The sequence below is a fragment of the Esox lucius genome, chromosome 22 (assembly GCF_011004845.1).
Source record: "Esox lucius isolate fEsoLuc1 chromosome 22, fEsoLuc1.pri, whole genome shotgun sequence".
NCBI lineage: Eukaryota > Metazoa > Chordata > Actinopteri > Esociformes > Esocidae > Esox > Esox lucius.
In genome coordinates, this window is record NC_047590.1 from 15,204,727 (window position 1) to 15,340,759 (window position 136,033).

The 136,033-nt window shown below is 40.5% G+C and overlaps 9 protein-coding genes across 21 annotated transcripts in view; 5 read left to right on the forward strand and 4 right to left on the reverse strand.

Annotated features, from left to right (window-relative positions):
- Positions 1–378, forward strand: part of LOC105019759 (OX-2 membrane glycoprotein-like) — a gene marked incomplete at its 5' end in the record, with an annotated part of 987 nt that extends 609 nt beyond the window's left edge. The window contains one exon of the mRNA XM_020042169.1: positions 1–378. This exon is cut by the window's left edge and continues 132 nt beyond it. Within this exon, the coding sequence (XP_019897728.1) occupies positions 1–233 (233 nt within the window).
- A 6,101-nt stretch (positions 379–6,479) lies between these two features.
- On the reverse strand, positions 6,480–11,801 carry LOC109614902. The gene is made up of 2 exons (XM_020042155.3): positions 11,725–11,801; positions 6,480–7,738 (listed from the first exon to the last, which is right to left on the reverse strand). The coding sequence occupies exon 2, from the start codon at positions 7,736–7,738 to the stop codon at positions 6,584–6,586; it is 1,155 nt and encodes a 384-aa protein (XP_019897714.1). The 5' UTR covers positions 11,725–11,801; the 3' UTR covers positions 6,480–6,583.
- Positions 11,651–13,652, forward strand: LOC114830082. Its single transcript, XM_034289650.1, has 2 exons — positions 11,651–11,830; positions 11,943–13,652. The coding sequence occupies exon 2, from the start codon at positions 12,060–12,062 to the stop codon at positions 13,629–13,631; it is 1,572 nt and encodes a 523-aa protein (XP_034145541.1). The 5' UTR covers positions 11,651–11,830; positions 11,943–12,059; the 3' UTR covers positions 13,632–13,652.
- A 17,180-nt stretch (positions 13,653–30,832) lies between these two features.
- LOC105019746 (PTB domain-containing engulfment adapter protein 1) lies at positions 30,833–65,408 on the reverse strand. Of its 5 annotated transcripts, XM_020042079.1 has the most exons (13): positions 65,303–65,408; positions 48,980–49,059; positions 39,783–39,847; positions 39,607–39,678; positions 39,412–39,510; positions 38,939–39,076; positions 38,442–38,558; positions 38,201–38,287; positions 37,796–38,032; positions 33,545–33,710; positions 32,778–32,872; positions 32,303–32,313; positions 30,833–31,316 (listed from the first exon to the last, which is right to left on the reverse strand). In XM_020042079.1, the coding sequence occupies exons 2-13, from the start codon at positions 49,005–49,007 to the stop codon at positions 31,295–31,297; spliced, it is 1,137 nt and encodes a 378-aa protein (XP_019897638.1). In that variant the 5' UTR covers positions 49,008–49,059; positions 65,303–65,408; the 3' UTR covers positions 30,833–31,294. The 5 variants fall into 5 exon arrangements, with proteins under 5 accessions (XP_019897638.1, XP_010884443.1, XP_010884445.1 ...); XM_010886141.3 differs by lacking the exon at positions 32,303–32,313; XM_010886143.3 differs by lacking the exons at positions 32,303–32,313; positions 37,796–38,032.
- A 7,098-nt stretch (positions 65,409–72,506) lies between these two features.
- On the reverse strand, positions 72,507–76,073 carry LOC117593758. The gene is made up of 4 exons (XM_034289934.1): positions 75,971–76,073; positions 75,522–75,581; positions 75,384–75,441; positions 72,507–75,063 (listed from the first exon to the last, which is right to left on the reverse strand). The coding sequence occupies exons 1-4, from the start codon at positions 76,051–76,053 to the stop codon at positions 72,799–72,801; spliced, it is 2,466 nt and encodes an 821-aa protein (XP_034145825.1). The 5' UTR covers positions 76,054–76,073; the 3' UTR covers positions 72,507–72,798.
- Positions 76,074–76,184: 111 nt separating this feature from the next.
- LOC117593759 (inner centromere protein-like) lies at positions 76,185–81,279 on the forward strand. Of its 4 annotated transcripts, none has more exons than XM_034289936.1 (13): positions 76,185–76,418; positions 76,676–76,812; positions 77,017–77,118; positions 77,276–77,341; positions 77,618–77,765; positions 78,302–78,345; positions 78,500–78,562; positions 78,784–78,870; positions 79,027–79,062; positions 79,450–79,594; positions 79,819–79,890; positions 80,108–80,135; positions 81,018–81,279. In XM_034289936.1, the coding sequence occupies exons 1-13, from the start codon at positions 76,205–76,207 to the stop codon at positions 81,166–81,168; spliced, it is 1,293 nt and encodes a 430-aa protein (XP_034145827.1). In that variant the 5' UTR covers positions 76,185–76,204; the 3' UTR covers positions 81,169–81,279. The 4 variants fall into 4 exon arrangements, with proteins under 4 accessions (XP_034145827.1, XP_034145826.1, XP_034145828.1 ...); XM_034289935.1 differs by having other exon boundaries at positions 78,497–78,562; positions 81,018–81,275; XM_034289938.1 differs by having other exon boundaries at positions 76,333–76,414; positions 78,497–78,562; positions 81,018–81,272.
- Positions 81,280–97,214: 15,935 nt separating this feature from the next.
- On the forward strand, positions 97,215–113,954 carry LOC105019745 (calcitonin gene-related peptide type 1 receptor). 3 transcript variants are annotated; one of them, XM_020042568.3, is made up of 15 exons: positions 97,215–97,347; positions 98,564–98,698; positions 100,145–100,246; positions 100,760–100,910; positions 102,241–102,351; positions 102,677–102,789; positions 102,920–103,011; positions 105,163–105,289; positions 105,936–106,089; positions 107,335–107,395; positions 107,514–107,580; positions 108,770–108,823; positions 108,928–109,077; positions 109,226–109,267; positions 109,572–113,954. In XM_020042568.3, exons 3-15 carry the CDS (start codon positions 100,178–100,180, stop codon positions 109,800–109,802), a joined length of 1,422 nt encoding a protein of 473 aa, XP_019898127.1. In that variant the 5' UTR covers positions 97,215–97,347; positions 98,564–98,698; positions 100,145–100,177; the 3' UTR covers positions 109,803–113,954. The 3 variants fall into 3 exon arrangements, with proteins under 3 accessions (XP_019898127.1, XP_010884440.1, XP_010884439.1); XM_010886138.5 differs by having other exon boundaries at positions 97,216–97,347; positions 108,916–109,077; XM_010886137.5 differs by lacking the exon at positions 98,564–98,698 and having other exon boundaries at positions 97,216–97,347; positions 108,916–109,077.
- An 8,396-nt stretch (positions 113,955–122,350) lies between these two features.
- On the forward strand, positions 122,351–126,837 carry zswim2 (zinc finger, SWIM-type containing 2). Its single transcript, XM_010886133.3, has 8 exons — positions 122,351–123,588; positions 123,749–123,825; positions 124,493–124,533; positions 124,695–124,926; positions 125,142–125,393; positions 125,503–125,587; positions 125,691–125,903; positions 126,101–126,837. Exons 1-8 carry the CDS (start codon positions 123,439–123,441, stop codon positions 126,821–126,823), a joined length of 1,773 nt encoding a protein of 590 aa, XP_010884435.2. The 5' UTR covers positions 122,351–123,438; the 3' UTR covers positions 126,824–126,837.
- A 643-nt stretch (positions 126,838–127,480) lies between these two features.
- On the reverse strand, positions 127,481–132,489 carry LOC105019744. Of its 4 annotated transcripts, XM_020042092.2 has the most exons (6): positions 131,634–131,776; positions 131,396–131,498; positions 128,927–129,645; positions 128,599–128,788; positions 128,303–128,498; positions 127,481–128,213 (listed from the first exon to the last, which is right to left on the reverse strand). In XM_020042092.2, exons 3-6 carry the CDS (start codon positions 129,243–129,245, stop codon positions 127,506–127,508), a joined length of 1,413 nt encoding a protein of 470 aa, XP_019897651.2. In that variant the 5' UTR covers positions 129,246–129,645; positions 131,396–131,498; positions 131,634–131,776; the 3' UTR covers positions 127,481–127,505. The 4 variants fall into 4 exon arrangements, with proteins under 4 accessions (XP_019897651.2, XP_019897653.1, XP_010884436.3 ...); XM_020042094.2 differs by lacking the exons at positions 131,396–131,498; positions 131,634–131,776 and adding an exon at positions 132,429–132,489 and having other exon boundaries at positions 129,468–129,645; XM_010886134.3 differs by lacking the exons at positions 131,396–131,498; positions 131,634–131,776 and adding an exon at positions 132,429–132,489.
- Between the last annotated feature and the right edge of the window lie 3,544 nt (positions 132,490–136,033).

Genomic DNA, 136,033 nt, shown 5'->3' on the forward strand with positions numbered 1-136,033 from the left:
TGGACTCTTCTACAGTCAATGTCAACCATCCCAATGGAACTGTTACTGTCACCATAACTTCAGCAATGGCAGTTCCCTATGAAGATACTATGGTTGGTTGTGTTGTCTCATATGGCAAGGTCACCAAGGTGGTTACCAAGGAGACTCCCGCTAATTCATCCTCCTTTACTGGTGATTTTTTTAAATTGTTTAAATTAACTACATCAGGAATCATCATCCTTTTATTTTTTTAAAAGGCTTTTTGTGGTCTGTGTCCATTGGAGATATAACCTACTAAGTAATGAGATTATTTAAAACACTCAGGAATGAACATTGGGTAACAGGAAGTGAGGAAAAGAAGGGTTCAATTCTGGCAGAGGGATACAGTGAGTGTCAGGTTGCTTCCATCCAGAACATTTCAAAGACGGCTGTTCATAAGAACAAGGTCAAGCAACAGACATTGGGGACAACAAAGCTACAGACTGGCAGAGGGCGAAAATGACTGTCCACTGACTGAGGTGACCGTCAACCCATTCGAATGTTACTTCGAATGATGCTTCAGCAAAGCGGGAATCGGGCAGATTTGTCTTTGTGAAGGACGCATGAATCAAGCCAAGTACAAGGTTATCCTGGAAGAACACCTGCTTCCTTCTGCTCTGACAATGTTCCCCAACTCTGAGAATTGGTTTTTCCAGCAGAACAATGCACCATGCCACACAGCCAGGTCAATCAAGGTGTGGATGGAGGACCACCAGATCAAGACCCTGTCATGGCCAGCCCAATCTCCAGACCTGAACCACATTGAAAACCTCTGGAATTTGATCAAGATGAACGGTCACAAGTCATCAAACAAAGCCGAGCTACTTGACTTTTTGTGCCAGGAGTGGCATAAAGTCAGCCAACCGCAATGTGACAGACTGGTGGAGAGAATGCCAAGACACATGAAAGATGTGATTAAACATCAGGGTTATTCCACCAAATATTAATTTCTGAACTCTTCCTAAGTTAAAACATTAGTATTTTGTTGTTGAAAAATGAATATGCATTATTTGAGGTCTGACCAGTTGTTGTTTTCTACAAATAAAAACTCTAAATGACAATATTTTTATTTGGAATTTGGGTGTAATGTTGTCAGTAGTTTATAGAATAAACAAACATTTTAATTTTACTCAAGCACATACCTATGAATAGTAAAACCAGAGAAACTGATAATTTTGCAGTGGTCTAAACTTTTACCAGAGCTGTATACAACTGTTTTATCACTAACAGAGTACAAGAACTACATTCTAAGGTATACCATAGACGACATTTTGCCCCAGTGAGGTGCAATAAAATGTACCCAGATCGTTCAGTGTTGTAATAAAAGGCGTGGTCGGTGTCCAGTGCTTTATTTGCTTGGGTTGCCCTGGGATTCTCTGCACTCCAGGTAGCTTTCTTCCCCACAAACCCCCTCCCCTGGGTGTCCTCCAGGCCAGGTTGAAACACCTCCCATTAAGTGGCTTCAGCTGTGTAATTAGGCCTTACCCTACTGGGACACCACCTCTCCTGGCCAGCAGATGTAGCCAATGAGCTGGAACGTACCGGCCAGCACAAACCCACCCTCTCACTCAACTACAATATATAAATCCTATAGCTTAACATATGAACATAATAATTAATGTTATAGTGACACATATGGTTTAGTAAAAAGCAGTAGTTTATAAATGCATGTACTATACAGTATTTAGTCATTTAATCAGTAAACATGGTAGGAGAATTCAGCTGTACACTTAACAGTTGTTTCTTTAATAATTAACCCATACTGAAAAAAGTATTCCGCCTTTCACGATTTCCCGCCTTCTGTAAGCATTCTGGGTACTCAACGTCATGTGTGCGTCCCCTATAAAAGCACCATATTTCTTTTTACACAGCGAACGCAATGTGAGAGAAGTAGTATACATATTATTATCTTCTGTGTAAACATTGTCTGATTTATGGCTTTAGGGCTTGACCTTTGAGTGGTGTGACTGGGGATCAAGGTGATTATAGGGTTAATATTTTAAGGATTATGTCAAAAGTTAAAGATTATGTCCTGCAGAGTGTCGTATCTTCTGCTTACAGAAATGTCTATATATATTTACGAATATTGAGACACATCTAACTCCATAGAAACACCCATCTAACTCCATAGAAACACACCTCATAATCTAGATCTTTATGGCAGACTCCCTCAAAATTTGTGCATTTAATAGGCCTAGGGAAAATGTGCATGAAAACTGCAGCTGTAACAACTCTGCTTACAGCATTCGACCTACTGCTTCTGCTGGGGTACAGCAACAGCACCTGGACAAACTGCATGCAGAACTGCAGTAAACCGTAAAACAAGAACCGTTAGTAATAAAAACGTCAATTTAAGTTTGGTTATGATTATTTTTACATTTGCTATTGATTATTTTCAACTATCATGAAAACATGCAAACAATCATTGTGTCTATTTTCCATGTCTGTAGCCAGTTGCTGAACAGGGACGACAGGCTTATGGCATATTGTAGAGTCATTTAAATTCAGGTTAAGAAATGTGTTGGTAAAAAGGACACTGGACGCCCTCTCAATCAGATCTCAAGTTTCATTTCACTGTTCCACTCTCGTTTTTAATGTAGAACTTGACTTCTGCTGTCGTGTTCACTTGTCGTTGTCTCGGACAGTCATATGACAGCCAGGCTCAGTGTGGTTGCTGTGAGTCTCTGGCTTATTGTGGTCAGGGTGAATGGAGCGTTATCTACCTCAGTGGTTTCCTTAGCTGCAGCACATTTTGAGTCTGATTTGTATGAGGTGGTATAACGGCTTGTATGTGTGTGTGAAAGACAAAGATCATGTGAGAGGAGTGCCCCGGTTTCTGTTTCTTGAGTCATAAATCACCAAACCAGGCCACGTGTAAACTGTCCAGAAGTAGACCACATAATTTAAATGCATGGTACCATGAGCACCTTCTCCAGCTTTTAGCTTTAATCGCATATCCAATTTCGCACGCACGCACACACGCACACACACACGCACACACAGTATTAGGGGTAAGGGGCCTTTATCCGCTGCGAACAGGAGGACATCTGCGGTTAGTTATCTCACATCTCTGAGTCAGAGGGCTGTCATTATATGTCATTTTCTGAGATGTATCTAGGCAGAGCCTGATAATGTGGATGGAACACTGGTGGCTGAGACACTGAATCACACTGTTTGGTAAACTGTTTCATGTTCCCTGTGTTCCTGTCTTCATACAATACTACGCAAAAGTCTTAAGCAGTCTGGGAAAATTGTTTGAAACTGTTTATTTACAGTACCGATCAAATGTTTAGGGTCGCTTAGAGATTTCCTTGTTTTCTAAAGAAAAGCAAAAATTTTGGTCCATTAAAATAACATCAAATTGATCAGAAATAAAGTGTAGACATTATTTATGTTGTAAATGACTTGTGCCTGGAAACAGGCCAGTCGCTTTTCAATGGAATATCTACATAGGCATACAGAAGCCCATTATCAGCAAACATCACTCCTAAGTTCCAATGGAATGTTGTTTGCTAATCCAAGTTTATCATTTGAAAAGGCTTATTGATCATTAGAAAACCCTCTTGCGATTATGTTAGCACTGCTGAGCGTTTGTGGGTTTAATTACAGGCTCAAAATGTCCAGAAGCAAAGAACATTCTTCTAAAACTCGTTAGTCTATATGCAAGAAATTGCCAAGAAACTGACGATTTCGTACAATGATCTGTATTACTCCGAGATGCTGCCCTTCCAGGCAGAGTTCTTCCTCTATCTAGTGTCTGTGTTCTTTTGACTATCTTAATCTTTTCTTTTTATTGGCAAGTCTGAGATGTGGCTTTTTCTTTGTAACTCTGCCTAGAAGTTCTGTTACATTTCTCAAAAGAAAATATTGGTTTACTCTCTCAAATAACATACAGTGGGGAGAACAAGTATTTGATACATTGTTGATTTTCCCACTTATAAAGCATGTAGAAGTCTGTAATTTTTATCATAGGTACACTCCAACTGTGAGTGACGGAATCTCAAACAAAAATCCAGAAAATATCATTGTATGATTTTTAAGTAATTAATTTGCATATTCTTGCATGACATAAGTATTTGATACATCAGAAAAGCAGAACTTCATATTTGGTACAGAAACCTTTGTTTGCAATTACAGAGATCATATGTTTCCTGTAATTCTTGACCAGGTTTGCACACACTGCAGCAGGGATTTTGGCCCACTCCTCCATACAGACCACCAGATCCTTCTGGTTTCTGGGCTGTCGCTGGGCAATACGGACTTTCAGCTCCCTCCAAAGATGTTCTATTGGGTTCAGGTCTGTAGACTGGCTAGGCCACTCCAGGACCTTGAGACAGAGTCCTGCAACGGGTCGGGTACCCGCAGGTACCCGCATAAAAAAGTGGTCAAAACGGGTGGATTGTAACATTCCTAAAATTCACGGGCGGGGATGCGGGCGGATAATTAACTCTTTGCGGGAGGGTAGTAGCGCGGATGAAACCATTTGCAATATTGGACCCGTGCAGGACTCTGCCTTAAGATGCTTCTTACGGAGCCACTCCTTAGTTGCCCTGGCTGTGTGTTTCGGGTCATTGTCATGCTGGAAGACCCAGCCACGACCCATCTTCAATGCTCTTACTGAGGGAAGGAGGTTGTTGGCCAAGATCTCGCGATACATGACCCCATCCATCCTCCCCTCAATACGGTGCGGTCATCCTGTCCCCTTTGCAGAAAAGCTACCCCAAAGAATGATGTTTCCACCTCCATGCTTCACGGTTGGGAGGCTGTTCTTGGTATTGTACTCATCCTTCTTCCTCCAAACATGGCGAGTGGAGTTTAGACCAAAAAGCTCTATTTTTGTCTCATCACACATGACCACATTCAAAAAATCCCTATGCTCAGGGAATCCCGGTGGTCAGGGAAGCTGTCCGACTGAAGGAGGCCTTCCGGGATATGTTATCCCAGAGGACTCCGGAGGCGGTTGCAGTGTACCGACGGACCTCTGCTGTGAAAGAGGCAAAACAGCGGGTGGAGGAGGAGTTTGGGGATGCCATGGAGAAGGACTTTCAGTCGGCACCAAGGTTGCTTCTGGAAAACTGTCCGCCAGCTCAGGAGGGGAAAAAGGGGAACTATCCAAGCTGTGTACAGTAAGGATGGGACACTGTTGACCTCAACTGAGGAGGTAATTGGGCGATGGAAGGAACACTTTGAGGAACTCCTAAATCCCACTAACGCGCCCTCTATAGTGGAGGCAGAGCTGGAGGCTGATGGGGAAGCCTCGTCAATCTCCATGGCAGAAGTCTACCTACTGAGGTAGTCAAACAACTCCACAGTGGCAAAACTCCGGGGATTGACGAAATCCGTCCAGAAATGTTGAAAGCTTTGGGTGTGGAGGGGATGTCTTGGATGACACGCCTCTTCAACATTGCGTGGGAGTCGGGGACAGTGACAAAGGAGTGGCGGACCGGGGTGGTGGTTTCCCTGTTCAAAAAAGGGGACCAGAGGGTGTGTGCCAATTACAGGGGTATCACACTTCTCAGCCTCCCTGGGAAAGTCTACTCAAAGGTACTGGAAAGGAGGGTTCGGCAGATAGTCGAACCTCAGATTGAAGAGGAACAATGCGGATTTCCTTCCTGGTCGCGGAACAACCGACCATTCAATCGCCTCCTCTGGGTAGGGAATGAGGCATTACCCCAAGTAAAGGAGTTCAAGTACCGTTGTGACGAAAAGAGAGCTGAGCCGTAAGGCAAAGCTCTCGATATACCGGTCAATTTTCCTTCCTACCCTCACCTATGGTCATGAAGGCTGGGTCATGACCGAAAGAACTAGATAGCGAGTGCAAGCGGCTGAAATGGGTTTTCCCCAGAAGGGTGGCTGGCTTCTCCCTTAGAGATAGGGTGAAAAGCTCAGTCATTCGTGAAGAACTCGAAGAAGAGCCGCTGCTCCTTTGCATCGAAAGGAGCCAGTTGAGGTGGTTCGGGCATCTGGTAAGGATGTCCCCAGGACGTCTCCCTAGGGAGGTGTTCAAGGCACGTCCAGCTGGGAGGTGACCTCGGGGTAGGCCCGGGACTAGGTGGAGAGATTATATTTCGACACTGGCCTGGGAATGCCTTGGGATCCCCCAGTCAGAGCTGGCCAATGTAGCTCAGGAAAGGGAAGTTTGGGGTCCCTTGCTGGAACTGCTGTCGGATGAAGATGAGATCAGAACACATGACCTTCTCCCATTCCTCTTCTGGATCATCCAGATGGTCATTGGCAAACTTCAGACGGGGCTTGAGCAGGGGGACCTTGTGTGCGCTGCAGGATTTTAATCCATGACTGCGTAGTGTGTTACTAATGGTTTTCTTTGCGACTGTGGTCCCAGCTCTCTTCAGGTCATTGACCAGGTCCTGCCGTGTAGTTGTAGGCTGATCCCTCACCTTCCTCATGATCATTGATGCCCCAGGAGCTGAGATCTTGCATGGAGCCCCAGACCGAGGGAGATTGACCCCAGACCGAGGGAGATTAAGTGATATTTCTCATTCTGACATTTGGGCAAGAATACCTTACCTGCTCTTTTGATGTCTCCTCATAAACAGACACCCAACTAGACCACAGATGAAAACAATGATTCTCCCCACTGTATAAGCACCTCATGAGGAGAAAGACCCATAGTGCGATGCTCTCTGCCTTGCATGTACATTAAGGCAAGTGGCATCACTGTTACCCATGACAACCCTGTCTCAGCCATCAATTCAGTAAATTTGGTTTTTAGAGTCTGATTAGCACTCTCAACCAAGCCACCACTGGCTGGATGATAGCTACAATGTGTGCGTAGATCTGTCTTCGGACTAGTGGAGATGCATTCAATCACACAAGCGATGGCTGAGGCATGTTTGCATGGAAATGCTTCTACCCACTTGTAGAATGCATCCACCCTTACCAGGCAATAGTTGTATCCCTGGCATGGAGTCAACTCATTGAAATCCATCATAAAGTGCTCAAATTGCCCCTCAGGCCTTGAGTGGGCTGACGTTGGCATCGGTGTGTCCCTACCCACATTGTGTGTCATACAAATCACACATTTTGCACAGACATTTTCAGCATATAGGGAAAATCCTGGTGCAAACCAAAAGTTATGTACAATATTCACAACCCCACCCTTGGAAACATGGTCTTGGCCATGTGTCAACTTTGCAACATGAGGCAAGCATTTCAACCGCTTCCAACGAGAGACCTCCACAGTGTCAGCACCTGATTGTAAGTCAGAAAAGTCATTACAAGAGAAAACATCAGTTGGAGGCAGAGAAACCATCTGCAAAATGGGGGAGACAGGAGACGTGGCAGCAGCTTTAGCAGCGTAACCTTTGGAGACGGAATCAGAGGCATTAGTATGAGCCTGACATTCGCACACAGATATAGAGTCTGTTAGTAGGACAGAGTCCAGTAGATTAGCAACTAACCTAGAGTAACAGGTTGTCTTACCAGATGCTGTAAAGAATCCCTGCTGGCGCCACAGAGTACCAAAAACATGCACGACCCCAAAGGCACATCTCCTGTCTGCGGAGATATTAACAGACCGATGTGGGGCTGGAATACAGGCTCCAGTGAGCGAAAACAGTTCAGCTGCCGGAGTAGATAGGTGTGAGGGTATCCACACAAAAAAGATAAGCATTATCAATGGGTGTGTCTGAGAGGTCGGGTCATGGCTTACGGACTTCATCCACTCTGGCAGCACAGTCGTGAGGGTCACCAACATCATCTGTAGGCAAAAGAGTAGCAGGGTTCAGAACAGCGCATCTCTTTAGAGTAACATGAGACATTGTCAGGAGAATGTTTTCCTAGTACAGTAACCTAGCAGGGCGCAAATGTGCTGTCTTAGCCTGCGAGATGAGAGAATGAACAGCATGTAGAAAATTAACAGTGAGAGGCTACATGGCAACAATGTTTGCACAAGCCGAAACTGTCCAAGTAGCTGAGGCAACTGCCCGTAGTCTGACAGCATCAATATCTGACAGTCCTCCTGTGGCTGCGTAATCACAAGACCATCCGGTCCACAGGCAACCTTCATGCCCAATTCGCACAGCGACTGTAGATTATTTTCACAAGTAAAGCTTTATTCAAGATTTGCAAAACTGGAGCAGTTAACAACAAAACTTTCTGCAGAGTCTAGTCAAGAGCTCTCTGTTGAAGGTTGAGCTGTGTCCCCCTCCCAATGCATGGTTAGTCTACATGTCTCACCAGCTTCTCTGCAAACTTTGGCTTAGAAAGATGATAAGATGTTAACAGCCCTTGAGAAGTTTAGCCAAAACTATGGCAATCTGTACAAGTGAGCAGAGCCGCAACACACAAATGCGATCCTAAATGACTGGATTATACTTAGAATAAGCAATATAATTTCATTGTACTATGGAATAAGAACATTTCTACCACAGTGTGTCTGGGCAGCTGTCAGGTTAGGGACCAAACCAACGTTGAAAATCGTGAAGCGAATAACAGCCTTGCAAATGCAAGGCTATACAGCTCCAGAAAAATTAAGAGACCACTGCACCTTTTTCTTTCCTTTCCAAAAAAATTAGAAAGCAAAGTTTTGAGTGTGGAACAGAAGCCTTCAATTTGCAGTGATCTCTTAATTTTAACACTTCTGTTCTTCACTCAAAACCTTCCATTTCGACTTTTTTGGAAAGGAAAGAGAAAGGAGCAGTGGTCTCAACATTTTTTCCAGAGCTGGCTTAAAAGATTAAATAACATGTTCACACCATCGTGTATTTCAACGTTTATGCAATGGAACAACATATTTATATCCATATTTTAATTGGCATTAGGACATATGGTTGAAAATGACAAAATTCGACTTAGAATATTAGCCAAAATATTTTACACAGGCTTCATTATTTTTCTTATTGTCCTTAGAGTTGATGCGGCAAATAAGCCACTGAACTGTGTTTGTCTAATAATAATGTTGCGAAATTAGGCTGCATTTAAAAAAAACAATTCTAAACTAGGTTTCAACTGAAATAAAGAATCAAACAAGTTTCAGTTAATGATCCTATAACCTTGCGCAGGACATGTTAAACGCCCTTCTGCAAGCTTGGGCTAAACATGGAAACAGATTTTTAATTTCGGAATCAGAATATTGTGCAAGAAGATCGTTGTCTATCAAAATAATTGCGATCTGGCTCTAATAATTGCACTGCTATGGCAGGTTAGGGAGCACCGCAAAGTGAAACCGAAAAGTGAAAGACGAATTATCGCCAGCAAATGAACATAGTACATGGCATAAAAGTAACGCGTTTACAACAGCATGTAATACGTGCATATGGAGATTGTTTTTCAGGCCTATGTGCAAGTGAGATAACTGTTACGGGTACCCTTAAATATTTTCGAATAAACTTTTGTTTCCACTGAAAAAGTCCTCACACTGATTTATTTTGTAACGGAAAACATGCTTTGAAATATGATATCTTAAATTCCAATCAAACCCCTATCAACATCTCAGATATAATGGAAAATTACATGTTTCAAGTTCCATATCAGCAAACTAACTGTCAATTGGCTGCCCCCTAGCCCCTTATCATGCCACAAAAATACCTGTCCACACTCAGAATTTTGGTGCGTTTCAAGTAAAACTGGGAAAAGGTATGGGAAAAAAGACGGGCGGCTACACAGTAAGAGCGGTGGCACGGATTGGTCGGTAGCGTATTTCTTTATACTGTCCCGAAGGGAACAATATACGTCTCAGCAAGCTGTAGACATTCTACAAAATACTGACGAATTGGAATCAGAGGGCAAACCATGATATTGAGGGGGGAATGAGGACGATGAACTTGAGTCTGCGTGTGACCTATTGGAACAGCAGCAATGGCACAATATGGGTTCAACAAACAGCTGGAAACCCGCGGGAGAAAATTCAACAATGCAATAACATTATAGAAACCCCCGTCCCACTCCATGTGCATTTTCCGGTGTTTGATTGACATAGACAATCTATATTATTACATCCAATATCACAAGCTGCATTCTCTTACCAAATGATTACAAATTGATTTAATCAACTGATCTTGTTACCGCCATATTTGAAAATATTTTAAGGTTACCCATAACATTTATTTCACTTAGGCTACACATTGTTTTTTAGGGCTGTTACTATATGCACTTATTACATGATTGTGTAAACACGTTACTTATAGGCCATCTATGTGCATTTGCAAGGCTATAATTCATTTTTTGACTTCACTTTTCGCGGTTGTCCCTAACCTGCCATTCTAGCTGTGTGCCCACCGGTAGCCAATCGTCCAAGCAGACGCAAAATGTGGAGTATAGATCCAACTCAATTGATGAAACTTACTGTAAGGAGTAAGCCTAGGCTCTAAAACATGAACAGTCTAATATGCAATTTGTCAGTTCCTGCGCTTATTTAATCCCAAGTCAACTGCTGCTATAAACACACAATGCAAATCTCTGTACACACATGAACACAATTTTCTCAGCAGCTTTCATAACATGCATTTAGTAGACTTTCAGTGGGTAAAATAACTGTCAATTCAATGAATTCAAATTATTGGTGGGCTACCATCTCCGCCCCATCGCCGTATCCTTACATAATGTAATGATTGGATACTAGAAAAAACTAATTTTGTTGACTTGTTGGGGGGGTGTAATAATTACAATTTAATTACAAATGTTTTTTTTTTAAATTTAATCAGCAGAACGGAGTGGTCACAATCTTTGCAAACTTATCCTACAAGGGCTGTCGCAATTACTAAACAACTGCCTCTGTGGAAAGTTATCAATTTACGTACACTCGTTCATTTCAGTATGTTTAACCCTGGTTGAGAATGGTTTTGCAATGCACGTAATGTAGCCTAATATCGCAACATTATTATTGGACAAACTCTTTTCAGTCACTTATTTGTGGCATCAACTCTGAGCTAAAAAAGAAAAACACTCAAAAGCGTGTGTAAAATAGTTTGGCTAATATAATCAGTTGATATTTGTCATTTCCAACCATATTTCCTAATTAGATAATGCCCATTAAAATGTATGGATACAAATGTACATTGTCCCATAAACGCTGAAACCACATACTCTTGTCTAACCACAAGAGGGAAAGGAGAAGGAGGCTCGCGCTTTTCTTGGGAAGGTATCATATAGGTCACACAATAGTAGGCCATTTAATATGCTTTTGATGTTTGTATTTATTCAGCATATTTCCCACCTGACAGATTATATTTTCATCTGCATGACATGTGATACCACCTTGACATGACGCGCGCGCAAACACTCTCACACACACACACACACACACACACACAAATCAATAATACCAAAACGTTGCCCCATCTGGTGGCAAATAAACAACTATTTTGGAGAATTACACCTATAAAAAATAATAAAAGTGGCAGATAGTGCTTCTGGCAGAAATTCGGTGGTCCATGACTACGAGACTTCAATTATGACGTCATAAAAGAGCCCTGTTCAAAAGTAGCGTGCGCTTAAGGGAAGAAGTATCATCTTGTAGTCATCAATTATGATGTCATAAAAGAGCCCTGGATATAAGTAGCGTACTCTCAAGGGAAGCAGTATTTTATAACTTCAATCATTTCAAAACACTTCAACAATGTTTCTGTCACAATACTTCCAATTACTTCTCTTCATTAGCTGTAGCACATTTCAGATAATAATCGACTCTCTCCATTATCTGAGCCAGTTTGGACCCCTCCACCTGATTCCTCTAGACCAGTTCACCTTTAATGTGTTGAGTAGTGTTCCCAAGGATGTTCTGTGTTCATGGCTGACCAGTCAGGTGAATGGAGGACCTCCCACATCTGGAGTGGATCCCTCCCAGAACAAGGTTTGTTTGGCCTAACTGTTAACGTGTAGTCTGAAATGGCAACGTAGATGCTATAGTGTAGACAACAGGATTTGATTTAGAAGGGTATTATAATTTATTTATTTATTTACAGGGACAATGGCAACATTTACTTTGGAGAACGCCACCCTCTGCATGTCCGAACCAGCCCAACACAGCTCCAGCCACCATCCAGACAAACTCCAGCTATGGACAAGATCCAGATGACTTAATGGACTGGACAGAGGGCCCCCAGAAGGATAAGAACAAAATTGGTCAATGGAAGAATAAATACCCCTGTCGTCAGGTTGAGGAACCTATGGAAGTTGATGTGGTGGACAACAAACATTTACTTTGGAATAGGCCTCCCTCTGTGCATCAGAACCAACCCAACACAGCTCCAGCCGCCATCCAGAAAAAGTCCTGCTATGGACAGGTTCAAGATGACTTCATGGACTGGACAGAGGGCCCCCAGACGGATAATCAGAAAATTGGTCAATGGAAGAATAAATACCCCTGTCGTCAGGTTGAGGAACCTATGGAAGTTGATGTTGTGGACAACAAACATTTACTTTGGAATAGGCCTCCCTCTGTGCATCAGAACCAACCCAACACAGCTCCAGCCGCCATCCAGAAAACGTCCTGCTATGGACAGGTTCAAGATGACTTCATGGACTGGACAGAGGGCCCCCAGACGGATAATCAGAAAATTGGTCAATGGAAGAATAAATACCCCTGTCGTCAGGTTGAGGAACCTATGGAAGTTGATGTTGTGGACAACAAACATTTACTTTGGAATAGGCCTCCCTCTGTGCATCAGAACCAACCCAACACAGCTCCAGCCGCCATCCAGAAAACGTCCTGCTATGGACAGGTTCAAGATGACTTCATGGACTGGACAGAGGGCCCCCAGACGGATAATCAGAAAATTGGTCAATGGAAGAATAAATACCCCTGTCGTCAGGTTGAGGAACCTATGGAAGTTGATGTTGTGGACAACAAACATTTACTTTGGAATAGGCCTCCCTCTGTGCATCAGAACCAACCCAACACAGCTCCAGCCGCCATCCAGAAAAAGTCCTGCTATGGACAGGTTCAAGATGACTTCATGGACTGGACAGAGGGCCCCCAGACGGATAATCAGAAAATTGGTCAATGGAAGAATAAATACCCCTGTCGTCAGGTTGAGCAACCTATGGATGTAGATGTCGTGGAGAACAAACATTTACTTCCAAATAGGCCTCTCTCTGCACTTCACAACCAGCTCAACACAGCTCCAGCCGCCATCCAGAAAAAGTCCTGTTATGGACAAGATCAAGATTACTTCATGGACTGGACAGAGGGCCCCCAGAAGGATAAGAAAAAAATCGGTCTATGGAAGAATAAATACCCCTGTAGTCAGGTTGAGCAACCTATGGACGTTGATGTTGTGGAAAACAAACATCTACCTCCAAATAGGCCTCTCTCTGCAAGTCAGAACCAGCCCAACACAGCTCCAGCTGCCATCCAGAAAAAGTCCTGCTATGGACAAGATCAAGATGACTTCATGGACTGGACAGAGGGCCCCCAGAAGGATAATATGAAAATCGGTCTATGGAAGAATAAATACCCCTGTCGTCAGGTTGAGCAACCTATGGATATTGATGTGGACAACAATCAATCAACATTAAGTAGCAAAAACACAGTGCATCCAAGCCAATCAGCTGGTACGACCAAAATAACCGTCCGGCGCCGCTCATCAAAAGCAGCTACTCGTTGGTCATTCTCACGTCAGAACAAAGTGAAATGTTGGCCATACAGCTAGACAACCCGTATCCAGGCAACCAGGAAGCAGACACCAAATGTCACACCCTGATTCCTTCCGAACCTCTGCCTGTCCCAGACCACGTACCTGCCTGCCGCCCGTCTGTCCCTCAAGCTCATCAATGGTGTACCGAACCTCTGCCTGGCCTCGACCACATACCTGCCTGCCGCCTGTCTGTCCCTCAAGCTCATCGATCTGTTACCGAACCTCTGCCTGGCCTCGACCACATACCTGCCTGCCGCCTGTCTGTCCCTCAAGCTCATCGATCTGTTACCGAACCTCTGCCTGACCTCGACCACGTACCTGCCTGCCGCCTGTCTGTCCCTCAAGCTCATCGATCTGTTACCGAACCTCTGCCTGACCTCGACCACGTACCTGCCTGCCACCTGTCTGTCTGTCCATCAAGCTCATCGATCGTGTACCGAACCTCTGCCTGTCCTCGACCACATACCTGCCTGCCTGCCGCCCGTCTGTCCCTCAAGCTCATCGATGGTGTACCGAACCTCTGCCTGTCCTCGACCACGTACCTGCCTGCCGCCCGTCTAAATAAACACTTGGCATGTATCTTTGATTGCAGTTCAGTATTCTTTTGCAATCTCCATATGGTTACTCTGCACCCTAAAAATCTGAGATTCTTTTGTAATGAGAAACTGTAACATTTGAATACATTATTATTATTTATAATAATGCACATGCGCACAAACACACACGTTAAATTACCAAATTTATTTTATAATAAAGATACACTAACAGTAGTGGTTAACTCAATACAGGTAGCAGCATATACAGGCTGGAGAACATTCACTGACAAAACTTGTTTCTGTCCTCTGGGGCATGTGTATCGCAAAACGTGTTACTGTTCCACATAAAGTTAACTATCCTGTGCTCCTAAAAATACTTCTAGCAGTTATGTCTAGATCTGCCTGGGAGTATAACAGAGTTAAACTGATATAATTTATACCGATTAAATATGGCAGGTGCTATTTGCACCCAGGTGTCTGTAGCCAACAATTCTATTTGCACCCAGGTGTCTATAGCCAACAATGACCACTACCTGTTGTGAGTCATTTTTTGCATGATGCACATGTGCGAGCATTATATTCACATATTTGTCCTTGGTCGGCTAGCACAAAACATGCATATCTGTGCTGAGCCTTGAAAATATTAATCATATATGTCACAAGAACCAATGTATAGTCAAATTCAGGTAATCAAATGCACCTTTGAAACTTTGATAACGTATGTAAATTCACCCATTCCCCAAGGTCCCCATCTAACGTTAGCTATTTAATTTAACAACATAACATTGGATAAATATGTACCTACAGTCTAAAATCGAACCATTAGCCCTATTTTTGGTGGTTAAATACTTAATATGGCAACACAACAGAGCATTTCGATCAACTGCAGGATTTGTAAAATTTCACATTTTGCCCAAGCATGTTGAGCTGTAGTCAGTTAGAGCTAGTTAGCTAGCACTAACACTACTAGTTAGCAAAATGACTGTATGCCCTCATCATTGCTGGCTAACGTTTGCTAAATTACTCGGCTGACGTCTAACATTAGCTAAATTAGCTGGGTATAGCTAACATTAGACGTTTGCACATTGGATAATTTTAGTTTAATTCTACAAACAGCGAGAAAAGACAGCGTTGTTGAGAAGGTTCTATTGTGTGTTTAATATAGCCTACCTTTTTAATTGAATCCTTCTTAGGCACTTGCAACCGTTGAGGCACGTAGCTCTGAACTTGTGTATTTTTTTTTACTACTGTTTTCAATTCAACCCCAAACCTGTAAGAAAATACACTTCATATTGTAGATTCCTCAATGTAGCCACCCTACTACTACAATAGATACATAATGATTCTGTCTTCTGTACACCCTACCTACCTTGTCACCCTCTGCATACCCACCTTAACACATTAAGAAGGAAATACATTCCACAAATGTACTTTTAAACAGGCACACCAGTTCACTGAAAAGCGTACCATGTGACTACCTCATGAAGCTGGTTGAGAGAATGCCAAGTGCGCAAAACTGTCATCAAGGCAAATGGTGGCTGCTTTGAAGAATCATAATGTGTACATGTATTTTGATTTGTTCAACACCTTTTCGGTTATTATATGACTCCATATGTAATGATAATGTCAATTCAGACAATTCCTTTGTAACAACTTTTGGCAAAGAAATAGTCTTGAAATTGTATGTAATAATCTAGAAAAATACTGCAAATGTGACTTTTAGTAGATTTAGAAGTGTGTATTATATTGGGCTGTGTTTATGTGGAGCCCCTTTAACAGCCTGTCTAACAGATCACACAGTAGAATATTTGTAGGGGAAGAGGGCTTCCAAGATGACAACCATCTTTTGCTTTTCATAAACCCTGACTAGTGTGTGTCACATCAGCATCAGCTTGCACAGGGTCTCCCTTGACCCTTTCCAACACTGTGTGTGTGTCTGTGTATGTCTTATATCTATATTTTACATCACCATCCCTTACTTTTAGAACAAACTTAGTGGGTTCAGAATTAACACTAAAAGCCCTCAGCCATTGACACCTACTTAGAAGCGCCATCAGGGGTCATTTTCACCCATGCGTATTTTGAACGGGAGGGTGTTGCTGACACACAATGACACATCTAGCGCATATATCCAATGCCAGTTACACATAGCGCTGGAGGAACGACATTTTGACCAAGAAGGAGTTAAAAAATTGTTTGGGTGTGTGTTGTGGAAATCACTAATGGGAAAGGCTCAGAGACTGCTTTATTCAAGATTTGCAAAAACTCTTTCCTAGCCATTGAAATTCAATACTACTGTTGTTTGCTCCTTGGGGTTTAAGGCTGGGTGTTTTGTAAAAGCACTTTGTGACAACTGCTGATGTAAAAAGGGCTTTATAAATAAATTTGATAAAAAATGTGATTGATTGCAAAACTGGAGCAGTTAACAACACTCTCTGCAGTCAGGTCAAGAGCTCTCTGTTGAAGGTTGAGCTCAGGCCTATATACATTCAGTACAGCCCACTGTGTTCCCCTCCTATGCATGTTTAGTCTACATGTCTCTCCAGCTTCTCTGTGAACTTCGGCTTAGAAAGATAACAAGATGTTTACGGCCCTTGAGAAGTTTAGCCAAAACCATAGCTATCTGTTGTAGGCACATCCTGTACAAGTGGGCAGAGCTGAAACACACAATGGCCTTACTAAATGACTGGATTGAAATCATAAGCAATATGATTTCAGTGTACTATGGAATAAGAAAATATCTACCACATTCCCTCTTTTTGAGACTAAGTGTCAACAAAAAGAAATTTGAAACAGTATACAACCAATGAAAAAACAAAACAGTACAAAGTACATCATACATTCCAGCAAGAGCAACAGATTATTATCCAAAAAAATCAATCTCCTACCATTATTCATCATTAAACTAATGTTGTTTAGATGCAAAATAATCTTTTAATAATGCATAAACATTTATTCCCATATCCTAAGGAATGGGAGGTGATATATTTCGTTATTTATGTTACAGTCACAAAAACAATTTCCGCAAGTAATGATGATACAAACAGTAATGTCTACTCGGTGTCGTTACACTTCATCCATGTCCTTCACATTGATCCCCTATACAACCGCATAACAGGTCAGTTTCAGTGTAATGAGGTGGGTGAATGTGTGGTTCATCAGCAGCCACCAGCCATTCTCATGGTGGTGCCTCCCGTGGGCCGTTGCCCAATCATGCAGTTGGGCGGTCCTCCTGTAACAGCTGGGGCGGCTGTTATTTGCTAGACTCCAGTCTTGAGCCCGCCGTGGGCTCGCGCTGAGGCGGCTATAATTTAAATCCTGCCGTTGGACTATACTGTTCCTGTTGGTTCCTCCAGGTTCTCCGTTGTTCCCCCCAGCCTCTATGGTCCAGATAATGGCGGAAAGAGCAACACCGGCGATGAAGTCAATGAACGTGACTTTCAGTAAGCCCTCCTCGCTACTCCATGGCCATCGTGGTGGTCATCGTCCTGGCATCAGCTGATACATAGTCATCAGGGTCTGGCGTGGACCCACGTTACTCTCTTAGCAACCTTCACGGCCATCTGGGTGATCAGTAGCACCTGGTATGGTCCCGACCACCTATGCTGACGCCAGTACTTCCTACGGAGGTCCCTCACGACGACCCTGGTTGGAGCTTGTGGAGTGATCCTCCTTTTGGCTCAGGCAGGGCTGCTTTCACCCTAGGAAAAATAGACTTCAACACATGGTTATGTACGATGCAATAACTCACCATCTCGTGGTCACAGCCTTTCAGCGATTCTGTGGAAAAGGAGTGGTGATCGTCCTCATTGGTCTGCCTATAAGCACCTCATGAGGAGAAAGACCCGTAGTACGATGCTCTCTGCCTCGCATGTACATTAAGGCAAGTGGCATCACTGTTACCCATGACAACCCTGTCTCAGCCATCAATTCGGTCAATTTGGTTTTTAGAGTCTGATTAGCACTCTCAACCAAGCCACCACTGGCTGGATGATTGCTACAATGTGTGCGCAGATCTGTCTTCGGACTAGTGGAGATGCATTCAATCACACAAGCGATGGCTGTTTGCATGGAAATGCTTCTACCCACTTGTAGAATGCATCCAACCTTACCAGGCAATAGTTGTATCCCTGGCATGGAGTCAACTCATTGAAATCCATCACAAGATGTTTACAGCCCTTGAGAAGTTTAGCCCAAACTATAGCAATTTGTACAAGTGAGCAGAGCCGAAACACACAAACGTGATCCTAAATTACTGGATTATACTTAGAATAAGCAATATAATTTCATTGTACTATGGAATAAGAACATTTCTACCACATTGTGTCTGGGCATCGATCAGGTTAGGGACCAAACCATCGTTGAAAAACGTGAAGCGAATAATAGCCTTGATAATGCATATACAGCTCCGGAAAAAATTAAGAGACCACTGCACCTTTTCCTTTCCTTTCCAAAAAAGTTGGAAAGGAAAGTGGTGTTAGTATTTATTTGATGTTCACTCTGTTGCATTCAGAGTAAAGAGAGAGAGGGAAAGAGAGCATGAGGATGCCGACAGGGTAGGGAGAGCAGTTGAAATAGAGGTGACTGAGAAAAGGAGCAAATATTGATGACCGATCTGATATCGCCATGTTGGTGTTGTTATGACATCATAATTAATGTTTGGGCACAGGCTCCACTGAGGTTAGGTTTAGGCACAGGTGTCTCTGGGGTTAAGCACAGGTGTCCCTGGGGTTGAAAACGTAAAGTACAGTTGGAGTCTTGGAGCTCTATATTCACCACAAAAGTTTTTACGAGTCATATGAATGTTGAAAAATGTCAGAAAGGGTGTCGTTGTGGTGTGTGTAGAATAAAGGAGTCAAACGCAGGGAGGCGGTTAAGGTAACGTAGTATATTAATACTTAAATGGCACACAGAAAATCAACCGCTAACGCGCAACAACAAGCGTGCAAAGTATCTTGTACAACACCAGACATAGAACAATACCTCACAAAGACACCCAGGAACACAGGAACTAATATAGGTCAACTAATGAGGGAATGGACACCAGGTGTGTGCAATAACAAGACATGACAGTGCCGTGGGAGGAGGAGCGGCGTGACTAGAAGGCCGGCGATGACGCACGCCGAATACCACGTCGGGAGGGATGGCACGCGTCTTCCACACACGTTCTCGTTACAAAAAAAGTTTCATTCTGATTTTATTAATGGCCCCTGAACCAGTAAAACTGTATATTCCTTCTAATTGCAATCATTCCTAAAGGTGAGCTAGTTTGCTAATTCATGTTATACAGCATTTGTCCACTATAATCCAAATATACACAATATTGCTTATAATGGTATTTTTTAAATTTTATTAATATAGGTGTTGGCTATTTATAACTTCATTCGATAGTTATAAAGACACAAAAATGTATGAATGTAATGTAGTAAAATGCATGTAAGTGTATGTGTAGTGAAGCACAATGTATTGTATAAACTATATAGTTTGAATTATTTTATTTGTGAACGAAGTGGGTTGAACAATAGCCTTAGCTATGTAGATCAGGAGTCACTTTAATTCAACACAAAAAATCCATACTGAAAAAGCATGCATGTTTTTCAAAACCTTTCCCACCTAAACTGTAGATTCAAACAATTCTGAATTTCATTAGTAATAACTTGAAGACTGATATTGTTTGGTGCATGTCTGCGCCATTTGTTAAAGTCATTCACAGCATTACACTGTTGGGGAGTATGGTTGTATTAATCATCCCTTTGACTGTCACGGCTTCGGGGTTTGAGGAGCAAGGAGGAGCAGGAGAAGGCGTGGTGGAAGGATATTTAATAGTATCCAAACGAAAATATAAAGTATAATGCTTCACGAAGCGTCGCACAGCTCTTTTGGCAGTCAGAGACAATCACACACAAAGACAGGGGGAGCAGAGGGAACATATATACCGGGGGAAACAGCGATGATGAGGAACAGGTGCACAAAACGGGACACAGGTGAAATGTATGATGAGACGGTGGTGTCAGAAGGCCGGTGACGTCGACCGCTGGGGCCCGCCCGCTGCAGGGGGAGGTGAACCAGCAGAGGTCGCAGTTGTCACATTGCCTAATGATGAATTACTGCATTTACGAGTGTTCTTACTGTATATGGGCAACACCAGGGGTTTGCATAATGCAATTTTCTTCATAATAAAACACTGATAAACAAATGCCATTTGATTAATCTGAAAGTCATGCCATTTTTAATTTGAAAGCACCCATCTTTTCATAAAATGTTTTAAGACTACAGCATCAACTCATCTGACCCGCATTCTTACTGGTTTTTAACTACGCTATGGCCTGCCTGAAATCAATTGCTAACTTGGGGGAAAGTTTGAACTATCACACAATCATATTAAGAACATAAATGCATCATTTTAGAGAGAAATTATTGTGTATGCATTTATTTGAAGTCCATCTGGATGGCCTCGTATAGCTGAAAGGGGACTTTATCTGGTAGTTTCGACATTTCTATTTCAGACCTACTAGGAGAATCAAGTATTTTGATGACAGAGACAAACGATCCTAAGCCACGACTCAGCTGTGACTAACAAAAGCAGCACACATGTGGCGCTTTTCCACTGCATGGTACCGGCTCGACTCTACTCGCCTCGCCTCTACACAACGTTTGCAAATATCGATAGGTGGAACACCACGGTACAGATAGTTTCACATTCACACCTTCACACATTCGACTAATCCAAAGTACGGGTTAAACTGTTCCGAGTGCCGGATAAATCAGCATAAATCAGAACCCGCTAACGGACTACTTGAGCACTGGGATAAAAGTGCAGTCCTAAGAACGAGGCCTTTTATTATACGGTTGGCAGTTATAACTTAAAATCTATATTACAAAAGTGGAGATATTCATTAGCAATCACTGCAATATATGCATTACATAATTTAAGAGCCTCAACTTAGATTTTTCACAAATTATCAAATTATCATATTTTAAGTTTCCTTTTGAAATATCTTATTCAAATTTGTAGATATTAATTCCAAAACACAACAATAAATTTTACATGACATTGTCTCAGACCCCCAAATTCACATTTTCATAAATTATCAAACATATATTTTTTTGTTTCCTTTTGAAATAGCTTTTTCAAATGTTGAGATATTTAGAAAATCCACATGTCCACCAGCCTTAATTATGTCTTTATTGAATGACAGGTCACTCATTATGTTAGCTAGCAGTTAGCTGATGATTGCTAGAAAGCTGCAATAACATCAACCAGGTTTGCAGCTGTTTGAATTCGAGTCAATGAGAGAAGCTTGCAGTGCAGTGTATGTGATGCTCCTTAGCTGGCAAGGTGACAGTGTTCGTGTCTACTGTCTGAAAGGCACTCAATGCACGTAGCTAACGTGGGGTTAATCCAGTCAGTTTGTTTTTTGTAGGTAGGGTTCACAGTACAATAGTTGAATTTGCAGAGCTACAGTAGCAAGCAAATCAGTTGTACAAACTTAAACAGTATTACAGCATTACATTTGGTGTCGCCCTCAAAATGTGGTATTTTATATAATTGTCTCCTCCAATCTTATCACATAATATCACATTTTCACCTCAATAGCCAGATAACATGTTAGCTGGCTAGCTAAGCACAGCAGTGTAAAAATGTATGGATGTGTCAATCACATAGCTTTTTTTCTTATTTGAGTCTTTGTAAACTAATTTCAACCTAATAATTTCTGTTATAATCAGAAAAAGTAATTTCATCTAATAATGTATGTTTACTATAAAACAATACTATGCTGTGGCCTTCTTTTCAGAAGGTGACATTTCAAGATGAGGGACTGCAGAACTGCTCTATCATCATCAGAAGAGTTTCAAGAGAAGATGAGAGCTGCTACAGGTGTCTGTTTAATGCTTACCCAGGTGGATCTAACACTGGAAGGACCTGCCTTTAAGTTAATGGTATAGTTTAAGGGTTCATTTAAGACTGGAACAGTCTTTTAAAACTTGTGTCATACATCCATTTGAACATGTTCTGATATGAACTTACTGTGAATCGTTATTGTTATTGTTTAATAGAGCTGTACGGACCCACACTCCTAGTTACACAAACCAAAGACAACAACACCCTCTTCTCTGGGTTAACTGTCTCCTGCTCTGCCATGGGACGACCTGCTCCAATAGTGGGCTGGGATGCCACAAAACACTTTTTGGAAAACTCCACTACAGTCAATGTCACCCATCTGAATAGAACTGTTACTGTCCCCCTGACCTCCACGGTGGCAGTTCCCAGTCGACCAGACAATGACACCATGGTTGATTGTGTGGCAATGTCTGGTGGTGTCATTAATTTAAGAGGATTCTGTAAAAAATTTTTTACCTTTTTTACTGTTGACACTGGTGTATTAATCATAAATCATAAATGTTTATGATTAATACAAACATTTTAGCAATCAGGAATGTTTCATGCTGATATGTCTGCCTCCAGTCACCAATGATGTGTGGATCTATATTTGTAGTATGTAGATATTCCATTGGCTTTAACTCTGTCCAAGACATTGACTTTCCCCCTTACATTTTGGAATTGTACTGCTCTCTTCTTGTCATGTTTCCCTTAGTGGTTGTTTTAGCGTTGGGTTCAGGGTTCATTACTGCTTTATTTTGTTGCCGGCATAAGAAAAATCTTGCATCTTTGATTCTCAAACTTAAAATACAACCAATACATTCAGCTCCTATGAGTGGTGTCAGGAATTCTCAGATTACTTTACTTGTCTTTTCTTGTTTGACTTTCTCAACTTGGACATCAGTCAAACAGCAAGAAGAAAATTGATAAATTTTCAATCCTTGGTGTGTATACTACAAAGAGAACATTGAATGGTTGTTGATTAAATGTAATTTCTTAAGTACTGATAAATAGATAGATTTACTTTCCAATAAATAGATGTATTGGAAACAGTCCATAATACTCTTAGTAATAAGCTGTTTCAGGTAGGGATGTCAACCTTCTGTAAAATAAACCAAAATGTTGAATGTTTTAACATGCTTTTAACATGCTCTTCAGCTTTTATTTGGGCTGTTTTTCTATAAAAACCTCCTTTCTCTAGTGTGTTTTAAAAAAAATTTATGTTTAGGGCATGTTTTCAAGTACAATGCATAGTTAATTTACATATTCATAGATATTTTTGTTTTACTTATCAAGTTCTAACGCTGTTGAAGAAGAAAAATGACCAAAACAGGTACTGGATATCTACCCCTAATTCTCATATTAACTTTCCCCGCTTTGATTTACAGAAAAGTTAAAAGAAAAATCCACAACAATAAGTTGCAAATGATTTCAAAGTGTCACTAATGCATTATTTTACTTACTTACAGAAGCTCTGTTAGCAGTGAAAAGTGTAAAAAGTTATTTGAATTCCAATATTCCATTTTGTAGTTTTAGAATTTCATTTGAATGAACAGATATAGAATGAAGCCTGTATGTTTCTTTCTTTCTAGGGTGCTTTTATTATGAGAAAGACCAATTGATAACTGTCCATCCACCATTCATCCTTCCTGGATATGGCGTTCCACAAAGCTCTTGCCTGGGGTCTCTTATTTAACATTGATATGCTACCGTTAGCCCAAATCATGCAAAGAAATGATTTATAAAATAAAGATAAAACTGAAATAATAGTTTTTTTGTGCCAAAGACAAGTGACTGACCATCAGTAATTAAGACTAAAAGCGTAGTTAAAATTCATGGGGTATTTATGGATTCTAATCTGCATTTCAACAGCCACATAAAATGTATAACAAAATCAGCCTATTATCACATTAAAAACAAGCCAGAATTAGAGGATTTATCTCTCGACCTAGAAAAACGTATTTCTTGCATATGCAGTTCCCTTCTGGTCAACCAGATGCTTTTCAAAAATAACGAATTCCCTGCAACCTATTCTTCACTAAATGTCTGTATGCCATATACACTACTGAGTCACATCATGAGTTGACGTAAAAAAAAAATCACGTAAGTTGGAACCACCTGTGATTTCAATTGTTTACTTAGACTTTCGGTGTGAGTTTGAATCCAGTCCTCAATCGGTTTGTGAGTTTGGTTTCCATTGACCTTTTTTATGTCATTTTGTTCTCAACAAATCACACAATGTACAGTAAAGATTTTGATCTTTAATATACTTTGTTGAGACCTGATGTGTAATTTATGTGTTCCCTTAATATTTTTGAGCAGTGTATTTTGTTTGTAATTGTTATTATTACTATGTTCAAGAGGCCCCGATAATAAAAAGCGTGAGGTCACCTCCTCTATTACCTTATTAAACAATTGACTGGGTATGCAATAAAAAATGGTACACATTTAATGCACTATTTTTGACCAGAAGTCAATGAAATAGTGCATTATATGGGGGATATAGTGCAATTTGGGACACACTCAGAGTGCCATCCACCTGTATTGGCTTGTCTTTGCTAACTGGGACAGTGAGTGAGATTACTGTAGGGGCATCATGAGACAGGAGCTTGATGGAGCTTTGATAAGGGATGTATAGGAAACATGACATGGGGACAGTGGAGGAATCTTTAAGCCTTGGCCAGTTTTACATGGATGCAGATAGTTGTCTAGTCATGAAGAAGTTGTGACACACTTGCACGAGTGAATTCTCAGCAACACACACAAAAGTATAATAAATACAAAACGTTGTTTTCGGCACTTTTGATACAATATACAGTTTGACCGCTTTTGACAAAAACAAATTGTTCATTTTTTTTTTCTCTGAGCTCATCCAGACCTACTATTTCAGTATATACTACGCTTTAGTCAACACTTGATTGTTGACTTAAAGCGATCCCCGTTACAGTTACAGTGAAATAGTAAGTATGTTACACAGAGAAACACTGTTGAACCGTCTGCTTGTAAATGTAGCCTATTCATATCAACATCCCCCTTGGGGGACAGAAAAAAATAGATCTTTAAGAATTTCTACAGAGGCACCATCAAGAGCACTTAGACAGGATGCATCACTGGTTGGTATGGCAACTGCAGCACCCTCAATAAGAGCAAGTACCAACAAATGGTCAATTATCCCTCCAATCCAAGACAACCAGAACACTTCCCTACACTACCATATGGCAGCCATTGTATTGTATGTGGTACCACTGCTTCAGTGTCTGTAATCATCAGGGCCCTGCACAGCTTCTGTAGCTTCTTTTTTACATTTCTTGGTTCTATTTATATTACTGTTAATATATTCCTTGTGTTCATACCTTTTATTGTTTATTTTCAATCTTATCTTATTTTTGCATTTCTTGGAATGGTTGCACTTCTTGGAAGGTTTCACAATTAGTTGACACTTGTCATTTACAAATGACATGACAAATAACATTTAATTGGATGAATAGGTCAGAGGTTTCTATGTTCTTTCCTGATTTTAGTTGACCAGAATTACCCTAAAAGATGTGAAGATGACGTTAACCAATGAGGCTAACTTATGAACTGTTTCTCACATGGATTAAAACACAAAAATAACCAAAGGCATCACCAAGGACAGAAAAGAGAAAAAAATCTGAATGCTGAACTCTAATTTCATGTTTAGTGTAACTTTTTATTGGAAAATCCCTGTCAGTCCAACTGTTTTCCACTGGAATGTCTTCCTATATTCCTAACTAAGATATAGCTTTTTAGCCTGCAGAAGATAAAAGGCTAGAGGGCTGACATTGAAGATGCAAGAGCTTAGATGGGCCCAATCCCAATTCAACCCTTAAGCCTTACATCCTACAGAAGGTTTGACAGTTGTAAGGAAGCTAGTAATAGTTTCCCCTTTCCCTCTGAAAGGTGTAGTATTCACCATATTACATAATCCTGTCACATCTCCATGGTGAAAAAGGTTTAGGGCCAAGGGTGCAATTTGGGATGGACCCATGTACTATCCTCAGTTTTCTACCTTGTTTTTTTTCCTGAAATTTTACGAGGAAGACTTCCGAGCCACTGACATCTTAAAAAAAACCTGTCAATAGCTGTAAAAGCTGTTTACCACTAAAACCAAATTCCAGAAAATGTGACACTAGTGTTCCAGTTTACATTAAAGGTGAAACAGCATGGTTCGGTTTTAACCCCCCCCCCCTAAAAAACAGGCAGGCATCACAAAAGATGATCATTTTCTCCAAAACAAAACAGTTGCTGTCTAGGCCAGAGGTAATGGAAATGGTTCACATATTGGTATGGAAAGATTGGAACTAGAATGGCATACACACATGCATGCCCAATGTTTAATGTAATGGAGAAAAACTTCAGATCGGTTGCATCATGCACATATTTATGTAAAACTTTGAGTCACATGTCCATTGGACCCTGTGCTCAATTTACATTTAAATGAATGTATTTCTTAAAGGATCTTTATGTAGGATTTATGCTCCATTTGGAAGCTTGGTAGATTGCCTCAACAACAGTTTGCATTCAAACAAACTCTCCCAATCCAGCAAGCTAAAGATTTTATAATGGGCATTTGGAAATTGAGAAGAGAAAACAAATCTGAGGTTTCTGTTGACAAATTGAAATTCTGCATTTTAATGTGTTTCTGTCTGCACACAACTTTTTTGGGTGATAACTTTTTTGGGGTGATAAGCACTAGCATTCCATTATTGCTGAAAATATATTATGTAAATGTTTAGATTTTTTCCCTTCAATATAATCACAGAAAAACGTTAAACCTATATTATTTATTGAAACCTGAACCTAAGTTAGGTATTTAGTTTGCTTTTCCTCTGTTGTTTATAGCTAACTACTATTAATTAGCTAAACTAATATTAACTTAAATTTGATAACTAACTAGCAACTATATTACTTTTACCCAATCAAACTTATATAAGCAGGCTAGCTAACCTTTGCTGTTGTTTGCAATGACTGGAGATTTTCTGTAATGTACATTACATGACAACACTTCATTATCACATGAAATAAATGCTATAAAAGATATGATTACCTATCTGGCATCTATAGTAATTCATCATCATTTTCATTGAAGTACTTGCTAACATTTCATTAATGGAACAATCCAGCCAGTGTCTTGATTTTTCTGTAGTTTTAGCAGAAGTGACTGATTGGTTTATAAGATCCTGCACTGAAAGCACCAGTATTTTTTCTTCCAGAATACATGAAGTAAAAAGTGACAAATGCCTATGACAAATGCTCAAAAACAGCTGCTGAGCATGCATGGATTTGATCCAACACAGAATCACACCGAAGTTTGCAAAGGTATATATTGTTTAGGTATAATGTTTAGCATGGGGTTCATTTGGGGGCATGTGAACGGAAGCTTTCCTGATGTATGGTTGGCCTCCATCCATCCATCATCTTTCGCTTATCCGGGGCCGGGTCGCGGGGGCAGCAGTTTAAGCAGAGATGCCCAGACTTCCCTCTCCCCAGACACTTCCTCCAGCTCTTCCGGGGGGACCCTGAGGCATTCCCAGGACAGCCGGGAGACATAGTCCCTCCAGCGTGTCCTAGGTCTTCCCCGGGGTCTCCTCCCGGTGGGATGGGACCGGAACACCTTCCCAGGAAACCGAAACAGATGCCCAAGCCACCTCAGATGACCCCTCTCGATGTGGAGGAGCAGCGGCTCTACTCTGAGCTCCTCACCCTATCTCTAAGGGATCGCCCAGCCACCCTGCGGAGAAAGCTCATTTCGGCCGCCTGTATCCGGGATCTTGTCCTTTTGGTCATGACCCAAAGCTCATGACCATAGGTGAGAGTAGGAACGTAGATTGACCGGTAAATCGAGAGTTTCGCCTTGCGGCTCAGCTCTTTCTTCACCACGACAGACCGATACATCGACTGCATTACTGCAGAAGCTGCACCGATCCGTCTGTCAATCTCCCGTTCCATCCTTCCCTCATTCGTGAACAAGACCCCTAGATACTTAAACTCCTCCACTTGAGGCAGGCACTCTCCACCAACCTGAAGTGGGCAAGCCACCCTTTTCCAACTGAGGACCATGGCCTCAGATTTGGAGGTACTGATTTTCATCCCCACCGCTTCACACTCGGCTGCAAACCGTCCAAGTACATGCTGAAGGTCCTGGCTTGAAGGGGCCAACACGACAACATCATCCGCAAAGAGCAGAGACGAAATCGTGTGGTCCCCAAACCTGACACCCTCCGGCCCCTGGCTGCGCCTAGAAATTCTGTCCATAAAAATTACGAACAGAACCGGTGACAAAGGGCAGCCCTGCCGGAGTCCAACATGCACAGGGAACAAGTCTGACTTACTGCCGGCAATGCGGACCAAGCTCCTTCTTCGGTCGTACAGGGACCTGACAGCCCTTAGCAAAGGACCCAGGACCCCATATTCCCAAAGCACCCTCCACAGGATGCCATGAGGGACACTGTCGAATGCCTTCTCCAAATCCACAAAACACATGTGGATTGGTTGGGCAAACACACCCTCCGGTCCCCCTTCTTAAAAAGAGGGACCACCACCCAGTCTGCCATCCCAGAGGCACTGTCCCCGACTGCCACGCGATGTTGCACAGGCGTGTCAGCCAAGACAGCCCCACAACATCCAGAGACTTGAGGTACTCAGGGCGGATCTCATCCACCCCCGGTGCCTTGCCACCGAGGAGTTTCTTGACCACCTCTGTGACTTCAGCCCGGGTGATGGACGAGTCCACCTCTGAGCCCTCATCCTCTGCTTCCTCAATGGAAGACGTGACGGCGGGATTGAGGAGATCCTCGAAGTACTCAGTTGATCAGTTGACAGCTCTTCACCTGAGTGTCCAAGACATACGGCCGCAGGTCAGATGAGACGACAACAAAGTCGATCATCGACCTGCGGCCTATGGTGTCCTGGTGCCACGTGCACTGATGGACACCCTTATGCTTGAACATGGTGTTCGTTATGGACAAACTGTGACTAGCACAGAAGTCCAATAACTGAACACCGCTCGGGTTCAGATCAGGGGGGCCGTTCCTCCCAATCACGCCCCTCCAGGTGTCACTGTCGTTGCCCACGTGGGCATTGAAGTCCCCCAGTAGAACGGTAGAGTCCCCAGTAGGAGCACTTTCCAGCACCCCTCCCAGAGACTCCAAGAAGGTCGGGTACTCTGCACTGCTGTTTGGCCCGTAGGCACAAACAACAGTGAGAGACCTATCCCCGACTCGTAGGCACAGGGAAACGACCCTCTCGTTCACCGGGGTAAACTCCAACACATGGCGGCAGAGCTGGGGAGCTATAAGCAAACCCACACCAGCCCGCCGCCTCTCACCATGGGCAACTCCAGAGTGGTGAAGAGTCCATCCTCTCTCAAGGAGTGTGGTTCCAGAGCCCAAGCTGTGCGTGGAGGTGATCCCAACTACCTCTAGTCGGAACCTCTCAACCTCACGCACGAGCTCAGGCTCCTTCCCCACCAGCGAGGTGACGTTCCACGTCCCTAGAGCTAGTTTCCGTGTCCAGGGATCGGGTTGTCTAGGCCCCCGCCTTCGACTGCCGCCCGATCCTCTCCGCACCGGCGGCCCCATGTCGCTCGTTCGGGCTGAGCCCAGCTGGGCCCCATGGGGAAAGGCCCGGCCACCAGACGCTCGCGAACGAGCCCCAACCCCGGGCCTGGCTCCAGGGTGGGGCCCCGGCTGCGCCATACCGGGCGACGTCACAGAACACAAAATGTTTTTCATCATTAATGGGGTTTTGAAAGCTAAATTATTCCCAAATTCAAATAACTGCATAAGGTTTTCCAACCTACTTCAATAATAGGTGAAGGCATATGGTAGGCTCCTTGAATAGTCAAAGGCATGAGGTGGTCAAGGTGGTTATGGATATTAATCTACGTCATCATGGGGATTCTGTCATTTATGCAGAGCATGAAAGCTGTTTGTTTATTCCCCTTTTAGAATATGTTATGGTAGAAACGCAACTAATGACGACATTAACATCAACCTCAGCAAAAACACGAAATGACAACTTACCATACTATAAGCAAGGTGCTGACACTTGTCTCGGGATCAGTTGTAGAAGAGAGTAGAGTTAGGGGAGGCGCCACTGGCCTTATTGTAGGCAGACATGGGGGCGGGACGCGAGGCTTGATCTTCCAATTGCCCACAACCCTTTGTACTAATGGATCTGTAGCCTACTAACGCGTTGTTAGGCATGATTCAAAAATAGTACAGAGTAAACACGCTTCAGAACATGATTACATACACTCTGTTGCTATACTGACAAAATATACGTGAAGTGCTTCTGACAGCACCAACATAAGTGAAGCGCCAGTGAAGTTACTGGTACGCTGACACGAAAGTGCTGGTACTGCAGATTGTGCTTAAATCAAGGGCTGACTATGGATGGTTCAGAGTCACACAAAAAATTATGTGTTAACAGTTACCAAAACAATTCACGGGGTTCACACCTCGTCTATCGTCAAACATTTGTGCATGCATCTTTGTTGTATGACTACAATCTAGTTCCCCACTACGTGAAATTTGACAGCCCTGTGAGGCCACTTGATCTTTGGGGCCCCTGGGCTGAAGATCTTGAAAGCCTGTGCATTAAAGTGCAGGTATCAGGCAGAAATCTATCAATTTAGTTACAATTGGAATGCCAGGCCCGGAGCTTATCTGCAGCTCTTTTATAGGTCGCCCAGATTCAAATGTAGCAGGTTTATGTTTCAGGATATTAGTCGTATTGTGTTTTGACACAGGTATATAAACTGAGATAGTGACAACTGAGATGTTTAGTATTTATTGACGAACAACAATGAAAGGAAACTATCATTTCAAAAGTGCTTCCAGGTGCAAAATTACATTGAAAAATATTTGCGCTAGTAAGGGCATGACTCAATCCTTTTTCAATCTTGTTCCCTACTGACCAGATTATGTTTGACTGTACAATAATCCCACCGATAAAGTCTCAAAATGAATTCACTACCTCTTTTCTTTTACAAAAATAATCTACACCAGTGTATGTATCACGACATTGGTCACCATCGACTTCAATGCAAATAGAAACACGTAGAATCAGAGAAATCTTGAATATCCATACAAATACATATTTTCCAATGAATGCGTGTACAAAAGAAAGGACAACGTTGTGTTGCGGTCAACATCGTCTGCCCATGTTACAGCTGTGAAGTGGTCATCAGTAGCGACTGTCCATTGGGTCCAGAGAGAAAACTGCACCCTCCAGGGTTAGTCCCAAATTGAACCCCTCCTTTAGATGACACATAACAAACACATGAACATAAAGGTTGAAGATACTAATACAGTCAGAGTCTGCAGCAGTTTGTCCTACAGAACAGTGGTTCTCAAACAGGGGTCCGCTGAGGAGCTGATGGCAGTTTGCAGCCATATTAAAAACATGCATAATGTATTTAAATGTTTATTTTATTTAATGTCATTCAATAAATATTATTTAATGAATGTTTCACCAACAACAACAATCGATTAAAAAGTTTGATCGAAGTGATGCATTAAAAAAGTTTCAAGGATTCAAAACTACCCTTTTCTCTCTGTCTCATAGTAGAATTGCAATATATTTGCTTTAAAGTTGCAACAACAAAGTCAGCTTGCCCCATGACAAAATGGGAAGAATCGGGATCCCAGTTTAAACAAATGGGTCCTCAGCCCCAAAAGTTTATGAACCACTTTTTAAGGATAAGTCATTGTGCAATTCCAGGAAAGTTTCACAGACACATTCTCCATAGACTTTGATTTTTATTTTTTGGATTCGATTTTCATTCAAATTCGCCAATGTTTACGCTGTGTGGTTATTTACGATATTCATCCCATGCTCATACAATTATAATTCTAACAAGTAAACACGCCTGTTCGTAAGTGGCTTAACCCAGATTAAGGCGCAGGTTTTATTTAGTACCCAAAACCCGTGTATAAATGTATTTGACCATGGGTAAAAAGAGCTACAGTGTAAATACTACAATGTGGGTTTGTTTGAATGGTGACCTTAATCTGTGCCTGTGAAACTGTCCGTATCCGTAATATATAATAACCAAAGCAAAATGATTGTATAATTATGAAATTATATACAATAAGTAGGGCATTTCATAGATATGGATTGTACGTAATTGATTTTCATGAGTGAGGCACACATGCAAAAGGCAGACCTCAGTGAATATATGAATGGCATTTGTAATGAAAAACAAATGAGATGGGAATACATTGAGGTGAAAATAAACTAACCATCGCTGACGCTGCACAGTGAAAAGAGAGAGAGAATAGGATTATACACCCATTATAGACTACAATAGGTTATAATCTACATACATACAATAGATTGTTCTATATACTGAAGTAGGTGGATTAACTGTAGGTTGTAATCTAGGTCAGTTATCTACATGATGTTAAGGGATTAACTGTCATTTGTCGTCATTGATATGTGAGACGATTGCTGCTGGTGATAAAGAAAGGGGTCCCAGTCTAAAGACATCCCTGTCGACAGGGACACACACAAAGTATACAGTATTTCAACTTTGATAAACATTTAATAAGCTGGTATATTTGTTCAGACAGTGGTATTACAGTATTCATACAAATGACTGGGCGCATAATATACTTTGACAGTAACTACTTATTAATGCAAAAAACATGAGCACTACAAAGTCTACACATCTCACAGCTCTAGGAACACCGCTGTTCCTACAGAGAATGTACACACCTGCATTTCATCCAGTTTAGATTGGATGTCTGGAGGAAAGTCTGTCGTGTTGCACATGAACGGATCAAAAGGTGCTGCCCCAAACAGATCTGTTCCTAAAGGAGGGGAGATGTAAGGATGAAGGTGGAAGGGGGGGGGGGGGGGGGGGGGGGGAAGACACAGCAGAGCAGGAAGACATAGGAGGTTGAATGGGCATGCTGTACTGGATGTGTGCCATGTTATGCAAAGTCTATTTTTAACATTTCCAGACATTAAGTTGTGTCCGAAGGCCCATAGTGGTAGAATCTACAATGAATGACTTATTTAATGCTGCAACTTGGAGTTAGCACATTGTATTACCATTGTCAGATTTGATGACCACGAGACATTAGCAAAGCTGATCTGCAAGTTGAAACATTTCAAATTTGTTCGTGTGAAAGTTCCAGAAAATGTATTAGCAGTATGCAAATAACAACAAATCCCTGCTAACTAATGAACTTCATCTGAAATATGTTTAGGGGATTTACAGCTTGCAGTACAGATTTGCTATTGCTAACAGGCTTGTCTGTTTACACTCATTAAATCCCAGGATGTAGCCTGAAGTAAATATTGGATTATTGTGAATTCTGTCATTTTCAAGACTTGTGGTTAATTATACCCAAATATAGATTTTGTCTCAACTATCATTTTAACTAAACACATTGCATGCAATTATGGAAATTCCAACTGCCAGTAAATTAATAAAATGTATGATAAGATTATGTAAAAAGACCAAAGGAACAACTCACCTTTCTCTTTAAGGGAAACATGGGAAGGAGGTGGAGAAGGTGAAAAAGAGGGAGGAGGAGGAGAAGACCCATTGATGGCAGGCTTTCTTGCCAAAGTAGACCCAGAGGAGAAAGGAACCATGTCAAAAATGTCAGTGGGAGGAGCCCTGGATATCAGGCTCCCTGCCTAAGTGGGAAATAAACAACCAAATTACACTGGAGAAATGTTGTATGATGGCTACAGAGTTACACAGTGAGAGAGACAGAGAGAGAGAGAGAGAGAGACAGAGAGAGAGAGAGAGGCAGATATCCAGTAGTATTATGGTATGTATTGTACAGTAGAAGCCTGGTTATGTCCTGCACACCATTTTCTGCCTCATAAATCAAGATCCACTTTACTATGTAACTTATTACAGTAAACGACACAGTAATATATCAGCTATATATATTTATATATATGGGCAACTGTACAAAATCAGCAGGGGATCAAATACTTATTTCCCTCACTGTAGCTGATATATTTCTGTGTCATTTACTGTCACATAGTAAAGTTGATCTTGTTTTATGAGGCCGAAAATGGTGTGCAGGGCATAACCAGGCTTCTATTGTACATCCTCATCATCTGACAGCGTTTCAATTACATTCAGATAATGAGGAGAATATTCAGTCATTTACAAGCCAAGTACTTCAGAAACGCTTGGTCAAAAACGCCACAAAGCGCCGCTGACCCGAGTGACTCTTTCAAGACCCAGTAAAGCGTCAACTGATGTTGTGTGTGTACGAATGCAGGTGTATATGCTTTGGAAGCTGAATTTTGGTGTCGAGATGAAAGGTCCCGGGGCTTTTTGTTCATAGCAGAAGCTGAGTGAAAAGGCTTGTACAGAGAAAGAAGGCTAGGGAGAGAGAAGAGAGTAATGAGTTTTAGGACGCATGGACAGCTCAAGGACACTCTCTGCGTATGTACATGTCTACTTTTTCCAGGTTTTGCTACATTACCGCCTTATTCTAAAATGTATTCACTGGTTGTTTTCCTCATCAATCAACACACAATACCCCATAATGACCAGTGTTATGGTAATTTTGAACTAAGGTACATTTGAGAAATATCTGTCTTTCCATTTGGCTGATATGTAGATCTTTACTTTGATTGTGACACACATGTCTTCATAATATCAGAGGATTAACAGGTATTTGGGCCATGTCCTCCTGCCTATAAGAAGGGTATCATTCTTTTGTTCCTCAGGAATGTGGTCCTTGGGGGGATTAAGGTCAGTTGGCCCCTTTGGGTAAACACTACAGTAAACATTATGGCAGGAAGGATAAGGTGGGGGAAGATAGCATTTGACTTGTGTGATAGAACAAAGGGAAAGGTGTTTGATTGACATGAGACAGATGGCGACATCTTACCACACCCCTTTTTCTATGTGATATATACGGTTGAATGAGCTATATTAGTTAGAGGCTCCTCAGACGATTATGTTTGTGTAAGCGGTTGATGCGTCTCTCATAATAGTCTCTGTGCATAATAATTAATAAAATAATGTACAAAGAGAACTTTGTCTCTGTGTCCCTTACTCCGAGTGTCGATACATGGAATTACCATCACACCAGGCAAACACAGGTTTTAGACATTTACATAAATATTCAGACCCCTTTACTCAGCTCTTTGGAAAATTATTTTAACTTCATGGCTTGGTGTTTGCTCTGAGATGCACTGTCAACTGTAATACTTGATATAGACTGGTGTGTGTCTTTCCAAATCATGTCCAATCAATACAATGGAGCATAAGTGGAATCAAGTTGTAGAAACATCTTGAAGAAGACCAATAAAAGCAGGACGGACCTGAGCTTAATTTCCAGTGTCATAGGAAAGGGTCTGAATACTGTGATATTTATTTTTTACATATACACATTTTCACAATTTTCTAAAAGCCTGTTTTTGTTTTATCCTTATGCTGTATTGTATGTAGATTTATCAAGACATTTTTTTATTTGATACCTATTCGAGTAAAACTGTAACGTAACATATTGTGGAAAAAGTGAGAGGGCTGTTGTTGTGAATACGAGGTGTGTAACAGCCATTTGTCAAAAAACATAAAAACTAGGTGAAAATGAACTAACATTCTTACATATTGAGACAAACACCTGTATATCGGAAGTCCATTGCCTGCCAGGAACAACCCACGTGTCTCGATTTATAAGGTTATGAGTGTTCACTTTTTGTTGTCATTGATAAAAGGACTTTTAAAATAGATCTCGGTTTTGTTTTTTCCAACCCTGTATAAAATCAGTGAATGTTGTTTTACATAACTTTTCTAAATTAGGTTAATTCATGTAGGATTTTTGCATCTGGTTCATCTGGGTATTATAACATAAAGGCCATCAGACTTAGTCTACTGTAATCCAATCCCATTAGTGGGATGTCAAAAAGATCTAAAGTTGACTAAAATAAATAATTCTTATTTCACTTATTGCAGAAACATTGGACTAAATATGGTGGGGGGAAAGGGAACATAACACTTGCTTCATTAGATGCCAGCCAGGCTGTCAATCCTTTTTTAAATGATTCATACAACAACGCACAGCAGTGACTAGTTCTGTGTTGTCTGTGCAAAACCTCTGTAACGTGCAGTTTAAAGTGCAGGGCCGGTAGCCAGTTAAATTAACATTCTGATAGCCTTCTACATTACATTGGAAAATATTAGTTGTTTAGCAGATGCTCTTACCTCACAGTTAGCACATTCATCTTAATAGAGCTAGCTGGGACAACCACACAACCCACAAATAGCAATTACTTTCGTCCTCATCAGTGGCTGTTATTAATAAAGCCTGAACATTTACAGTTGCATGGCCTGTACTCTGTACAAATTCCAACCAATCTTAGGTGAGGTTATGAATGGGACCATGGGACTGTTGACATGGCAACTCTTGCTTGTACCCTGTTCAATTCAGTTTTGTAATAAAAAAAATGACAATTCCTGACAGTATGGAGATAGTTATATTGTTTGTTTGTTTTTAGGGAAGTGTTTTCTTGTTTCATGTATAGAAATATCTGTAACAAAGCTTCCCTAGATTTAAACTCTAGTCCATGGTGTAGACAGGTGTCTTTCAGGTGTCTTTTAGTCAACAATTGGAAATAAGCTCAGTAAGTGTGGGAAATGGCTGTAAATCAGTATGGAGGGCCATCCGTGCTCATTTAAAAATGAATACCCAAAAGGCCTAATTAAAAAGGCAAAAAAGCAAATAACAGAACATTTTTAAAACAGTATAGATGAACCGTGACAGGAAGTAAATGCGAAAATAGGTCAACCTAAAGTACAAATTTAAATGGCCAATGTAACATTTCAAATGATGAAGGTTCAAACAAAAGTGACAAGGCTGGTCACACTTCTCTTTAGCCCCTTGCTTTCAATCTCCTTTTCATTTCAACATGCACTGCATGTAAATTCACTCTGGGAGGTGTGGACCAGCAAGGTGATGCCACAAAAGTAATTCACAGATTACCTTTATCCCTGATCTGGGCTCCGCTAATAAAGCTGGCAACTTAGGATCAATGGCTACCCTGGGATAGTGTGGCTTAAGTACAGACTTGTGCCATGCACAGACCTTTTGGGGGCCAGTCCCTGGGGGTGTTAAAGCATAGTATATTTTAAAGTACAGAATCTTTTTTTTGAAAACCTCCCAGAACTGCATTTATAATTATATAATGGCATTTTAGGTTGACAGTAATGCAGTTGAACAATTTGCTATCCAAACAAATATTTTCCTCTGGTGATGTCGTTAACCTACCTGCTTGTTACCTGGGTAACGAGTCACAGGAATATGGGTGAGGGTTCTTGAAATGTAACTTCCAATAAAATTCTTGACAGCGGTCCAGTCAGACCATTTTGGCAATTCAATGACAGGACAATGACATGATCTTTGGTGTAATATCGTGACCTTTGAAATCTGTATGTGTTCTGTAAAAAAAAATATACCTGCATATAAAAGCATCAAATGAAAAGAGGCCATGCGTAAAAAGCAGGAAATGCGTTTTCTCATAACTACACCAGTGGAAAGAGATTAACCAAGAACAAGCGAGGCATGTGTGACAGATAAAGTGAAGGAAGGAGGGAAACAAGCTACAAAATAAAGCTGGTTTGTGGTTCGGCATATGAAACAATGCATGTGAACCTATACCTCTAACATGTTTGGTTAGTATAAATCTTTATATGTTCTTCTAGCTATGCACTGTACCAAGGAAAATATCCATAGAGGAAGGAGGTTATTTACACGTGGACGAGGTATGCAGCATCCATTATGCTGCGGTAGCCTGGCCAGGGTAGGTTTAGTGGGTGGAGGGGTTAGTAGCCCGGCAGAGATGCTGGAGTCTGGAGAGCTGGTTGGTGTTAGAGTCACAGAGGAGATCTCTAGAAAGGAAAGGGCGGTCAGTCTGCCACTGCCACACCAGAACATAGACGAAGGACTCCGCAGCATGTAGGCCTCATTAGAAGAGTTCAAATGCAGAAGCTGAGGGGATATCGGCGAGAGAGAGAAAAGAAACAGGGATAGCCATTTGTTATCACCGGGAGTAAGGTTTGACTCGCCTAGGTAAGGCTTATTACCAGGGATCAGTGTGAGACGGGAGCGGAAGAGGCTGATGAGAGCGCTGTATTAGCAGATGATCCTGTAACGTACCGGAGAGGCATGAGAACCTGTCATGTGCTCCTCTATGTCTTGAAGTCGTTCTTTCAACTTGGAATTTTCGGTTTCCAGTTCTTGAATCTAAAGTCAAAACAAAAGGTAATCAAAAGGTATTTTCATGCTCATGTTAATATCTGGGTAATATAACAGCTATTCAATGAAATGGTTCAGCCTAGAACTCTGATTCCCATAGTGCACTATGGGAATAGTGTGCCATTTTCTGACCCGTACATACTCTTTTCTGAAGACTGCTGATCTGTTTCCTCGTCTCCACGTCTTTCCCGCCAGACTCCAGAAACTTCCTGTATGCGAGGTCGAACGTTCGACCAATAGTGACGGTGATCTCCTCAGCCTGCAATCCGGTGCATCATGGGTACCATCAAACATCTAGGAAAATGACTGCTTGACGAGCCAAACTGACACAGTCAGCTTCAAAAAAATTTGTGTCAGTGGGCGTGTTGTTAGCATTTAGCAAGGAGTTTGGATAACCAGGATCAAAATCATTGTTGCACATGTATGGTAGTAAAATGGTCAGGGATTTTTTCAGAACTAAAGTACTGGCTTAAAAGTATACAAACCTCTGTATAACCTAACCACAAACAACAATTACCTAATATTTCAGACCCAACTTTGACAAGCTAACATCTAAGATTTAAAAAAGGTAATAAGGACTTGTAAATAATACATTTAAAATATATGAAACACAACTCCAAACAGAGCAGATTTTCTTACACATTTTTCACTGTCAAACACATAACACAGGTGTGTTTTAGTCTCTGGCTCTGTGCAGATGAAGGTGAATATCCTCTTGTCTGTTTTGTCATCCGCGCAGAAGGATATCCTATGTAACTGACAGTTGTGCAGTACATCCTACAATAAAATGAGGATAAATTAGCATTTCATAATTCTGCTAAAATACAAAGACTAATATTAAGATAATAAAAAATTTCTGAGGGGAATTAAACTCCCATAGCTGATGAAAACTTTAGATTATGAGTTCTAAATGTATACAGTGTTCTGTTTAGTACTTCAAATATGGGTGGCCACAGATAAATGTAGCTGGTCGAATTTATGGACTTTAGTTAAACGTGTTCACTGTGGACTTACTCTGGTCTAATTTATGGACCTTAGTTAAATGTGTTCACTGTGGACTTACTCTGGTCTAATTTATGGACCTTAGTTAAATGTGTTCACTGTGGACTTACTCTGGTCTTGGGGTCTAATAATTTCACTCCATAGATGGACACCTGCAGCTCCACCCTCTGTGTTTTGTGTCCCTCTGACTTCTTGATATGCCTTTGGAACTGCAGGGTTGAAACACGAAACACTATGCTGAGATATTTGACCAATCTAAGCTCCAGTAAAATCGCAGACTGCGGGTACTTTGTGAAAGAGCATACCTTAAGCTTTCTCACAGCAACCCTTACAACATCTGTGCCTTTTGGTTGGTCAACATCTGTTACTCCCAGGAACTGCAACAGAGTGAAAGAGAACAACACTTTTGTCCAGTAGAGGGTGCTGTTTACCACTCTGAGCTCAACACAGACAAACTTGAATTCCAAGGTCCTGCGCCTACCTTAACACTGTACGCTATGTGGTTCTTAGCCAAAGCCTCGGGGGATGTCATCCCTCCGGATTTATCTGAGACAAACAACAAATGAAGGTTAGAACAGTACGGATGCAACACTAAGACCAGAAAGGCCAGCAAAGATCATCATGGATCATCCTCCTGTTCTGTGGGCTGTTTTGCCATGTTTGTACCATCTGGCAGTTATAGAGTGCCCAGGAGCAACATGACCAGGAAAGATAGTGAAACAAAGCTTCTACTGCCACGTCATCAGAGTGTTAAACCAACTAAATATATTACACACTAACCTACACACTGAGTTATTATTCACACACACACACACACACACTCACACCTGGCACATAATCAGTCAAATACTCCAGGGAGACATGCAGTCGCTCTCATTCACGCACTTTCACACATCTAGACAATGTACAAACAGATTTTCTATTCCGATTGTCCGAGTAAATGCGAGATGTTCACTAGCATTTTTCACTTCGGAGAAATCCCCAGAAATGAGACAAAGCCCTCATTGTAAAGTCTATTCTAATTCTCATAGATAAGTGAAGCTTGTGTTTCTACGCCCTCTACCTTTGCTTCTATTCCATTGCATAGAATCTACATGGATGTGTACTTGTCAAGCTGGAAATCCCCAGAACCCATCATGATTACTCCTTTTGCCACTTGCAACACTTCCGCAAGGATTCAAGACAAACAGAACAGTGGCATGCTTCAATAGCAATAAGGCATCTCAGGGGGTTGTGGAATATTCCCAGGATAGCCTGGTTAAATGTTCTAAGCCACGGCCTATTGGCCATACACCACAACCCGTCATTACTGCTTGAATATACCACCACTTTCAAGCCAATCAGCATTCAATATTCGAACCGACCAGAGCCGAAACAACAAAAGTTGTGTCCAAATACTTATGGACTGCAGTGCATATACATATTTAGTCAATGTAGCATGATGAATCAAGGACATTTATGCTGATTCTACAATGCTACTTATATACTGTGGAATCTGAGCATTAACAATTACAATGTGAATGTACGTTTCATTGTAGGTGAATGTGCCTAGATAATGAGAACAACAGGAACGTCTCTGTTTAGATTATCTCTCTGTAGGTTGCGCTCTACTAACCCCAGGAATGTTTTACATTGAACATTTGGCATGGGGGGTTACTGTCTTGGAAACCTGATCTTTGCTAGGTAGACACACCCTTCAATGTATATATCAGCTTGTAACCAACATTACAGTGAGAAGAGATAGAGTGAGATGAGATTGAGGTTGTGTAAGAAAGACCAGGTCCGTAACCTCATGAACAAGACTTTCTAATGCTGCAATATATAATATAATTTCTCTCTCCCTTGACAAACGGGTATGCTAATTATTACAACTACTATACGAAACGGCCGATTTCTAACAATACTTATATATATAGTTTTGCATATAGTTTGCATACCCTGGCAGAAATTTTGAAAATATGACTGATCTTTTATTTAAGGATAGTGATCATATGAAGCCATGTATGATCACATAGTTGTTTGGCTCCTTTTTAAATAATAAATCACCCAAATGGCCCTGATCAAAAGTTTGCATTCCCTTGAATGTTTGGCCTTGTTACAGATACACAAGGTGACCCACACAGGTGAAAATGGCAATTAAAGGAGAATTTCCTAAACCTGTGGCTTTTTAAATTGCAATTAGTGTCTGTGTATAAATAGTCAATGAGTTTGTTAGCTCTCACGTGGATGCACTGAGCATGTTAGATACTGAGCCATGGGGGGCAGAAAAGAAATGTCATAAGACATTGCATAACAAGGTAATGTAACTTTATAAAGATGGAAAAGGATATAAAAAGATATCCAAAGCCTTGTAAATGCCAGTCAGTACTGTTCAATCACTTATTAAGAAGTGGAAAATTCAGGGATCTCTTGATACCAAGCCAAGGTCAGGTAGATCAAGAAAGATTTCAGCCAAAACTGCCAGAAGAATTGTTCAGGATACAAATAAAAACACACAGGTAACCTCAGGAGAAATACAGGCTGCTCTGGAAAAAGACGGTGTGGTTGTTTCAAGGAGCACAATACGACAATACTTGAACAAAAATGAGCTGCATGGTCGAGTTGCCAGAAAGAATCCTTTACTGCGCCAATGCCACAAAAGATCCTGGTTACAATATGCCTAACAACACCTTGACACACCTCACAGCTTCTGGCACACTGTAATTTGGAGTAAAAAGACCAAAATAGAGCTTTATGGTCACAATCAGAAGCGCTATGTTTGGACAATGGTCAACAAGGCCTATTATAGTGAACAGAATACCATCCCCACTGTGAAGCATGGTGGTGGCTCATTGATGTTTTGGGGGGGTATGAGCTCTAAAGGCACAGGGAATCTTGTGAAAACTGATGGCAAGATGAATGCAGCATGTTATCAGAAAATACTAGCAGACAATTTGCATTCTTCTGCACAAAAGCTGCGCACGGGACGCTCTTACACTTTCCAGCACGACAATGACCATAAGCACAAGGCCAAGTTGAACCTCCAGTGGTTACAGCAGAAAAAGGTGAAGGTTCTGGAGTGGCCATCACAGTCTCCTGACCTTAATATAATCGAGCCACTCTGAGGAGGTCTCAAATGTGCGATTCATGCAAGACGACCAAAGACTTTGCATGACCTGGAGGCATTTTGCCAAGAAGAATGGGAAGCTATTCCACCTGCAACTATTACAAAAGACTGTATGCTGTCATTGATGCTAAAGGGGGCAATACACAGTATTAAGAACTAAGGGTATGCAGACTTTTGGGGGTCAGTTCATTTCTTTTTTTGTTGCCACGTTTCGTTTTATGATTGTGCCATTCTGTTATGACATACAGTTGATTGTGAATCCCAAAATAAATAAAATGTTTTGCCTGCTCATTCATTTTTTCTTTACAAATGGTACATATATTATTTTCCAAGGGAATGCAAAATTTGAGCACAACTGTAGGTAGGCACATACATATTCTCAGACTCCACTCTGCCCTTGCTATCCCCCAGACCGCCTTCACCTCTCTTTCCTCTCCATTCAGTCACATAACGAGGAAATGCTTGAATACTCATTTGTTGCCATTATGAAAGTGAGTGACGATTAAGCTATTCCATTCCAGGTCAAGGTTATTGCTCAGAACATCATGTTCACAGAACAGACATTTTCCATTCCAAGTCCTTCATGTATTTGCAAAAGGTAATTGTCTTCATTAAGTTTTTTTTCTCTCATTAAAGGATGTTATATAATGGTTAAATCAGCTAAAAGAAAGTGTAAGAAAGGATTTCTGTCTTACACTTAAAATACCCACAAGCATTTTTATCAGATGGCCATAAACAACTAATAACGGGCCATCTTTCTAGAATGGTCTAGATTTCACTTTCTGGTAGACAAAGTAATACAATCTTGAGCTCAACTTACTTCTGAGGGCACAAGCTCAAGTTCATGGTGCAAATATTATCAAAAGATCATTGATGGCAGAAAAGGGCTTGAAATGTTTGGAATATTATTAAATATAGTAATAGTAACAATCAAATTATGAAAGACTACATTTACAGGGTTATAACTAAACAGATTTTATCAGACAAAATGATAGTACAAAATTAGCATAATTTCATATGATTGAAAACAGAGACTGACACACAAACCACTGAAATGTACTAGTTACAACTTCAGCTACATCAAAGATCCATCATCATCTTAGTAAAATGCAACCACCATTGCATTTGCCTTGTAGAATCATCCTGACCTTGCTGGCTTCCATCCCATTACACTACATGGGCACAGAATGTGTGCTCGTAATGTGTTCTTGTGTGCTCGCAAGACTATAAGGCTAACAATTGCTAGGCACTTCCACTTAATGTGCCGCACGTCCCCGCTGTGTTGCTCTGGGCCTGAGCAGATCAGTTATTTCTCCTGATAGGTCAAGAAATCTGACGTGACAGATTTCACACACCATAGCCCAGACCCACACAGAAGGTACAAGATGAGTAGAGAGCAACCTGAATCCGAAAGTGGGCAGTAAGTCACACAGAGACGTTCTTAGGGCAAACTGCACATGGAAAGTTGTTCAAAGCTGTTCCATAGCCACTGCCAGGTCACCTTGTCTGGGTACTTTAGTTAATTGATATTGGTAATCAAACACGTAATTGAAATTTGGCAGCGTCTATTTCAGGCCTATTCAAATATCTATTTCATTTTTGCGAAATCAATGCAGGGCAAAATGCTGTGATGCATTCATTACTACTAGGGTCCAACTCATTATCTGTTTTTCGACAACATACTGCACATCTGTGTTTTTGCCAGTGACACCCTTCAAAGCCCAATAAATTCTCTCCAACCTGCCAATAATGTCCAATTTCAACTCATCATCACTTCATAATATGTCTGCAGCATCTACAAGCTACATAATTAGATAGAAATGAATGATATTTATAACAGTGTCTGTGGACCTGGCTTCATCACCATCTGTAGTCCACTGGACCAATCCCCATGCTGGGCTTCCTAAAGTTTCTGTGCATGCGTACCTATTTATAATCTTTTTTTTACATATTTTGCCTTGTGTTCTTGATTGGTCTTTAGCCACAGTGTGTGATAAAGACCTGTTTATGCAACCGTGTGTAAGAGTGTAATTTCCGGTTAATATGGGGTGTCGTGTTATGTCATTACAAATGTTCTGTATGTCTACAACCAGTAGGCACAAGACAGTGTCTTCTGAGAGACCAATGTGGCCTTGTGTGAACAATTTAGTAAATCAGTCAATGTATCTCAGTTCTCTCACAGCTGTTCCAGCGATGGCTCACTTGATTAAACTTGGGAATCAACACAATTGTAACCTTTATTTAATTCTCTCAACAAAATACGGAAGTGCCAGAAATAAAACAAATATGGTCTGTCAAAAGGGATCTACAAATAACCTTTCAGATGAAGAATGGTAATATAAAGAACCTTTCTCCATAAAGGTTCTGTAATGAATAATATAAAGGATTCGATATAGTCCCAAGGGTTGGAACCATACTAGAACCCTTTTCTGCCACTTACAGTACAGAACCTTGTTTTATTATTATTTAGAACACCACACAAGTAATATTTCGATTATTATGAAAATGACATTTCAAAAAACCTTAAAAAGGGTCTCAGTACACCAACAAAAAGGGAGGGGGGCCTAAGTACTCCAGTAAATAAACATGCGTGATCGAAGAATGTGCAAAAGCATCAGGTACTCTACGTCTGGATCTCTTGGTCTATGAAACTAAAGATCCCAAAAAAGTAAGATTAGCAGCCTTAGTGTATTAATAATGTAGGAATATTGAAACACCATAACGTATTTGTTATTTCTTCATTCAAGCTCCAAATACAAGAAGAACTAGTACATGTATATCACACAATGACAATGATTCTCTCTATATGTCACTTCACAAGAAATAGCAATTTTTAGCATTGGTTTTATACCAGTAGTCCCGCTGATCTAAGTTCACACGTCAAAGGCTAATGTTCCCCGTGGCTCAAGCCGTCCATCCACCTTCCACACAGTAGCATGGGGCTCACTGAAAGGTCACACCCACAGAGAATACAGATTCTACCTTCCCATCAGTCAGGCAGTATAGGTGCGAGGGAAACACAGTGAAATCATGTGGAAGTGAGGTAACAGTATGTGGTTGCTTTGCCTAGTTGAAAGCACTGATTAAAGTACTGATTGAAGCCAAGTATGTTCTGATATGTAGTGTCAGTGAGTGAAATGGGGAGGCGAGAGAGGGACGTTTTTGGTTCTGAGATAGGGAAAATAATGTACAGTCATAAAATTCAGATATAAATTGCCGTATTTTTCCTTGAAGACATATTTGTTACTTTTACACATTTACGGTTGCTGTTCTTTGCCAATATTACGAACAGCCAGACATACTTCTTTTATATGAAAAGATCAAGGGGATTCTGCAAACCAGTGAAGCCCACACAACCTAAATATCTTCTACCAAAGTTAGACAGGTACTGCTGCTAAGTTAATAGCCTCAACTTCACGTTGCTGCTGTCTTCTTGTTGCCAGGACATCTGCAGACCACTGTAATCCAGCTACTGTTGTGCACAACTGATGAAAAATAGCATTACAGATAAAACATTTGATCTACTACAGACTGACTGCTGAAGTATCTGCTCTTTACTTTGGAGCGGTGTGTCTACAATGTTAAGCTTAAAGAAACAACCTAACCATTCTATTTGTTAGCAGACATGTAGAGTTACCTAACTCTACCTCAGTAGCTCCTGCTAACATAAGACGGATTGACTGAAATGCCCATACAAAGCAAGGCCCTACCAAACAGGAAGTTACCAGCCTGGCTTATAAGGTTACAAAAACAAGTTGAGGAAAGAGTAACCAGTAAGATAATCCAATCTTTTCTGTTTCTGCTCTGTTCAGTGAAAATATTATATTTAGCAATCACCTAAAATAAATGTCATCTCAAGAGACCTGCTCGCCATGCGCTTTCAGAAATACCTTCTGGATAGAAACATTTTATTTGAAATTTGAACTTGTTTCTGACCAGTTGCCAGCTGTGTCATTGTCCACCCTGAGTTTGGAAGGTTGTGAGTTCGATCTACGGCCCAGTCGCACCAACACTGTAAAACCAAACAGGCCCAGTCACACCAACACTGTAAAACCAAACAGGCCCAGTCACACCAACACTGTAAAACCAAACAGGCCCAGTCGCACCAACACTGTAAACCCAAACAGGCCCAGTCACACCAACACTGTAAAAACAAACAGGCCCAGTCGCACCAACACTGTAAACCGAAACAGGCCCAGTCACACCAACACTGTAAAACCAAACAGGCCCAGTCGCACCAACACTGTAAACCGAAACAGGCCCAGTCACACCAACACTGTAAAACCAAACAGGCACAGTCACACCAACAGTTTAAAACCAAACAGACCCAGTCACACCAACACTGTAAAACCAAACAGGCCCAGTCACACCAACACTGTAAACCCAAACAGGCCCAGTCACACCAACACTGTAAAACCAAACAGGCCCAGTCGCACCAACACTGTAAACCGAAACAGGCCCAGTCACACCAACACTGTAAAACCAAACAGGCACAGTCACACCAACAGTTTAAAACCAAACAGACCCAGTCACACCAACACTGTAAACCCAAAAAGGCCCAGTCACACCAACACTGTAAAACCAAACAGGCCCAGTCGCACCAACACTGTAAACCCAAACAGGCCCAGTCACACCAACACTGTAAAACCAAACAGGCCCAGTCACACCAACACTGTAAACCCAAACAGGCCCAGTCACACCAACACTGTAAACCCAAACAGGCCCAGTCACACCAACACTGTAAACCCAAACAGGCCCAGTCACACCAACACTGTAAAACCAAACAGGCCCAGTCACACCAACACTGTAAACCCAAACAGGCCCAGTCACACCAACACTGTAAACCCAAACAGGCCCAGTCACACCAACACTGTAAAACCAAACAGGCCCAGTCACACCAACACTGTAAACCCAAACAGGCCCAGTCACACCAACACTGTAAAACCAAACAGGCCCAGTCACACCAACACTGTAAAACCAAACAGTCTCTGCTTGGACCTCGGTATTAAGGAAACAAGAGATCTGCTCAGAAGAGTCATTCCACCTCGCTGTTTACCTAGGAGGTGTGTTTTAAGAGGGCAGCCTACAGCTTCATGGAGTCTCACTCTTTCTCACTACTGAAAACGATGATGCGAACAGCCACTACTAATTAAGCCACATGTATTTCTCATTTATCTTGATTAAGCGGATGCAGTGGCAACCTGTCTCTATATTTTACTTCCGAAAGGAAAGACAGTAAATACACTTCCGTCACTGACAGGGTCGCAAATGGAGCCTGATCTCCCATACAGTGTACTACAGTACTTAAGACCAGGCCCATTTGGAAACACACTCTGCATATGTTCCACATGTGCATCAGTCTACATTCTGGATTGTCTTCCATTCACAGAGCTTATTGCTAGCAGCACCTGTAAAGCAGGGCAAAATCTGAGAACAGGGCATAAAACATATTTAGCAAAAAAGGTGATTCCGTTTGTGAGAAAGATGGGAGACATCACAAGATTTGAAATAATTGAAATAAATTTGTAATGTAATTGAAACACTGGAGACGAGCACTCTTTTCATTACAATGAGTACACATATTATGGATGTTAAAACCGGTTATAACTTTCCGCTTTTGGCGTTCTTTACAACATTGGGTAATGGCAAGATGAAAAGACATGTAACTGGTCTCCAAACTGCACCGAGTGAGGAGTCAAGTCAAATAAACACTGCAAACTGTTAGCCTATTAAAACCAAACCATTGAACAGTAAAACTGAATTAGGCTCGGTCCCCATCCGAAGCAGTACCTGAAAATGATGTGCCTCACAGCATCATAATGAAATATTCAGACCCACAAACCCAGCTACTGCTGCACTTGCCAGATAAACTCTGGACACAAGTTGGTGCTAAGGTTATGCTTTTCGAGCATGGGAGGCTGGAGATGGCATAGGCGACATCCATATAAAGGAGTCGAGTCACTGTTGGCATTAATAAAACATCAGGCCAGAGGCACCTGTATCAGCCCAATGATAGATGTAACCGGCCATGCCAAGCTTGTCTGAAGCTTTTGAAGGTGGGGAGATGCAGGGAGGAAGCAAGAAACAGGTAGAGCGAGGGAGAAAGAGAAACAAAAAGAGAGAGAATGAGATATCAATATAAATATGAGCTGGGAGATATTACACTGAACAGTAATATAAGCACAACATGTAAACTGCTGATCCCATGTTTCATGAGCTGAAACAAAAGATCCCTAACTTTTTTTGTACACATAAAGAGCTTATTTCTCTCATGTGAAATCCATACATTAGGGCCCCATGAATTCAGTTCAGCTGACTGATTCCCTATATATGAACTGGAACTCGTAATTGTTGCCTGCTGCATTTAGATTTCTGTTCAGTGTTGTTCAGGAACTGAATTCACCTCATTAAGTACAACATCAAGACGTTCCATAAAGAACGGCAACATGGAATGCTGTTAATCACCTGCACTCTGTCTGACATTGGTTCATATCATTTCAAAAGGCTGTGCTGTGTATTCACAGTGTAGAAGATGTGGTGCCACACATTCTATGAATACGGAAACCTGTTACCTTTTCTCCTGTTAAAAGCTCTGTTCATAGCGGGTGCCTACGGTGGGACTGCGGCTAGGGCTCTGCAATGGTACAGGAGCCTACAGGGGGAAAAAAACACATCAACACAGAGTCAAGGTCAAAACGACTGGATGCGGGCAAGAGATAAATGCCCCAAACGGCACCCATTCATTGCACTATTTTGGACCAGAACCCCACGGGCCTTGGTAAAAAACCAGGGCACTACACAGCACATAGGGTGTCACTTGGGACATGTGCAGAGAGCGACATCAATCTCGATCGGCTTGTCTTGGCTAACTGGGACAGTGAGTAAGATCAATGTAAAGCTTAATGACATGAGACACGAGCTAGATGGAGCTTTGGTATGGTGAAGGGATGTAAAGGAAACATGATATGGGGACAGTGGAGAGGACTGTCAAGACTTTAGCCTATTTAACATGGATGTAGTTAGTTGGCTAACACTGCAGGTCACACAACCATTGGTTCATAAGCATGCATGTAGGCAGAAATACACACATACACACGCTAGCTATTAAGCAGATTAGAATACATTATGAGTAGAATTGTTTGCAATTATTTTCCATCAATATACAGTATTTTTGATTTACCTTTAGAAGACTCTTCTCTGAGCTTATTTGCGCCCAGTGATTCAAACCATGTTAAGCTTAAGCCAGCGCTAGACTCAAACAAAAACACATTGTGGAGTTGTGCTTTAAACCCAGTCCTCCCCCAGAATAACAACAATAAGCCTTTGTTACTGATGTTCCTGTGCAATAGTAAAGTTGCACTGGGTTACACCACTGAACAGACAGCGCATAAATGTAGCCTTTTCCACATCAACAGATCAAGTTCATGATTAGGTCAGAGGTACCTTTACTCTTTCCTGATTTCACATCCCTACATAAAGTACAGGAGACGCTAACCGGCGAGGCAAAATGGTGACTCAGCTGAACTGACTCTCATATCATGTACTTAAAAATAAAAAGAACCAAAGGCATCACCAAGGACGTAAAGAAGCACTGTTTGAAAGCCAACTCCATGGACTGTCAATTCATGTTCAGCGTAACTTTTAAGTGGAAAATCCCTGTCAGCCCAACTGTTTGTCACTGCAATTACTTCCTGTATTCCTAGCTAAGAAATACATTCTTAGCCTGCTCGAGATAAGAGGCTAGGAGGCTGACACAGAGGCTGCATGAGCTTTGATGGACTCAATTCCAAATTGACCACTAGACTCTATACCTTATGCACTCCTGAAGATTGGAGAGGATTTGACAGGTGTTAGCTCTCTGGTTATAGCTCCAGCTTGCCCTTTGAATCGTGTAAGCTTATAACCATATTACTTATAACGTTCAAATAACTTCCGATCTCCACAAGTACATGGGGGTAAGGCTTAAAGCAGGGGCAGGCAAACTAAGGCTTGAGTATAAAATAAATGTTTTGTGGTTATTTAAAAACACTCTTCACCACTCTAGACCACTCTTCAGACGTTTGAAACTATATCCGAAATACGTAGAATTTATTATTGACCTATACATGGTTTCATAACTGCCCTTTCCTGACTCACAAATAGATTTTTGACAAATACATTTGTCCCAAAACAAAGAAATATGTGGCCCTCAGTTGGATTTTAAAATCCCAATGTGGCCCTTGAACGGAAAACTTTTAGATTAGGGGCTTCGATGTGGGATTGAGTCGTCGGGTTGTTACAGGATTTAATCTCTGCCATCTGGTAATGTTAGCGTAGTACCAGCCTATACAATGAGATGAGCGACAATACAGCATTAGTTAACATGACCATTTAATTGGCTGGTGATAACACCTAGACTTTTGTTCACAAGTGTGGCCCCATTCTGGTTTTTCACAAAAAAATACAGACATATTGAACAATAATGTCTGCTTGATGTGCTGTATCAGTCAAGAATAAGCAGCTTTTCTTTGGTCTGGTCATAATCGTACAGTGTCTGAGAAGCAGAATTAAGGTCACTGTAACAGGGTGATTCAGGCAACACGGGCCAGAATTAATGCATGAAACAATGGACACAAACACCATTTTCGAAAACCAGTATAGTGACGATTAAAAAAACTGACCATTTTGCTTAGTAAAGTGTTCATAACCAGAAATTCATTATACTATACATCCACAATGAAAACAATGTGGATATATAGCCAAGAATACAAGTCAAATTGTAGAGGCTCGTTTCATGAAAAAGACAGCTGTTGTACACTGAAAGTATTTAAGGACTATCATTACACGCATATAAACTGGCAACCTCATAAATCATCTACATCAATTCAGCATGTCAATCATACACTGACAATCAAACACTATTTAAGTTTATATGGATCCATTAAAATCATGCACCGGCGTCTCAAAGTAGCTCAGGAAACTCCACAGGAAAATCTAAATGGAAAATACCAGAGAATCAAGCCATTTAAAGTTACGAGAAAGAAAAGTGACTTGTTTTAGGAGCCAATCTGGTTTTTAAATTGTCTTTCATTATGGAGACCCATAGGTCAGATCTCTTCACTGAACAGGTAATTTAAATTTGGTGTAGTGTTGGTGCAGTCTGAGTTCAGTCTGTGCTCACAGAAAGAGGGCCAGTGTGACTGAGGCTTTCAATGTATAGTGGCTGCCATGCCCACCAATAGGGTTTAAAATAATTGGCCATCCAACACACCAAGAATTACAAGATATAAGTAAGAAATAAAAAATAAGCCAAATCTATAACACAAATCAAGACAGGCTGAAAACGATGTTGTTAAAGCCGGAAACTGATATGTTGTGTGGCGCGTGATACCTCATGATATACAGTACATCATTAGGAAAACCAGTGACAGAACAAGTTCACAAATTCACAATAGACGCATGTTTTCACCACCATTGTGTGAATTAATTACACTTAATAGGTCAAACCAATGCATAACTAAGTGAAAATTCTACTGAAAAGAGAGTTGGTTTCACCCCCAACTACACAAATCTACTCTACTCAAATCAGTCAGAAATTAAATGGAAACAAATGTGTGGATGTTTGCATTATTACAACTAATAAAGGCTACAGTGCTCTCAGAGAGAAGGATGTTCTCAGAACTGAAGGTAAAATCTGTATTCAAATCAATCAGTGACCCTCATAGCCGTTTTAGTATAAACAAGTTGAGGATGGGACTGTAGAAATTTAAATCTTAAATTCATAGACAGAGCAGTGGATGCAAGGATGACCACGCATGACATCAACATTATAGTTTGAGGATGTAGAGGGTCTTTTTACATTTGCATTGTTTACGATGGTGTTCAACTAAGCATTAGGATATTTATTGAAAAGCTAAACTCTTCAAGAATTCCTGGTTTATATCGTTCGTGTATAAGTCCAAAAATGCAACTGCAGATTGCCACTTCAACAAACAAATGGTACTGGGATATTTCATTAGCCAAATTAGAATGTAATTTACTTTGTTTCAAAATGACATGCTACCTCCTATATAGTCCAAGACTTTTGACAAGGGCCCTATGGGTCACAGTCTTACTTTATTCATGCAGAAAATCCAAATCCGATTGGTTTCGAGTGTGAGGCGTGAAGTGGCAAGGAATACACTTTTCCCTATGGCCTGTTTTATTTGTTTTCCACACTTTTTATGTGGCAATGGTTTCATGGGAGAGGAGAGGGGTATTATTGTTGTTTTAGGGAGGCATATGCCTTTATGCCCGGCTATGTAAAGTGAAGCCACAAGAAATTGATTTGAGCCTGTGACTGATGTTGGCCTCTCTCAAAGTTTAATACATTTCAAAGCAAACAAGAGGTCTTGAGCTAGTCATTCTAATGGTTTTGTGGAGCAGTGTGTGGTTGTATGTGTGTGTGTGCGTCGTCGCTTGTGTAGCGACAAGACAAAGCACTCTAGTATAATGAAGCAGGTTCATAAATCTCACTGAATGATTCCCGGTGCCCGTTTAAGAATTAAACCCTTTTGAATAATTTCACTCTAATCTTCATGGCTGTTTTTGCACGATAAGGACTTTTACCCACGGAACACAAACACAATCCAAGACACTTAATAATTTGACCATATTTTACTGTCAAGCATTGATTTCCTAAGAGGGGTCCTCTCAGAGGCTATGAAAATACAAGCAATCAAGGGCTAAGAGCTTGAAATCAACAATGAGAAATGCACTGACTACAACTGTGTGGTGGTCGTCTTATCCAGCTATCTGAAGATTAATTCACAAACTGTAAATCCCTCAGAGCCATAGCATCTGCAAAATGGCTAAAACGTGAGCTCAGATACAACCTTGTTCCACAAATACAAAGGATGAATATATTTATGTTCACCTTGGTAGGGCACCACCACAGTGGAAAAGGCATTAGCTCCATGTAAGGATCAGATACACGCCTTGAAAAGACAACCTAAACAGGTAAACACATCCACTCACGGGTGGCCAGGAAGAACTAACAGAAAGCTAGGCCTCGAAAACTATAATTTCCCAGTGTGCCTTGGCTTTTCGAGTGAATTGCAGAGTTGCCACCCACGACTGCATTTGTTAGTGACAATCAGAGGTCAACTTGACCAGCAGACAGAGGCATTTAAAGGTTTACACGTGGCCCTCTTCTAACCTCCTTTTGGAAAATGCTGAAAAAGTGTTTGGTTGATGAGGAACGTGTAACGGCAACAAAAGATGCCATAGTTGAAGTTAGCATATGCCTGGTTATCTGGTTAAACATAGGCCTGGTTATTGCTCCTACAGCCAAATTTTTAGTCTAGTTTTACTTAAGTGCCAAGAAAAACACGTTTTTTTATTACTACAACATTCACAAAATGCATTGATTTTCAAGACATTCTGGTTAAAGGATTTCCTGCTTATTACCGTCCAATTTTAGCATTTCTGGACAACCTGGTAAATGTTTTAGTATTTCGCAACATCACCTACAAGTCACAATAAGCTAAAAGGAAATCATACTGGTTAATAAAATGATAATGAACAGTACAAATGCACCTTTTAAAGGTACAACCCTAGTGCCAAAGCCGTTAATTACTTTGAGTAGGTAACATTTAGTGGCATGTATCGAGGGCACACAAAAAAACATTGTACCCTGGAAAATAAAATGTACCTTTTTTTACATAATTTCGTAAACGCCTGTAAGGGTACATTGTTTATTTTGATGTTTTTGGAAGCCCTGCGGAATAAAACTGTACCCTCAGTTTCTGACTGAGAAGCATTCAAAGCTGAAAGAGACGGATCCGTGAGTGTGAATGAGTACCTAGTTTCCTATACAATGGCATTAAAGAAAATATCACACTCCTATTTGACCTATCTTGCTCCTTGACCTTGGCATGATTGTAGCACATACTTGATTGTCATTACAGTAAAACAGCGTTTTACTAGTGAAGTGCTAGGCAACGTGCAACGCTTGAGCGGCTAGGTGGCTCTTCAACTACCGCCCCCTCCACCCAGAGGGCACCCTGGGTATTTATAGATCCGTCAACAAAGAAATAGGCAGGTAGTTCTGTGAGAAACAATCACGTTCTCCAAAACAATACAGTCCCAATCCAGGCCATTGGCACTGAATATGGACAGCATATTGGTAAGTGCAAACTGGAACTAAAAAGATGAGTGCTAACTTCACTTCAATACCTTTATAACACGTTCAGGGAAAAGAAGCTCTGTGATAAGTGTACATTATTGATTTGGATTAGTCAGGCTAGAACTGGAACCAGCTTGTTGTGGCTCATTTAACCACAACTGGACAAGATCAGTCCCTTCACATGCGGAGAGAAAAAGTGAATATTGATTATCAGGCCCATTATAATTATGAAGGATCTTCTCAAGGTAAGTGCGAATTAATATAATATATCCCTTTTCAGCACAGAAGATTGGAACATTTCCACCAATAATTAATTGGGAGAATTCATTTTCATGGCTGACAAACTAGGTTCTATATTGAATTAATTGCATCCATATTGGTCTGTCAATAATAACGTGAAGTAGTGCCAGTCATGTAATATTGGTATGGGCCGTGGTGTTTTGATAACAGAATATAAAGGCTGTAAAGACATGCATTGTTACACTGTTTTCATTATCAGAGCTGATGGAGTACAGTATTTTCTCCTTTTCCCTCCCAGGGCAAATAACACCCATGAAATCCCAGCTGAGATTCTTGGTTGGTACCAAAACAATTGGTTCCTGTTTGTGTAATGTTTTTGTTTTTTTATTCCAAACAATAAAGGAGAATGCTACCCAGTTATCTATCAGCCCCGTCTTACATCAGGAAATGGCACGATGATTTCCCCTTACACAGCAGGTATCATATGCATCCAATGGAAAAAATAGGTTTTTCACTTCTTTAAGTTTAAATGATTGCAATTACAGGATTCATTATTTACTTTCTTTACCTGGGTATAGAAGATAATGATTTAATCACACTAAGGGTTATTTTCGGATAATCTGGTGCTTAAAATACAGTATGTCTTCCTGACTGTTTACGTGCAACATACAGTCATTTTAGCAACTACAAAAAGATGAAGCAGTGGAGAGAAAACAAACACTGTGCCACCACGGCGACTCAGGATGCTGCTTCCCCGAGATAAACACAAGAGAACGATGAAGGGGGAGAGAGGGAGATGAGGGAATTGAGACAGGGAGAGACAGGAAGAGGGTGGAAGACAGAGAGAGAGGGAGATGAGGGAACTGAGACAGGGAGAGACAGGAAGAGGGTGGAAGACAGAGAGAGAGGGAGAGACAGAAAGGGAAGAACAGGCAGGACGAGTGAGTGAGGGGAGAGCTGGGAAGAAAAAAGGGAGACATGAACAAGGCAAAAAAAAGTAACTCTCTGCTAATCCACATAATTGATATGTTCACAGTGTCCCATGGGAGAAGGCTGTGTAACGTGGAAACAGGGTTGGTATTTATATCGGCTTTTGACAGGAGGAGCCTTTGCAGTTCATTGCATGAAAAAATTGAAAAGCCGAAAACACGGGGAAGGCTAAGGGTACCTTTCCCCTTCTCGTGACATACCCATAACTTCACCTGCGCATGATGATGGAAAATGCATTAGGCATTTGTCATAGTTGTATACACGCTTCACCCCAGTCCGTAATGCTTTTTAATGGACAGCACGCTTTTTAGCAGTGAGAACGGATGCATGTGTCCATTCCATCAATCAGGCAGTGATGCAAGTTAAAAGGATTGCGCTGTGGAGAGAGAAAATCCTGGAATCTATCTTCATCTTTCCTTTTTTGAGGGTGTTTTGCAGCACATATTCCACATTAGGGGAATCAGATCCAGATATATACAGTCTGTTGCCTGTTGTTTTTGTCAAGCAACCAGTTTGTTGTATTTGTCATGGATGTCGTTTATCAAGTTGAGACTGCTTGATAAGGGGAAAGCTATGCATTATGCTCTGACCATTCTTTACCAGGAGTTAAGTGAAATGGAGACAGGCAGACAGATCTAAAAGACCTTTTAGGTACAGTAGTTCAATGAGAGACAGTACCGAACAGAGACAGCCCACTAGAAGACAAGTGGCCATTTTATAAGCAGACGAGTGGTCGCTCCCAAATTAAAAGAAATATTGCTGTTTCTTTAACATCTCTGATAGAAATACCTAGAAAGTGATGATTCGTTGATATTACCAAGACAAGAAAGTGTTGCATTTCCTTTTTGGTATTAGCCAAATTAGTTTCCACTTCAGGGTAGGAGAAATTAGTTTACTGAGGTAGAGGGTTGGGCAGGGTTGGGTTTGGTTGTTTTTTTGGAAATGGTGGAGGGGAGTGTGTTTTTATTAACCTATTTAGCAGGTTTATTTGTTTCCCTTAAAATGTTGCTATCTAAATTATAAGCACAGCAATGCACGCAGGGCAGTATGTTTTGCATGAATGTTCCAAAACACATCTGTTGGGTTTCATTTGACAGAAATATCCATTAGAAATGTAAAAAGAAGGGTTGCTAATGTGAATAGAATTGTGCCTTTGCCAATGCAAGAAAGTTTAAACCAACAAAATATGAGACAATATAATACAGGTTACTGGCATAAGAGGAAGTGTTTATAAAATCGTTCACACATTTTTAAGACAGGATTACGGCTAGGCTATTTGAAGCAAGGCAGACATGCCCCATGAAATGACATTAAATGGACAGGTTTAAAACAATGATTTTAATGGTTAAATAGTTACACAATTCTGACTACCTCCACATGCATTGTGACGTTACTGTTAATCATAAAATAACTATGAGGCACCCAAGGAGAAAGGGGGCAGAGACGTGGAATCAGACATTAACGATGACGACCTTGCTCAAGGTCTGAACAATACTTTTGTCACCTTGTCGGCTTGGGGATTCCATCCAGCCACCGCTCAGTAACTGGCCCGAAGCTACCTGCCGCCCTGCGTGGTTCCCGGCTAGTATCAGCGGTGCTCCCTGCTCTCCCCCGCATCAGCACTCTGTCTTGGGGAGATAAGTCAGAGCCAAGGCCTCAAAGCCCCCCTGGCCAGTACCAACCAAGCTCCCCAGCCAGGCGCTCTACCTGCAGCCAGTCCACCAACTCCACCCACCCCCACCCCCACATGGAAACCATCTCAGCCAACCAGAAGCACTCTGGTTCACACTCTCCCAAAACACAAGTCTCCTCCAATCAAATATCAGTTCACTGCTTGACTGAATAATGAATCTGGACAGCAACTTCGCTTAAATTAATGATACTGGACGGTACACATCATCATTCACCATACAAAGGAAAATATTTCAAATATATTAGTGAATGCGTTTTTCTATACCAAACAGGTCAAATAAAATATTTTTGGGCATTTTAAAAAGTATTTTAATGAATGATGTGTAAATGTATTTCTAACATAATTTTTTAAATAGATGAATATGTATTATTAAGGTACCGTATATTTCAAGTTTCACATATTTTACATATTAGAACACTTCTGCATGAAAAAAGTTAGGCCAAGATTTTTGTGCCATAACTGATTGATTACCAATGGCAGTAGCAGTCCAGATAAGTTGATGCATAGACTTCAAGAGAGCGAATACTGATGAAAAGAACAAACATTCAAACCTGCAGGCTGAGTATGTATTTACAGACAGACTGCAGAGAAAAATATAATCTTTTTTTTTTTTTTTACACAGAGTGGCTGTGGAAAATGGGTTTACCCTCTGGTACAGAACTACTTTCCTGGCTTCATGTCTATAGCCTGGCTAAGCCCTAACCCAAGCCCTAACGCTAACTTAACCATAAACCTACCCATATCTTCATGTGCACATTCCAGCTCAACCCTAGCTAAAACCTGAACCTTGGATTTTCTGTGATCCCTTTCTCTCAGAATGAGGAATGAATTTATTCATAAGCCACATAAACATTACAAAAATCACAAGTAAGCTATTCAAAACAGGATTTGCGATCATGTCAGAGGCTGGATTTGTAGAGACTGACCTATATATTTCCACTCCAAAGCATTGTAAATAGTACCTCATGCCTTTGTTTACAAAAACAGGTCAGTCTATTTGAGGGGTGTTATTCCTTGAATAATAAGTACATATATTTGTTGTTGTATCATGTGTCCTTTTTGGTCGGATTCCATAAAAGGTTATTACTCAAAATGCATAATTTCCTTAATGATAACCCTGCTCCCTTTCATATATACACTTTAAGGAGACAAGCTTACAAAAAATACTAGATGTACCATACAACAGGAACATTAAAAAGGACAAAGAGGTACCAATATGAGGTCAAATTTGGCTCACAAATATTTCTCCACACAGTAGATGTCCATTTCCCTCAAAACTCAGAAATCAGAAAATAAATGTCCCTGGTAAGATACAATTTATCTTTATGAGTAGGTAATACACGTGTGGTAGCGTTTGTTGACTTCTCCTGCCACAGGTTTAGCATTCCATTCATTCTGTCCCTTGTAGCGCAGTGCACTGCTGTTCCGGCCAAATATCGATCACACAAACTCGCCACTCTGGTTAGCGGGGAGAAAAGAAAACCTAACAATTCAAAAGAGCAAGACGGTGCATCCACATCTGGCCGGTCCCGAGTACGGCACACCACCGCGATTCACTCACACTGTGCACATTACAATCAGCGACGGTGAAACACAACAGAGAACAACAGAGGGTCGGAGGGACTGCGACATTGAGCTCTAAATGGATGCCGAGGTTCCAACTATAGAGCAACACTCCCTCATCCAGCCCCTGCTATCTCGCTCCTACACAAAGACCAGGCCTAAACTAAGCCCATCACCACTACAATCACACAGCTTGTCCTGTAGACGGGGCTTCCAGGGCCCTGAGCCAATCAGACACATTCCAGGTCCTACAATGGCGTAGTACTCTGGGGATTCAGTGCCAGAACACATGGACAACAGATCAAAGGAGAGGGGCGCATTCTGGACAGCGTTCAGTATTCTCCAGTGGACATAATGTACTTAAGCCGGACCGGAAAAAAAAGACTTAATTTCCTTCAGCACATCTGACGGTGGAGTTGGCGGCGCACGTGCTTGCCATTTGGGTACACTGGTCTTGTCGATGGGCGTTTGGTGAAAAGACGCCACGAGAGCAACTACAAGAAGTGATGAGTTTTTGAAACATTAACAAAGCACTGATATCCAATATCCTGGCGTGAGCCATTGATGTTGAAAATTCATTGGGTGAAAGCACACAGACAAAACATGATAAGAGATGTTTTCATATCCTGCGGAAGAAAGGCGTATTGGGCTACACAGCCTCGCAGTTAGAGCGGAGGGCCAGTAACTGAAAGGTTGTTCAAATCCCTGAGCCGACGAGGTGGAAGAAATCAATGTGATCTTGAGCAAGGAACTTAAATCTTATTGTTCCACTATGTCAATATGGGTAAAGGGGTAAAATATAAATATTAGAATAAAGAAATATCCGTGGCTGGTGAAAATCTGATGCAAGTTCTATTTCTGCAGCATCCCCGGAAATCAGTTCCTGTTTCCCCAACAAGGCAGGAAATTGAGCAAAACGCATACCACCCAGTCCAAAACGAGCATTGTGAAGCACTGGGCCCCACCCAATAGCACAAAGCAAACAGAGGTCTGAGTAGGTTGATGGACTGGAGAATATGTGGCTGTGTCATGAGGGAATGTGACCATAAAAATCATGAGAAACATTCTGGACTATCTCTCTTCAGAGAGAGAAGAACCCATTGTACTGATCCAAAATCACATCTCTTTACCTGAATCCCGACCTTAAGCCTCCCTCTCGCCTTAGGGAAAGCAGAATCCAATCAGTATAGTCTGGTCTAAGGTCATTTTCACAGGCTGATCCTAAAGCACCAATCCACTGGTGAAACAATAACAAGATTTTACCCAACCCTGTTCTGGTTAAAAGCCAAGAGATGTGGCTGAATATACAGAACCACTCTCAAATTCATAAACAGAAATATAGATGCATGTAGCAAACATCATGACATGAAAATGATTGCTCTAACCGTGCTTTCCAGGCTTTAATGTTCATGTAAATTTACTTTGTCTGCAAACAGCTACATGACAACAGATTATATTTTTGGTTCTGATGGTTGCAACAAGTGAGTTCAATTTGAGACCATTATGCGTTAATATTTTCTCATATAAGAATTAAAAATGGATGAACCACAGTAGATTTCCCCTTCGAAGTCCAGCATTTCGAAATTGTCATATGTCCTTCAAAGAGAAACTACAGTCAAATTAACTGGTATTTTATGAGCGCCCCCGGCTGAGTTTCTACTGTATATTAAACCACTAGGGTCCAAAACTGATTAGCCACTAACTGGGCCAAGTTCAGCTGCAAAACGCTCTTGAATGTTGCATTAACCGAGTTGATGCAACATCAACTCTAAATTTTAGAGACACATGTTGGTTCCACATTGCATATTTCTACTGAGAAGTTTTCAAAAAAATCCTGCTGAAAGCCCCCCTGGAGAATGCTGTGACACTGGATGAAAACACAGTAGTTTGGAGTCATCTCTGGTCGCTTAAAGTTCCTTTTTGGAATACTAGTCACATCACAGTCACCCGGCACAGCTCAAGGTTTGAACTTCGTTTGTTCTTTTCCTGAGTGCCCTAGAGCAGTGATCCTTAGGGCTCTGTCATCCATCTTGCTGCCTGTATCTCCACCTAAAGTCATTCTTGGCTTTTATCTTTAGCATCTATTGCACAGAGAAGAGTGTGCATCGAAGGAAGAACTGGGCATTCATCATGATGCAGGGAAAACCTGGAGCAGCATTCATTCGGATGATGTGGAGTGTAAACTTTGTGCTTTTAGACTAACAATATGGCCTGTTTGGTAGAAAAATATAGGTGAGAAGACAGAATCAGTATGCTCACTAAGAAATAAAATTGCATGTTGAATATTGTTATTCTTAACAACAACCTTAAACAAAAGGAAACTGCCAGTATAACATTGCAACGTTGAATTTAGGTTTTTCAACATTTCACTAATTCAAAACGAATTCAATTATTTCTATAAGTCATTTTTGTGTCAAATTGCAAAGACACCGGTCAAACCAAAACCGGGAGTTTATTCATGTGTTTCTGTCTCAGGAGAGAAGGACGATAGAGAAGTATACAAGAACACACTGTACCATGTGGATTAAATAAAACATTACACTGAGTGGTGCTTGAAAACAATTGATTTACTCTAAAGATTATTTAATTCCCTTTAAATTAAGACAGATTTGATTTGACTTGATCACTGATACAGCTGTAGAACACATATTGCTCCCATGATATCTTAACAACAAAAAGTGAGTATTGTCTGTCAGACTGTAGCGTCTGTTTGTATCTCGGATATTAAACATTAACATAGCATAGCTTCTCTATGATGACTGATAGAATGTATTAAAAGGTTAAATGTGAGCAGGAAAGCTCAGACATCCTAAGAAGCACGTGTAGACTGCACATACTGTTCCTCCTTGCATGACTTCTACACTCTTGAGTTTGAAAGCACATCATTCAATATGTATCGCGGACAATGAAGTGCATGACAGTGAAGTCGGCCAACTGTGGAATTCAAAAGGGATTCAAACACATTTTAAAGCTCTCTCTGGGAAACCCAAAATAGCTGTCTAAGCTAATTGGAAAAGTGAGATCAAATTGCATCCATGCACGGGTGGTGAACATTTTCATTATTTTCATGACATTATTTCCAAAAAGAAGGGACAATACTGGGCAAAAGGGTTCAAGCACTTTATCGAGTTTCTGCCTTTGTTTGTTGTAATTTGTTTTGAAGGCAATGAATTTGAACCTGAAAGGACCTTTGGGGGACTTCATAACAGTTTCATTTGATTCGTTTTGAAGTACTTTTTGATTCCTTTAATTAGGCAATCGAGTGTGTAGACGTTTGAACCACAGACCATATAAAAATGGTTTGAATTGACCATTTTCACAAATATTTCAGAGGTTTCAATAAAGAATGATTCTGAAGGCAGTAGATATGTTTTTTTTTTTAAATCCATTAAAGAGTCAATTCATAACAAATTAAAATGAAAGACTGCCCATCACTTTGTGCAGCTTGTTTTTTTAAATCAATAAAGCTTTCCATCAAGTGGAAAATTGAGATGAAAAAGGGCCTATAATCTATATTCCAAATCATGTTGCTCTCCAGACTTTAGAAAAACAGCCACTCACATAGCAGTAGAATCAATCAATATAACCAGGAGTCAATGATGTCACAAAGCGAGAAGAATAATTTCTCTTCAAATATAATATTCATTGATTTAATAGTGCTTCTGACTGTGTAACAAAACTAGGTACGCAGCAGAAAGAATACAATAATAGCATGTATGCAAAGAGATATTTATTTTTTCTTGACTGAAAGACAAAAAGACTGGCTGAAAAAGTAATTTAACACGGGTGCCCATAAAGTAGACTTCTGGCCAGGCAGAAGACAATTGAGAATTACTCCCATAATATCATTTATTTCAGAACTAGTCCCCAATCAGTTGATATGACCAGTTAATTAGCCTAAGCATCTTAATTATAGAGCATTGATCGCCAAACTAGGCCACGGCCTGTAATAAATGTCAGCTATGAACTAACACTTAGTCAAGCTAAGTCAATTAAACTGCTACACTGCTAACGAGAATGACAAAAACACAGCACAAACGAGGAGCTACGTGGTGTAGCTAAGTAATGTTAGTAGAGGATGGCACTCGCAGTGCCAGGGTTGTAGGTTAGAATCCTATCAAGGCCAGTACCAAAATATACTTACTAACTACTGGAAGTCACTAAGGATAAGAGTATCTGTTAGTGACTAAATTGTCAAATTGAACATCACGCATAAAAAAAACATGTTTTTTTTTGTTTTTTTTTATGAATTTCGGAATAAGCATCCAGTTACCATTTTACAATGTCTATGTCAACATGGAAAGCCAAAATGAACTCTGTAAAGTAAAAGCCTGGAATCAAAGCCAGCGGGTATTACTATGGATACACTGGGTGGATTCACAGGGCTCTTAATCTTCCTCTTGCTTTGAGGAATCAATGTGTTCTGACAGCCAGGTAGACCTGCTGCCATCAGACAGAGACACAGTGATGCTCTTTCTGCTAAAGGGTAGCGCATAGATCCAGCAGCATCAGATGCCCTGCAGGTGGTAGCAAGACCCTCTGGCAAAAGGTCACTACAACCCCTTAAATCCACATCAAAGGGTGTTAGTTAGGGAACGGAGGTGGACGGAGGTCCCCGCGGTCAGAAGAGACTGCAAAGTAAACGAGGGGTTTAATTTGACAGTGAGGCGCTAACCGAGCAGCGGCAGGGATTACCCTGGCAACCCCCGTGGGATCACTTGAGCCGTAGAAGACCGCTAGTGATTAAAACCTGAAGGAACAGGAAACCATTAAGTGTCATTGTCAGCACAAGACAAAGCCGAACACTGATTCCTCGTTGAAAGAAAGGAAATGCAATTAAAAGCACACAATATCTGTAAATACATTTTGTAGTGTTCAGCTACAGTGTGTGCCCTTCCATGACCCTCCTGTGATTCCTCTCAATACTCTTTCCAGCCTAATCATCTGGTCAATTGGCCATAGATTGTTGACCACTTAGCAGAGCTTCGCCTGACCCAGTTGCCGATTACAATGCAAGAACTAGAAAGGACAAGGCTTGTACATGCGGAGTGTATAAGGAAGCCCTATCCCCAGCTGACCCCAACTTATCAATGTATAACAACAACAAAGTCAGCTTTGAAAATAGTACGGACTGAACAGCTTTAGATTTAGATCAATGGCATTTAATGTAGTCGGCTTTGAAATTCAAGAAGCAGCGCTTGTCTAATAGTGCATAGCTGTTGCGGTTATCCACTATCACAGCCCAGAGCTACAAACCTCCATGCCCGGAGACGTGAAACTTGATTTCATTTCCTATTTTTATCTTTTTCCTTTTAACTGGTCTTACTTCTGCTATTAAACCTAAAGCATTTTGTGCTTAAAGAAGCAATTCTCATTGGGTGGATACTTTTATGGGAACATGTTATTCAAGTTGATACCCCAAGCACATTTGCTATTATAGGATGACAGCACAATTAATGTTATTAGGGATGGCAGCAGCTAGCCTACTGTAGCATCTGACCAGTAAGTAAAAGGTTGTTAGATCGAATCCCTGAGCAAGCAAATCAAAACATATGTAATTCTGTCCCTGAGCAAGCCTGTTAACCCATCTCCCAGGTCACTGTCAACTTATATGGTAAAATAAGGGTAATGGATTAAAAATATATAATACTAACTACCTTTTATAAATAGAATTATGTACAAACAAATGGCTCCACCCTGATCCAGTCGACCAAATCATGAACAGTCACATTTTGCTTGCTTTGTGTTGTACACTGTTCATCAAACAGCACAAAACATAATGTGCAACCTTTATTTTACGACTTTCTACATAGTCTACGCACAGGACGAAGTTTATTTTCTTGAACTCTGCCAAGTAAACTCCATCCCACCTTGTGGTTAGTTGCTTCCTAATGGCAGTTTAGTCAAAAAGTCATTTCAAAACACCTGCATAAACAGTTCCTGTGGAGCGCAAAAACGCAGGGCTGAATTCATGCAGTCGAAGTACAACATTTTCTAAATATGAGATGAGAAATATGTAACGGAGCAGCCTACTCCAAAAATCCATTATGAAATATCACTGTCAAACATAGCCGCGGTAGGATTTGCTTAGCGGTGTCAAAAACAGCCGACCTGGCAATCACCTCTATAACTAACTACTCAACGTAAGAAAATAATCATAGTCCCTAACTAACAAAATATTTACATATGAAAACTTAAAAGCAACCAGAAGGAGTATACATTCTGCCATATAAGGCTAGAGTAAATTATGAATTATTAACCTACCGTCCGCAGTGAAAGATGTGTTGGTGTTCCGTATGGTCTCCTCGTGTCCACTCCCTCTCGTTTATCCACTGCTCTGTAGCGTATCCAATACCGCGAGCCGCGCGCACCGCTTCTTGAAAAGTTAAGTGACGTAGAACAAAGTATGTAAAAAGCTGATCGCTGGCATGAACTAGGTTTTCAGAAACATGTCTACAGCAGCCAAAATTTTTTATTTATTTCTCTGTCCGCCTGCGTCTGCATTGCAACGAAGAACAATAAAATGAGAAAGTGTCAGCCTTATCCAAACCAACACTTTTGTGATTTTAAACATGACAACATTTTCATCCGAGAAGTCTTCTATCTCGAAAACGTTGTTTTTATAATGTAATTGTAAGACAGTAAATCCCCTGTGATGTTTATCATAGGAGGTGCATATTAGCAAAATAGACTCTTCATGTTTAGAAATATAAGTGCTTCAGTTTTTGCTTTGCTCTAGTTAGAGTAGCGTATAGGCCTATCAATGAACGCATTAACTATATTGGGAATAGGAGTATAAATATCTAAATATACACGCTTTTCAAAGCAGTCACAATTGAAAACTGGGACAGAGTAGCGATGAGCGAGCAAGAGAGCCCGCATGACAGTTGAGGTGACAGTTGGGGAATTGAGAAGCTAATTTCTTTATGTTGTCTCTTTTCTTGATTCACTCATTTATAACCGACTACTTCAGCTCGGGAGATAAACATGGGGGCAAAGCGCCGAGCATTGTGATAAACCGCCCCTTGAGCTATAGCTAGGCTTCTTGATAAGAAAATGTACTCTGGCTGAACAAGGCTGGCCTCCTTTTGTCAATGAACGTCCCGGTTTCATGTCTCGGATTCATTTTGAACATCTTGGGATTGGGATTTTGCGCGGGCCCATCAATCATACAACTCAGTGGGCGGTGTTATGGAGTGCAGCAGGAAAATTACTGAAACGCTTTTGAAAGCACCGAAATAGCCGTGTCTATCGTGCTGTGTCCTTTCCTATGCAGTCTGACTATTGATTATGTCCGGATAACTGCCCATTGTACAGCAGATCATCCCAGTTCCTGTCATTGTAGAGAAACAACTGATGACGGCAATTTTCATGGCAATTTGAGCCTGGCTGAAATGGCTCCCCATTCACATCAATGGCTGACTGTGTGGATGCATCATCGTTAGAATCTCCATCAGACAAAGAATAGAAAGTGAGCTGCACATACGTACATACCCCCACATAACGAATGGAAGGGCTCGACCCACATCGCCGAACACAACAGGAGGAGTGTAGTGCCTATATTAAATACAATGGAATTCTGGAAAGACATTGACAATATAGTATCCTATTTTTTTAAAGGATCCATTATGCTCAAAGTGGCTCGAAATAAACTGAATCGTTGTCGTTATTCAAAAGCTGGAAAACACTGTTAAGAAAAAGTGTTTTGGTAAAATACCTGCTGGAATTCAAATGTTCAGTCTGAAGAGTCGATATTCGCTACATGTTCATGCCATTAAAACTACACCTAAATTATATCAGTGCTAAGGCCTTGTTATGGCATGACTTAGATCATGGCAAATGTAGTTATGGGATGACAATTGAACTAATGCACACAAATATTATGATTCATTACATTCTTAGAAAGATAGTTGTCAAGGGTTTCTTTTGACTGCTTTCCATTTCTATCCTTGTGTGCTGTGCTGTGCTATATTGGTACGGCGAGTTGAGCCATGTATGTGTTTCCACTACCTTGAAATTGGAGAATGGGGTTAGGTTCAATTTGTAGGGAAAAGTGCTAGTGACAATTTTATGTAAGTTGTGGTATGTACAAAGCTAGCTACATATTCCAAGATGGAAAGCTAGCTAGATAAATTTATGTTCGTCAGAACATTCTTCTTTCGTTTTATCAATGATGTCCAATAAAGTATTGATCTGAAAGTGTATTTACTGTGTTTTAACAACATCTCATCTTCATCCGCTTATCCAGTATCGGGTCACGAGGGCAGCAGCTCCAGCAGGAGACCCCAAACTTCCCTTTCCAGAGCCACATTTGCCAGCTCTGACTGGGGTATCCCGAGGCGTTCCCAGGCCAGTGTCGAAATATAATCTCTCCACCTAGTCCTGGGCCTACCCCGAGGTCTCCTCCCAGCTGGACGTGCCTGGAACACCTCCCTAGGGAGACGTCCTGGGGGCATCCTTACCAGATGCCCGAACCACCTCAACTGGCTCCTTTTTAACAACATACACCTGTAAACTGACTGGTAGAGGTGTCATATATACAATATAGCTTATAAATAACAGCACATAGGCTAATAACAATCAAATATATATATATATTACTATTCTAATCAGTAGTTCAGAGTTGCTTTCAATATCGCTGTTCGTGATGTCAATGCCAGCGTCCCACAATTCAATATTTCTGTTACGCGTTCCAGCACAACTACGTCAAACCACTGGATAATTTTGCAACCTGAACCAAATTTATTTGTCGTGGTGTTATTATTTCTTAAAGTGGCTTTATTTTTTCACACTGTGATGGATCTCCAGCTCAGCTAACATATCTGCATTTTAAAAATAACTTTTAGTTTCTTGTACAAAAATCCAGTTGCCCCTCGATGCAGAAGTCAGCCTAAATGCTCAACAGCACTTGGATAGCTGGGGGTAAATGGAAATCCAAACAGAACCGTGATATTCCTGGTGTACCATGGCACAGCCCTGCTGTTGAAGCCCCCTTTAGCGGCCTCTGTGGGGGAACACTTGGAGTGACCATTTTGTTGCAGATAGAACACAGGGTTCTGTTTTTCCATGGTTGGTTCCACATGGAGCCCAAAATTGTTGTTTCTGGGACCAAAAACATCTACCTAGAAACAAAAATATTTTCCTGTATTTAGAGAGTTCACTTACTGTTTGGAGGAAACAGACCTCTCATAATCTTTATGGGTTTCTATTCATGGATCGTGCAGTTTAATTTATGCCTTTGGTGACTTCAAAGTTCTCATTATCAACATTGAGATCACTTAAATCACCTGTCTGAGAGTGGCCATTCTGTGTTTTCATACAGGCTGATTGGTTTTTCTAATTTGCTTAACCAACTCATAATGCCTGTTGTGCACACTTAGCGTTGCTTGCTCTCACCCAGATGCTGTTGAAGCTAGCAAACACAGAAACACACAAATGCATGCATCCGCAAACACATATAAACACAAGTCCCGTAATTACCCTCCAATATTCTCAAGTTTGTTTACCCAGACGTCACAACAAACATGCTCATTCCTTCTGACAGTAGGAAGCCCACTGATTTGGCCTGATTTTCAGACGATAAGGTATGTTGAAGCCCGAATACTGCTTAGCAAAACAGCCTAACAAGCTTTTTCTTTCTGGCAGTGTTGCCTTTGTCCTCTAAGGAAAGAGTAATTAGTAGAATCCACTCAAAAAAAGAGAAGTTTAAAGACTGTCCAAACAAAGTCATTTTGGTCAATTAACATTACATTACAGTGTATGTGGACAAGAAAGTGTCTTAGCAAATGCAAAATCCATAATCAAGCTTGTAAATGGGTAGCAAATAATACCAGTCCATCATACAAAGGTCATGTAGGTCAGGATTTTCAACTTTCCAACCTGCAAATCTCGACTGTTTTCGACCATTTCTGAATATAATTCAGTATTTACGATTGACAGGATAACACCCTTCCGACATATTTTATAGCCATGCCTACATGTACTTCTTATACTTACGCTTCACAGTGCCTTTCAAGAGTGCCCAAACAGCAAGAGACCTTCATTTTCTGTGTTCAATGTTTCTGTAATCATTCGAGAGAGTTTGTGTAGAAGGCCTAGTTATGAAAGCTTCTGAAATGCATTCATATTGAGACAGGTTTCAGCTAGCCTATAATAGTCACTAAGCAACCAAATTTTCCCACTTTCTGTTCATCAAAACGCAATCTGATCCGCATTACTGAAATTAGCAAATGAGAGGCATCTAATCTATGTTTATTGGTCTGTAATATACTATCCTATTGATAATATATTCTAAATGCACTGCTCGTTACTGAACACACCATTTGTCAGACTGTGCTCAGTGGGTGTATGATCACCTCAAAAGAATACATTTAAAAATCAATGTTGCTCAAATACTTTACTGACCTCAAAAGTGGTCCTGTGTTTAGATACAGTACATAAAGTGCATTCCCGACCATCTGTTTGTGTAGATCCAACTATTTCTATCACAATAAAATATATCTGTCAAACATAAATAGAGTATTATTTCCTGATAGTATTTTTAATACATTTGAGATCATGTGGCTGAAAGGGAGTTTAATAAATAATAAAATCTACCTGTACAATAAAGTAAAACGCTTTCAAACTAAATATTGTTTTACTGTTCAGATGTTTGATTTAAACTCCAGAAGGGAAAGGTCACATAAAAGAGAGATGTGTACTGTACTTACTGAAATCCAAGACCTATTACACAATTTACTGTTGCGACTAGCTCCATCGTCTGCAAATAGCAATTCATTCATTCTCGGCTGAGGATGCTAGCCGTCATGGCATCTACAAATCGCATTACATTACAATGATAATGATACCATTAGGAAGCAGTGGCGAGGAGGAGCGATAGGGACTCAGTCCTATTCATCACGCTCGCTACACGTTTCCACAGGGAAGCCTGTGGCTACCGCGTTTAGGATTAGAGGAAGCTAGATGGTATGTGGGATTGGAATACTAAGGATGGATGGTGCAAGCAAGTTCTAGGCCACACAGCCACCCACACACATACACACACAAGTTTGTATGGCTATCTTCATGGGGACCAGAAAATATAAATTGCATTCTCTCTTGCCCTAATCTTAATCCTAAACCTAACCCTAACCTTAACCTAACCCTAATCTAACCCTAATCTTAACCTCAATAAAGTAACATTTACCTAGATGTAATGCCTAACCATAACCCTAAACTTAACCAACAACGCCTGGACCTTAAAGAAACCACAATTCTAACTCTAAAATGAATTGTAAATTTGGCCCTAATCCTAAACCCTGAGCCGGAAATTGACTTTTGCCTCATGGGGACCGGCAAAAGGTCCCCATGAGTCAATTTCTTTCTGATTTTACTATACTCGTAGGGACATTTGGTCCCCATGCGTATAGTTGGACCTTATACACACACACACACACACACACACAATGAAATATTAATACTGATATAAAAGTGCAATTCCATTACATGTTCACTTTTATACAAAGGCATACTATTACAAGCTATGATAACTGCTCTGCTGTAAAGTTTTTTTTTGATTAAAAGGAAAACTTTTTCCACCCTGTTGGCATCTCTTTCTTCAGCCCAGTGTCATAGACAAGGCATATAATAGTATACGTATGTCTGGGATACACAAATGGATGCGCGGTTGAGCAAGAAAGGTGTGATTCCGGAAAATATTTTGGGTCCGTTCTTGCATTTCAGATTCATTCATATTGCTAAAGTTAATGTCCACAAATGCTACTTGTTATTTTTACATTAAATGCTTGGCCAGAGCAGCCATCATGCCACTCCATACCTTATCGGCATGACACCGTTTTGTCCATCATCTTTACAGTTATGAGCTGAAGTAAGTTATTACAATTTCTTTTTTAATTCAGACATGTTATTTTAGGAGTATGCCTGAAGTACCCCCTCATGTAAATTTTACCATTAGGCCTGCAGTCTCATGAGTCTTCTGAAATACACCCTGTGGATTGGCCAAATACCCTCTGGGTCCAGTGCCTCTGGTTGGTAAGCACAGCTTTACCGCATTTATATGCTTCCCTCTCACCCTGTTTCTCTTTGGAAAAGAGTGAAAGGCAGTAATAATGATTGATTAAATAGGAGGAATCTTTTTCTTTGGACTTTGTATTTCATATACCTCACCTCCTTGTCCATTAAAGAAGAACTTTGCCTTTCCTTTTGTTTTCTGTTCAAGTTTATAAAGAAGAACATTAAAAGGATGTTTCCCTTGAACTCTGCACCTGTGTCCTGCCTCTTAAACCGTGACACATGGGTTAATTTTGGAGAAAACATGAAATTGCTCTATGCACGGTACATTCTACCATAGCTATGTAAACCAGAATTAACTCTCTTAATTATTTTAGAACTACTGGACACAAGCTGAACTGTACCAGTATAACATGAATTGGAGAAAAATAAAAAATAAATTGGCCATTTGGAATGATTGCTTTTTAAGATTCGAAAGCAGCTTTCAGTGAACAAAAACACATAAAATACATTTTAGCACTACCATGTATCCTGGAGGAAGTATATCAAAAAAGTTTATATAAACATGTATAACATATATATTATTCTACATATATGTTTTACGTTTTGCAAACACTTAACAAACAACACATTTAGGAATGTATTTCTGTTTATTAATGCATATTAGTAAATGTGTAACATATTATTTGACTGCTATTGCACTGGTAATTATCATGTAACATAACATATTAATATTAATTAGAATCTCTGAAACATACATAATGTTATTAAAAACCAAGGCCAAGTTGGTTTTTCATGGTATATGTTTTTTTTATTCAGGTTTTAAACTGAATGTTCTTATTTCAAGCAATGCTGGAAAGTAGAGGATACAGTCATTGTGTGGTTCTCATTGAGCTACAGGTGGCGGCAAGCTCTAAGACACATACATGCGCCCACATGGAAAGAACCTATATGAGGATATATGCGCATATATGTAACCTATATGCAGTCTATATGCACATATATGCTGCATATATACAGCATATATGCACATATATGATAATATATATGCTGCATATATGCGTGTATATGCCACATATAGGCAAAATTGAGGTGCATATATGTGCATATACAGGCCATATAGGTCTCCTGTATTGCTTCTTTATATCCACATATAAGCCCTATATGTACATACAAGATACGTCTCCTAGCTCATGGCAAGATCTGGTCATTTTGTAGCTCATATCTCACTTTGGAAACTGTCATACATGATGCCTAGCTCATATTTTCTATTATCAAGGCAATAACTAAGAAATAACTAAAAAAAATTATGCAAGAACTTATGTATGTGCGAACACGTGAAATGGGTATCACATCTAATTGGCATGTTATGGAATTTAACTATGGCACTTAAGTGAGAGGAGATGGAAAGCTATGATGTCTACACGTTTTCCTGAAACATTTACAAGGTCAATTCTTTCTTGTATGAAAATAGTGGAAAAGAAGGAAATGTATAACAAAATGGTTTGTGTTTTTTTTATTTTTGTCAATCAAGCCTTTTTTCCAATTTCAAGTCACTTCCAGATTCACATTACAGCTCATACACATCCACACATTCACCGTTACATCCACCAAATGCAATGTTTTCTGTATTGTCTTAATGCATTTTCCAGAATATGGCTGAAAGGTCATTACAGTCTGAATGTAGCAAAAAAACTAACAAAAGAAAAGTACATAGAACATACATTCAGGTAATCATCATCATCCCACATCTATCTGAGCATTTCACTGTGGTTAATGAATTTGAAGACAATGTCAACATTTCTGTTCACAGTTTTAACAAACAGACACTTTTCTTTTATCTGAGATGCTTGTATAGCAACTAAAGGCCCCAGACATTTCCCTACAGGGATGAAATAACAAGGATTCTTAAATTGACCGCAGATGTCCTGTTTCACTTTTTGGTAGTACTTCCCCACTGCATAACATGTCTCCCCCTGCCCCAGATCACAGACAATGAATGTCTTCACAGAGAAAATACTTTCCTCTCGATCAGAAAGAATGACAGTGTACGAGTTTCTCCGAAAAGTACGCGAGTAGTTTTGTGAATGAACTATTTCAAGATTAACCACTACTCTGCAAAAATACTTCACAGTGACTCTATTTTCAAGGTTGCTGATGCTGTTCAAGGCCAGAAAATCATCATTTCTGATCATACAAATTTTAGGCCTACCCAGAGATGTAACACCATGACAGCGACTTACTTCCTGCACCATTTTTTTCTCAACTGAAAAAGACTCTAAGAGAGCTAAGTAATCATCAGAAGCTGCCACCATGGTTTTTTGGGAAAATGATGGAAATGCAAACTGTAGCCAAACTGTTTTCATTATCTGCAGAGAAACTCCCTGGCTGCTCTTTATCATATCTAAAATGATCCCATTGTATGACTCAAACACAAATGCAGACTGTGCCCAGAGGGGACCCCAGTTCCTCACAGTATTGGGCAGATGAAGGCACAAATGTACATTGAAAGTGACATTATTGATCCCATAAAGGGTCTCCATTTCCTGAACAAACTCTGTTAGCAACCCCTCAGATTCTGATATGTGCAGTGGTGATATATTCTCACCGAGTAGAAGAGAAACCCCCTTTACCAACTTAAACCAGTGCTTCAGATATTTTTCAGGTAAGACCCCTTTCAATGTTGGTATGCTGTAATAAAACAACCACATGTTCCACTCGTGTGCCTTCCAGAACTTTTTCTCTTTCACTGAGCGGGGGACACGGGAAACATTACAGGGGGGTTTAATAGAAGTTAAAATGTCATCAATCTGTTCTGTTGAGTGTCCGATATACCATGGCGATTGGTTGTTTTCAGAATGAAACCACAGCGTGGTGATGCTTCTTGCTACACCCAGCAGCACACTGTGCATATAATCTGGAACACAGCCATCAATGATATTAAAATCAGGTAGACAAGACAAAATACTAGGCCCTTTCACTCCCTTAGTGGGGTTTCCAGCAAGAGCCTCTTCCACCAGATCATCAGTCTGGGAGGGATTCCTCAACTCTGCTTTTTCATAGGGATAAGCCCTTACACGCCCCCTGCGTTTTAACACACTTGTTCCTTTCTGCATACAAAAAGAACACCCAAACTCACCATTAAACTGTTTAAAGTTCTGAATCAGTGGCCGAGCAACTGAATCTGCCACCATGGTAGTAAGCAGTACTTTACTTGTGACAATTTCCCCACTTTCACTTTCCCATATAAGACCATTAGAGTACAACTCTATGCATTCATCGACAAATGGTTTCATGTAAGTGTTCATATTTGGTTTGTTTTGACCAAACCACAGGCCACAAAGCATAACATGTTTTGCACGTAGCTGTATTGGCAGTTCATTAATAGTACACAAAATTGGCCACAAACTTTTTGTGTTTGATTTGTGCACTGGCACTCCATCACAGTTGAAAGTCAGTGATATGCTGTCTGGTGATGCAAGGGGTGATAGTTTTTTGTATAAATGTCCATCATGTATATCTTTGATGGAGGCATCCTTCTTCTCAAAGCGGTGTTTCAGGTGTTTCCCTAATTGGTGGTCCTCAAGCAGTTTTTTAATTTGGTATTTTAGTGGCAAGTACAAAAAACACTGGTCTTTTTGTGCATGCGCTTTTGATGTGTCCTGGTCACAGACTGGGCACTTGACATTAAAGGGACCTTCCTGCATGCTTACCTTGCAACTCTTGCACACATAATGTACTTCTAATATGTCTTTCACTGAATCAAATGCTTTGTAGAAAAGGTACTTTGAGCCACTAACCAATTCCCCACCAGGACCAGCAATAAAGTTGATAAGATGCATGATGTCCTCCAAGGCTCTATTTGTTAATCCGTGTTTGAGTTTTAATGCCAGCAGCAGGAGTTCCACCTGTTCTTTTGTTGGTTTCTGGTCTAAAGTTGGACTTGTGGGGTCTTCTAGATGTTCCTCTACTGCTTCCCCAGGTGAAGAGCTAGGGCCAGGTATGGGTTGGTTCATCTGTGAATTTAAAACATTGGATTAGCAATCCCAAATTTGCACAGACTCATACAAATGTACCATTTCATGTGGTTGGTAACCACTTGCATTTGAAGGCTCAAGTGTCTTTGTTTATTTTTTTAACAGTCTTCTCCAAATTAATTTTATGCCCCCTTTTGTCCACATGTATATTTTTCTGACACTTTAAGCAACATCAGGAAGAATTGGGTTGTGGAATTATCTATGATGATTTACATTAACTAGTGTGCATGCACATGCACATGCACGAACAAAACAAAAAACACCTAACTTTAATATTTTTGCCATTTTTAGCCACTTACTGTGTCATCAGAAGCAGTAGACACCGGGTCATCTTGATTGTCCTCTTGGGTGAGATACCTAAAATAAAAATCATTCAGCAAGAAATATGTAGGTTTTTTAATTTGGTATTTAATTTGGTGTGCGTGTTTTCTACTTACTGAGTTGTAGAAGAAGAGGCCACAGCTTCTTCATCATCACCCATATCTTCAGAAATGTCCCTAACAAAAATGTTGTGGTAATGTTAAAACACTTCATGCATCACTCAATATAATAGGATTGATATGACTGATTGATTAAGTCCAAGCAGGAAAATTCCATTCATGAGGTGAAACCTTTAAGACTGTAGATTCAAAACACACAAAGTGAAATATTTTCCTGGCTAGAGTTCCAACTTGAACAGTTTTCTTTATTTATTTACTTTGGACATGGAAAGGTACAGTGGACATGGAAAGATACATTTTACCTTTATACAAACATACTTAACATACATTAAGGGGAATTATGCCACATGCGTTTACATGGTAAAGGAAATTATCTGTAGCTGGTAGCTTTGTTAGCTGGCTAATTTAGCTAGCTAGCTTCTAGTACGTTTTGTTACAAGACTTACTTTCGTTTACGTCTTCTCTTTGTTCTTTCTGGAACGGGTGCTTCGTCGTCAACGAGGTACCTTTTGTAACGTACTGGATCCATATCTATTGCTTTTCTTTAATTGCGTCTAAATTGCATTTCTCCACTCTGCTGCCACCGATCAGCCGCTACAGCGTCGCGTAGTTGATGACGTCATCCGCATGCGGCCCAGCACACTATCTTTCGCGCCGAAAGATAACGGCTGGGCGTAAAAATGGCGATATCAGCGTTGGAGATCCGCTATGTCCTACTTGAATGGACTGAGGGTGAGGATAGAGGGGCCCATAGTATTTTGGCTCTCGACTGTGTCCGGAATTTTTCAGTAAAAAATTTTCTTGAAAGGACTGAAAAAAACGAGAAGCTGGTGGAATGGCGAAAAGGCCGCCAACCCTGGCCGGTGCACCGAGCAAGAATTATTGACGTGGCAAGTATGTTACATGCTAACTTTATCTGACGTTATGTAGTTACATACCACATTTAATGTTTTTTCTCGCTCTTAAAGAAGTCTAAAATGGATCTTGCTAGGTCCCTGGTTAGCAATAGCTTCGCTTTCTGGCTCATGTTAGCTACATAATTTGCTAATGTAAGCGAAGTCCAATTGGGACTAATGTTAGATTTGGTAACGTTAAGCATGATTAGACAAACGTTTGCAGTTCATGATAACATTTTAATTTTATTGCACCAGAATTTGAAAAAACTCTCCAAATTAAACTGCGTGGGATCGAGATGGAGAAAGAAGTCACACAGCAAACAAAACGTCCTCACATCCCAAACTCAAAGTACCGTGATCAGGGGCAGACTGAGAAGGCTTCAAAGAAAAGGGTAACTGACTGCACCAATTGGTGCTTTACTTATATGATCTCCCCCTCTCTCTCTTGTTTCTTAATGTGTAGGCATGTGTGTAGGTTTGTAATTGTGTCATCTATGATGATTTCATGTGCTTTGTTGACAAGATGTATGTGCAAGGTGGTGTAACGTAAGTTAATAAGAGTTGGGCTAAAAGTCAGTCTGTTTCTCTCTGTCAAGGTTGACAATAAAAAGAGATGTCCTTCTAAATACAACCACGAGGAGAAGGAGGAGGAGGAGGAGGAGGATGAGGCGCGTCATGACAGGCCTTCAAAGAACAAGGTACACTACCAGTCTGCATCCAGTGTGTGTTGTTACATTGCAATACAGTAAAGATAAGTAAGACTTTTATAATAAAGTGCATTACCAGTAGCTGTAACAAGGTATGACACCGGCACAGTAGGCAACTTTGTCCTCTCTCTTTCTCTCTCCCTCCCAGCGGGCCAGCGAAGAGGAGGAGCGTATTGGGGATGAAGAGGACATAGTACCACCCTCTAAGAAAAAGGTAGCCTAAATGATGACATCCATTGTGTGGTGTATTACATACATACATTACATGACATACAAGATGAGGAAGTTTCATGTTTTAAGTAAGGAATAACCACCAGGAGGCCGGACAACCAGTTACATATAGCCAAGTGGAGGGACTTCTGCCCTAGACTTCTTGCCACCTTCCTCTTACACCTCTCGTGACATCCTCCCAGCCAATCAGAATCAACCATTTACAAAATAAGTTATATAACAATTAGCTGTTGTTCTTCTCTCTGTCTCTTTCTCGTAGACAGCTGCTGAATTTAGAAAACACCTGGATGAACAGATGTGGGAGAGAAGGAAACTTGACCAAATGCAAAGAAATTTGCAGGAGTTGAGAAATGAAGTCCATTCTCTTAAAAATGAAAATGCACGTCTGAAAGACATTATCATCAATCGTAAGTATTCCTAATTTTTATATTTATTAGCAAGGTTTTTTCTGGAGATGGATATTGCGGTGGCAGAGAAGTGTAAACTTAGAAATGTTATGGGCTGAAACACGTGTTTGGCAAAATATGTTGTTAGCTGGTGAGGTAGTGTGTGTGCTCATATAGCCGTTGATAAGATTCAAATTAGATTTATATTTATTTGTCTCTTTCTGGAGGAATTTGTAGAGGGTTAACAAAAGTCATGGCCTAGAGAACATACAGTTCATGAGAATAAATGATGCTTTTCTGCCTTCAACGGCTCAAGAAGGCAATCGGCTCCAGAAAAAAACCCTGGGGAATTAGAATTTGGGAGAAATTGGAGAAAGAAAATTGCGTTCACAACCAGGTTTCCTATGCAGAGCCTTATCAATGGGCTTTGGAGGGTTTTAGCTTGAGTTCACACCTGCAGGAAATGTCTTTCGAAGAGTAAGGGCACTGAGTTGCTGGGTGCTATTTTGATCTAGTGATTGTAATTATAGTTTTTTCTTTATATAACCTCTTTCTAGAAATCCCTCAAATGAAAAGTGACATCGCCATTATTGCTCAAAAGGTAAGTTCCTCTGATTTTCATTGCTTTTTAAAATTGTTTCTCAAGCAGAACTGGAGAGACTTGTGATGTTGGGCTGATTGATAGTGTTAATTTTTTATGTATTTACACTTTAATTTATTTAAGAGAATAACTATATTTTTCTTCTATGAAGAAGACTGGAAGGACTCCTGTGGAGGATCTAGATTCCTCCTTCTCGACTTTTGGAGAAATGCAACCGGTGAGTAACCCCCTTGCATTTTTATTTATTTATTTATTTTACTTGTTACTCAAACAGAGCTATATGGATTTTTATTATGTTTGGCTGATTACTTTTGCATGTAACTTTAATTTATTGGCATGTTTAATGTTTTTCAAGCCCCCCTGTAAATAAGAATCTATAGTGGCTTGCTTGGATGAATAGAAATTGTTGAGTTTTACTATGTTTCTTTCTTCTCTAAGACTCCAGAGAGGAGACAGAGCCCAGAGGACAGCGAGCCCTTTAAAGAAAGTCCCATGGTGACTGAGCGCTTTCGAGAGACACCACAGGTGTGTGTAACCCTTTTATACCTCAGATTTTACTTAAGGCTCCAACTGAGCTATAGGGATTTTTATGTTGGGATAGTTAGTGGTAATATGTAATTTACTTGCCCCATATTTATAAAATTGTTGAAGAGTTTAACAATGTTTTTCTTCTCTAACAAGACTGCAGCAACAGCTGAGACCTCAGCGAAAACACAGGTGAATAACATATTATGTAGTAAGGATGGGTATAAACTGTGTGCTTTGTAGGAGCCAATTAGTGTTATAAGTGACAATCATCCTCTCCTCCTGCCCCCCTTCACTCCTCTCCACCCACTGTCTTTTCTCCTTCCCTACTCTCCATCCAACCTCCTCCTTTCCCCCCACCCTGTCCTCCTCCTTCTCTCCTTTAATAACGTTTTGGGCAGTGATTAATTTGTTTCATTTCTTTATCATTCATCTGCATTTATACATATCATTAATCTGCATTTATACATAAAAACCTATTAACTATTGGGAAGCTAAGCATAAGAATCAATATGAAACATGAAAAAGTTTCTAAAAATTGCCAATAAATGTATATTGTGATGTGAAATTATTTTTCAGATGGAAGTTATAAAGGGCTCTGGGGTGTTTTGCCAGGCAGAAGCGTGGAAAGCAGCCCGCCTTGCCCCCTCTGCTACTGCCATGGTGCGGAATCTCCTGCTGGGCACCTTTGATTTGGAGACTTTGCTGAAAAGCAACCTGAATGGTACAAAACAACATGTTCCTAATCTCTTCTGTCCTTGAAAAAAAAAAACAGTCATATTCTGTGGAATAAATTATGTGTGTGCGGGCATACCATCGCTTTTTTACTTGGCATTTTTGTATTTCCTTGCACCTCAAGAAAACATGATGTGTATATAAAAAAAACTCTTGCTTTCTCCACCTTCATTTTACACCCCTTTCATAATAATTTTGAAATATTACTTTAAGGTGGGAAGCCAACCAGAGGGGATGGGGAGCAGCTGGTCGCACTTGACCAAATTAAAAAGGCAGCCATTATTGGTGAGTAAATGCATAATGCATTGAGAAGGGAAAACCAAACTTTTAAGACTTTATAAGTTCACCACTTTAACCATAGCCTACTTGTATCAATATTTATTAGGCATCAATGGAGACTGCATAAAGTAGGGCACCAATTATTGTTACTGTATCTGCTTGGCACCTTTAATACTAATTCATCGCTTTCTGACTTCTTGATCCTACCTTTCCTCTTCTAAAGCCACATTGCTGGGGTATTGCGCTGTAAGGTGTGTAGTCTTCTATTTTGTAGAACATATAGTGTTGCAAATAACCTCATGGCATATTGTTGTCGTCTGAAGTGTTCTTAAATAATCATATTCACCCCTCCTTCACCTTAATCCCCTCTGTCCTGTGTTTGTGCCTTATTTTGTCTATACCGGTAATTGATTTGCTTGATTTTATTGCTTGATCTTATTGCTCTTCGAGTAAATCTAGCATGGCAGCTCGCGGGTGGAATGTGTGTGTGAATGGTGGACATTGTAATGTATTTTGGGGGTGCAGGAAAATGCTATAAAAGTGCAGCCCATTGACAACTAGATATGTTTACATGTGCAAAGTTTCTTACATCAGATAAAAAATTTGAGGGATTAGAATATCTGAATCTGTTTACATGGAAACAAATAATCTAATCATGACGTGCATAAACATGCACCAAGCCTTATTCAGAATAATAGCATTTTGACATCCGCAGAGCGGTCTTAATTTCCCTAAAACAACTGCAGAAGTTGTACTTCACCTGTGTTTTAAGCTAAACAAAAAACTCGGGAGTGGCAACATTTTTCCTATCCATGAATTTTCTCTGCTTTGGATGCACATGATTGACTGTGTGACTGTTAACAATGCAGTTCCCATGACGGACGTGTGCATATGAAAGAACAATGCCCCCCCCCCCAAAAAGGGGGGGTGATGTTTCCAATCAGAATTTCTTTCAGATTTAGCAGAATCCAATCAGAATCTTCCAATTGACGTGTTTACATGACACATTTTTTATTATGGTCAGCCCTTTATCCAAAATATGTCTCCAGTCGCAGCTGTACTGTAAGCACTTTGGGTTCCTGATGAAGCACTATATTATTATTATACTGTCTAATTATTTTTGTCTTCTCTAGATGCTACATTGAAGAAGTGGCCGGCAGCCAGCCGAGGGCAGATAGGCACATCTATCAATTCAAAGCTCACGGAGCTGAGAAGATCAACAAGATAAATAGTTTTTTTTTTCTATTCAGTTTTTTGTCTTGTTTTTGTTCTTGTTCTATTTGATTGTTCTTAAGTAAATAAATAAATGTACATTTCTACATTTTGGGCTTTTATTTATGTTGCATAGTAGCTATGGATTTTAATAATTTTACTAATATATAGGTAAACATATAGGTGCATATATACATGCATATATGCACCCATATATACTTGCATATATGTACCTATATAGGTACATGTATGCACGTATATATGTACCCATATATGTACACATATGTGCATATATGGGTACATATATACGTGCATATATGTACCTATATAGGTACATATAAGCCCGTATATATGTACACATATGTGCATATATGTGTACATATATGCACACATATAAACGTGCATATATGTACCCATATAGGTACATATATGTACCCATATATGTACATATATGTGTATATATGTACATATAATATAGGAAAACGGCCAATTTTATATATGTCACATATATTAAAAACATATATCAAAACCTATATTTAAACATATATGTTTATATAGGTTATTTCCATGTGGGCGCACACAGTGAAATATTAACTACTGAGATGAAAGTGCAATTTCATTTTGATACATGTTCCATTTTAAACAGAGAAGTATTATTAATTCCCATAAAGTCAGTGCGCTGTATCATTAAAGCACTAACCGCACATCTTTTCCTCATGGTATACTGAAGGTTTTCTAATGGAGGATTTTTTCATAAGAAAAAATAAAAAAGTCATAAAGAAAGTTTTATTCCGTTAAATTAATTACGGACTCAGTCATGCACAGAAGAGATAATTTCCTCCTTGCTCTACATTCTTGTTCCCTTCCAATTATTCTCGAACCCCACTATTTAATTCAATCTGTAATGTAATTAAAATGTAAGACGTGGTTGGCCTTACCTGCAAAGTAAGGAAGTCTGTACCTGTCTGTACTTGTCAATGAACACCAATCCAAAGCAGACTATGTGGCTTGACAGATAAGAGCTAGAGCCTCTGAAGCATTCATTAAGTCTAATTTTTAAATTTCAGTCCAGGACTGGGATAACCTAGGGACATGTTTATTTTTGGAGAAGAGATCGTCCTCCGGCTCTTGAAAGCCACAGATGTTATTTTCAAAATAAATCGCATAGCGAGCGATACGATGAACTGCATGCTTGTACCTTTCATCTATCTTGATGAGTTTTACCACAGCAAACTGGGAGCAGGAGGCAATTTAATCGCCTGTGCTGTCCTAGAGTCTATCGCTCCTTGTCAGACAGACAGAGACCTCTTCACTAGTTCAGATAGCAGATTCGCTCTGACTGCAGGTGAGGAATTATTGTGAAGAAAGTGGAGCATCTCACAGTAAGAGGCTTTCTCCCCCTCCCCATAACTTCTCATATGTTTTCCTCTTCCAACCTTTTTTAACATTGTCTCTCCGACAAGAGGAAAGTATGAGAGCCTTTGCGATGGCGGTGGAAACTGGAAAAGTTTCACCCCGTTAAAATGCAATGCAGGCTCTTCCTGCAGTCGTTTTGTTATCTGCCGGGACATTAGCTACAAAGACACTAGGGAGTGAAACAACGATTTAAATGGTTCCCATAACAACTGGTGAGCGAGTTGGAGACCTGCGCTTGAGTCCTTCATCCATCATTCCGAGCTTCTCCACGTGCTTTGGAGAGTGGAGTAGGTTGGAGATGAGAGCGTTCGGCCAAAGAGGAGATTTCTCCTCCTGACTGTGCTGAAATCGACTTAATCCACTTCCCTCGTCCAACCAGTGCCGTTACCGTGGCAGATGTACTGTATGAAAGTGCTGTCATTTTTGTGGACTGCATACAAAGTAGTGTAGACGCATCGAAAAGACAATTTCACAGAATGTGTGCTATTTTAAAAAAAAAAAATGCGTGTACGTGTGTGTGTGTGTTATAATGTGTGCGATGCAATTTCTATATACATCATTAGGCCTACAAAAATGGAATGACAGCTCAAAGAAGAGTTAATCTTAAGGATAAAATGCTTACTAGGGCACATTTCTAAAAACTTTATTTTCTCTGTAGTTTGTTAATTCAATACAGGCTAACTGCAGCAAAGGGAGCCAGAGAATATTACATAGTTTAAGGGGAAGTGTATGATTGTACTGCATAGCGCATAATATGCTGAAAAACGAAGTCAGCAGAAGTTAGGGTCAATGCAGCAGAAAGAAACACTCTCCATGTATACCTTTACAAAACATTATTTAAATGAAAAAAGAAATCAGATCCATACAGGTGTAACATCAAATATCACAAATATCTGGAGTGCCAAACGGGTTCCCTTGGTGGAAGGCACTCCCTTCCTTCCTCTCACCCCTCAATCTGGCTGAAATGACAGGGACTCACTGAAGCATGGAACAAATAGATGAGCCGGTAGTCAGCACACTCTCACACACACGTTTCCCCTGTAGAACCCGCCACAGCAGAACTAGAAAACTGATGGATTCCCTGCTGTGGTTCAGAGTGTTTTATAAAGCCAGGGACAAGCTGTTATACTCACTACCTCATGCAAGAACCAAACACTGCCCCCCCCCCATCCCCACAAGCTACAAGCAGCGCATTGTGTAGAGTCTGTTGCCTGGAGTATATTTAAATAACATCCAATGCTGAAAAACTCTCTTCCTAAGGAGAGAATAGAAAGGACGATGTTCAAAACAGAAAAAGTGGAAAAAAAAAGAAAAGAGAAAGAAATGTAAAGAACTAGGACAGAAGGGAACAAAGGTTGTATTTTTTTGGACACACTATCCTTCATAAAAATAATGGCTCTGTTTTGACCAAATATTCAGGAACAAAGTCTTCTTTTCAGAGGCAGTGTGTAACCAGCTGTCAATGCGCTGCCTCAACCCTCTGCCTCCACTCAGATGAAAGGTTTCGAGATGCACTTTCTTGGAGTAATTTCCTATTCCTCTCTGTTTTGATGCGGGGTTTCTCTAAGTGCTGTCTAATAATGTCAAATCGTATTATCTGTCTGTTCAAGCCCTCTGCCCCTTCCCTCGTGGCACAGAGTAATGGCTGACTAATTGGACGATTCATTACCGTGTCTGTCATCAAGGTAGCCCGGACACAGATCAGTTGGAGCGGTCTGGCCAGCACCAGCAGTAATAAGGGCAATAGAAGTCGCCAAGGAAGTCAAGGTACACTTGATTCATTTAATCACCACAACTGCTATGTGTGCTGTATTAAATGGACGGTTTTACAGTTTTTCTGTCACTTTGGAACTATAATCAACAGGGGCAATTACAAAAAGGGCCTCCCCAGATAAATGCAAGCCGTGGAACGAGCCGCTAGCTTCTGCGGTGCACGTCGCGCTGGCGGGCATGGCACGCCCGTCTGAGTGAATGACGCGTGGCACGCAGATGGAATGCGGGTACCTATGGGCAACAAGGGCACATGATGGGTCTGAGGGGAGGGGATGCAGGGCTCAAGCCCCACCTCCTAGTTTTGAAAAAAAGGCATTTTGGACAATCGCAATAACAGTGGTGATATATTGCCACATATTCATGTGAGTTGTGCCAAATCGACAAAAAATATGTAAGCAGTAGAATATGTTTCAACCCTCTAACACCCAGCAATACGGAAATCCACACGCACTCAAATCACTGTTTTATTCGTCTGGCCTTAAAGTACAAATTCTTGCTTGGATTTTAAACTATAGCATTAACCCTCATTTAATTCACACAACCACATAAAAACACTGCCAGCAGTCACACGAGGGACTTCCCACTCTCACTTGTGACATGGTTTTGCACCGGAAAATCTGTTTATTTATAGCACTAACTTCCTGCTTTTTCACATTGCCTGCTCTGAGATTGGATTTAACCACCTTTCTTTCAGTTACTGATCGGATTCTGAAACCGCTAGGCCATCTGCCAGCACAAAGTAAGTGTAAGACAAGGCTTTAATTACCATTACCTTCATGGATAATGGTAATTAAAGCCTTTTTTTTACCGGACCACGTAAGCGGAGCCGGCTTAGAAGAGGAAATGTCTTTTACTGACTGACTGACTACCCCTTGTTAAAAAGCAAAGTGGTTAGAGAAGCGGACTTGTGAAATATCGGTCCCGAGTTCGTGTCTCTTCGCAGGCTAAGCGAAGTACGCATTGTGAATGATTCCGTGTCGACGACTAAAATCAAAACTATATGGTTATATTGTGATTGTTTCTGGCATGGAATAGGTCATCTTCAGTCACGCTAGCAATTGCTGAATTCTTATGATTATTCCTAGGAAGTTAGTAGATACTAGTAAGCCTATTGCTAATAAGCTGTTAAAACAGCCAGTCGTAAAAGCAATACAGACGCTATTTGTGGAGGAGGTAAACTTAATAAAAAATGTTAGTCAGTTTTAGTCACAATTCTCAATGGAGTCTAGACACTGCTGAAACATGTAATGCAGTGGCGTAGTGGTTCAAGGCAGAGCCTCTCATGTGGATGTCTTACGTTTGAATCTATTGAGAGCAACGACATTTATTAATTATTTGTGGTAGATTCCACGATTCACAAGTCTTTTCATCACTTGAGGAAAAAGTTAGTTTTCCTCGCCTTCATTGATAGTTATTGTATAAATATCATTCCCAAATAAAAGAAAAAAGTATTGTTTTGCCTAGAAAGAAAAAAATAAATTCTTATGCCATGAAATTAAATAGCTATAGACAAGAGGCTATACTGACACCCAGCAAGTGTACAGATCTGTGATGTAGTGGTTAATGACACAGCCTTTGAGGTGGGTGATTTGGGTTCGAATCTCAAGGTAGTAACGTTTCCTATTGCAGGCCGACTGAACTAGGCTTGCCTGGTTTATTGGTTATTTCCTTTATTTATACAGAGTGTCAGACTGAGACCTTGCAAGGTCTCTTTTACAGCTGAGCCCTGTCCACAAAAATCCCACTGACACAGAAACACAGTAACACAAAACTGTTGCATTCAGCACCAATACGTTCATTTGAAATAGCTCTACAATTTCCAGTCGAAACCAAGACATCAAGTATAAGTCTTTTTTGGAACTCATTCCACGAACGAGGGGCATGATACACAAAAGCAGTTTTACCCAATTCTGTATGCACCTGGGGAACATCCGAAGCTAACCAATCCTTGAAGCACGTTTTATAACCACCAATAATCCAGGTTATTTTAGAGGAGAGATTATTTAGTAGGTTGTGCATTATAACTGTATAGAAAATATCAGCCAGTGTCTGGCCCTCCTGGAAATTAAGGAGTCCCATCCAACCAAAGAGTACAGAATACAGTGATGCATATGAAATTTGGCCCCCGTTATAAAACAAAGAGTTGCGCGAGAGACCGCATCCAAGTGCCTCAACACTGAAGCCAATACATGCATATACAAGAGATCAAAGTTAGCTTCAACAACTTCAAGTCTATGCTGAAAGGACAGACACACATTGTTTCTAGAAAAGAAACCGATTTTAAATCTCAGTTTCCTCACCAAATCTGTAATATAAGGAGAGATGTTCATCTACCTGGATACCAAAGTATTTATATGATTTAACACGTTCTATGACAGAGCCTGAACTAATCAGTTCAGTAAAATAATTCAGTCTGCCTGCAGTCCAGACCTGTCCCCTATTGAAAACCTTTGGCGTATTATGAAATGACAAATACAGCAGAGGAGACCTCTAACTGTTGAGCACCTGAAAACCTATATCAAGCAAGAATGGAAAAACACAAAACTAAAGCAATTGGTCTCCTCAGTTCCCAATCACTTACAGACGGGGCTGGGTAGGTTACTTTTTAAATGTTATCCTTTACAGTTACAAGTTACCTGTCCACATTTGTAATCAGTAACCAAATTTTTTGATTAATCAAACTCAGTAACGTAATCCGATTACTTGGAATTACTTTTAGATTACTTTAATATTAAGAGGCATTAGAAAACAAATAGGAATAGCCTATAACCAATTGAATACATTTCGCGGGATCAATCAATGTTAGTTTACATAGCTGGCCAAAAACGGAATTCACTTGCGTAAACTAACTCTGCAGTAGTCTGATGTTTTGCTCCACAACCACAAACGTTGTCAAAACGTTGCAAAAGCCCCTGGCATGCGAATGCACGTTTGCAATCATTTTGCAATCGTGAAATCCCGCACACAAATACATTTTACCCCGTAAAGGTAACCTGTGATTATTAGGGACCCCGGCAATGGATTTTCAAAATGCAAATGAAAGAAATAAACTGTGATTAAACACTTGCACTCTTATCTTAAATTCAATGCGGTCAGCAGCCAATGATAACCACAATTTGATGAGATGCAATGCAAAAGCAGGATCACATGGCCTATCTGTATGGACGGAGTTGAGGTGGCTGCGTCAAATCAAATCATCATCCTTTGGCAAAGTGCTTCCCAAAAAATGTTCTCCTCAAATGTCGTGATAAATTCCTTATAATGTTTTATCTTGAAGGTAGTGGCATCAAAGAACTAGGACAGAATTCCGGTGCAGTTAATGCAGGTAACGAGTGGAGAACAGGAGGGCTTCTTAAAGAAAAACTAACAGGTCTGTGAGAGCCGGAATTCTTACTGGTTGGTAGGTGATCAAATACTTATGTCATGCAATAAAATGCAAATTAGTTACTTAAAAATCATACAATGTGATTTTCCAGATTTTTGTTTTAGATTCCATCTCTCACAGTTGAAGAGTACCTATGATAAAAATGACAGACTTCTACATGCTTTGTAAGTGGGAAAACCTGCAAAATCGGCAGTGTATCAAATATTTGTTCTCCTTACTATAATCATATCTTTTTTCAAATTACAATATTTTAGTTGGTAACGTAACATATTACAGTTACATTTTTTTTTGTAATATGTTACTCCCCAACTCTGCTTACAGAGTATTGTTAAAAGTAGAGGTGACACAACACAGTGGAAACATGCCCCTTTTTTTAAATGTGTTGCTGGCATCAAATTCGAAATGGGCATGTATTTTTCCAAAAACATTACAATTTCTCAGTTTCAACATTTGAAATGATGTCTTTGTACTATTTTCATTTTATGCAGCGGAAATGTCCAACCCCATTTCCTTTTTTGGAAACGAGTTGTACATTTCCGACAGTAATTACTGAAGGACAGTATTGGGTTGCACTGAAAATGTATATGTCTCTATGAAACCATTGTGGTAGAAATTGTGTTATTCCATAGTACAATAAAATCATATTGCTTATTCTACATATAATCAAGTAATTTAGTAAGGCCATTGTGTGTTTCGGCTCTGTTCAGACTCACCTTTTTACCACTCCAATTCAAAGTATTTAAATTTGATAGGTAAAAAAAAAATATATATATACATATTAAAATAAATCCAAGTAATTTCCATTCAACCATGTTTTTTGGGATTGAGCATAGAGGTTCTGTTGAGCGGGCATTCACCCCAAATACCTGCCCACAACTCCAGGCCTGGTGGAGGCCCCTAAAACCATACTGGATGTAGGCAACTTTAACTGGTTTTGAAAAATTACAGTAATTTGTAATGGTGGAAAATATCCAGAGGCACCTCTATTAATTTGGTGTGTTTGACCATTTCCATATTAAAAAGAGTTTTCATAATTTTTCTTCTGAATAGGTAGATTACATACTCATTTGTAACCTTTCAACATCAATCTTTTTTCCCTTCAAACCACTTTGCATTAACTTGCAATCAGTGCATTTGATTTGCCTGCAACCTTGGTCCTTCAGCACCAAATCTGAGTCAAACTGGTGAAATAAGAGATGTCAGAGCATTTCCTTACTGTCAAAAGTTTTGAGTGCTACAGGATTACACATTCATTTGTGCCAGACTAGGAAGAACAACAGCCCGTTATCTTAGCTACATTAACTCCTCCCACAGAGCACAATAAAGCACCTTCATAAGGAACCTCTGCATCAATTATGCAAATGACAGAGTTGAACTATTGGGAAAATTAATCCTTGCAACATGAAGACCAGTGTTGATGTGTTTAACAAAAGTTAAGCTAGAGAAAATGAATTACAAAACATTATGGGTACACTCTTGTGGGTGGATTGACTTCCTGCCTGTTGAGCCCTGTCCAGGGCCTGGCCCAGATAGGACCACAGTGTCACTGTACCCCCCAGTCTAAACCCCAAGGTTTTATGCTGCTATATTATTGTGCCAGGGGAATAGAGTCAGTTCTTAACCGTAAATCCTTGTAAATCTAAGGAATGCCCTCTTTTTCCTTTTTCCTTGATATTCCCTTGTCTCCTCCTCCTTTCAGGAGGACATGAGGTCTTGGCCCACACCTCTGGAGAACCAGGCTTGAAAGACCCGTTGCTGTCCCTGTCCAAAGTCCTCCTGGTTGTGTTGCAGATCAAGATTATACCTGACGATTCCAGAAGCCAGTCAACTGATGGGTTAACACATTAGAACCTGAGGTGCCCAGCTCACAGCAGAACAAATATCGACCACAGTCCACCTTTTGAACAGAACTACCACACACAACTGGAGAAAACGGATAGGCAACCTGGTTAAGCAACACTCTGCAATCCAGGGGGACAACCGCTACTTACAGAGTGCCCTACACAAAGGAAAATTGACACAAATCTGGTTGAATTACTGGATCTTTTGGGTCCGATCTATTAACTGTATTGGCTTGACGTATGCACAGAACACAGGGCTTTTACCTCTATTGGTCCTTGAACACAAACAGGTGGAGCTGAAAAGAGAAATAGTTTGAAGGCTAAAGTTCTGTAGGATATAGACATGATACTTGGTGTAAAGGCTTCATTTGGAAGGAGTGTTGCTTTCTTCTGTTCATGGGCCTTGAATGGGACTTGGGTCGTTTCCATGGTACAGTAAGTTTGTAATATTGTCACACCCTGCGCCTTTTCCTTGCGAGCTTTCACGTGTTCTGGTGTTGTGCTTCTCTCCCACCAGGTGTTCCTCGCTCCCCTGATTATCCTTTGTGTGTTTGACCTGTCGCCTCTGTTTGTCCCATGCCAGTTCATGTTGTGTATCCTGCCAAGCGTCCTCACATTCTATGCTTTTTCTGGACTTCCGTGTACCGTGTCCCTGACTGTATATGTCAGGGATATTGTTGTCCTCTGTGGCCACATACTGAAGACTGTTAGTTCAAGAACTGTGCGGTTGCATTTACATCTCTCATAAACCACAAGCAGCTGTTGTTTTTGATCCATTAGGTATAATGATTAGTGTTAGCTCTTGGCTCATAAATCCTTAGGCTCTAATCCAGCGGGCAACCTGATCCTTGAGTGACATCAATAGCCTGGGCTCGATACGTTTTCGGTTTGGATTATACTGTTTACTAAATTGGATCATCGATGAGATGGGGTTTCTATGAATAAGGCATTCATTATTCCTTATTTATATGCAAAATAACCCTCCCTCTGGAAGATGCCACAGGCTCATGATTCTGCTGTGGTTTGATGGATTGTGGGTTCGTGTCATCTGTCATGTCATTCCTGTCGTACGCTGATATCCCATCATGACGGATGCTTCTCGTCACTGACTCAATTGATTGGAGGATCTCTCTTAGAAAAAACAACACATACACAAGCACACAAATAAACAAACCCAAACACACATGTTCACACACGTTCTCATCTTTTGGTTATGCGTGGTGGGTAGATATGAATGAGTCTAATAGAAAGACACTTCTAATATCTTTATATGATGGGCTTCCGTTCCAAACCTGTAGCCGTTTTATGCTAAGTGTCGTTCAATAGGCTGCACACAGTGTATCCCGCAGTTTCTCCAAACACGACTCAATCCGTGAAAGTACAGGACGTATTAGTCATAGTTTTGAAGGCTTTTCTGCTTTTATTATTTGGAGAGAGTTTGTTTAGCTTTTTCTGTGGCTCAGTCTGTCTCTCACATATCGGGGGGGGGGGGGTCATATCGGTGGACTTGTAATAGCGGTCTACGGTGACAGGTACCTCAGATTACTTCAGCGTTGAGTCAGGGAATGATGTGGAGCACTCAGTGGGTTCTGTCCCTAGCAGACGGATGTCTCAGCCAGCTTATGTTTAACTTGTGCCCAGATGTTGTGTACCGCTTGTCATAATGACACTCCATGGTTGCCAGAATTAGCTCAGAGGAGATGGGCTAAGTCTGTGACATTCTGGGGGGAAGCGAGGTGAAGTTAAAGTTTCAGGAGTATGGTTTGCCAATCTGGGAGTCAATAAAAGTTTAATTTCATATTAAAACACAAAAAACAAGTGTGTTGTTTTTCGAGTCAACCCTCACACTTGACATTTCTGGTTTCTGGTTTTGATTGATAGTGGCCTCAGGCTGCATACAGAGGGGTTTTCATTGGTCTCCAGAACGTATATATATCGTCTGTATGACTCATGTACAAATAACAACTAAAATGGGTGTCTGCATTCAAGTCAGTGATGGCATGATGGGTGGGATGGTGGTCATTGCAAGTGTATAGCAGCAAAACAGGAAGTGAACTCTGTAAGAATACCATTGTATCTCTGCTGTGATTGGTCAAATCAACCCAACTAACATTACAAAATTCTATACTGTACAGTAAATTCCAAAAGCATTTGGACAATGATAAAAATATATACACCGATCAGCCATAATGTTATGACCACTGACAGGTGAAGTGAATAACACTGATAATCTCGTTATCATTGCACCTGTCGGTGGATGGGACATATTAGGCAGCAAGTTAAAATTCTGTCCTCAAAGTTGATGTGTTAGAAGCAGGAAAAATGGGCAAGTGCAAGGATCTGAGCAACTTTGACAAGGGGAAAATTGTGATGGCTAGACGACTGGGTCAGAGCATCTCCATAGCTGCAGCCCTTGTGGGGTGTTTCCGGTTTGCAGTTGTCAGTACCTATCAAAAGTGGTCGAAAGGAAGGGAAAGCGGTGAACCGCCAACAGGGTCATGGGTGACCAAGGCTATGGTCCGATCCAACAGACGAGCTACTGTAGCTCAAATTGCTGAAAAGGTTAATGCTGGTACTGATAAAATTGTGTCAGAACACACAGTGCATCACATTTTGTTGTGTATGGGGCAGCGTAGTCGTAGACCAGTCAGGGTGCCCATACTGACCCCTGTCCACTGCCGAAAGCGCCTACAATGGACACGTGAGTATCAGAACTGGACCACTGAGCAATGAAAGAAGGTGGCCTGGTCTGATGAATCACGTTTTCTTTTACATCACATGGATGGCTGGGTACGTGTGGGTCGCTTACCTGGAGAACACATGGCACCAGGATGCACTATGGGAAGGCAAGCCAGTTCTGCTGGGAAACCTTGGGTCCTGCCATTCTTGTGGATGTTACGTTGACATGTACCACCTACCAAAGCATTGTTGCAGACCATGGCAACAGTTTTTATTGATTGCATTGGCCTCTTTCAGCAGAATAATGTGCCCTGCCACAAAACAAAAATGTTCAGGATTGGTTTGAGGAACACAACAACCAGTTCAAGGTGTTGACTTGGCCCCCAAATTCCCCAGGTCTCAATCCAATCGAGCATCTGTGGGATGTGCTGGACAAACAGGTCCAATCCATGGAGGCCCCACCTCGCAACTTACAGGACTTTAAGGATCTGCAGCTAACGTTTTGGTGGCAGATACCACAGCACACCTTCATGTGTTTAATTGCTATCAGCTTTGATTTGAAGGTGTTTAGAAATTACATTGTGTTATGTTCAGTCCCTTCATTTACGGTACCAAAAGAATTGGGATGTGTAGACATTATGTACAATAAAGTAGTAATGTTTAGTACTTGGTTGGATAACCTTTGCATGCAATGACTGCCTGAAGCCTGCAACTATCACCAGCGGCTGGATATCCTCTCTGGTAAGGCTCTTCTGTTCCTGCTTATTTCAGGGGTAATTTGCTTCTTGTCTTGTCTTCAACAAAGGCTCTCTTAATTGGATTCAGGTCAGGTGATTGACTAGTCAAGAACTTTCTCTCTCGCCCTGAAAATCACCTTGGTGGTTCTGGTGGCGTTTGGGGTCGTTGTTCAGCTGCATGACAAAGCAATGTCCAGTATGTTTTCAGGCAATGAGCACTGAGAAGATTGAAAATAAATAAAACTACGGGTCAAATCTGAGGAAAGACAGATCAAGGGATGCGTACAAGATTTCAAAGGCTTTAACTACCCCTGTGGAAGATGGAAGGTGTGTGGCACCACCAAAACCCTGCATTAATCAGCCCATCCCTCCACACCAGTTTACAGAGCAAGTTGCCTAGTATGATAGGGTGGAAAACAGGAAACCATTACTCAAGAATGCCCCGACTTGAATGCCTTTTAAAGTATGCCAAAAAACACTTCTGAAGAAATACTATGACAGAAAATGTTTTGGACTGAAATGAATCTTTTGGCTTAAATGCAAAGCCATACGTTTGCGGCAAACTCAAAATGACACATATCCCAAAGAATCATCATGTTAAGATGCCATTGTCAGGCACTGAGGCACTTGTCAGGAAACAAAGGAAAATGATTATTTGAGCAGGGTGCAGAATCGTCCTTCAGGAAACCCTGCTGCCCTCGGCAAGAGATCTGAAACTGTGATGGAAGTTCACCTTTCGCACGACAATGCCCTGAAGCAAGTCACCACCGCAACCGTGGAGTGGTTAAAGGTTAAAAAGGTTACCTCCTTGAGTAGCCCAGTCAAAGCCCAAACCTAAATCCAATCAAATGAGTTGCATGACTTAACGACTTCTGTTCAATGATGGTGACCAAATAACTTGACAGAGCTTGAACACCTTTGTAAAAGGAATGGTCAGGTATTGTCAAACCTAGGTGTGCAAAGTGATTAAGGACATATACAAACAATACATGAAACTCTGAAGCGCTGTCATGATTAATGGTGAAGTGGAATCTTGAATGGGTACATACTTTCTGTGGGCACTGTAGCAAATATTTCTATAAACGGTCTTGTGTATTTCTGTAAATATTTTAAATATAAAACTTCTTGTATTTTCTATTTGATATGGATGTTGCGGAGTGGTGAGTTCTATCAAATAAGTACAATATGCATAATAACAAAATAATATTTCTGTTTTCATGCAGAAACAGCTGTAAAAATGACACATATGATGACATTTTTAATTGTCAGTGTTTGTGTTGAAGTGATTTTATAGACGCCTTCTGGTTACTGAGTGCAATTACTAAGGATCAAATTTAAGAGGTTTGAAAAACTGTCATTACCTTGTCATTAAAATGTATAATGTGAAGTTAATTTAAGGCTTTATTCTGTTTTAATTTAATAATTTATTCAATGACAGAACTAATTAGGTTTCTTAGAATATTATTATTATTTATTTTTTTATCAGAGCTCCTAATCATCTTCAAAGTGGCTTTTGTATTACAGGCTTCACATAACTATGTATGTATGGCCCTTGGAGTTATGTGTAATGACACTTGTTCATTTGTGCTTTTTTAACAATAGTGAAATAACAACTCTGTTGAAAGTAAAGCAGATCTAGCCTACAGACTCGCAATGAAATCCTTCCACTGCTTTGACAATCGTCACATACTTCAGTCTAAGACGGCTTCGATTGAAGTTGTTCGTGTGGACAAAAATAAAACCGATGGATGTTGTACAATTTAATTACCACCGCTACACAAGGAATGTTCTTCCAAAAAAGTTATATATTGAAATGTACCAGCAACTGAAGAAATGTCATTTTATAAATATTTCCAATTGTTTGGTCCTGTTCTCATTTCTCCTCGTCTCTTTCTTGAACCTATTAGAAGTAAGAGGGAAGGGCCATACAGCTCTCTCCTCCAATGGGTTTTGATGAGGAGATGAGAAGGTATTGGATATGCAATTGAGAATATTTCTTTGGTAGCTTGATCACTTTTATTTACATGTACATTACAAGCTTAACAACAATAAAATATATAATTGCTCAGCAAAACTCCACATTGTTGTAACAAAAAACACATAAGGCACGCTGAGATGTCTATTGATAAGCTGAATAGGTTTTCAATAGGTTTTTGGGCAGAAGAAACAGACAAAAAAGTTTATGCCATTAGATAAAAGGATTGTGATATGTGTTATGTTTTTGTATTTTTACAGTGTTTATACATTATATTAAAGTAGAGGGACAGCGTTTACCATCGCCAATCGATTGACCCAGGTCCAACATATGTATCTAACAGAGGTCCCATTCTGCCCTCTGTTGGATTTACTCTGTAAATGCAAGGGGGAAAAGACAACACTAAGCAGTATTGTTTAGGAGTAAGCAATGTTAGTGTTAACAGTGTGTTGGCCAGAAAGTGTGTTTCATCAAATGTTAGTTGAGCTGACAAAGAGACAGGGAGGCACAGAGAGGCAGTGTTTCGAGACATGCTTTATTGTTTATGTGACATTAATGGGGTAAAACCACAGCTGTCACTGGGCAATACGGACTTTCAGCTCCCTCCAAAGATTTTCGATTGAGTTCAGGTCTGGAGACTGGCTAGGCCACTCCAGGACCTTGAGATGCTTCTTACAGAGCCACTTCTTAGTTGCCCTGGCTGTGAGTTTCAGGTCGTTGGCATGCTGGAAGACCCAGCCACGACCCATCTTCAATGCTCTTACTGAGGGAAGGAGGTTGTTGGCCAAGATCTCGCGATACATGGCCCCATCCATCCACCCCTCAATACGGTGCAGTCATCCTGTCCCCTTTGCAGAAAAGCATCCCCAATGAATGATGTTTCCACCTCCATGCTTCACGGTTGGGATGGTGATCTTGGGGTTGTACTCATCCTGTTTCTTCATGATCATTGATGCCCCACGAGGTGAGATCTTGCATGGAGCCCCAGACCGAGGGAGATTGACCGAGGTAGATTGATCTTGAACTTCTTACATTTTCTAATAATTGAGCCATCCCAGCCTTGTGTAGGTCTACAATTTTATCCCTGATGTCCTTACACAGCTCTCTGGTCTTGGCCATTGTGGAGAGGTTGGAGTCAGTTTGATTGAGTGTGTGGACAGGTGTCTTTTATACAGGTTCAAACGGGTGCAGTTAATACAGGTAATGAGTGGACAGCAGGAGGGCTTCTTAAAGAAAAACTAACAGGTCTGTGAGAGCCGGGATTCTTACTGGTTGGTAGGTGATCAAATACTTATGTCATGCAATAAAATGCAAATTAATGATTTAAAAATCATACTTGATTTTCTGGATTTTTGTTTTAGATTCCATCTCACAGTTGAAGTGTACCTATGATAAAAATTGCACACCTCTACATGCTTTGTAAGTAGGAAAACCTGCAAAATCTGCAGTGAATCCAATACTTGTTCTCCCCACTGTAGTTAAGCAGCATTTATTGACCTGCTTGTCACCAGAACAAGCAAAAATATTGTCATGAGCCAAAAGGTCATGTGCTCTTACAATCTTCACTGACACAAACAGAGGAGGACTTGCCACCCCTAAGTCCGCTCCCTCTCTAGGTTTCTTAAAAAAATTCAACCCTAGTTTCTCCTAGCCACTGTGCATCAACTCAATTGTTGCTTGCTGGGGTTTCAGGCTGGGTATCTGTAAAAGCACTTGCTGATGTAAAAAGGGCATTATAAAATACATTTGATTGATTTATAATATCCAAGTTGGGTGCGGAAGCAGCACCACCTGAGGAGATTCTGGCTACCAATAACTGTGGCTAGGCCGTTTGATGGTAGACGAGGCGTGCATCATTATGGCCTACGGGCACGCGTCCCCGTGCGTTCGATATCGATTCAATCCAATCACACGATAAAACATTATTAGCACTCCCGGCTCAAAACGTGTTCACGAGGCCATGTAATGCCTGGCTCTAGACAAGTGCCCATACCATCTGCCTAATTTCGAGATGTAGAGTGTGGGTAATTGTTGTAAAGAGTTATGAATGTGTTGGGGTGTAAAAGCGCATCTGGACCACTTCGAAGTGGTGGAACACATAGTGGTGAAAAAGTTACTTGATTTAATAATATAGCATAGGTATAGTAATTTCACCTGGTAACTTCATATTTAGTTAAAAGCCGAAATTAGTAGAGTTCCATTCGATTTGCATTTTGGCATCTATCTAGAAGGGGATGCGACCATTGGAGAGAGGAGTGTGATGTCACAGGATACGGTTGTAGTGAATCAATTTCGACCTGACAGCTCGATCTACTTTCCTTGCGTTTGCAGAACAGCACATTGGACTTAACCCTCAACATACGAACAGCAGGATTATAAGGATTCTGGCAACAGCCTGAGGAAAATATTTTTTCTTTGATTTTACATTATTTATTACTCAGTAAGGTAAGAGCCAAATCTAACTGTAACACCATCGCACGTTTTTTTCTTTAGATAAAAATGACGTATGTTTTACTAAAATTGGTTGTTTTAAGGGTTTAGCTGATTCACCTTGAAGTTCCTACATCTTAGCCTCATTAAAGCAGTGTAAATATATATACTCTGCCGAGATTATGACCAATTGAAAAGTAATTGAATAGTATTATCTACTGAGTGCCTTCTAATATACAGTACCAGTTAGAAGTTTGGAAACACTTACCTTGTGGGTCCAAACTTTTGACTGGTACTGTAAATTCAGGCCAATGTGTCATATTGGTTGAAGAGCCTATAAAGTCTGTCAAATATTTTGTTTTTGTTTGTGCATTGTTATGTAAGAGGATGTTTGGGCATTATGGAATGCCGAGGGACCACATGGCTAGAAATAGCTGACCATAAAATAATACAGTGGCGAAGATCAGACAGCTCTCAGACAAAGAACCATTTCCACATGGTAAAGTGACAAAACAATTTGCAAAAGCTGTATAATGACTAACAAAAAAGGCCAGGCTATTGAAGTTCAACTGCTTGTCTTTCACTAAGTAATCTCCCTCACTTACTGTCTCTAGATTCAACATTAGCTGTATCTTGTTCATTGCATCCCAGTGAAAGTTTGTTTTTATGTTTTTTGGGGTCAGCTTACTTGATTCTTCAAAGGTGGCATGGGTAGTCTCAGGACAGTAAATAAAACATCCTCACAAGGCCAGCACCATATCAGACATACAACTTATTATTACTGTTGTTATGTGATTGATTTTGCCTCAATCCATTTATGTCACCTAAAACATACCAAAGAAGGATGATCTGTGCTAATTCTATTACAATTCAGCTTACAGATGCAGGGCATGCTCTATAACAGCTAGTTTAGTTGTACAATCATCTTCAGATGTGATACACAGTAGAGAAAGTCCTGTTAGTTAACTAGAGATGCTGGACAGTGGAAAGATTTGGGTACATTTCCAGGGGTGTGTTTAACAAGGACATACATTACAAGAACTGTCAGAGGGCTTCGTGGGTTAAAAGGGTGGGGACTGGGATACTTCAGGAGTTAGAGGTAAGAAAGAGGAACCTGGGAAATTAAATACTTCAAGTGCTTCCTCCACTCACACATTAAATTTTACTATATCCTTGTGGGATCCCACATTTTTTCCCATGTAAAATCCTATTTTCCTGCCTCGCAATACAGCTGCGTCATTGGGACCTAGGAGTTCAAATCATGGTTGGGGCATACCGATGATGCCAGGAGCCTCGCATGTGGTGGTGGAAATTGGTTGAGTTGGTGGGGATGCCTTGCCTCGTCGCACTCTAGCAACTTCTAGTGGTAGGTCGGGCGCTAGCAAGCTCCATCATAGTTGTTGGCGGGTCAATGTGTTCTTTTCCAAGCTTGTAGGTGCTGGCAAATATGTCCTGGTTTAGCTGGCTGTGTGATGAGACTCAGAAAAGCTTATTGAGATGTTCTGTCTCAATTTACTACTCTCCCAAGTCAAACTGGAGTTGCTAAAATGAGGCAAGGCCTTAAGCACTAATTTGACTTCACAAAACTGTGTTTGGAGAATAACATGATAGAATTGGGATAGAAATAATCATGTTTTCTATGTCCCCGATTCTAAACCTCAACGTAAAAAACCATAATGTTAAACTTAACCCTAATCCTAACCTCAATTTTAACTTTTAACCAAAACCTATCCTCTAGGCAGAAAAATTTCCTTTTTCCTTATGGGACAAAGGTCATTTTTGGTACTGACCAGGAAAGTAAAATCTGTACACACACAATCTACTCTCTCTCTCTCTCCCTCTCTCTCTCTCTCTCTCTCTCTCTCTCACACATTCTCTCTTCCAATCCCCTCATGAATTCTATTTGTTTAGAACTGTTGAACCTTTGGGGGTATCGGCTGACTCAACCCCGCCATGTTCTGACCTAGGAAACCTTAGACAGGAAACTCTGACATCTCCCTTAGGTCCCTCCCTTCTGTTTCTCCCTGGTGCTTCAGGAAGGGTACAAGGTTATCACTATCGGGGCCGCTGTTATTCTGATCTTCTTCAGAAACGAGAAGTGCTTTTGTTTTAAAGTCAATGGTTTAAACCTGACGCTGCAATGTCTGGTGACCGTCGCTCTGTTTTAGAACTATTGCTAACGCTTGGATATCCAGGGGCGTGAGTTTGAGTAGCCAAGCTCCTCTAGGATTTATGTGATAGACAGATTTATCATTCCCAATACTCGCTATGTATCTTACTTAGTTGGTTTTATGGGTAGTGTTGGTGCCGTCCCTTTCACAGATGTCATTGGGTTGCGCCTCCATGTGTGTTTTATTAATACAGAATGAGCCAAAGAGGCCCGTCCTGGTTTCAAGAACATCACATACACATGAGGCTCTTTACTTCTTTAAAGCTAAAGGGCATTTTCAAACACACTCAGACATTTTGTTTTCTGAAAACTGTGTGATAGAGTGGTTGGCCAGGTCAATGGTGACAGCACATTTATACAGTATGAGTGACATATGTAATTATGTTATTTATGAGTCATACAATTTAAGGCACATAGCATTAATATAGAATCCTCTTTAACATCTTTAGTTTTCTTGAAGAAACCTTTTTTTTTCCCTGATTGGTTATTTCTCCCGATCTCACTCTCTTTCTCTGTCGCTCTTTCTGAGACCGACAGGGTAATTAATATTGTAGCTATTCGTCTTTGCCCTGAGACATAAGTGTAGGTTAGCTTGGCTGGGGTTGAAATTCCTTCCATTAAAAGGCTGTCCACCTTTCACAGAGCTGCAGGCGTTTGTCTATCTCTCCTGGACCCATGGACAGTGGAGCCAGAATGGATGCTAACGCTATATTTTTCCTTCTGTTGCTGTGTTCTGTCACTGAGGTAATATGCTTGTTCGAGTTGTGAAATAATTTATCCTTTGTCCTCAACATGCTGTTTATAAAATTGCAGTGGTATCTAGTGTAGTCCTCTTGAAAGATTATTGTTATTTCAACTATTTATCCCACTGGTAACATACATTATACTTAATACGTGTATATTTTCTGCCCTCCTCTATTTGCCTTAATTGCAAATTTAGTATTTGCCATCTGTACTGCATTTGCCTTAATTGCACATCTATACATTCCACTTGTAACATACATATACTTAATACTTGTAAATTGTCTGCCCTCTTCTATTTGCACTTCTGGTTAGATGCTAACTGCAATTTGTTATACTGTACTTGTACTTGCTCAATGACAAAACAGTTGAAACTAATCTAATCCAATCACAATTTATGCAATAATAATTGTACATTAGATTACTTTTATTTTTTTACGCTAAATATCATTGACGATTATCTTCCTAACTGCCCAGGAGTGTGTCATTTAAGTGTTTTTTGGTCTTTTATCTCAGCTGTTTGTGGCGGCGACCTCAGAGGCAAATGAATCCCAGCATGAGCAGATGCACCCACAGCACGAAATCGAGTTCAGTCGGAACAGTATACTCACAGCTCAGTTCGAGTGCTACCAGAATATTATGAAAAAGGATAGAAAAAAAAATGCAGGTAGGTTTGACTCGGAGCAGAAGGTTTTAATGGGGTCGCTAATTTTCAATACCATGATTAGCACAGTGTTTCTATTTGACCGGACTGTTACGGATTTGGCAGATTTTGTTGGATTGAAATTATCTTTAGTCTTAAAGGAGCATTTCAACCAGTGAGACCTTTGGTGTTGTGTATCATGTCCCAGAGATTTCTGAAGCAGTGAGATGTGTTTCACACATAATTGTTCACACGGAGAGAGGAATATTTTTTGCATTCCAAAATCTCTGCTTTATTACAACTGTGTGGATTAAAGGCAGAGATCTGAAAAAAATTAATGATGTCATGTTTTAAGCGTCCATGTTAAACCGATTGTGCTTCAAGTCAATTTGTAGATCCCTTTGTCCTTGAATGAATCAGATGTCTTTCAGTGATGTTCCTGTCAGCAGCTCTATAAATTTAGAAGGTGTCATTGTTTTTCCTCTTTCAAAAAGGCTACAACTCTGAAGCCATTACTTCATGCTCTGACATAGTCCCTACCCTTTTTTCTTTTAAACATCATCCTGCAGTAGACTTGCTAGCTAAATAACTAACTTTACAATAAGTAACACTGGATATTATTGGGATTGTCCTGCCTAGTGAAATACAATCAAATACGGATAGAAGCAGGTATTTACTAACTGCGTTTGCACAACAACAATTTAACCAAAAGCCAAAGCAGCGAATATGTTTTTTCTATTGATTTGAGCCTTTCTTCTTACTAAACAGTGGGAATTTACTGCTTATTTTGTGTAGGTTAAAAAGCTAACTATTGAGATCTGTGGCTAGTTATTTGCTGTAAAATGTATAGCCTAATCTTTTTACATATGGCTAGTTACTGTCGTTATACTGGCAATTGATTTAAGCCTTGCTTATTACCATGCCTATGAAATTTACTACTCAAATCTGTGGCCGGCATTCTGCTGTATAAGATATTAACAAACGCAAATGCAGTTACTTTCCTGTTATTCTGACTACTTTCTGGACATTTAGTACAGCAAACTGTCCCTTGCAGTCTAATGCACAATGCATGCCTACTCCTTTTAAACCTGGTTACTCAGCTGTTATTGCAACATACGGTGGCGTCGGATTTAGTGTGAAGTTGAGAGCATTCATTCTTATTTCTACTGGTTAACATGTGTTAATGTTTGCCCCTTTGTCAGAGATCTTTATTGCTAACATTAATAACATTCAGAAGTTGTGCTGCTGTGAAATGCCCTTTTAACTGGTATGGTCCTAACCCCAGGGGATATCCCACTCCAAGGAACCAATCTCCTAGTTTAACTTAAAAAGCTTGAACTGTGTGTTCTGTCAGGTCAAGTGTGTAATGAGACATGGGATGGCTGGCTGTGTTGGGAGGAGACAGAGGCAGGCTTCACTGCTAACCAGAACTGTCCAGAATATTACCAGGACTTTAACCCAGCAGGTTTGTTTGTTACTCACCATCTGTATCGCCTTTCCAACCAAGTGACATTGAACAGAGGCCAATGTCTCAGTTATAAGCAAACAATTAAAGAATATCTAATAATTATTTAGGATACATGCTATTCTCAGATATGCTTTTAGAAAAGTAGCATTTTGTAAGCTGTTTAAAAATGTATGTATGGATATGTAAGGGATCAAAGGCATTCTCATGAATTGATATTGTTCTTCTGGAATGAATGCTGGTGGTGATTGCTGACATGATCTACTGTTGACCTGTCCAGTCATGTTGTTGTATTTTGTGCTTATGTTCTACGTATCGCCACCAGAAATGGCAACTAGAGTGTGCAGTGAGACGGGCCATTGGTTTCTACATCCAGAGAGCAACAAAACATGGACAAACTACACAGAATGCAGTGCACACAACGATGCCCTTAGAGTGGTGAGAACATGTGTTTTTATCCAGTATGTTCCTGTGAGTACTGCAATGAATACGCCAACCTCACCCGTCATGTTAGAGATACCAAATGTTGTTATTTGTGTTAAAGTGATTTTTATCTATTCTCTTGCAGACAGCGATGAATCAATACTACTTGGTTCTGATTGGTCATGGACTTTCACTAACATCATTGCTGTTATCTTTGGGAATATTTTTTAATTTTAAGTAAGTCACTCTGTTACCCCATGTGCATGCTACTGTTCTAAATGAAGGTTTTCATGATTAAATTGATTTATTTGACTAATTTAAATGCAAAAAAGGAGAACAATTATAATCTACTGACCTAATAATGAAGAAAGTATGGAGGACCAAGGGGGTCAAAATAAAATAATTAAATAATTAAATGAACATATGCATATTTAAGTGGCACATTATTATTAAATATACTTGTAAAAATAATGGTATAATATTTCATAATAATACATATTATGCCCCAATCTTTTTTTCATTATAAGATGTATTTCATAATATCATGGCCTTTTACTTAATATTGTATTTCAGCATTTCATAATTTAATGGCATATTTCAGCATTTAATGGCATACAGCTCCGGAAAAAATAAAGAGACCACTGCAAATTTTCAAAAAAGTTGAAAAGGAAAGTTTTGCGTGAAGAAGTGGTCCCTTAATTTTAACCCTTCTGTTCCTCACTCAAAACCTTCCTTTTCAACTTTTTTGGAAAGGGAAGAAAAAGGTGCAGTGGTCTCTTTATTTGTTCCGGAGCTTTATTTCAACATTTAATGGTTTCAAATGTAGTGGTTTTTCACTGCTGAAAGACCAATCCAGCAACACTTGCTTCACCAACAGTTGCTGGCTTTTGAATTCAACTTTGCTGCATTAGTTGCGCTTGAATTATATGCTAGCGAGCAAATGTATAAACAGTGTTGTCTACCTGGCAACCCCTGTTCAAAACTATAGTGAAAAAGTTAGGTTTATTTCAATGGGTGAGCAATGTAGAACTAGGAATGGTGACATTCCTATTAGCCAAGGTAAATGTCCCCGGGACACATAACGACATTAGACCGTATGGTGAGAACCATCTGGATGAGACAATTTCGCTCCTGCTCCTTTCAAGCGAACTAAAGTACTTCATATTATATTTGTATTGTTGTTCTCCGCTACAGGAAACACCGATTTGCTTCCTTTGCGAGTCACACTGTCAAAACAGGTGCGCATCGTTGCTGAAACAAGCGCGATACTGTTTAGCATTAACAACCCTGCGAAGTTTCACTAAAACTTGCGCTATGAAAACGTCTGCTCTCGTAGAGTTCGTTTTTTTGACCCATTCTATTTGCCTTAATGCCAGCTCAAAAACCAGCAGCCACCTTAATTTTATTATTATACAAAAAGACCCTGGGCTCAATAGCCCCGGAAGCCCAGGCCTAATGACTGCATTGGCAGTGATGCCCAGAATTTTCATTTGCTTTAGCATTTCTATTGCCAAATATGTACATAATAATAGTGATTTTGCCAGAAATTTCTTCATACAAACTTGGATAAATTGCTATAACTCAGTACATTGCTAGTACTGCAAAATCCTGCTTGAACGCCTACAACCGAGCAAACTGTTGACAGGGTTGCCAGATATAAGTGACTGTATACAGCACAATCACACGCAGACTCAACAAAAACACTCCCCAATCACCATTGTTTTTATACAACCATACCTATAAATCAACTCGTCCAAGGCCATTTTTGCCTGCACACGGTCATCAAAAATGGCCCAATTTAGGGAAACCCCCCAATCTGGCAACACTAACTGTTGGTGAAGCCAGTGTTGCTGGATGAGCCTATCAGCGGCTAAAGACCATCCACTTACATTGATTGACATATCCCTTGTGATCATGAAATACGCTTTGAAGTATGGCATTAATTGTTGAAAAAGGTCATTCAATGTTGAAATATGCCATTAAATGTTGAAATGTGCCATTAAATGTTGAAATACGACTTGAAATTATGAAATAGGTCATGATATTATGAAAAAGGCAATGATATTATGAAATGTATTATTAATTAAATGTATTATTATGATGAAAATAAAAAGATTAGGAAATACAATGTATTATTATGAAATATCATACCACTATTTTAAAAAGGGGATATATAAAAAGATTTCCTATCAATGTGGCACTTCAAATAATATATTATTTAATTCATTATTTATATATTTATTTCATTTTGACCCTTTTGTCCTCCATAAGAAAGATGAACAAAAAGCTATAGTTTGAAAAATGGGAGATTTGCATTGAAAAAGGCAGTACATCGTTTCCTTCCCTTTGTTGTCCATTTAACATAAATATGTTTTCTTTGGCTAACAGGAGTCTAAGCTGCCAGAGGATAACACTCCACAAAAACCTCTTCTTCTCGTTTGTGTTGAACTCAGTCATTACTATCATCTGGTTTACAGCGGTGATTAAAAATCAGGAGCTAATGCAGTCTAACCCTGTGAGTATGATAGGCAACAACTGTTTTCTAGTGCAGAGCAACCTTATTACTTTCCATTGTAGCAGCACAGAAGCACCCCTCCAGGTTTGCCTCTGAAACTAAGCAGGGTTGGTCCAGGTTGGTCGCTGGAAGAGAAATCAGATGCTGCTGGAAGTGGTTTTAGAGGGCAAGTAGGGGGCATTCTTCCTTCTGGTCTAAATATCAAATCCCAATGCCCCACGAGCAGTGAAGGCAACATTGCTTTGCGTAAGTGCCATCTTTTAGATAAGATGTTAAGAAAGTGTCCTGACTTCCTGTGACCTCTCATTATCCCACAGTACTGATCGTAAGAGTGGGATGTTAATCTTGTGACCCTTACTATCTGAACACAGGGACACATTATGATGCTCAGCCTCCAATTCATACTAAGTGCAACTATCCTATTCATAGCAAACTATTCAAATAAAAAATAAAAAAATATTAAAGTTCCCACAGTTCGACAACCTTTATCCCAGGATTACCTCTGGGCGTAAAGAGTGACCAAACTAATTTCAATAGCAGTGGATTTGTATGTATAGGTAGAATGTCCACTTTACCACACACTGTTGGTTGAGACTGACCGTATTCCAACCTGATACTAATTACTGTGTTTCCCCACTGCCACCAGGTCTGGTGTAAGGTAGTGAACTTTATCCACCTCTACCTGTTTGGCTGCAACTACTTCTGGATGCTTTGTGAAGGCATCTACCTGCACACACTCATCGTCGTTGCCGTGTTCGCAGAGAAACAACCCCTGAAGTGGTATTACCTGCTCGGATGGGGTAAATCATGTTTCTTTGTCAGACCTTTTGTCAGACCTTTTTCCACATTTAATGTGACCTATAAAGTGAACAGTTCAATTGAAAAACAAACAGACATTAAAGAAAAATACTCACAATAACCTGGTTGCATAAGTGGGCATACCCTTAAACTAATACTTTGTTGAAGCACCCCCCCCCCCGGTTCCAGCTGAATAAAAACAGCCCCAAAGCATGATGCTGCCACCTCCAAGCTTCACTGTGGGTATGGTGTTCTTTGTGTGATGTGCAGTGTTTTTTTTGCGCCAAACATACCTTTTGGAATTATGGCCAAAAAGTTCAACCTTGGTTTCATCAGACCATTACACATTTTCCCACGTGCTTTTGGGGGACTTGATGTTTGTTTTTGCAAACTTCAGCCGGGCTTGGATGATTTTATTTGTAAGAAAAGGCTTCCGTCTTGCCACCCTTACCCCATAGCCCATTCATATGAAGAATATGGGAGATTGTTGTCACATGCAGCATACAGCTAGTGCTTGCCAGAAATTCCTGCAGTTCCTTTAATGTTGCTGTAGGCCTCTTGGAAGCCTCCCTGACCCGTTTTCTTCTTGTCTTTTCATCAATTTTAGAGGGACGTCCAGTTCTTGGTAATGTCTATTTTGTGCCATATTTTCTCCACTTGATGATGACTGTCTTCACTATGTTCCATGGTATATCTAATGCTTTGGAAATTATTTTTTACCCTTCTCCTGACTGATATCTTTCAACAGTGAGATCCCTCTGATGGTTTGGAAGCTCTCTGCGAACCATGGCTTTTGCTCTGAGATGCAACTAAGAAAATCCTACTAGAACAGCTGAACTTTACTTGTGATTAATCAGAGTCACTTTAAATGATGGCAGATGTGTAATGACTTCTATTTAACATGAGTTTGAATGTGATTTGTTAATTCTGAACACAGCCACATCCCAGTTACAAGAGGGTGTGCACACTTATGCAACCAGGTTATTGTAAGGTTTTTATTCTTAATTTTCCCCCCTTGAAGATTTCAGTTTGTTTTTCAATTGAATTGTTCACATTATAGGTCACATTAAAAGAGGAAAAAGTTCTGACATGATTTATCTTTGTCTCATTCTTTTACAAAACCTGCCATTTTAATAGGGGTGTGTAGACTTTATATCCACTGTATATTTAATGCTGACTTACAGCAGTTGGTGTCAGAGTGGTCCCTTGTGTTGTTTAAAAAAAATAACATAATGATAATCTTCCAGGTTTTCCAATCATACCTGCTTTGATACATGCAATAGCACGCAACAATTACTACAATGACAAGTAAGTTCGTATAAGCTTCTCTCTGGTCTTTGATAGGCATACCATTTTCTGACATAAATCTTGTGAAAGCCATGTTGTCCATGTGATTTTCTCTGGAATCTCCCTTTCTCTTCTACAGCTGTTGGATCAGCTATGAAACATCTCTGCTGTACATCATCCACGGTCCGATCTGTGCTGCCCTGCTGGTGAGCCCTTAATGAAGCCATAAGAACAGCTAATAAAAACACTGTAACAGTTACAACAATATACCTGTTTGTTTCCTGATGTGACAATTTAAATCAATGGTTCTCTAACCATTCCATAGCACTAGGCAGATGATTTCCGAAGCTAGCGCTATTAAATCTCTGCTAATGATCAAGTCCTTTATTATTCAGAATTATATGAATGCATGTTTCATTGGAAGTTAAATAGATTATGAGAACAACAGAAACATCTGTGTTTAGATTCTCTCTATGTAGGTCACATTCTGCCAAACTCAGGAATGTGAAATGTCTTCACTGACAATTTGGCATGGGGGATCTTGTGGAAATGTGATCTGTGTTAGGTAGACACGCCTTTCAATGTATATACCAGCTAGCAACCATCTTTACATTGAAATTGATTTGAACAGCCAAGAGGCAACATTTACTGCAACATAAACTTCAATAAAAGTTTAATTCTCTCCCTTGACTTTCGACGGGTACACGATTAATGAAAGAGACCACTATATAAAAAGGCTGTATTTCTTACAGTTACTTAATTCAACCATGCTACCTTAGGGCTACAACTAAATTGTTGAGATGTCTGGGGTTCTCCCTTGAAAACCAACTTCTCCAAACAATGTTGTCATCATGGGTTTATTTCCTTTATTCACCTTCCCTATGAAAGTGATGTGTCCTATGACATAGGACCGTATCCATATACATTATATTTTTTAATGCAATTCAATATTTTTATCTGAAAATTCATGAACATCACAATAGTTAGGGAAGCCTAGTTTCAACTACTCATGTAGCCCCGTCTAGCTTGCAATAACTTGCCAGCTTGCGTTAAAGACCTGTAGGACAGCAAAAATCAGAATGGTTCAGCAAGATTTGATTTACAGGAAGCATGTTTCCTGTAAATGGAATGTTACACAATTTAGCCTGTGTTAACTTTGTCTATTTCATCCCAGATATTTTTTTTTACAATAGTTCAAAATGTGGACACATGATAACCAGCAATGTGGTGAAAATGTAAATGGGAACAATGTGTAGCACTTCGACTCGTTTTCTGTTTTCTCATTACAACATTGAACTATGGTACCAACCTCTAAATCTCCCCTCTTTCTTTTCCTTCCTTTTTTCTCTTTCCTTCTTCCATTCCCCTCATCTCTTTCTTGCTCTCCTTCTCTAGATTAATCTGTTTTTCCTTCTGAACATAGTGCGCGTCCTCATCACCAAACTTAAGGTAACCCACCAACAATCACAAGGCAGATTTACATAACCCCTTATGTAACGATCTGAGAATATTGTATTCTGGTGTAATGTAATATATTCAAGGTGACCCACCAGGCAGAGTCTAGCCTCTACATGAAGGCTGTAAGAGCCACCCTGATCCTGGTCCCTCTACTGGGTATCCAGTTCGTCCTGTTCCCTTACAAACCGGGACGTTACACCTATGAGACATACGACTACATCATAACAATCCTCATGCACTACCAGGTAAGTAAACCTTTGAACTTTCACAAGAACTCTAGAGGAGCTAGCTGGTGAAGTTCTACCTTCATTTTTGAAGATTGGTAAGAGTTATGTCCTCAACTGTTTAGCGCTGTTATCTTCTTAATGTTGAAGATTCCCTTTCTGTCCTCAGGGTCTCCTGGTTGCCACCATTTTCTGCTTCTTCAATGGGGAGGTAAGAATTGAGCTTGATGTTATGTCAATTCTGAAATAATTGAATATATGATATGAAATCTGGAGCTATTGCCATGAAAAGGTTTACGCTGACACAATCTTAATGCCCTTTCAGCGTGCCCTTTTCAAGTTTACATTCAATACCTCCTGAAATGTCAGCTTGTTAGGTGGAATAAGGTTTTGCCCAGTAAGTTAGTTAAGGAACAAACAAGAAAAGCCCTAAACGTTCTTGCTTTAGAAATAGTTCTTTGCTAAGCAGCCATTTTTTAAGACAAGTTTAACTTTTCTCTTTTTTTTTCTTCCAGGTCCAAAGCGTTATGCGAAGACACTGGAATCAGCAGAGAATCCAGTTTGGCAACAATTTTGCCGGTGCAGACATCTTCCGCTCCGCCTCATATGTGGCGTCCTCTCTGACGGAGGTCCACCGCTGCTACAGTATTGACGGGCACACCGAACTCATGAACGGCAAAAACAGCTACCATGACATTGAGACCGTGACACCCACCATTCTCAGGTCGGAGAACCCTTTTGCCTAAAGGTTGAATATCGGACATTGGTTTTTCTTTGTTTTCTTTGCTGTTAAGACATTTTACAAATTGATGGAAGCCAAGGATTATACAGGAAGAGAAAGAAGTGGAAGGAATTTCCCTCATCTTCGTATGGATGTCCTATCTAGCTACACAGTACAAGTTGAGTAGACAGCTCAGGACTCTTTTCCCAAGTCCTCTAGAAACCTTTTGGCTGTAGCCTTCACAGTGATAAGATGCATCGGGGTAAAGGACATTCATGTTTAGGGTTAAGACCTTTCTTAACCTTTCAGTGTGCTAAATATACTTACCTTCAACCGTTTAACTTTAAAAAAGACTGAATTGGCACTTAATTAAAGACAACTCTGCTAATTAATAGAAACTACCTAGAGTATCTTGCAGGCCTTAGTGTTTTGGCATGGCATTTCACTAATTTCCTGTGGACCAAAGAGCCTTGTCTGTGCAACATCCTCTAACCTGAGATGATGAGTAAGTACAGTAAAATTAACTTGTTGGGCGTACTGGTTATTTAATTCCATTTTGTCCTTAAGGACAAATTCAAGCTACTGTACTTGGACCTTAAGCACTGGACTATATTTTACAATATGTTTTCTCAAAAACTATCTAATAGTATTTCGGTTATTAGCCCACTGATAATACAATCCCCAAAAATGTGTATGGGAGTAGTCAACTTTTAAAGATAAAGGACTTTCATTACTGAGAAAAAATCTCACAATGATGCGTTTTCCAGAATGTACGACTCTCTTATTAGGCAACATGGGAAATGTTGTTTCGGAGGGAAATCATCGTTGTGTATCTGAGGGCCAAGGTGGAATTTTATTTTTCACAGCAGTTACACATATAATTTGTTACTTTATGTTGTTATCTGTGGTCTGAATTGTTTATTTAAAACCCTACTGTGGCAGTACTTCTCACTTTATCCCCCATAAGCATGTACACTTGTGGTCAAACATTTACATACACTTGTAAAGAACATTCATGTCATGGCAGTTTGAGTTTCCAATAACTACAACTCATAATTTTCTGTGATGGAATCATTGGAGCACATACCTCTTTGTCATGAAATTTGTCATGAAATGTGGTTCTTTTATGACTTCATTATGGGTCTTCTGAAAATGTGACCAAATCTACTGGGTCAAAAATATACATACAGCAACTTCAATGATCAATTGTGGTGATAGTTGTATCAATCAAATTTGCTTTGTGACATGACCTCTTTAACTTCTCACAAGTGATTATTATTTACTACAGCTGGTGACTTCTCTGAGCCCATTTAAATGGGGCTTGTTTGATACACTAATTAGATTCAACCAAAACGCTATGATGGGCAAGTCTAAGTAGCTCGGCACAGATCTGAAGAGGCAGATCATTGACTTGAACAAGTCAGGAAAGTCACTTGGAGCCATTTCAAAGCAGTTACAGGTCCCAAGGGCCACTGTGCAAACAATTGTTGGTAAGTATAAAGTGCATGGCTCAGTTGTGTCACTGCCACAATCAGGAAGACCACGCAAGCTATCAACTGCTACTGAGAGAAAATTGGTCAGGATGGTCAGGGGTCGACCAAGAACCACCAAAAAGCAGGTCTGCAATAAATTAGAAGCTGCTGGAACACAGGTGTCAGTGTCCACAGTTAAGCGTGTTTTACAGCGCCATGGACTGAGAGGCTGCCGTGCAATAAGAAAGCCCTTGATCCAGATGCGGCACCTTAAGGCTCGACTGAAGTTTGCTACTGATCACATTGACAAACAAAGGCCTTCTGGAGGAATGTTCTGTGGTCAGATAAATCAAAAATGGAGCTATTTGGCCACAATGACCAGAAATAGAGGAGAAAAGGTGAGGCCTTTAACCCCAAGAACACCATACCTACCATCAAGCATGGTGGTGGTAGTATTATGCTCTGGGGCTGTTTTGCTGCCAGTGGAATTGGTACATTACAGAAAGTGAATGGAATAATGAAGAAGGATTACCTTTAAATTCTTCAGGAAAACCTAAAATCATCAGCCAGAAGGTTGGGCCTTGGATGCAGTTGGGTGTTTCAACAGGACAATGACCCCAAACACACATCAAAGGTGGTAAAGGAATGGCTAAATCAGGCTAGAATTAAGGTTTTAGAATGGTCAAAGATTCAAACAGAAGCTTGTCAGAAGCTTGTGGATGGCTACCAAAAGGGCCTAATCGAGGTGAAAATGGCCAAGGGACATCTAAACAAATATTAAAATTGCTCTATGTATATTTTTGACCCAGTAGATTTGGTCACATTTTCAGAAAACCCATAATAAAGTCAAGTATGTGCTCCAATGATTCCATCACAGAGAAAATGTAGTTGTAGTTATTGGAAACTCAAACTGCCATGACATACATGTTCTTTACAAGTGTTTTAAACGTTTGACCCCAACAGTACATGTCCTGTCAATCTATTTCCCTGTTTGGTTGGCCCATCACTTCTGTCTGGACTAGAGTTTAATCCCTGATTTTATGTCTGGCACATGAAATGACCTTGACTTGCCTCTGTTTTATCTGTCATTATACTTAAAGTAAGTATTTTTTTCCATAGAGAGTTGCTTCATATCCAAATGCTGGAAAATAATTCTGCTCAAACATGGATAGTCCATGTGGAGGGAGAGCGAGAGAGACAGGGAGAGAGAAAATGAAAGTGTGTGTGTTTGCATCTCCTGGTTAGAGTTCCCTCCATAGTTATTGGGACAGTAAAACATTTTTCTTCTTTTGGCTCTATAAGTAAATTGTTACTGTTATGTTAAAGTAGAGATTCTCAGCGTTTTGCAAATGTTGGTGCCCTGAAAGTCATAGGTGGACCATATGTAGTGTTATCATTCTTAAATAGTGAAACAAATATGAACACCAATCCCCTCCAATGAAAGCTCAGAATCTATACTTAATATGATGTTGATGCATTTCAAATCCAAACATTTGCAGTATAGAGTATATATTAAGAAAAGTAGTTTATAATCCCAATAAATACAGAAAGCATATTGTATATTTATCTTTATGGGCAGATCAATATAGAAATATAATAGAAGGATGAGTCAAAAGGGTATTTATGTTTTTAACTACTCAAATGAATTACCCATCAACCCCACCATGGCATTCTGAATGTGTCATTACTGTTTTCATTAACCTTTTGTACAATTTTATAGTCTATATTATTGAGCATATTGCAGTTCTGTTTTCATTATACATCATCACTTCTAGCTGGGGTGGACACAATATATGGTGTCATGTCCGTTTTATCTTTGATAGTCAGTGATTTTATTTAGAATCCAGAACCAACTGTTTTGTTTTCCACTCAGTTCTGAGTTCTACTCAAAAAATCTTCAGGCATTTATTTCTGTTTTTCTATGAGTGTATTGTTTTCTCTTGTACAGGGTGTTGACTTTGTATGTGTGCCAAATTGTTTAACATTCTCACTGTGGGGAATGCTGTAATGAATTGTTGTGAAGTGTAATGCAATTATATGTCATCAACAAATGTTGCTTTGGCGCTGCTGGCTTTCGTCATACTGTCCAAAATTGTGAAACCAACACTGAAGAGCCATGGTTTAGGCTGTGTACACAACTGTGAGCGCACATACACACACACACACATAACAATTCAAAATGATTGACATGCTGTTGGTCTATACGGGATATTTATCACAACTTTCTGTGTGGTTCTATCAATAGTCCATTGCCTGGCATCAAATCCATCTCTTTTAATCAAATGGTGATTTCAGCAGTCCAAACAACACGTGAGGTTCTGTGCTTGTGGATACGCTGCATGTGTGGTCCAGGGTTTTTGTTGTTGCATGACACTAGTATTGATTGCTACACTACCAGCGCACCCAACTGGATTGATGTTTGGGATCCGTATGTTAGCTAGATTCCAGATAGGGTGGATATTCCTTGTATGGAAGCAGTTACAAGTTAATACTGAATACATGAATTGCAAACACACAGGAGAGCAAATTCCATCAGTAGGAAATGCAGTATCTTCAAATGATTAATGCTGGGAAAACATTAAAGTAATGAAATTACTTGTAATGATTTAATCATTTCATTCAACGTGTAAAACTATAAACAGCTGTTTTTGTTCAAAGCTAATTTGGAATTTCCTAGAACAATAAATAATGACTATGTTTCTTAAGGCATAAGCTCCCAGTTATTCAAACATCTGCTGTGCATGTTCTTTGGGGGGCAAAAGGAAGTTTTATTTCTCCATTCCATATAATGAGGACCAATTGAGTTCAGAAGAGGTACATTATTAGGACATTAACTGTCAATGACATGCTACAATACTCGCCTCAATACTGTGCTTTACTACTCACCTCAATACTGTGCTTTACTACTCACCTCAATACTGTGCTTTACTACTCGCCTCAATACTGTGCTTTACTACTCGCCTCAATACTGTGCTTTACTACTCGTCTCAATACTGTGCTTTACTACTCACCTCAATACTGTGCTTTACTACTCGTCTCAATACTGTGCTTTACTACTCGTCTCAATACTGTGCTTTACTACTCGTCTCAATACTGTGCTTTACTACTCGCCTCAATACTGTGCTTTACTACTCGTCTCAATACTGTGCTTTACTACTCGCCTCAATACTGTGCTTTACTACTCGTCTCAATACTGTGCTTTACTACTCGCCTCAATACTGTGCTTTACTACTCGCCTCAATACTGTGCTTTACTACTCGCCTCAATACTGTGCTTTACTACTCGCCTCCATACTGTGCTTTACTACTCGCCTCAATACTGTGCTTTACTACTCGTCTCAATACTGTGCTTTACTACTCGTCTCAATACTGTGCTTTACTACTCGTCTCAATACTGTGCTTTACTACTCGTCTCAATACTGTGCTTTACTACTCGTCTCAATACTGTGCTTTACTACTCGTCTCAATACTGTGCTTTACTACTCGTCTCAATACTGTGCTTTACTACTCGCCTCAATACTGTGCTTTACTACTCACCTCAATACTGTGCTTTACTACTCGCCTCCATACTGTGCTTTACTACTCGCCTCAATACTGTGCTTTACTACTCGCCTCAATACTGTGCTTTACTACTCGCCTCAATACTGTGCTTTACTACTCGTCTCAATACTGTGCAGTGTCCCCAGGAAAACAGCATATTGTTTAAAAAATTTCATTATTTTTGTCTTGTATCTACAGTAGGACCAAGTCTGGGACTGGTGGAAAGTTTTGAGTTGTTTGTTATGAAAGGACACTCGCGCCCTTCCTCATTTTGAGTACCCATTTTCCCCCTCAGTCACTGGGTTATAGTTATTTAAGAGTTACTGTTTCCTGTGACCTTTTAAACCTTAAAAGTAACTTTTCAAATACATGATAACGGTAAGGTTGTTGTTCTTGAAGGGATTGTTTCGATACATGAGAATCCTTAACAATCTTGAAACTGTATTGTTGTCTCTGTAGAGGTCTGATGTGTTTACTCAATACGGACGACTGACTCATTTCCAGTTCCTAATACAACGGCTCAATTTCAGGTTATCTGTCCGCTCTGGGGTTCACAGTCACTAACAGTTACTTTTGACTGTTACTGTTTACTAGGTATTGCATTCATAGGCTCAGAAATAATCTGGGTCCTGTCAGCTGTCTAGTCATCGGCTCTCCATGGACGTTTTAATTTCCATGGAAATAAATCTCAAAAATGTTCAATGCAGAATGTTCATGTTCTACTTGATCTTCTCTCTCCAGGTCCAATACTGACTTGAACTGTTAAGATGAAAAGCCAAAATGTTGCTTACAACCAGTGTTGACCACCACTTCAGGGCAATTTAAAACCCAGTTAGGAGTTGGGGGCTATGTCATTGTCTGAACCACTGGAACGTGACTCCAAAAGTCACCAAATGTTGGGAGGATTGACCTCTGCCATGACACAGTCACTTCCTCGTACTGTTATCAGCCTTCTTGGATGTTGTCGAACTTTACAAAGAGCTCATGCGTAGCTGTGTGAAGGAGAAAGGGAGAAGAGGGAGAGAGGAGTGAGGAGAAGAGAGAGAGGAAAGAGAGAGGATAGAGACATTTGAACCCTGATCCAATACCTTTAGTTCTACATAATGGCTTTCAGAGAGGATGATGACCTACCCTAATCTGACTTCCTTCAGGGTCTAACTCGGGAAAACATTAGCATTCCTCTTCTAACTTTGGGAGAAGAGCAATGAAACGGAATTCCAATACCGCTTAAAGAATCTTTGAAAGTATGAGGGGTCACAACCTGGCTGTATACACCATAGTTTGTTCCAAACGACAGCATATTCTGAATTAAGTGCACTTCTTTTGACCAGTGTGGTACGACATGAAGGGAATAGAGTGATGCCTCCTATATCTACTATAGACCCACATATCCTGTGTGTGTCTGTGTGTTTGTCTGTGGGTCCGGGTGAGAGACAAGGAAGGGTCAAATGAAGGCTTGGACTGCCTTCCATGGAAAAGAGACAAATCTTCTCTGAACTACGTAGCTGTGAAAGTATGCGTGGGTCATTCTTCTGGGGTTTGAGGAAGGCCAGGTCGACAGAATAATCCCTTGTCCACAACAATGTAACCTAATGTCCCAAGCCATATTGGGTATTAATGCTAATCTGCTTCAACCACAGTTTGTCTCTGATAATTTCCGCTCACACGTCACCACCATAATGACAGCTAAAGAAAACGGCCGTGATGACGTGACGAACCACACAAACGTACTGCACTCAAATGCCCGAAGAAGACAGACACACATCTGTTTAAGAGAGAAATGTGTAGAACACGGTCTGGGCTTGCCAAGCATAGGATGTCTGCTCTCTTGAGAACAATGGAATGAGTTCTTGGCTGTGGCCAGGGTGAGGGTGTGGAGGGCGTGGAGTGGTTAGGGCGAGTTCGGGGCTCCGTGGCCCAGCCCAGTGGATGTGACCTGGGCTGGCTGGGCTGCACGGCTGGGTGGGGCCACAGGAAGTCTGGTGCTCCTTCTGCCAATTAGGCGACTCGGCCTTACCAACCAATCGATAGTCTGACACAGGGCCATAAATAATTAACTGTTAATCTTTGATGTGTCGTTGATGGGTTGCTTGTAGACGTAAGCGTAACGAGCAGCAAATGTGAAAACTTGTGATGACTTACCAGGCTCTGACTGAAGTAGTCACAGAATTCTCTGTAAGTTATGGGCAAATCGCAAGCCTAATGGTTAACAGGTACTGAATGCTGAGTATTAAGTTAGGATGGGGTCCTTACTGTTGTTTTTTTCCCATATTGTTCATTAAAAGAAATATATAAATATATGAAATGTATGTTTTGTTGTGGGATTTCTTCTAAGGAAATCCCTCCCCAAAGTGAAGATAATAAATTGTCACTTACTATTGTTCCAGGAAGTAATTTTGTCTTAACTAAACCATTTACAGGACACACATTGCTGTCAATGCCTGCATGAACAAATCGCAAATTACAATTTTGTCAGATCATTGGAATGTAGAATCTGTTTGTATTCAACATTTGATGGCCCATTGGTTATCGTAGCCTCCTCAATTAACACACAAAAGCTGTTTTAAATCCAAATGTTCTCCCACACAAGACCTACGGCCTTGGCATAACCAAGGATTTTCCAGACATTTAACAAGTTCTCAAGGACAGAACAGATAAGCCCATTCAGACATTAGAGAAACAATACAGGGGCAAGAGAAGTTCCTCTTCTGTTTCGAGGAATGCTAAGAGCCAGCTAGTCAATCCATTCACACAAGATGAGCCTTGCTCTAGCATTTCAACTCTGCTCCATGTGGTCTCCAGCATTTACTTCCAGAAAACTCTCTCACTCCTCTTCGTGTTTCCTCCCATTGTTCTCTTCCCTGTGCCGATCCAGACTCCTCCCAAGTATACGAGAAAAGGTAGGATGTTAAAGCCCAGTTTCCTGTCAGCCAGTGAGGCCGAGTGAGAGGTGTGGGGGGCTGTCGGGTGTCCAGATATGACCTTCAGCTCCTAAAATCAGGCAAGTCATTTTCGGAGGAGGATCCATCAGAGATGGGAAAATGTGTCAGTCAATGCATTAAGTAAGGCAAAACGGGAGTCTTCAACCCTGGTTCCAAAAAACCTGGGAGGCTGCATGAAATGCAAATATTGGTTTTTTTGAAAAATACATGCCCATTTTGAATTTGATGCCAGCGACACATTTCTAAAAAGTGGGGACAGTTTTCGAATCTGGATGATATCATTTTGCATACACTCACAAACCAAGTGTCATCAGCGATGTCATGGGTTTGTTCAAGCCTGATTTCATTTATCCTTGGCTTAGAGAAGACAGACAGATAAATCATGCAGACTTAGAGATTCTACTGAGCCAGAAGACTGCAGCCAGATGTTATACATAACCATTACTGTTACTCAGTGAACTTCCAGAGAATAACTGCAGCTTCCAGCCGTTATCTTCTGGTGGTTTGCTTGTCCAGTGGTAAAGCATGATTAAAACTAGAGGTTTTTATGGCTGTGTGGCCATTATGTTATGAGTGTATCAAAGGCATTGTACATAAAGTGTAGTATTACGCCATATTGCCCTATTATTAATGTCCATATCTAAATATGTTTTATTGTCAACAAGCAACAACATAATGAGGTCTAATAAACAGGTGGTCTATGTGCTATACAGCCCAAAGAGCTTCAGAAGCCCCTCACCCACATTTTACATTTAAATATCATGGTGGGGAACTTTATTCCAATTCTAAATCTAATATTCCCTAAGCCCTAACTCTAACCCAAACCCCAAAAATGTAACATTAACTCAAAATCTCAACAGTGAAACTTTCTGAAACCTTAACACAAATTGTAACTTTCACCTAAACCCTAATCCCTACAGTAAATTGAAAATATACCTTTCTTCATGAGGACAGGATACATTTTCTCATTGGACCAACTTATTAGACTGTCCTATCCAAACACACACCCTAATATATACCAGAACGTAACACAGTTTTAATGCCTAACCTGAACCCATCTAAACCTAAAAGTAACACCAAAGTTAAGTTTCTACCTAAAACTACATTTTCTGCTGCTAATACAAACTGTGAAATGAAAATGCACACACACACACACACACACGGAATTATACTGTACAGACGCCATGTCTACATTTAAACCAGTTCCTCACTTTAAGACAAAATAATCTTGCATCAACTGGACATTTAGTTGGTCATAATTTTAAAGAGGGCAATAAAAACTCTGAAAATAGTTTAAGTAATTCAGTGCCGTGTTTGCATTTATACATCCACACGCCAGCTGAACACCAGAAGATAGATGAACAGATTTAGCCAAAGAGCTTGTACATTTCCCCAGGAAATGTGAAATGACTACTTCCTCTAGGAGATGAGCAGGAACATAGCCTGTAGCTGTGAAACTGTAAACCCGAATTAACTGACGGTCCCAGTGGGTTGGAAAGGAAGGTCCCAGGCCCTGGCTGGCTTCCTGTCACAACCACAGGGGCCACAGAAGGTGCACAGCGCCACCCTGTGCCTAAATATGTTTAGAGCAAATATTCTGTTCCAAGTGAGACACTCACACAGGTGAAAACCATAACGTCCATAAGTCATAATGCTTTTATTAGTCATAAGACTACATCCTAGCCTTGAAGGCTTTGACGTGTCCCGGCAGGGACCTTCTCCTCTGACTAGTGATTTTAAATCCTCTGTGCTTGTATGCCAATGTAATAATCTTACACTGACAGACATAATATTTTAATGTCTTCCTCTGTCACAAGACCGCATATAAATCTAAACCAGTGAAATCTTCAGGGACTAGGTGTTATTAACTCTGCGGCGAACAGGGATGACTGAAACTCTTTAGCGGATGATTGTACAGTGTTGAGACTCTAGAGTTGAGATAAGTGTTCAATTAGGCATGCTGGGTTTAGAGGGCTTGAGGAACCCTGTAAACATTTGTCTTGTCCGCAGGAAACATTTCAGCGCCTCTGGACAGCTCTCTGGCCTGCACAGCACCACAGATGTACACGGATTCCCTCGGCACCGGTATTACAGAGATACACAAGTTAGCACTTGCACGCAAACACACACAAGTACACGCACATGCAGGTGCACACACACACCCACGCGAACACGAGTTCACGACACTCGCCATTAGGTTGTGCTAGCCTTAAAGCCTGCGTGGTGGTTCCTCCTTACAGTGAACCTCTAGAACCAGGAAGTGTTTTGGAGAGTATCAGTGGTCAATGTCCCCGTGTGCCTTGGTGTTTGTTTGTTTGTTTGTGTGGACATTAACTGTATTCCGAATGAGGTCCGTTCTCAAGGTCATTAGGAATCCCTCAGCTCCGGCCTGTCCTGTGAACTCCCAGTGCTGAGAGAAGGGCGTAGCGGGCTGCCATTGTGGTGGAAGAGTAAACATCATTGTCAGTGTGTGACCAACCCTCTTATGTTGAACATATACATTGTCTTGGAGGCGGCTGGTGGACTACTTAAGACAAATAGATATTTCCTTGCTCGTACACATTTATTTTCCCTAACTGTGGGAGGGCTCCAAAGCCATTGGACGGCACAGGGATAGGAAAGAAACACCAGAGGGTGTGGGTCAAAGGTCACCAGCTGGGTCCGGGCTTGGTCCTATGTGGCGTACACCTCTCTTGGCCTGACTGCTAAACTGAATCCTGACTTTCACAACTCCCTCTGTCCATCTTTCTCATTTCACATTCTGTCAATAAAACAAATACTTTATTTACATAGGAAAGGTCTTTTGACATCAATGGCTTTAATGCATTAATTTCAAGTTTCTATGGTAACTAATGACAGACTAATGTGGGCGTATACATTCAGGTTCAATTCCAAGGGTGGTGCAGAATACGAGACAAGAAAAAAAGGTAGTACTCACCCCTTATTTTCAAATGTTTTATTGCATGACAGTTTGAAATCAGATTGGATTTAATAAAGAGATCTTGCCTCTAATTAGCACACTCAAAAAAATACTGAATGTCAAAGTGAAAAATAAAATAATAATGGACTGCGCAAGTTTTCACTGTACGTTTTGCAGAAGCCTAACACCACACATCATCCTGAGAACACCATCCAAACCACGAAGGCCGCTGGGGGCTGCATCATGCTATGACGACTGGGAAGCTGGTTAGGGTTGAGATGAGGGTGAACGGAGCAAAATACAGAGACGTCTTGGAAGAAAACCTGATCCAGAAAACACATGACTGTTGCGAAAATTCAATCTTTCAGCTTGACAGCGACCCAAAACGCACAGCCAAGGCAATGCTGGTGTGGCTATGAGACAAGTCTGGAAACATCCTTGAGTGGCCCAGTCAGCGCCCGGACTCAATCCAATTGAGAATACGTGGAAAGAGTTGAAAATTGCTGTTCACCACAGGTCCCCATCCAACGTGACGGAGCTTGAGAAACTTTACAAAAAAGGGCAAAAATGTCTTTGTCCAGATGTGCAAGGTTGGTAGAGACTCATCCAAATAGACTCTGTCAAAGATGCCTCTGACAAACATCGACTAAAGCGGGTAAACATGTAAGCAATCAATTATTTTCTGTTTTACATTTGAAATAAATTTAGAACAATTTGCTGATTTTACTTTTGTACTTATTTATAATGAATAGCAACAATCAAGTTTGACTTCATTTTGTCATTGTATAAAATCTGGAAAAGTCAAAGGGGTGAATACTTTTGAGAGACACTCTACACAGGACAAAGAGATAATAAGCAGGAAACCTGTCATCAGTCCAAATCTCTCATCAAAGAAAGGTGAAAGTCAAACTTATTATATTTTCATTTTACATTTTATTTGAGTTGACAGCACTTGTAGGTACACGTTATTCTTGGTCAAAAAAGACAACTTTTCAGGGGGTGTACTTATGTTTTGACATGACTGGGTATACAAGTAGCCTATACAAAGAAGAATCAGCCATTGCAATTCAGGCATTAAATGACACATTTTACAGACATTTAAAACATTATATTAATCATTTATAAAAGATAATATCCCTGATTTTAGTTTTAGTAGTATTGTGTTGTATAAACACTTTCCAATTAAATGAGGATGACTCTTCAACCAATTATACCAAAGATATATCCCCATCTCTACCATAGGAAACCCTTAAATGTGTATCTGAGCAGCTGTATCATATCAATACAGACATCCAAAAAGGAAACAGGGCAGACTTGGAGTATCCAGAAATTCTAATGAACTCACAGGATAAGGAGAACAGTCATCATTCAGCTACAGAATAGGAAATATTTTGTATTTAAAATGCCAATACACTCCGATTTTCCAGTTAAAATTAGTATATCCTCTCTTTATACTAAACAAACATATATTTTGTTCAGCGACAAACCAAGGAAAGACTTCCAAAGACATATACCTTTTTGTAATCTCCTGGGATGAGTCCAGCTCACTGATAGTTCATGTGGCTAAGACAAGCGTCATCCCTAACCGGAACTCCCTATCTTAGGCATCTCTTTAATACAGCTTTAATACAGTACATTCCCAAGGGTTATCTAATGTGGATCTCATGGTTAGATGTCATTTCATGTCTGAAAATGCTGGAACGGATAGTCTCATCACTGAAAACCATCAGATAGAACAATTTGAACAATCTTTAAAAATACATTTGTATCATAACACTTACATCTGGATTTACATGCAAAGACACTCAAATCACCAAATATCTGTTTAGTTGCCATACCTTTTATGGTTTCATTACATAATCAGGTGTTAAGCCCTTCTATTTTAATAGTGGTAACCTAAAAATGTATGTCTCAACCTAAAGCCTGCAGGTCCTATCCTCTAGTGAAAACTCAGGGTCTCTAGTGAAAACTCTAGAGAAACTCAGGGTCACGTTTTTTACGCAAGTTGGAAACAACAGGGCGACCCTGCAATGTGCTCGCTGAACTTTAGCACTTTCTCTTCCTGTTGGATGCCACTCTCTGACTAAAAGACCCACAGACAATGAAGGCTGTGAGAGAGGTTCAGGAAAACCGATGCATCAGCCCAAGTTTTGTCAAATTCCCGAATGCTTTAAGACAATAAACACTTTGGATTGGAAAGACATAGATCAATACAGTTATTGAACACATTTTGACAGATTTCTAGTAATTTACATTGCATAGGGAAAACGGTTAAAAAAATATTCTGCTTAATATGTCTTTCATAGAAAATGTTCTGTGACATAAGAGCCATAAATACACAACCAGTTTTTTTTATTTCTGGTTGACAAGTGTTATTGCTATCAGGCTGTGTCCTTGTGCAATAACTCTCAAGAACAAACATGCAACATCACTCATTAATTTGGAAATATGTTTTGCTGGGTTTAAACTGTCACATGGTATGAATACTTCCCAGATTGCGCAACAGCCTAATAGAGCTACATAGATAAACAAATGTGGTTGGTACGCTTTATTAAATGTAAGATCGCATTACTCCACAAGGGGGCATACATGTGCCAAATCATCTGTCTCTAAATTACCATGACTACGGCTAACAGGTGTCTTTGAATTGCTGCGTCGTCGGTTTTCGGGCGTTTAGCCAGAAGCAAGGGTATTTACAAAACCTTTGCTGATACAGCAGCAGGCACACACATCGAAACATTGCTTTTCTCTCCTTTGCACTCTTACTTGGACATTCCTTGAGTGTGCTATGTTTAGGAAAACTGTCTGGAAGAATACCGTGAGTGATGCCGTTAGCTGGCATCAGGACCAAGCACTGAACACAACCATACTTATCCTGAAAGAGTATGGTCCGACCGGATTCCTACTTAAAGAGGAAGGCGAAACCAAAAACTTCAAGGTAGGTATGCCAGTGTAACATGCCAACTACCCGTTGATCCTGATCAGAAGCATGTACATTTGATATTACTGTTACGTTTCGAAATGTCGTCACTGCAGACTTCGCATTTACTTTAATGTTGTGAATTCTTAATCTAGTAGCCGTTTCTCATATTACAAAGGTGTGCTTGGGAGACCCTCATACCTGTGCTTGTTCAACATTCAACAAAGAGAGGGACCTCTGCAAACATATATGCTGGTAATAATGAAGATAACATACTGATCGCACATTCGATTGTGCGGTTATTCTGTGAAATAACACTGGGGAACACAATTTTCGTTGAGTTAGATCTGACATTTGTTTTTGACTAACCTTTGGCCTCTGAATCCAAAAATTACCCCGTTTTTTCTATCACATCAACTTTTTGAGCTACAGGATACCCTCACTTTGTCTCACGAATCAGGGCTGTATAGGCACTTAGGACAAGAACTAACAGAGGAAGCCATGATCTTAAAGAAAGGAGATAAGTATGTGAATACAAAAGAAGTTGAAGTCACAAGCTTAGAAAAACAAAACAAAAAAACTTACATTAGGTCTGCTAACCCCTTGTATTACAGACTTTTATGGAAAAACCTGTAAAGGGCTGTATACAAGAGGTTAGCAGACTTTATGTACGTTACAAAAAATGTCTACGCTTGACTGTTCAACTTATTTTGTATTCACAAACTTATGTGTTCCCCAGTGCAATACAAATGTTTTGCCTATTCAGAATAAACTGTAAAGAAAAAACCTGACGTGCTAGAAGAAAACTGACTGTATTTTTTCAAATCAGCAAGCCAAATTTAGTCTAAATCAAGTGAAAAATCTAACTCCAAAGAAATGAGGTACAAAATTGTTTCCCTGTGTAATTGTACTTTTGTTTCAGGGTTTTACTGCGAAAATTCAGACTGCCTAGGGAACATGAATGTAAGTTCCAATTTGGCTAAACGACATTATAAAGTATAAACTACATTGTATGCCTAATCACCATAGCAGCCCATTCCTGAGGCACTTCATGTAGTAACTGCTGGATATGCAATAATACAGTGTTAATAAGCTCTACTCTCCTCTGGTATATACACTTCCAGATTGCTTTCAGCAGGGCCTAGTGGAGAGACAAATTCTGGAGTTGCTACAGGGTTCACACAAGAGCAGAACACCTCGACCAGTAGACCCACCTGGCTCTGCGGCTAAACCCACCAGACCAGAGCCAGATGACGGGGACGGGTCAGTCAGGCGTAAAGAGATTGAAGCTGACGATGTGTGTCCCATCTGCCAAGAGGACATGCTGGCGAAACGGCTGCCTGTGTGCTACTGCAGGTTAGGTCATATTTGTACGACTATTTCACTACACTGACAGGGCCGCAATTGGTCATGGGTATTATACCTTCAGAGCACTTATTCATACAATGGCGAACGCCGAAAGAGCTTTGACGACGGTTGAACAGTGTCATTTCTTTACATAAACAGTAGGGGAAAAAATACTCTGGAGAAAAACACCTTCTGCCACCAAACCATCCCGTCTTCTAACTCAGGTACGGCTGTGGCAACAGCGTCCACATCTCCTGTATGAAGGTGTGGGCCGACCACCAGGCGCGTCCTGAGGGGGAGGCCGCGGTTAAGTGCCCGCTGTGCAGGGAGGACTTCGGGCCGGTCGAGCTGCTCCTGGAGCAAGTCAGGACCGCCGCAAAGCTCTTCACAGCTGCTGAGAGGGAGAGGCCCGACAGGCACCTCGGGGTGCTCTGCAACAGCTGCGGGATCGGCCCGGTCACCGGCAAGTGTTTCAAGTGGGTCGCCCGCCTCTTATCCCGTTCTCCGTAGACCATGAGCTCAAATGTACAGACGTAGTTCCACTCACTTACCCGTGGATAACCAATGTCCACGGCTCCCGCGTAGATGCACCGTCTGCCGTTACTATCACCTCTGCGAGGACTGCATGGGGAGGAGGCGCCACCCTCAGCATGAGTTTGCCTTTCGTGCGGTAAGCCGTGTTCGAACGTCGGTGCTCACGCTGGGTCACGGCACACCGTCCGATGTAATGACACGGTCACTTGTTGCTTTTCTCTGTGTTGTTTTATTGTTAGAAGAGAAGTCAGAAGTGGCAAGGCAGCAGCGCTGCGGACGGCGGCGTGGTCCGCGTCGAGAGTGACCCGCTGCCGGATCACGTGTTCAGGAGCCTCCCCGCGGTCAGAGTGCGGAGTGGCTGCCGCCTGCTGGACCCTGGGCAGCAGTGCAGGATCTGCCTGAAGAGCTTCCAGCAGGGTCAGCGGGCTAGACACCTGCCCTGTCATCACAGGGTGAATACTGCACTTCGCTTCACTTAGCCAAAGAGAAGTGCCGGATACGGATTCTTTTTCCGTATCTGATCTAGCTATAGACTTTCCCTAGCGTGAACAATACACAAATAGAATAATAAGAAAAATGCTTTCAGGAATGTTTTGTTCTGGACTGGGTATGAGTATATTATTTTTTCAAAATATCTCCCCTAACACAGTTCCACACAGGCTGCATCGACCCGTTGCTTCGGCAGTCCAATTCCTGCCCCCTGGATGGCTACGTCATCTACAACCCCCTGACATGGAGCTGTGCCGGGGGTAAGGCCACGACCAGGCCGGCCTCCCCAACCCATGCCCAGGCTAAGCTCACAGAGCAGCACAGGCTGGAGCTGTTTGTCCCTGGAGTAGCCCTCTTGGATAGGGCCGCCAGGGTCCTTCCCTCCCTGGTGGCGGATAACACCGAAGCCCCAGCCAGTGCCCCGGCCCCCCTCCCTCGGGACACTATGGTCATCGACTTACAAGGTCTACGCATCCATAAACGAAACGCTGAACATATAAAGAGAGTGGCCAAGAAGGATAGACCTCTTCTCCAATCCGTTATCCATCACAAGACACTTTCCTCCGAGCATCCAAGGCCTGACACGTGTAGCATGAGGCTAGGCAGCATCAAGTCACTGTCCTTGGGTAAGGGTTTGACCCAAACACATGCTACCACAACTAACATGCTGGGGGAGGTCCACAGAGGGACGGAAAGGGAGCTGTTTGTAGGTGTGAACAGGTCAGATGGAGACACGACGACCGCTACTGGTGCTCAGCCCAGAGCGGTCGTTTCCCTGTGGAAACCAAGACCCAGGAATGCCCAACCGGGCACAGGAGACAGGCAGAAGACCTCTGGTCTGAGAATGACAGGGGTGGTGATCAAACACCAGAGGGAAAAGTAGGCGGTAGATTCCTAAGTATATAGAAATTGTTGTTAATGCTATTGCTATCGATACTGGCATTTAAGAGTATGTCAAAGCTTTATAATTTCATGTTTTTCTATAAATGAAATTGGAAAACAATCACTTAACTGTTTTGTTTATTTGGTTGTGTGTGTGTGAGTGCCATCATTAATAACTCACTATTCCACCTCCATTAGATTAATTCATAATTCATTTAGAATTTACATTTTCCATGAGACCTACTGAAGCAGTGATTTTAATATATTACATTCAAGTGGTTCAGGAGATTCCATCACTGCATATATTTTCAAGCTAGACTCCCCATGGGATTTTGAAATTTATTTATACCTTTATAGTTCCATTATAAGCATTCATCTAGATCAGGGGTCGGCAACATATTGCTCATGGGGCTAATCTGTTCCACTAGTGATTTTTTTTTGGCTTTGTAGAGATGAGTTAACCATACCAGTAGGTCTGGGTGCTGCTGTTAATTCCTATGTCTACCCATTGAAAGTAGGGGTGCGAGATGGTTCGATGGGGGGCGTCAGTGGTGGTTGGGAAGACTTAGCAGTCCAAAATGTTCCTGATGAGGTGAAACTTCTTTAGTCCGTCCAGCAGAAAAAGTCTGTTTTTCAGGAACTGAAACTTCAAACGAGCAGGAACGGCGCATTCCTCCAATGACTCAGACACCCTCAGTCCAAGCTATATGCGCTGCAGATTTCTGTGTGGCAACGTCCTGAGTCAGAGCTGCAATGGATAACACATTACCACTGAGAACAGTGATCGTCACTGGAGGCAGCGCGACAAGTGCGTCCTCAACTTCCTTCACAGACTTCAAATCCTCCCACAGAACCTTTCTGATCACTCTGTCCTCTACATGAAACTCTCTGATCAGACTGTCCACATCAGACTGTATGGAGAGGTTTCCTCTGAATATATTTTTTACACTGGATGATATGTACGTCATAGGGCACTTCTCACAAGTCACGCTTCTTCCACAGGGGTTCACCCTCTCCAGCGGGTGTCCTTGTGGACAGGTGTGCTCCTCGGACAGCAAGTGTCCAATGATTTTCCCTTTGAACTCCTGACAGTCAATCATTCCCGGTGGCACATTGCATTTCCCACCACTGGGTACGTTGGCAAGAGTAGAGTCTGGTGTTGTGTTAATGGTAATTTGATTCCTGGACCTACCTACAGAAACATTGGTAACTCTGTACCATTTCCCCTCTTCAACTGTGTGTTCATGGTTCCACACGACCAGGGTTGCAAGTGTAGTCTGATTGCCATCCATATCACCTACAAGGTATTTCACCATGGGAAGCCTTTTTTGGGCTCTTGTTACACAATGGCTGTCTTGCAGTCTCTGAATCACCTCCACTGTAACGTTCACCTACAAAGCAAGAGAAACCAACACTCTCACTTGAAGTAAACTGAAGTAAACAAGAACAGTATTCAATGACCACTGAATTATCATTATACCTTAATTGTTTCAGCATTTTTTTTGTCCACATTATGGGCAGCTAGGTTCAGGGACATATCCTCGACCCTTACATTAATACCGCTGTTATATTTGAAGGGTAAATCCTCAAGGATGGAAAATCTAGATATCTCAGTAAACTTGGTTGACAACTTGTAGTTTGGCTGGAGCACCACTTTTTCCAACTTCACTGGAGTTCTTAAAAGAAAAAAGAAAAATGCATTGTAAAATATTTATGTAAACAGATATTACTTAATCCCAAAACCTTAAAAGCCTGTAAAAATCCATGTAAACATACCTTTTTCTCTCTGCCATGACAAAGCGTTCTTGCAGCAGTGTCTGAAAAACCATAATAGTCCTGCTCTCGTTTTCCTCCATTAAAACTGCAGTGAAATATTGTTTCTTCTTCCCTCTCTTAATAGCTGAGACATTGTATAAATATCCACAGTAATCTCTTGTTCTTGTGTGCCAATTCTCAGTTTTGGACCCTGTTGAAGATATTTTTGACATGAAAGAGGGGGCATATATATTTAGTCAAAGAAAATCTGAGTTTTACAAATTTTAATTGCCATGCTGGCACAAAAGCATGTTCAAAAACATTCAACATAAGAGGGGTAGGGGCCTACTTGTTTGGGTGCTTGATGGCGCTAGAGATCTGGTGTCCCAATCCATATCTCTAAGTTTAGGCATGGTCTTAACTATCTCTGGCGACTTTAAGAGGTCCAGAAAACCACAGCAGAAATCCTCTCCTTTTTGACTCAGTAAATCAATAAGGTCAATGACAATCCTCTCCTGGTTTTGACTTTGCACAAGTCCATGAATGTTTCTGTATTCACGGTCTGTCAATAGTTTCTCTGTCTGGGTGTACTGGAGAATAAAAGAGGCATTCCCTGACAGAGCCTCAATTAGAAAAATCTTTTTCTCGCACATAAACTCTTTGGCCATTGTCCTTGGGGATGATGTTAGGTGGTTTTCAATCAGTAGCACAATGGAGTGCAATGTTTAATGGAACAGCAATGTTCTGAATGACCACTTGAAGTATGTGGTGATTAACCAGAATGCAACTGCATGTACGGCGTAATTTCAAATGGTCATGATTTTCAGGCAAGGCTCCACCAGACTCACCAAATAGGAACAAAGATACGACCACTAAAGGATGATACTCACGGTTTGGGTAACGTATTGCCTGATACAAACTGTCAAGCAACGTAGTAAAGCAATTAACTGAAAGCACTCCTGTGTCTCTGGTTGCCACCATCTACTTCCATTTGGTCTGACTGGTTTGATTTCTTGTCAGGGTGAAGGTCTCTAGGTGCCTGCCAGTCATGTGAACTCAGACAACCACCTTGAAGATGAGATGGAAATGTTTTATTATTTACTTAGTCAAATCTCAACATAGTGAGAACAATAAAATTAACCATAGTAGTTTTAACATACAACAAAAACAAAATGTTATTTTACAGAACCATTCCAGAATATTTGTATACATTTAGCCAGTACTCATTAAAGTTGTGTACCTGACTCAAAATGGACCCTGTGTACTAAATCACCCAATTTGCATAAGGTTACAAATTCTAATTGTATCACTTAAGAGAAGCTGGGTTGCTTCTTTAAGAGTAGTAACATGAGAAATACTAGCATGCAGGGTCAACACACGACAACTATGCTGTAGCTGGGTTATTAACTGACATTCTGTTGCATGATTAACCACTGATCTTGACTTGCTTTTTTAAAATGTATAGAAGTAAAGGGTAAAAGGTAAAAACATACATTGCCCAGATAAATGCCACTATGACATAAAACGCAGTTAACAAAAGTTGGTAATCTAGGCTGACGTGTACACGCCTACGCCATCATTAATGCATTGTTATTTGAGCCACAACAGGCAGATGGTGTGTAAAGATAGGTATTCACCCACACAAAACTAGCAGAAGGAATGTCGCTATGCACTGATAACACCGGTTATTCCTTGAAGGTTTTTATTCCAAAAAGTAAGTCTTGATATTTTGTTATTATTGATTTATTACTGATGTCACATCATATGTTTTCCAGAACGTTTTGTTGTGTACATTGGATAAAAAGGTCTATCCTTCAAAAACTTCTTCCTCTCAAATGATCTTTGTCAAGATAGTTACGGCATTTCAAGAAGCTGATTAAACATGTCATTACAATGGTTCACCTTCCGCTGGGGACAATAAAAGGCCACTCATGTATATAGCTTTAGATGGTCTGTAATATGTTTTGTGTCTTCCACACTACTTCCTGCACAGCGAATGCTGACCCAGTACCACCTCTCCTTGTGTCTTTTGACCCATCTGTATAAATTAACACATAATCCTGCTATACAGATGTGTTTTTAATAAATCAGACGAGCCAACCACCCTCCATCCAATGCTTCTAGATTAACTACTGGATCTCAATGTGTTCTGCCCAAGTCAGCCTAGGATCAAAGTACACTCCAAGATGGCCCTGGGTCTAACATTCTAAGCCCTATGTCCAGTGAACATGCATTGCAGCACAGTAGGTTCAAATCTAGGATTAACTCCAAATGAATATCCATGATTATGAAAGGAAATGGTCAATGGGGAGGTGTCCATATACTTGAACAATGTGATAGTATATTACATGTGTTATGTGTTGGAAATATAAAACATTGTAAATACTAGTTTGGTAGAGCTTTTAGATAGAAACAATCCTAATGATACATGCAGTGCATACCCACAATGTGAAGAGACATTCACCCACCCACAGATGCATAGCGTGACCCTTTTTATATAATGTAAGAAACGAAATGTTCACTTATATACTTATATCATATTTAAATGAAGAACACCTGGCTGAATAAACCATAAATCAACTGCCAGCAATAGCTTGAATTAAATTACAGTAAAAATCCAACGGTGCAACTTAACTTGTAATTGGCATTTATGTACTGTACTTTGCACACTCGGCCTATACAGCAACTGCGTGTGTGTGTGTGTGTACATATATCATTTTGTTAAGTGTATATACACACACATGTATAAACATACACATATATTTATGCATCTGATTTATCACATTCACAAATTACTTTGTTTTCACAATACACTGACCTGTTGAACTTATGTACAAAGAAAGGGATTCTCGAACCTCATCTCGATTGGACTAATGACCAGACAGACCACATTTCCAAAATAGAGGAGACACCCAAAAATACTGTAAAGGGTGTGTAAGAAATTAGAATTACAATCTATTTAGCTAGCTACTTCCTATTGACAGGAATTTGACCTAGAAACATCTCTCTCCGATTAAAATGCACACAAACCGACTTTGCAAATAAGGGAAACTTACCCAGAAACCAGTTTCAATAAAGTAAACGTGAATCATTTAGTATGGAGCCAGTCTTATTATAATAACTATGAGGACGAGAAATGTCATTAAAAGTCAAGGGCCCTCGTTTATCAAAAGTGCGTACACCAAATTTCCAGCGTACACCTGGCGTACACCCAAAACCACGGTGACTTTGAGATTTATCAATATGGACGTTGGCGTACGGGACTCTCAAATCCTACGCCAGCTCAGGAGGTGGTGTACGCACGTTTTGAGTTAGTGCGGAAATGCGCAGAAAAAAAATCCTAACGCACTGACGAACTAAAATATATGATATATTATGACCAACTGTAAAAAAAAAAAAAAAAAACGTCAGTGTTTAGTTTTGTGCAACATGGACTTCAATGTTTAATTTGTGTGACTTTACCAAAGCATTTGATTTATATGTGTTCCTTCAGATGCGAGCCTGTGCGCTTTATATGACGTTTCAGGGTTAGGCCCGGCAGTTGCGCACGGACTGGGTTCAGTAATAAAAGGCTTTTAATGACCAAAATATAATTCAGACTGACAAAATAATAAAAATGACAGTCTTCTTTTAAATAATAATAATAATAATAGAAATAATAATAATAACGACATTCTTCTTCTAAATAACAATAAACGTAATTAATAATAAATATCATAAAATAATAAGACGAATATTACAAATTGTCATGCAATTATTAATGTGAATGTATGGTACTCCACATCACATCATCATCTTTTATTCCGCTTTTTAAACTGCCAAATGAAACAATTTTATTTATTTCAACCTACCTGGTGATCGTCTCTATCTTCACGTCCAGAGAAGTTTCTCTTTTTTGCCGTCTTCCGTGTGTCCATAGCGTAAAATGAGGGCGTGGGGGAAGTGGAGACTTGAATATATAGGGGCGTGTTATTCTAATGACGGTCGTTTTCAGCCGCGGCATTTATCAAGGGCAGGTATTGTGTACACCTGGATTTTAAAGGTACGCACAGCTTCATAAATCAGGCGGTGAGAGGAGTGTAAGCAAAATCTTACGCCAACATATACACCCGTTTCTACGCAAGAATGATAAATGAGGGCCCTCGTCTTATTATTTTAATATTCGTCTTATTATTTTATGATATTTATTATTAATGATGTTATTTAGAAGAAGAATGTCGTTATTATTATTATTTCTATTATTATTATTTAAAAGTAGAAGAATGTCATTTTTATTATTTTGTCAGTCTGAATTATATTTTGGTCATTAAAAGCCTTTTATTATTGAACCCAGTCCGTGCGCAACTGCCGGGCCTAACCCTGAAACGTCATGTAAAGCGCACAGGCTCGCATCTGAAGGAATACATATAAATCAAATGCTTTGGTAAAGTCACACAAATTAAACATGTTAAAGTCCATGTTGCACAAAAATAAACACTGAAGTTTGTAATTATTATGTTTTTTTTCAGTGGGTCATAATATATCATATCTTTTAGTTTGTCAGTGCGTTAGGATTTTTTTTTCTGTGCATTTCCGCACTAACTCAAAACGTGCGTACACCACCTCCTGAGCTGGCGTAGGATTTGAGAGTGCCGTACGCCAACGTCCATATTGATAAATCTCAAAGTCACCGTGGTTTTGGGTGTACGCCAGGTATACGCTGGAAATTTGATGTACGCACTTTTGATAAATGAGGGCCATTGTGTCCATGTTATCCAATGGCCAATGAGTGCCAATGGCCTTTTGTTGTTGTTTCAATTCAATTCATTAATTTGTTAAACATGCACTATTTTATTATCGTATAGATTTTACAGTGGAAACTGTTCAACCTTTTCAGAGAAACGCATGTGTTGTTCTGAACACTGGCGTAGTGTGGTGACGCCGGGCCTGGGTGCAAGTTGTCCTAATGCATCGCGATAGTGGCACTGAAACACAGTGAAAATACAAACAATAATTTAATGACAGAGGCAGAGCACGGACCCCCCCATCACCCCCTGCACCCCCAATAGCTATGCTCATGGTTCTGAATTAAACGCTCTTTTGTTGCTTCAGTTTAGAAAATGACTGTAGACACACACAATATACTGTATTTGTGAATTTGGTTGAACAATTTTATGCACTGGAAAATAGTAGGCCCTACTTTATTGTTCATTGTGTGTAGGTGGTGAGTGTGTGCGCACGGTGGAGGGTCATAGTCTGACTGTCCCATTTTTCACCCTATTAAATCTGGTCACCATGTAACAAAAATAATTAACAGAGGAGCTCAAAATAAACACAAGTCCTCTTTTATCCATTTTGTCCATTAATGTTTCAGTGCCTGCAAAATTATTAAACAAAAACATGAATGGGGAGAGAGCATCTTGTTCTTCCTCTGGAGTTGAGGCCTCTCTGCATCTACACAACACCCTCTATTTCCTCATCATTCAGGGGTGAGGACTTGTACCCAGTCTCAGAAGAGGCCCTTGTTGGCATTTATCCCAGCAACAACATCCCCCGGGTCAACAACGCATCCTGGCAACTGAAATGAAAGATCACAACAATCACATAGAAGATGGACATTATTTTGTTTACATCTCTAAATAATGACAACATAGTGTATATGAAGTTACAAAATGGATCTTGCCTGTTTGTATATAGTGAAGGGTGGATAAGTGTCATCGTGCAACCTTAGCTCGTTATAACATACCATAACTGACTAGAGCTGGCTAACACAAAACCTACCTTGTTGCAAAGCTAGCTATCTTTAAATGTAGCTACAGTATAAGGGTTGTAGTGTTCCCTGTGTTCAATAACTAGCAAGCTATTCAAATCTCAGATTCAAATAAGGAAGTTAGTAGATAAGCCACCTCCCAAATCACTAAATACAGTATCTCACAAAAGTGAGTACACCTCTCACATTTTAGGAGTGTACTAACTTTTTTTGCCAGCGGTTTAGACATGAATGGCTCAGTGTTGTGTTATTTTGAGGGTACAGCAAATTTACACTGTCATACAAGCTGTATACTCACTACTTTACATTGTAGCGAAGTGTCATTTCTTCAGTGTTGTCACATGAAAAGATATAATCAAATATTTGCAAAAATGTGAGGGGTGTACTCACATATTTGATTATATCTTTTCATGGGAAAAATGTAAAACCTTTCAATAACCTGGTTGCAACTCCAAGAATCCTTTGCAGGCAATACCTGCTTGAAGTCTGGAACACATGCACATCACCAAACGTTGAGTTTCCTCCTTTGTGATGCTTTGCCAGGTCTTTACTCTTTATTGCAGCTTTCTTCAGTTATTGTTTGTTAGTGGGTCTTTCTTCCTTAAGTTTTTTCTTCAGCAAGTGAAATGTATGCTCAATCGGGTTGAGATCAGGTGATTGACCCTGCTATTGCAGAATTTTCCACTTCTTGGCCTTAAAAATCTACTGGGTTTCTTTGGCAGTATGTTTTGGGTCATTGTCCGTCTGTAAAGTGAAGTGCCTTCCAATCAACTTAGCTGAATTTGGCTGAATCTAAGCAGACAATATATCCCTATACACTTGAGAACTGATCTGGCTGCTTCTGTCACATCATCAATAAACACTTTTGACCCAGTGCCATTGGAAGCCATGCATGCCCATGCCATCACACTGCCTCCATTGTGTTTTATAGATGATGTGGTAAGCTTTGGATCATGAGCTATTCCAAGTCTTCTCCATACCTTTTTCTTCCCATCATTCTGGTACAGAATAATCTCAGTTTAATCTGTCCAAAGAATGCTGTTCCAGAACTGTGCTGGCTTTTTTAGATGTTTTTTTATTCTTGAGGCTTATGAATTGTTTGCACCTTGTGGTGAATCCCCTGTATTTTCTCCTTCTCCACTATAAATCCTGTAGATCTAAGGAATGCATTTTAAAAATGTTCCCTTTCTCCTGCCCTGTTTTAAACTTAAGAGGACATGAGGTCTTGGCCCACACCTCTGGTGTACTAGGCTTGAAAAACTAATTGCTGTCCCTGTCCAAAGAACTCCTGGTTGTGTTGCAGATCAAGACGATAGCTGACGATTTCAGCTGCCACTCTGCTCATGACTCTGGTCATGCTTCTGACTTGAACTAGGTTAAAATAGACTCTTGGACTCAGCCCACATGCATTTATTAATAATTAATCATTATTAATCATTAATCAGTACTCTTCATATGGTCACCCGGCACAGCCAAAAGAGGACTGGTCACCCCTCTGAACCTGGTTCCTCTCTAGGTTTCTTCCTTTGACCGCATGTTGTGGGTTCACAACAACAGCTTCCAAATGCAAATGCCACACCTGGAATCAACTCCAGACCTTTTACCTTTTTAATTGATTAAGAAATAATGAAGGAATAGCCCACACCTGTCCATGAAACAGCTTCTTTTTTTTTCTTTTTTTGGACTTTTGGTCTCTTGAAAAAGAGG

What these genes read in the sequence shown, in the direction of transcription:
- LOC109614902 (XM_020042155.3), bottom strand. Translation starts at nt 7,738, where the DNA reads ATGATGTTGGTGACCCTCACGACTGTGCTGCCAGAGTGGATGAAGTCC.
- LOC105019744 (XM_010886134.3), bottom strand. Translation starts at nt 129,245, where the DNA reads ATGGCCAAAGAGTTTATGTGCGAGAAAAAGATTTTTCTAATTGAGGCT. An exon ending in GCCATCAAGCACCCAAACAA is followed by an intron (nt 128,789 to 128,926) that starts GTAGGCCCCTAC and finishes TATCTTCAACAG; the next exon opens with GGTCCAAAACTGAGAATTGG. An exon ending in GTCATGGCAGAGAGAAAAAG is followed by an intron (nt 128,499 to 128,598) that starts GTATGTTTACAT and finishes TTTTCTTTTAAG; the next exon opens with AACTCCAGTGAAGTTGGAAA.
- LOC114830082 (XM_034289650.1), top strand. Translation starts at nt 12,060, where the DNA reads ATGGACTGGACAGAGGGCCCCCAGAAGGATAAGAACAAAATTGGTCAA.
- LOC105019746 (XM_010886141.3), bottom strand. Translation starts at nt 49,007, where the DNA reads ATGAACAGAGCTTTTAACAGGAGAAAAG. An exon ending in AGCTTTTAACAGGAGAAAAG is followed by an intron (nt 39,848 to 48,979) that starts GTAACAGGTTTC and finishes TGTTTGTCTCAG; the next exon opens with ATAAATCCGGAGGGATGACA. An exon ending in TGTTTCCCTTAAAGAGAAAG is followed by an intron (nt 32,873 to 33,544) that starts GTGAGTTGTTCC and finishes CCCCTCCTTTAG; the next exon opens with GAACAGATCTGTTTGGGGCA.
- zswim2 (XM_010886133.3), top strand. Translation starts at nt 123,439, where the DNA reads ATGTTTAGGAAAACTGTCTGGAAGAATACCGTGAGTGATGCCGTTAGC. An exon ending in GCGAAACCAAAAACTTCAAG is followed by an intron (nt 123,589 to 123,748) that starts GTAGGTATGCCA and finishes CATATTACAAAG; the next exon opens with GTGTGCTTGGGAGACCCTCA. An exon ending in CTGCCTGTGTGCTACTGCAG is followed by an intron (nt 124,927 to 125,141) that starts GTTAGGTCATAT and finishes CTTCTAACTCAG; the next exon opens with GTACGGCTGTGGCAACAGCG.
- LOC117593758 (XM_034289934.1), bottom strand. Translation starts at nt 76,053, where the DNA reads ATGGATCCAGTACGTTACAAAAGGTACCTCGTTGACGACGAAGCACCC. An exon ending in GCCTCTTCTTCTACAACTCA is followed by an intron (nt 75,442 to 75,521) that starts GTAAGTAGAAAA and finishes TTTTTATTTTAG; the next exon opens with GTATCTCACCCAAGAGGACA. An exon ending in CTACTGCTTCTGATGACACA is followed by an intron (nt 75,064 to 75,383) that starts GTAAGTGGCTAA and finishes TTAAATTCACAG; the next exon opens with ATGAACCAACCCATACCTGG.
- LOC105019745 (XM_010886138.5), top strand. Translation starts at nt 100,178, where the DNA reads ATGGACAGTGGAGCCAGAATGGATGCTAACGCTATATTTTTCCTTCTG. An exon ending in GGATAGAAAAAAAAATGCAG is followed by an intron (nt 100,911 to 102,240) that starts GTAGGTTTGACT and finishes GTGTTCTGTCAG; the next exon opens with GTCAAGTGTGTAATGAGACA. An exon ending in GTATTACCTGCTCGGATGGG is followed by an intron (nt 106,090 to 107,334) that starts GTAAATCATGTT and finishes ATAATCTTCCAG; the next exon opens with GTTTTCCAATCATACCTGCT.
- LOC117593759 (XM_034289935.1), top strand. Translation starts at nt 76,205, where the DNA reads ATGGCGATATCAGCGTTGGAGATCCGCTATGTCCTACTTGAATGGACT. An exon ending in TACCACCCTCTAAGAAAAAG is followed by an intron (nt 77,342 to 77,617) that starts GTAGCCTAAATG and finishes TCTTTCTCGTAG; the next exon opens with ACAGCTGCTGAATTTAGAAA. An exon ending in GCTTTCGAGAGACACCACAG is followed by an intron (nt 78,871 to 79,026) that starts GTGTGTGTAACC and finishes TTCTCTAACAAG; the next exon opens with ACTGCAGCAACAGCTGAGAC.